This window comes from Pelophylax lessonae, assembly GCF_965119305.1.
Source record: "Pelophylax lessonae genome assembly, chromosome: 5".
In the NCBI taxonomy this organism is placed as follows: Eukaryota; Metazoa; Chordata; class Amphibia; order Anura; family Ranidae; genus Pelophylax; species Pelophylax lessonae.
The window spans coordinates 324707477-324851655 of NC_138772.1; the positions used below are offsets into that span (position 1 = coordinate 324707477).

Below are 144179 nucleotides of genomic sequence, written 5' to 3' on the forward strand. Positions count from 1 at the left end.
ACTTTGAGTACTGGCATAACCTCTGCACACAATATTAGAGTTGGTATTAATTGCTGCTAGTTTGCTATTCTGAAAACTGGCAGTAATTCTTTAAAGGAACTATTGCAGACATATTGACAGATTTTTAAAGTGCTGCTAACAAGAACTTTATGTGTTGTGCTACACTGTGGGGCATTACAGCTCAAGAGTGTTAGGGTGCCATTTACAGTGAATGTCATTGCAGTATACAACACACATGAATCAACACACAAAGTTTGGTGTGAATGGGCCCTAGGAAGAACAACACCAGAGCAGACATAAGTTAGATTCAGTTTATTACAAAAAGTTAAATTTAAACTCAATGTGAGCTGCAAATATTCATGCACAATTACACTTCAGATTTTGATTTACTTATCACAGATTATATGGAACAGAAGCCAATATATTTGAGAATACATATATCACAAAGTCAGTAGATACCCAGATATCATCTTCATTAAAATATTCCAATCCAAAACTGCACAACTGCTTTATTTAAAATAAAAAAGGTAAGAAGGCATGTGATGGAACCTGTTAGCCATGTGTAAACAAAGTATGAAAGTACATTTAAACCACCTCAAACTCTTAAACAACCTTATATATTTATAGCAGCCATGTGCAAACGAAGGACAGGTTTAGGTAACCTAAATTCTCTTGGTTTAAAGTGTTTCTAAAGCCTGAAGGCTTTTTACTTTAATGCATTCTCTACATTAAGGTAAAACACCTTCAGTATGTAACTCACCCACAGCCACCACTTATACTTACCTAGACCCCGATCAAGCGCTGTGCCTGAGGGCAGAGGCTCTCTTGGCTTTCTCCCTCCTCATTGTCCCCCACTGTGGTCAATCGCAGTCAATGAGGAGGGAGTGTGGGGCAGAGCCACACTCTGTGTGTCTTATGGACACGACAAGTGGGGCTTGGGAGCGAGCATGTATGAGTGCCCTAATAGCAAGTGGCTTGTCATGGGGGCACTTGGTGGGGGGGGGGGAGGGAGCCAGGAGCGCTGTAGGGGAATCCCAAAAGAGGAGGATCAGGGCTGCTCTGTGCAAAACTATTGCACAAAGCAGGTAGCTATAACATGTTTGTTATTTAGAAAAAAAACATTTACAATTACTCTAGGCATCATTTTCCCCAGCTTAACAGGTTCACTTTAAGCAAGCCAGCAAGTTGGAGGTAAATTAAATGAAAATCAATATCATTAGCTTTTCCATTCTTTATCCTTCACAGAAGAAGTTTGACTTCCACTTGATAAAGTAAGAGCCTGCTTTAGGAGTCATATTCTGAAATTCCTGAGTGAATTATATCTTCTTCTTAAACTAGATAATCGTTGGTGTGCTTTGCTCTAAAAAATAAAGTCTAGCAGGCAACTGTAAGTTTAGTTTGGCTTGATGTGTTAATTGTTTTGTTGCTATTCGAGTCATCATTCTTATCATCTTCCTCCCTAAAGGCCCGTTGGAGGGCTTCCTGGATCGACTGAGGTGTCTTTTGTTTCCATTTCCTTCCAACAATAAAGTAAATGTAGGGATTGATGGTGCTGTTAAGCACTGTGCAATAAGTTGTCACATAGAAAAAACTAACAGTCATCAAATCTGTTGATGTTAATTTGAAGAACATTAAAAACGACAAAAAATTAAATGGAAGAACTGATAGGATGAATACAAAAACTGCAATAATGATGATGATGTACAGTTTAGGTGTGTATCGCTGCTTTATTGACTTCTTTACTTTGATGAGCAAGGTGAAGCTGGAAATTACCATAATTGGTAGGCAGATGCCAATGGCTAAGACAAAAACTATTATTTGAACTGCTGAACATTGTGGGGTTTGTTCTATGAAAGCTTCTGTTTTACACACAAGGTTCATAAGGAGACTTTCCAAAGAGCCAAGGATCCAAAGAGCAGTGCACATAATGGCGGACAAGTTCCTAGGGCGATGACTTTGATACCAAAAGGGGAACAGAACAGAGCTACATCTTTCAATGCTGACAGCTGTAAGGATAAACATTCCGGAATACCACATAGTATAATAAAATATTTCTATGAATAAATATAAACTCTCTTTCCCAATAAATTCAGGATTTGTACCAACCATTGTATTTATATTGATCATCAAAATCAACGTAGTAAATACAATAAACAGAGCATCAGCTACAGATAGATTCATAATATAAACTGTGTATTTGTTTCTCTGGATCTTGAAGCACAGGTACCAAAACACAATAACATTTCCAACTAGGCCAATGATGCAAAGACATAGTGCTACGACAGCCACTATGGTGAAATGTATGTACGAATATTCCGAATAGCTGCTGGAGGGTTCATCCAGGGTCTCATTCAAGCTTGTTACATTCATGTTCTCTTTAGTATTGGTATAAATGTTCCAACTGTGTTATTAAAATGTATCTTCTTTTTCAATCTGTGTTAAATACATTACCACAAATTATTATTAGTAAATCAGAAATCAGTACCATAGATAGATAGATAGATAGATAGATAGATAGATAGATAGATAGATAGATAGATAGATAGATAGATAGATAGATAGATAGATAGATAGATAGATAGATAGATAGATAGATAGATAGATAGATAGATAGATAGATAGATAGATAGATAGATAGATAGATAGATAGATAGATAGATAGATAGATAGATAGATAGATAGATAGATAGATAGATAGATAGATAGATAGTAACTATGGTAAATTAGATGTAATATTATAAAGAAATAGTACAAAGATAGTCATTTTCCATTTAATTTAGAAATTCATATCCTATCAAATAATGCATGAGCAAAAAAAGTGAATTGTTTTAGGACAGGAACAACGATTATTGCAGTCTGTTGTCCACCATAACCACCAGATCAGATTTATCTTTTTACCTTTGCAGAACAGGTTGCAAAATAAGATAATTATGACATGTTGGTTGACAACAAGTGAGAGAAAATTATAATTCCAAAGGGGAAACATAACAACTTTTTCGTCCGAATTGGGAGAATTCACCTCTTCTCCTGTTCCAGTGACCACTGCTGGAAAGACTGGAAGATTTTGAGTGCGTTCTTTATATATTACCTTTCCATCTTTTTGACAATGGTCACCAGAAATGAAAGTAAAAGTAAATCTCCCACCTGGGAACGCAGACAGTGATATAAAATTGACAAAGGTTCCAACCTTTCTCCACTAGCCACAAAACTAAAGATATTTTGGCTGGAGTTTACTATTAACCTATATATTCTATATGACTAACAAAAATATGCTGTATATATTGTTATGTAAATTCATTGTGTTATGCTAAAAAACGTAGGTGTATGAAACTACCACTAATAGTGGAAGTTTCATAAATGTCATTAGTCAAAAAGTCTAATGGCAATCTCTCACATGGTAACAAAGGGTGTAGTGCTGGGGTTAGCATTTGTTCAAATGTAAAGCAGCAAATCAGTGCAACCAAAAGTGTAAAGATCTATCAGCGCAATAAATGTACAATATCAAAAATAAATCTGTGATAAAGCTGCAAACACTAAATTGTGATCCCACTACACAAAAAAGCAAACAAATCCAGGGTAAATGTGTTGCGCTAAATCATAAATAAATGCATGTGATAATATGGTACAACAATAAAAAAATGTGAAAAAAGTCCATAAATTCCAAATAAGTGATAATAGTGCTAATCAGTTGAACCAGGCTATGACATCAGGGAGGGACCTGATACGGGAAGAACAGAACCTGTGCCCTTGAGTGCATGAGCTAGTATCAGTGGTGGTGCCCAACTACTACTGCCCAGAAATTCGCAATCCAGCTTGATTACCAAAACACTGTCCCTATCGGCTGTGATGTTTTAGGCCACAGCCTATGTAGACTAGGGTAAAACCCAGCCCTGTTTACAGGCAGGATCTGGAAGAATACTGAAACTGAATAGTTTGAAACTTTTAACACTTCTCCAGTGCCAAGATATCTGCAGGAGAAACAAAATATAGTGACAAGCTTTTGTTACCTATTCAGTAGCAGTAGTGCTTATGAGTTTTGCTTGATTGCATTTTTGGGTTTGTCATAGATAGTAGACAATCATCTGATCTAGTTGACAACAGCTGGATCATGAGATTGTCTTTTAATGCCTACAGGCCCTGCTCATGATCTGGAGGCAGACGTGGATATAGAAATCTTGCTGCCGAAGTATCAGAAAGTTAGAGGTGAGTCAATCAGAGGGCATCTACCCAAAACTGAAATATGAGTGGTAAAGCCACGTTTGTTCAAAAAAATGATGTAGCATATACTGTATGTTTGCTACAAAAGCTTTTTTTGTTTTTGTAATTGTAATGTAGAAAAAACACCTTTCTATTTCAGTCTGCAACCATTTATGGTTTTTTAAAATTGGCAACAAAAATCCAAACATGTCTTATTCACATTAGAGATGTTGTCTACACTATTGGTATACAGTAGTTAAGGGTTAAGCAGGCCATACAGTAGCAAAATTTGGTTTGAACTTTTTTGTCTGAAGAACGTGTTTTCAATTTTCTAATCATTAGTTGGGTAAAATCGATATTTATTTTCAATGATGAGAAAATTCAAAGGAGATGGATGTAAATGAACGAGCAAATTTCTAGCAGTGTATGTGGTTTTCATTTGGAAAAGACCATTTGTTCCAAGATCAATTGTTAACCACTTCTGGACTGGAAAGATTTGCCCCCTTAATGACCAGGCCCTCTTTTGCGATTCGGCACTGCGTTACTTTAACGGACAATTGCGCTGTCATGCAATGCTGTACCCAAATGAAATTTACGTCCTTTTTTTCCCACAAATAGAGCTTTATTTTATTTTTATTTTTTGCGCAAAAAAAGAGTGACAATTTTGAAAAAAAAAAAAAACAATATTTTTCACATTCTGCTATATGACATTCTCAAAAAAATTTTAAAATCAAAATTTTTTAACATTTTAGGCCAATTTGTTTTCTGCTACAGAGTTTTGGTAAAAAAGAAAATCGCAATAAGCGTATTTTGATTGGTTTGCGCAAAATCGCGTCTACTAACTACAGGAAAGATTTATGTCATTTTTAATTTTTTTTTGTTTTTTTTTTACTAGTAATGGCGGCGATCTGCGATTTTTTGCGGGACTGCGACATTGCGGCGGACAGATCGGACCCCTAACTGACATTTTTGACACTTTAGGGGATACCAGTGACATTATTACAGTAATCAGTGCTAAACATATGCACTGTTACTGTAATAATGACACTGGCAGAGAAGGGGTTCACAGTTTAGGTGATCAAGGGGTTAAATGTGACCCTAGGGGAGTGATTATAACTGTATGGGGGTTGGGCTTGTGAAATGATCACAGACACATGCGATCCTACATAGAAGGATCACATGAGCTCTGTGTTCATTTCAAGAGAAGGACGGTCGGCTGTGTTTACATCAGCCGACCGTCCTTCTCTCTCAGCAGGGAAAGAACGCGGGTAAATAACTCTGGTAAAGTAGTTGAATGGACAAAGAATGTTTGTATGAAGAGTGTTTTAAAATATGATAAGCTTAGGTTGATGCCATTTTGTATGTTGACTGCATAGAGTGTTTTTTTCAAAAGGTAAAGGCCCCTTTCACACATACGGACCATTCATTTCATCAGTTCAGTAAAGTCAGCATGGATGAAGTTGTTCATCTGTTTTTTTTTTTTTTTTTTTTACATCCACTACCAATGCAAAAACAGATGAAAAACAGACTGTTTGTCAGTTTACATTGGTTTTTCATCCGATCCGTTTTTTTTTAAAAGGAGAAATAGGCTTTCATCTGTTCAAAAGAACGGATATTGATGGAAGCCGATGTAAACGGATGATCATCCGTTGTCATTCGTTTTTCCATAGGAATGCATTGATGTCCGTTTTTCATCCGCCAATGGATGAATGAAAAACGGACAAACGGTCCGTATGTGTGAAAGGGGCCTAACTCAAAAATGCCATGTCCTGCTTGTGTGAGTTGCTTACTGATGTTTCCAGTGGGGTTGATTTACTAAAACTAGAGAGTGCAAAATCTGGTGCAGCTGTGCATAGAAACCAATCAGCTTCCAGTTTTTTTTTTTTTATCAAAGCGTAATTGAACAAGCTGAAGTTAGAAACTGATACCATGCACAGCTCCAGATTCTGCACTCTCCAGTTTTAGTAAATCAACCCCAGTATTTGTTTCCTGTTTAAAAATTAGTACTGATCAGGCAAGTGGTTGTGGAAAGTAAGAACCGAGTAAGGCAATTTTCACACCAGCGGACCGATCGAGTGGACCTGATCAGACCACCCGTTGTTCTCTATGGAGTGGCAGATGTCAGTGGACACCCAAAGGCATCTGATACGGTCCACTAAAAAAGATGTACACTATCCATCCAGCGGATCAGATCTAATGACAGTCGGATGGAAATGGACGGACAGTCCATTTCCATCCAACCGCCCCATAGAGAACAGCGGGCTTTGTCTTTGTCTGCACCACTATGCATAGCGGCATCCGCCTGCTCAGCAGGGATCAGCAGAGAGATCCCTCGCTGAGCAGGCAGATCCAATGGACAGATTCAACTCCTTCTGAAAGGGGCCTTAAAGTTATTTGTGATTTCCAATATAAACAACAATAATGTAACAAAATTGTAAGGAAGTTTGCTAAAATCCTTCGAATGTATTCATATAACCAGGGGAGTTTTTTTTGAGCAAAAAATTGAGTAATACTACTGGCAGGTTTACTGTAAATGTTATAATGTGGTATTGCAGCTTTAGTATATCTTCAGCATAACTGATTTTTTCAAATCCAGCACTGGGGTCTAAATCACTACCATAAATATAAAACAAACAAAATGCATCTATTTTCTAAAGTTGTCATTCTTATCCAATAAAAGCCTTAAAAAACTCACAAATAGTCTATATCTTTAGAAATGTCCCACGTTAATATAGGTCTGCAAAGTTCATATTCTGTACATCTAATAAAGTCCTGATAAGCAATTATTTAGTTTAGAAAAGTAAGCTATTAGCGATTAAATAAAATAATAAAAAAAACATTTATAAATGATACAAGCCTAATATAAAATAGTAGATCTCACCTGTTGTTTTTATGTTTCCAGGTAACTACAAATAATGTATTTATTTACACCATTCCGGGACACTCGGCCATAAACTGCTGTCTTTGTAATCGATGAAACGATATGGGATAAATTACTTAAATAGACAGCTGTGTCTGAGAGATGGAGTCATGAAAAGCACACAGGTGGAGCTACATCAGGTCAAAATTAAGCACCAAATTTAGAAATTGGCATTCGGGAATTATTGTGAAATAGAAGGAAGTAATATGTAAAATTTACATACCAGTGACATGTATGATAATGGATCAGTTTTTTGTTCTGCATACGCCTAGAAAAAAGAAAAAATATGGTTTGGAATTTGTATCAAATTCCCCCTACACAATATATTTTATAAAAGCAGAGGACCTATACAATAAAATTATGGTAGACCTAATTTTATAGGGTATGTGATATTTGTGCAAGTGTTTATGAAATCTATATTTTCAGTAAAAAATACACAAAGATTGGGGGGGGGGGGGCGTGTCCGGCCGGGAACGAAGATGGCCGTGTAATGCTTCAGCTCCTGCTACCACAGAGATACAGCGGCACATACGGCTTCCCCAGCCCATCTACACTCCCGGCAAGTGAGTGAGCGATCTGCTTCCCTGGGGCACTGTGAAGATGACCAGGAAGTGAAAAGAAGAACAGAGACTACAAAAACTCACAGCTTTCTTCTCTCAGCTCAAGATGGCGCCGGCTCCTCCGCACCAGAGACCTCCCGCTCCCCACGCGGCCCACAGCAGTTCTCTCCTGCTGCTTCTCACCATATTACAACTGGAATGCCTCTCTCCTTCAGCTCTACACCGCAGTCATCTAGTCCAGAGAAGGCCAGGTTCCGGCTGGATGATCGCCGTTCTGGACAGGAAGTGAGCCCTGTGGGGAACCTTGAGGATGGCACTAGGGAACTGCCTGATACCATTGAGGAGTTCCATCCCCACCAACAACAGGCCCGTTATGGACACAGTTCTTAAGGACATGTTAGTATCACTTAGGAGCTCTCTGCAGTCTGACCTGGCCTCCTATATGCACAGATTCAGTACAGATCTTCGGTCAGTGACTACTAGGGTCGACCACGTAGAGTCCAAAATGGGGGAGTTTGCCACCACAATAAATGACCTAGTGGACGCACATGATCATTGTGAGGAGAACATGGACTGGGTCAGGGCCAAGCTGGCCGATATCGAGGACCGGTCCAGGTGTAACAATGTCAAAATCAGGGAGTCCCTGAGACTGTACATCAGGAGAGCCTGAGAGAGTACGCCACTGTGCTTTTCAAAACCATTTTGCCTGAAGCCACAGATTTAGACGTGACCATTGACAGAATCCACCGTCTGCCCAAACCATCCTATTTGCCTGAAAAAGTTCCCCGAGATGTTATCCTGCGATTGCACTATTTTCACATTAAGTATAAGCTCATGAGATCCTCCCAAGACCTTAGCTCCTTGCCCCCACAATACCCAAACCTGCAGTTCTTCGCTGACCTATCGCAATATACCCTGCAGAAATATTTTATAGGTCATGTGTCCACAGACAGCAGCCATCTGGGCCATGAGGTATCCAATTAGGGTGTGCCCCTATCCTCAATTGACTAATATGATTGGAAGGATTGGGAAACAAGGATTTCGGGCACAAGGGTTTTTTTAAAAAAAATATTATTTTATTCAACAAAAATGGTTTAAAATCATAGAAAAATACAGGCAAATAATTGTGTATTGAGGACACAGTGAGACCAATAAATGGTCTGTACTGTAAAGTATCTCAGTACATAAAATTTGAGGCAGTAATTTACATACAATTCAAAGTACAAGACCATTAGTAGTCATATAATTCTCGAAACCGTTTCTCGATGTCAGAAGAAGACCGCCGGCGGACACCCGAACAATAAGGTGCCGGTCAGCGGGGTCAACTGAGAGTATAAATTAACCTTCACCATATAATATATGACCTTTGCTCAACATGTTTCGCTTTCTTAGGAGAAAAGCTTCGTCTGGAGCATATCATTTCTTTTGTCTGTTTGAGAAATAACAATGTTTAGATAAATGACATATTTATGTTACATCGTTTCCAATGTGTTGCAGTTAGAGTTACATATCAATTTTTCCTTTTGTTGCATACAATCACACTACACATCTGAATGAGTCCTTATACTTTTACTATATATCAACACAATATAACATTGGGTCTTAGATTGCATTCAGAAACCGTGGGGGTTAGGGAAGGCACTGGAGGCTACCAACAGCGAGTATATGTGGGGACCCATGCCGTAATTATATTGTCAGCATGCTATATCATGATTGTACATCTGATAAACAGAAGAAAGATATACATACCTGTACATATAGTAATCAGGCACATATCTCAATTTTCATAAGAAATTCTTTAACGAGGAGGACTGTGCGTTTTGGGAAGCTCAGAGATAGACACTTATATAGTGATATAGTAGTGAGGGTAATCACTCCATGTCTATTATCTGAATGGGTAAGAGCAGGAAAACAATATTTCTCAGAATTGTTTGCATTTATATTCTGTGATATCACTTTAAGAAAGAACCCATGAAAGTGCTAAACCCATAAACTCAAGCATTCCAGAGTGATAGAATAATAAATGTGCCACTTGCATGTTATGAGAGTATATAAGCACCCAAAGAGCCCATAGATTGTCTCCCCCAAAGGGGCTAAAGAGTAGACACATAATTACTCAGGACAATAAGGATAGGCAATTATCATACGATTCCAGCCGGTTATGCACCGACATATAGAGTTCACCCATGCACCGATGGGTCACCCATAGAATAAAATGCATATCATGTGTATTGATTTATTTTTTATTTTTTATATATACATATATGAATATATGTGTGCAATCAATTTAGTACCCAACTCCCCTCCATGGTAATAGGAGAGTGACCTGAGTTACATATACGCAGGTAATTGCCTCATAAAGTCCATATAAGATTGATACATGAGATGCTTGAGACAAGCATAAGAAATAGAGATAGGAGTAGATAGGTAAGGTGCCACCAAACATAATAAATCCCTATATGGTGAGAGAATCCCAAACATAAAAAACACCTTAAAACGGCTCACCAGACCTGGAAAGGGCGAGAGCTTAATATAGGGAGCATATCTCCTATGCTTGTGTATAGGCTGTTAGGCAGACTAAAGTTGAAGTAAAGTCGCGGGTATTGAATAGTATCAAAGAATATGGTGCTAAAACAGTGTTGCTAGCCATGTGTAACTTACCCCTTGCCACGCTGTTCCCAGCTTCCGCACAGTCCCCACCGGATGGGGAACCTCCGCCATACCAGGGCCTGTAACTGGCGCCCCTTAAATGGCGTAGATCCCGGGCGGTTCGTCAGAAGACGTCACCGCCCCGGCCACTCCCACCGGACATAGCTCGAGAGCAAACGCGGGGACACCCCGACGATGCTCTCCGCTCTGTCACAAGTGATGAACCAGGAAATACATATCAGTAATGTATTTATTTTTCAAAAAATAGTGTATCCATATTTGTTTTTGTACAACATAGACAACTAGTGAGGGCATTCAATAGTGATAGCCCTAATGGAAGAATGGGGGCTGGACTGCCCCCTACTAGAAACATTTCCATACTTTTAACTCCCAACATTGCATTTTCGACTGATAATAGATCATAGAGATCACAATATTGATGAGAGAAGGATTTTAGCATAAAAGGCTATTTATTGTGCGTCAGGAGGGGAAGAGAGATACATGTGCCAAAGATTCCCACTAATGTGGAGAGGTATCAGAATAGATAGATGTTCAGGAGGAGGATGATCACGCCAAAAACCAAGTGGACACCTAGACCCATATATCCCACAAAGGGCAGTTGTCGTATCCAGAGCATACCGCTCAAGATCTTTTAGATCTATTAGCACTAGGTAAGTGAATGGCCTTCATAGAAAAGGTTTGTACGATTGGGTTTCATTCAAACCAGGTCTACATGTGGCACTGAGACGCTCTATCCAGAGAGTCTCTGTCTGGAGAATTTTTTTGTCCCAGTTGCCACCTCGGGGATCCTGAGGGATAACCTCAAGCACGTAGAATCTTGCCTTTTTGGGGTTAAACCTGTGGTATAGGTCAAGGTGTCTGCTCACGGGCGTGATCATCCTTCCTCCTGCTGATACGTATACATGGTCATTCATCCTCTGGCGAAGTTCTCTTATAGTTTTACCTATATAGAACACGCCACAGGCACAATGCATCATGTATACGACTCCACGGGTACTACAATCAGCCCGAAATTTAGGAATAAATATTTCACCATTAGGTAGGGTATTTTGGGTATTCTCCTCTATCCAGGGACAAAGGGCGCATTCGCGACATTTATAAGTACCCCTGCGTGTAGTTGTTTTATTCCTAGTGGGTTGATAGTGGCTTGTTGTTAGTTGATCTCTTAGGGATCTTGTTCTCCTAAATACAATTTGGGGGTGTTTGCCCACATATTTGTTTATAACTGGGTCATCACGAAGGAGATGCCAGTTACGTTCAAGGATACCTCTCAGTACATTTTCATGAGCAGAGTACTTGGTTATGAGTTTAACTGTCGGTTGTGTGCTTGAAGGTTTGGCTCTAAAGATGAGGCTGTTTCTATTTTGGGAAAACGCTTTGTTAAAAGCTGCTCTCAACAATCGTTTACTATATCCAGGAGCTGTTAGGCGTTCTCATAAAAGATTGGCCTGTATTTTAAAGTCGCTGTCAGATGTACAATTTCGCCGTAGGCGTATGTATTGGGCATATGGAATACTACGTATAAGCGCCCCTGGATGGGCGCTTGACGCGTGTAGTATTACATTTCCTGACGTCTCCTTTCTGTACAGATTAGTCGTCAGGTGTCCATCTACATGTTTGAGCACCGTTAAGTCAAGGAAATTTACACTTGAGTCGCTGATGGTAGATGTTAGCTTCAAATTGAAGCCATTTGTGTTTAATTGAGCGATGAACTCATCTAACACTGACTTTGGACCTGTCCAGACAACAAAAATGTCGTCTATATAACGAAACCAAATTGCCACAAATGAAAAAAAATGAGATAGACTTTCATCTGATGTAATTTGTCGCTCCCACCCCCCCAGGTACAGATTGGCGTAGGCCGGGGCACAGCAAGTGCCCATGGCCACGCCCTGTACCTGGAGGTAGTGGGACCCATTAAAAGTAAACCAATTATGTTTCAAAATAAACAGTAAAAGTTCTAATATGAAATCACAAAATGGCCAAGTGTGATGATCTTGCTCATATAAGAAGGTGCGTATCGTCCCGTCAGTATAATGCCTCCACATCCAGAGTCACGAGCAGGGCGTCGGGAGGAACCACCATATCTTCAATCATTTTCAAAAACTCGAGTGTGTCCTTGACATATGACGGCCTACCGGGTGGAGAAATTACGTTTTTATGAATTTTTGGAAGTGAATAGAACGTCGCCTGTCTCGGAAATTTGTTGTTAAGATAATTGTAACAGTCCTTGTCTATGAGAGCCATTTGATATGCACGTCCGATTATATCCAAATACTCTGCTTTGAATTCTGTGGTAGCCGATAGAGATATCTTTTTGTACCATGTACGATTTGAGAGAATGTTAAGACACATTCTCTCATATCCCTCCCGAGTCATCAATACTAGGTTACCACCCTTATCTGAGGGAAACGCAGGACCCTCAGCACTATTAATAAGACATTGCGGAACCACAAGATCGTATACCACTGGGGCTACCCTGCGCGGCTGACTGTTACTCATGAAGTGGCCACGCATGTGATTGATTCTCTTAAAAAGGGAATTTCTCTTCTCAAGCAGTGGTGCATACTCCCAGGGTCTGAAGAGGGGAACTCGCTGGTGGGCGAGCAATGAAAGGGAACTCTGAGTGGCGTCTGGTAACCACAAAAATCTCACGCTCACACAAGTGATAATTGGGGGATGCACTACCTCCGTGGGCACAATGGAGCAGTGGATGTTCCCTTCAGGCACCTGACAGTATGCCCGTACTGAACTTTTGCCTCCTATTGAGCGGCACTGTTGCCGCATCTCGTCGTTGCTACCCCGATTCCTCGTTGGGCTATCTCAGGCAACCATACGCTGTTTTTTCTATTTTTGTCATTTCTCTTTTCCTCTTTTTTTGTTTAACCTTCCTAGCGGTATTTCCGAGCGTGACTCGGGGTTAGATTTTAGAGCCAAAAGCGGTAACCCCGAGCCACACTTGGGGTAGCGCTAGGAAGATCGCTGGATCCTGGTAGAGGTTTTACTTACCTTTTCTCCGGGATCCAGCGAAGTATGCAGACGGTATGCGGCGGCGGATCTTCCTCCTGATCGTCTGCGAGCCCCGGCTTCCGTCTCCGGCGACATGACGTCCGCAGGGAGGTGGAACTGGCGGCAAATTCAAATACAATTGTAATACACACCAAACACACTGATACCATTCAAAATAAAAAAAATTCACATTACATTGCCCCCCAGTGCCTTTTCCTGCAGTTTTACTGTACTTTTTATATATATAATTACGTATATATATATATATATATATATATATATATATATATATACACGTAATTCTTGTGAATGAGCAGCCCTATATATATATATATATATATATATATAATAAATGTATACAGTTGGTTTGGGCTGCTCATTCACAAGAGTTACATGCAAAAGAATGGTACCGCTTTCAGCACCTAAAATCCAAAAGAATCATACCGCCAGGGAGGTTAAGGTCACACTATACACAAAACTTGGGAAGAAGTCTTGAGTTTTGCCAAGGAGATTTGTACATGTTGAGGACACCGTCTCTAATGTTATACTTATTTTTGCTTTACCACAGCATACTTTTCGATGCTCACCATGGAGATAAACGTCCTTACTGTCAATGCTAAGGGTTCATATCACCCTGTCAAGCAGAAATCCCTGTGGCGGGAAGCCATACTGCACCAGTGTGACGTTCTGCCAGTACAGGAAACACATTTCCTGGTCACAAATCCCCCAAAATGTGCACTTCCCATTCATTTTTACTGCCAATGCTGACTCCAAAAAGCGTGGGGTAATGACTGCTATTAGAGATACAGTAGCGTTTAACCTACTTCAGGAAGTTAAAGTTCTACTGGGCCGATACCATATTTTGGTATGTGAACTTAACTCAACTACACTTACTTTAGTCAACACCTATGCCCCCAACACTGGCCAAAGAAAATTCCTAACCAAGCTAATGAAACTGGTGCGTAAAATTAGAAAAGGCCTAATGCTCTTTTGCGGGGATTTCAATCGAACGCCCAATCCCTCCATAGACTCTTCATCCATCCCTAAACGGAAACCACCAGCTCTACAGCCATTCATTGACGACAATGACCTGTTTGATGGGTGGCGCTGTCTCGATGACTCTGAAAGAGACTACAGCTTTTTTTCCTCTCTGCATAATTGCTACAGTAGGATTTACCTTTTCCTACTAGAACGTGAACTGTTTCTGAGAGCTTCTGCAGTTAAAATGAACACCATAACGTGGTCAGACCACACTTCTGTTAAGCTAACTTTGGAAGACTCCATCTCAGTCCCCGGTTCTTCTACATGGCGACTGAACGCACGTCTGCTCCAAAGTTGAGATAATGTCATTGAACTTACGCAGGGCCTGCGTGACTACTTTCAGGATAATTCTCCCTCTGTTGCGGATTCCTTTCTTCTGTGGAATGCCCACAAAGCGGTGCTCAGAAGGACCCTTATCAAAATGGGGGATGGGGGCGAAGAGGCAGCGGCTTAAACTTTTGGAGGACCGTACTGCAGACATTCATAGATTAGACTCCATGAATCTCCTACATCCCTCGCCCCTAAATCAGCACAAAGTTGCCCAGAAGCGCCTGGAGCTGAGATCCCTTCTGCTGGACAGATTTGAATTAGCCAATAGAAGGTTAAAAATTACATAGTATATTTCCGGCAATAAGGCCGGAAAGCTGTTGGTTGGACGACTGAAGGGACTGCGGCACAAAACCAAAATTCCATACCTCATTCACCCTGTCACTAAGCAACGTATTCAACATCCTCGCACTATTGCAGACGAGTTCAAGTTGTATTATAGCTCCCTATATAACCTCCATTTAGATGCGAATACTCCCCAGCCTACGCCAACGCTGATTGAGGATTTCCTATGGCGTTTGGATATCTCCAAATCGGACCAGGCCACTCTCAGATCTTTAAATGCTCCCTTTACCAATCCTGAATTTCTTAAAACTATCACCACCCTCCCCAATAACAAATCCCCTGGACCAGATGGCTTTTCAGGGGAGTACTACAAAGCCTTTCCCCACATCTTAGCCCCGAACATGGAAAAATTATTTAATGCCGGTGCTGCCTCCTCGACTTTCAGCACAGAAATGCTTAGTGCAACTATTGTGACATTGCCCAAGCCAGGGAAGGATCCCGTCTCTCCTCAAAACTTTCGGCCTACCTCGTTGTTAAACTGTGATCTGAAGATCTACGTCAAAATTATCGCGAATTGACTGATGAACTTTATGCCGTCCCTTGTACATCCTGATCAGTCTGGAATTATCAAGAACCGCCAGGCGAGTGATGCAACCCGCCGACTCCTCAATGTTGTATATGCGGCTGAGTCTGCGAGAATGCCTTCTCTGCTCCTCGCGTTGGATGCACAGAAGGCGTTCGACAGGATTCACTGGGAGTACCTGGCTAAGACATTATCCACCTTTGGCTTCCGGGGCCACATATATTCCACAATGATGACATTATATACCAACCCCAGTGCTCGTGTGCTTGCATCGGGGGTTCTGTCCATGCCTTTCCAATCTCAAATGGCATGCGCCAGGGGTGCCCCCTTTCCCCTTTGATTTTTGATTTATTGATAGCACCCCTGGCGATATACATCAGATCGTTCCCTGAGACCTCGGGAATACACATCAACTGTAGGGTCCATAAAATCAGCCTATTTGCTGATGATATCATTTTAATGTTAACTGACGTGGATCATTCCCTGGCTTCTGTGCACTCTGTGCTTGAGACGTTTAACAAGATTTCATATTATAAGGTCAATGCCTCAAAATCTAACATCTTGGCCATCTGTGTCCCACATAGAGTGAAGCGAATATTGACATCCTCTTTTCCCTATGAGTGGTCCACATCGGATGTTAAGTATCTGGGTATTACCCTTACCCCTGCAATAACGGGCTTAGTTCAAGCCAATTATGTCCCCTTCCTTGAGGAGATGAAACGTAAACTCAAAAAAATGGATAATAAAAAATGGATCTTTCTTGGTCTGGAAGACTCGCCTCTTTTAAGATAATACTGCTCCCCCAACTATTATATCTTTTCAGGACTCTCCCGATCCTGTTACCTAACTCCTTCTTCAGTTCAGCCCAATCCACCCTGAGTAGATATTTATGGAGAGGTAAGAGGGCATGGTGCTCCTTCGCTAGGTCACTCCATCACCGGAGAGCGGGAGGGGTGGACATGGTCTCCATCAGATACTACTATGAAGCTGACGTCCTGTCCCCACTTAGGTTTTGGTTCAGTGCAGGCACTGCGCCACTATGGGTGGAAATAGAAAGCTCATACGTGCCTGGAAATTACCTCTGTAGTTTCCTACTAGCCACTCCACTTGGAGAAGGCTTGTTTAAGCATCTCCCACTGACCATCGTTGCGGCATTGTCCTCTTGGCGGAGATTCACAAAATCCACATTGTCCACTTGGCGGTTCCCCATGAACCTCTATACCACTGCCCTTATCTAGCCTGCCTTTTATCATCCCTGAACTTCATGTTGCTCCCTGGGTAACCAGGGGCATAACTCGATTAGAAGACCTCAAGGTGGGCCCAGATATCAAAACTTTCCGAATCGAATTTAACCTTCCCCCTGGAGAGTATTTTAGGTACTCGCAAATTCAGCATCTCCTGCAACGTACTGCTATATCTCCCCTTAGCTTGCCTTGGCGTGTGGCTCAATATCTTACGGCTGATGTTACCGCAGTGAAGGGAATCTCCCTATTCTATAACGTTATTCACGATAAAGAAATGTTCCTCAGGTCTACTCCCTACTCTGAGTGGGAGAGAGATTTTGGGAAAGAGTTCCAGGTTAAAATGTGGCAACGAGTTCTCTCCTACACGTTTGCAGCCACCAAGAGCTCTAACCTGTGGGTGATGACACAAGAGATCAACCTACGTTGGTATATGACTCCATAACGTATCTCTAGATTCACGTCCCACCCTCTCCTCTGTGCTGGAGAGGGTACAGGGAGGTGGGATCTCTGTTCCATATCCTATGGGGTTGCCTGGGGTTGTATACGTTCTGGGGTAAGGTGTCAAATCTTAACTCAGGTTGGTGGCTCCCCCCTACAACTATCTCCTGAACTGGCATTATGCTAGTTGGGAATCGAGGATGTCCCTGTCCACTATAGGACTCTATTTATCCATATTTTATTGGCATCTCGCCTTACCCTTCTCAGACACTGGCGGCAATATGCAGCACCTGATATGAAAGAGGTAATATTAACCACACAAACCCATGCTACCTATGAATTGATGTTCGCTTCCTCTATGAACAAGGCTGACTTAGCCCGAATAAAATGGTCACCTTGGCTGACCTGGTATTCTACACTGGGCCAGAACTATAGTTGACATTGTTTGACCTCCATTCCTTGCTCTTCCAACTTATATTGACGAAAGTGTGACAAGTTGACTTTTATGTTGTTTTCCTTCTCCATTCATGTTGCAGATGTTCTCCACTAACCTTATGAAATGTAGATTTGATTGTGGGGGTGGCTGGCGCTGGGCCCGAGCTGGACGGGACCCTCTTCCTCCTCTCATAGGCACTCCGAGTCTGAATAGCGATAAGCTGTACTATATGGTGTTAATGCTTGTATTTTGAACATCGCATGTTCTGTTTGTATGTTTTTTTTTTGTTTCATTTAAAATTCAATAAAAACCTATTGGAACTAAAAATACACAAATATTTTTAGTGCATGTAAACACAAAAGGTTTTTTGAAGATGGGACTGCTGAGTGTAATAAATACCAAATGCATCTAGCCTCAAAATCATATGCATTGAAGAAATTGTAAAAAAAAAAAAAAAAAGCGATACCCGAAATTGAAAATAAGTAACCTATTAAAAATTTTTACAGCTCATCACTTTAGAATTTAACCCCTAACATGACTCAGTTTATACCCCAAAAGTTACTTTGGCTGCAAATTCCATGTAGAAAGTTGATTTTGAACTCTACCAATCTTAGATAGTACCCTGTGCTCGGGTAAGACTAAGAAGACTATATCAGGATGGCACAGTACAAGGGAGGATTGCCAAACACTTTGGCATTTGAAGCTGTCAGATTCTGTCCTCTGGCAGCCAGGGTAATCATTGATCAAATGTGGAAATATATAATTCTGATCAATGATGTCACCCAGGAGACCCTACCTCTTTATTTGTTTCAGCTGTCATCTAGCCAAAGCATTCTGATGTGAGTGTGCAGTCCTCAGGGTAAGATCATGTTGGCATTTTTTTTCTTTTGACAGGTTGACAGGTGTCAGACTGCGTGATTGCCGTGGATCGTCATTGGTGGATGATTGACAATTATTATTTTTTTTTTTTTTTAATTAAAGGACTTGTCAAAATACGTGTGTATCAAAAATGTCACCTCCTGCACTAAGTTGTGGTGTTTAGAAATAAACAGGACTTTCCTCTTGGCTAATCCAGTAGGTTTAGCACACAATTGTCTTGCTGCCCTCTCAGGACTGTGGGTATCTTTAGGCAAACTAGAAGACAGCAATAGAGAGGGCGCACTGACCTAGTGCGTTACCAGAACTCAAATTTTTTAGAAAGATAAATGATAAGTGAATACTCACAAATGCATTTCATGCACAAGCTTATGTAGATAAACCAATGAGACCACCTCCAAATCCAACAATCCAACTGATGGCATTAGAAGACCTTATAGCGTTCAGGAAATGTTGATGCGTTTTAAGGGTCAAGCCCTTTCCTCAGAGAATGACAGAACACCAAAATGCCTTTGTTTGTGAATAAGGATATTGCAGCTACTTAGGGTGCACCCAAGAGAATGACTAAGTCAATTTCCAATAGCCACTGTGGCCAGCTTCACAGTTCAGTGGGTGCTGCTGGCACTCCCACTACCCCTGCTTATGGGAGTCGGTAGCACATTGAAGTTCAGTTTTTTTATTTGCTCCCAGTGCACAGGTAGCTACTGATAATGTCACGGCTTAGTCCTTGCTACCAAGCACTTTTTTAGCTATTTTTGTCTTTATTTTCACCTGGTGATCCTGCAGAATGCAGAACACCTCCCCCTCGCCTCTATAACATATGGGGGAGGTGGTTTGTAGTCCACAGAGCGAGTTTAGAACAATGCAAACATTGCGCCGCATAAGTAAAGAACACGGAAGTCATGTGCTCACAGGTATTGTGGCAGGATCAACAGGTATTTTTTGCACTTCTAGAAATGGAGCAAAAAAGGAAGAAAGGAAGCAAATAAGGGAATAAGATTTACTTACACTTTATTAATTGACAGAGAAATAGGTCAAGTCTATAATTGTTGCTATGTAGCACTTGGTATATGCTGATAAAATAGAGAGGCAGCTTCCAATGAGTTACCAGACATATTGTATTGTACACTCCTATTTTAAATTCTTAGGTTTGATTACTAGTGCACTTCAAGAAATTCAGATGAGGTGATTACTCATTTGTGTTCCTCACACTTTCTGGTTTTCCCCATGGTTTTTTTGGATGGTGAAATCATATTAATCCTGACATAAATTATTCTACACCAAAGCAATTAAATACAAGTTATACCTGTTTGTCCATGTTCTCTTCCCTGTCAGATATTCATACCAGCTTTAATTAGAGTTACTAGCAATGTTTGCACTTTAATTTGGTCTTTTTTAATTCGACCTTGCAAAAAAATAACAACAGAAATTCCTGTACTTAATGAAATAAGCACATATATAGAAAGTTCATAGAAAAAGAGATGCATACAGTATCTCACAAAAGTGAGTACACCCCTCACATTTTTGTAAATATTGTATTATATATTTCATGTGACAACACTGAAGTGACACTTTGCTATTATGTAAAGTAGTGAGTGTACAGCTTGTATAACAGTGTAACTCACACAGCCATTAATGTCTAAACCGCTGGCAACAAAGGTGAGTCACACCCCTAAATGAAAATGTTCAAATTGGGCCCAATTAGCCATTTTCCCTCAGTAGTGTCATGTGACTCATTAGTGTTACAAGGTCTCAGGTGTAAAAGGGCTATAAGAAGATTGCCAAGAATCTGACCTGAGCTGCAGCATGGTGGCCCAGACCGTACAGTGGTTTAACAGGGTAGGTTCAACTCAGAACAGGCCTCCCCATGGTCGACCAAAGATGTTGAGTGCACATGCTCAGCCTCATATCCAGAGGTTGTCTTTGGGAAATAGATGTATGAGTGCTGCCAGCATTGGTGCAGAGGTTTAAGGGGTTGGGGGTCAGCCTGTCAAGTGCTCAGACCATACACTGTACACTGCATCAAATTGCATCTGAAACAGCTATAATGCAGGGGCTTACACAGATACAAAAAGAGCTGCAAACGCACAAACATCAAATACAGGAAGCAGAGATGAAAATTTCCTCTTTGGAAGATGAAATTGTTGACAATAGTAGAGACATATCTGCACACAATAGTGCTCTGCAAATATTGCAAGAAAAGATAGAGGACCTAGAAAATTGGTCAAGACGGAATAACCTCTGCATTATTAGGGTCCCAGAAACCTTTCAACTTGAGGCGCTCACTCATCTCTGCTCTGTTACAATACCAAACGCATTAGGAATAACAACTACCTGTGTAGTGGAATGAGCACATAGGATTGGCAGCTTTAAGGAAGGCAAGAATAACTTTAGTCCAGTTATAGCAAGATACCTGAATTATGCAGATAAAAATCTTATCTTCCATAAATTTAAACAACAGCATAAATTACAGATTGAAAGACATTCTATATTCATCTTTGCAGACTATTTAGTAGAGGTATCAGGGAAACGTAAAGCATTTTCCATAATATGCACAACTTTATACCATCACAAGATTAAATTTACACTGGCCTATCCGGCAATATTGTACCTCAATTCGGCAAAGGGCGACTGTATATCGTTCAAAAACCCTGCAGATGCGGAGAAGTATCTTATCTCCATTAATTTACCTGTGGAGGAGAACTCGTCTTCAATCAGAAAGGCATCTTTATCTAGGAAAGCACGGATTGACCCACCCGGTATTGGGCACAGCTAATGGGAGCACTTATGCTGAATATGTAAACTGGAAAATGGATTTAGAATAGATTTTTTTCTCTTTTTTGATACAGTTGACACTTTTGGAAGCCTTAAAATGGCTATATAATGGGTAACGGGCAACGGGCAACGACTGTGTGTTGTAAATTTTGTTTTAAGGTAAATGACACCCTCACGGTTTGATACCACGGGTTAGGAGCCGCTAGAGTTCGCACTCCTTCACATGTAGAAAAAAGTGAAGTCAGGAAAAAAAAATTTTTTTTAGCACATGGGAATGCCCTCCTCAGGGACCTCATGTTATTCATTTTATTTTTTTCTCTTTTTCTTCTCTTCTTTTTCTTTCCCTATGTCCGTGCTGTATCTTATCTAATATCACTCACACCCTACAGTCAATACGTGAGAGAGATGGTAGAAGCTCGATCAAGGTATCTATACTGCACTTTATATAGGAACAGGGATATTGAATCTTACTGTCAGTTAACATGGCCCCGTTGAACATCATATCATGGAACGTGAAGGGTTTACTTTCCCCAAATAAACAAATGCAAAAGCCGATATAGCCCTTTTGCAAGAATCATCTAGGTGCAGATACATTTCATTACATGAAAAAGTTATGGGTTAGGGAAGTGATAGGTTCATCTGCGGTACATCGAAAGGCAGGTGTATTAATTCTTATAAATAAGACGTTGTCTTGTAATATACACTCAGTACATACAGATTTATTGGGCAGGAAAGTGTCAGCTGTAATTAAAGTACCTGAACACTCCCTTCAAATTTCAAATATATATGCACCTAACTCCCCCACTAAGGTATTTTTTGAGGAGACAGCAGCATGGCTCTGTCAGGATCAAGCTATATACATTATAGTATGAGGAGATTTCAACTCAGTTATGTGCACGCAAGAAGATCGCAAAACAGGGCCCTCATTTCAGACCCCTTACGATGAACGCACTACGTTCCTCTGTGATATGATGGATTCCCTGAAGCTAATTGATTTCTGGCATCTTAGCCATCCTATTGAAAGGGAATTTACCTTCTTTTCATACCCTCATAATTCTATGGCTCGGCTGGACTACCTGTTTTGTACACAAAACCTGGCTCCATTTATAAATTCATCAAGCATATATGATATAGTAATTTCTGTTCATGCCCCAATATCAATGTCTCTAACATTAGCATATAACCAGAATCTGCCTAGGATGTGCAGATTTCCAAATTACTTGGCAGATAGAGAAGAGCTTGTTTGCTTTTTACAAACCTCTTGGGCTGAATACCCATTACATAATGGGGACGAATGTACTGACCCCGTGTTATTATGGGAGGCGAGTAAAACGGTTTTGCGGGGCAATATTATATCTTATACTACAAGATATAAAAAAATGTTAATGTCTACCTATACACAACTTCGTGAACAACTACGAATAGCTCAACAGAACATGACACAGTTTAACACCTCAGAAAACATAAATCAGTGGTATAACGCTAAACAAAATTTTGATCTATGGGCAGAAAGGGTGGAACAAATAAAGCATTCATATTTAGAGGCCAAACTTCATCGGTTTGGCAACAAACCTAGTAAGTTAATGTCAAGATTAATAAAGGGGCCCCATTCCACTACACAAATAACCTCCCTTTGTGATCCGCAAGGACAAGTCACTCATTCTCCCGCAGCCATCACAGCTATATTGGAGAAATACTATACAGATTTATATGCTAAAGGCTTCATAGACCCAGAGGCAGCAGTAAAATTATTAAATACCATAAATCTTCCCTCCCTTTCAGAGGACCAAATAGGTTTGATTAATGCACCGATATCTTCAAGCGAAATAAACAACACTATTAAAACATTAGTGAATGAAAAAGCCCCGGGACCTGATGGCTATACAAACAAATTTTATAAAAGAATTCTGGACAGTTTGCTACCTCATCTTACATTTCTGTATAACGAATTATGGACAAAAGGCACCTACCTTTCAACAGGGTACGAATCATATATTAAACTTATCCCCAAAAAGGGTAAAGATATTTTACAGCCTGGCTCGTACTGTCCAATTTCGTTATTAAACATAGATTCAAAGATATTGGCTAGGGTGATAGCCACTAGAATAACAGAGATCCTACCATCTCTCATTCATGAGACACAATCAGGCTTTGTTAAAGGCCGATCAGCCACTTTAAATATCCGAAAGGTTATAGCAGCCATGGAATATGCAAAAGCAAACCCAATGAAACCAATGACCATAGTTTCTCTCGATGCAGAAAAAGCCTTTGATAACATCAATCTGGAGTGGCTATTTCTGAGTTTGAAGAGATTGGGCTTCACGGGATATGCCTTGGATTTCCTGCGAGCTATGTATGCTAAACCAACAGCCAGAACTGTATCTTCGCCGGGGGTGTCTGCCTCTATATCCTTACATAAGGGTACGAGGCAGGGATGCCCGCTTTCCCCGATTCTTTTTAACCTTGCCTTGGAGCCCTTATCCAGATATTTTCTGGAACAGGCTCCAATGCAGTGTATCCAAATAGGGAGTGAAGAAATAAGAACGGCACTATTTGCCGACGATATGTTGATTTTTACATCTAATCCTCACGCCGATTTAAAAACCATACAACGCATCTTAAATGATTTTGAAAAACTTACAGGCAGTAAATTATGATAAGAGTGAGGTTCTTCCGCTCACTTCTCCTACTATACTTTACTGGGATACATCTTGCCCTTTTCCGCTGGTACAGACATACAGGTCCTTCTCAAAAAATTAGCATATTGTGATAAAGTTCATTATTTTCTGTAATGTACTGATAAACATTAGACTTTCATATACAGTATTTTAGATTCATTACACACAACTGAAGTTTTATTGTTTTAATATTGATGATTTTGGCATACAGCTCATGAAAAACCAAAATTCCTATCTCAAAAAATTAGCATATTTCATCCGACCAATTAAAAAAAAGTGTTTTTAATACAAAAAAAGTCAACCTTCAAATAATTATGTTCATTTATGCACTCAATACTTGGTCGGGAATCCTTTTGCAGAAATGACTGCTTCAATGCGGCGTGGCATGGAGGCAATCAGCCTGTGGCACTGCTGAGGTGTTATGGAGGCCCAGGATGCTTCGATAGCGGCCTTGAGCTCATCCAGAGTGTTGGGTCTTGCGTCTCTCAACTTTCTCTTCACAACATCCCACAGATTCTCTATGGGGTTCAGGTCAGGAGAGTTGGCAGGCCAATTGAGCACAGTAATACCATGGTCAGTAAACAATTTACCAGTGGTTTTGGCACTGTGAGCAGGTGCCAGGTCATGCTGAAAAATGAAATCTTCATCTCCATAAAGCTTTTCAGCAGATGGAAGCATGAAGTGCTCCAAAATCTCCTGATAGCTAGCTGCATTGACCCTGCCCTTGATAAAACACATTGGACCAACACCAGCAGCTGACATGGCACCCCAGACCATCACTGACTGTGGGTACTTGACACTGGACTTCAGGCAATTTGGCATTTCCCTCTCCCCAGTCTTCCTCCAGACTCTGGCACCTTGATTTCCGAATGACATGCAAAATTTGCTTTCATCCGAAAAAAGTACTTTGGACCACTGAGCAACAGTCCAGTGCTGCTTCTCTGTAGCCCAGGTCAGTCGCTTCTGCCGCTGTTTCTGGTTCAAAAGTGGCTTGACCTGGGGAATGCAGCACCTGTAGCCCATTTCCTGAACACGCCTGTACACGGTGACTCTAGATGTTTCTACTTCAGACTCAGTCCACTGCTTCCGCAGGTCCCCCAAGGTCTGGAATCGGTCCTTCTCCACAATTTTCCTCAGGGTCCGGTCACCTCTTCTCGTTGTGCAGCGTTTTCTGCCACACTTTTTCCTTCCCACAGACTTCCCACTGAGGTGCCTTGATACAGCACTCTGGGAACAGCCTATTCGTTCAGAAATTTCTTTCTGTGTCTTACCCTCTTGCTTGAGGGTGTCAATGATGGCCTTCTGGACAGCAGTCAGGTCGGCAGTCTTACCCATGATTGCGGTTTTGAGTAATGAACCAGGCTGGGAGTTTTTAAAAGCCTCAGGAATCTTTTGCAGGTGTTTAGAGTTAATTAGTTGATTCAAATGATTAGGTTAATAGCTCGTTTAGAGAACCTTTTCATGATATGCTAATTTTTTGAGATAGGAATTTTGGTTTTTCATGAGCTGTATGCCAAAATCATCAATATTAAAACAATAAAAGGCTTGCACTACTTCAGTTGTGTGTAATGAATCTAAAATATATGAAAGTCTAATGTTTATCAGTACATTACAGAAAATAATGAACTTTATCTCAATATGCTAATTTTTGAGAAGGACCTGTATATTACATACTTAGGAATTAAAATTAGCAGAGATTTGTCCTCATTGTATAGGTTAAATTTTACTCCACTGTTTGAAAAGATAAGGAAAGATTTGCGTATGTGGCATAAACTACCCCTGGCATTCTTTGGGAGATGCCCTCTAATTAAGATGATCAGTTTCCCACGATTATTATATCAACTACAAACCATACCGCTTCTATTGAAGCATAAAGACGTTCAAATTTTGAACAGAGCTTTTTCGGAATTTATTTGGCAAGGTAAACGTTCGCAAATTTCGCTGGACAAGTTACATCTCCCGAAGAACACAGGGGGGGGGGGGGGGCTGGTCTTCCAGATGTTAGACTGTATAACCTGCCATGCTTGTTGAGGTATGGGCTGGACTGGCTCGCGGAGGAAAATTGCTACAGTAATAATGCTTTGGAGGAACAAATAGCTTATCCTTTGAGTTTGTCGGGTGTTTTACATAGCAAATTTTCATCTTTACCAAAAACTATACAACAGCATGTGTTGCTAAGAGATACCCTTATAGCCTGGAGAGAAGCTCGGAAGAAACTACATGTACCACTAGGTATTTCAAAGTATCTACCATTGGTGGGAAATCCAATGTTTCCTCAGGCAAGGGAACATCTAGCTTTTGAACATTGGAAATCAAAGGGCTTGGTGATAGCATATTCCTTAATACAAAAAGGAAAGTGGGACTTCCAGACTTAAATTTAAATCTTTTCAGCCTCTTGCTGCAGAATACGATCTTCCTAAATCACATTTTTTGGCCTATCATCAAGCAACTTCGTGTATATCTTCATGTGCTCCAAGCCTGTTAGAGGGCTTTCAACATACAATGATGGACACTCTGATACAACAGAGGTCCTATTCAATATCTAATCAAAAAACCAATTGGTTCCCCTGTGGGTGGGACTTTTAAGGCACTAATGTTTCAAAAATTGCACATAGGTAAAAGTAAAAGATATCACTTTATTGAAATAGTTTATACAAAAAAGTAAAAGATAAAAGCATAGGCAAGCAAAATCATACGTCACATTACAGAATAGAACATTCACCATAGGACCCCCGGACTGACACCCGACGCGTTTCGGAGATGCTCTCCTTCTTCAGGGGTGCCCTGGGAGGGTGGTCTGCAAATAATCAGTATATATATACATATTGTAAATATTCCAAATCCGATCTAACAAACAAACATTTTTTGAATCAAAAGAATGCACTTACATAGTTCACTGTAATGGTTGAAGGGAGAGTGCCTGCCTGCAAGGCTAAAAACAGAACATCAACAATGCCGATGTAGATCTTATGGTATGCCGTTTAGAAGTGATGGAATTTGCTTCATATAGAGAGAAGTTTTTTTAATTTGTAGAATTGAAGTTCAATCGAGATTGCTTGCTACCAGACATCTATATGAGTCTAGGTGGGGACAGCTGAAATCCCAAGAAAGGCAATCCTGCTGGGCAGAGAGCCAAAATAAGGAAGGATTCATATTCAATGATAAGTCATATAAAAAAATATAGTAAAGGGACAAAACAAGACAAAAAAGGGGTTAATCCCACCAGAGTGCCTCCAGCCATGTATGGATGGTGGGTTCTCTGGGATGAGGGAATGATCCCGGTGGCTCAAATGCTCTGACAGTCAAAAAATGAAAAAATAAATAAAAATGAAAATAAAATATAGAAAAATAAAAATAAAAAAAGGAGAAAAAAGGAGAAAAAGGAGGACAAGAGCCCCTTGTATGTGAAGTCTATCATTATAAGACATTATAAAGTCGACCAATAATAGGTAGCAAATGAAATAGATAATGAAATGTTTTTTAAACAAAAAAGTTTTTTTCTCCTTTAAATGAAAATTGCAGCTGTTTGAGAGCAGAGGAGCCAGCAAGGATTCAACATTAAAATGTGTAAAGTATAAAAATACCTTCAAAGTCCAATCTTGACAATAAGTAAGTCCAACGGCAGAGTAGGTGTTACTCCATGCTCGGCAAAGGAGCATATGAGTCCGATGCCGAGCATGGAGCATATATAGGGAAGTGCCTAATCAGCTGAGAACAGTCTCAGCTGGACGGCTATTATGTCCAGCTGACTGCCAAAAGGATTTCCTGGGTCACATGGGCCAGCACCGCCCCCAGCCGGAAAAAAGTCCGGCGGAAGTGATGACAAGTCATCGCCGCCGGAAATGATCCGGCGGAAGTGACGTCGGCCCGTGTGTCCCACTGACACGGTATAGACTTCCGCCAGAGTTGTAATCGTCAGGCGGGGTCTATTGGGCATGCGCGATGGGCTCAACATATGAGCCAGGTGTTAGAGGCTGCTGCTACCATTTGCGAACGCCACGAAGTGGCGTCCGCTTGGCCGTGCCGGGCTGTTCACATAGCGATAACAGAAAATAAGTACTTCTCTGAAAAGCAAACTCGATAAGGATAAATGATCATGTGGAAAATGTGTTAACTATATATTGGGCGGTCAAAAAGCTGAGGTTGTGTGTCTTAAAATTATGTAGTAATCTCGAATAACGAAAAATAAAAAATAGCACATTAGTTCAAGACACATCTCTGTATATGGATTTTTGGCCATTAAGTGAAAGAAAAAAAAAAAGAGGAAAAACGTTGGCAACCATAGTTTCATTACAAGGGCAGGTTGATGTTCATGTATACAATACAAGGCAAATAGTAAATATAATAGTGTGATCACAAAAAAAATATAACTGAAAAGAAAAGGGGAAGGGAAGAAAAAAGTGGATATTGAGGCAGAAATATGAAAAAAGGGGGGGGGAGGGGAAGGGAGGGGGATGAGAGAAAAAAAAAAAAAAAAACCATGTCCAAAGAGACAGACATTTAAGCAGCAAATTTCTATTGTAGAATTTTTGTGTAGTTAGAATGGAGCCAAAAATTCCCTCCCTGAAATATGTAATAGACCAAAGTGTGTGTCACAGGGGGCATGGGAGGGGTTATCTATCTCTCCATGCCACCTGAGGTAAATCCCTCAAGAAATGGCTAAAACGATATCATATCGTTCAAGCCTGGAGGTTCTGTTGCTTTTAAGCGATAAATCCACCGCAGTTCAAGTTGGAGGAGGGTCTTGTTCCAATCCCCTCCTCTTGAACTGGGGTGGACTCTATCCAAAATCAAAAATTTTTTATTTTTGGAAAGATACCTGCATGTACCAAGCTGGTATGTCGGCCCAGTGGGAGGTCTGGGTTGCAAGTTCTCATGCTTTTAATATGCCTGTTGGCTCTTTTGGTGAAATCCAACTTTGTTTTGCCAACATAAAAACAACCGCACCCACAGAGGAGTAAGTATACCACCCCGTGGGTGCGGCAGTTGGCAAAATGCTGAGGTTCAAAGATTTGCCCATTCGGTAGAATGGGATTTTTTTTAGTAAGCATAAATTTGCAATATTTGCAGGCACCACATATGAAGGTGCCCTTGGCCTTACAGGGATCTCTGCCATTTTGAGGTGTATATTCACTATGTACTAATTGGTCTTTTAGGGCGGGAACTTTTTTAAAAGTGATTTGGGGAAAAGGGGGAACATGTCTGCCCACGATGGGGTTGAGGGACAGCAGGTGCCAATACCTGCCCACAATTCTCTTAATGTCAATGTGTTGTTCTGAATACTTCATAATCATTCTTAGTGTTTGGTCAGTTGGTCTGGCTGTATCAGAAGCTATTAATGAGGTCCTGTCTCTCATCAGGGCCTTTCTGTATGCCTTCTTCAGAGTAGTAGGAGGGTATCCTCTGGCCAGAAGTCTTTTTCTCAAGTCGTCAGCTGCCTTCTGAAAACTTGTGAGGTCTGTACAATTGCGTCTAGCGCGAAGGTACTGCCCATATGGAATGGACTGAACCAGTGTATGTGGATGAAAGCTGGACGCATGGAGGATGGTGTTCCCAGCAGTGGGCTTGCGGTAGAGCCCACTGCGGAGAACACCATCCTCTCCCCCACTGACTGTCACATCGAGAAAAGTGACACGAAGGGTGTCACACTGCATCGTGAAAGTCAAGTTGAAATCGTTTTTGTTAATTCGGTCCATAAATGCATTTAAGAGTTCAAGAGGTCCATGCCAAAGCATGAACACGTCATCGATGTATCGGACCCACATTCTGATGTGGTCCGTGTACATCGAGAGCATGTCATCATTAAGAAGAGTTTGTTCCCACTCCCCCAGGTACAAATTGGCGTAGGATGGGGCACAGCATGTGCCCATCGCTACGCCCTGCACCTGGAGGTAGTGGGAACCATCAAATGTGAAGACATTGTGGAGTAGTATGAACTGTAGGGTGGACAGAATGAACTCTCCATATGCATCCAGGATTTGATTTTGTATTAATGTATGTCTAATTGCAGAAAGGCCACGATCGTGAGGAATGGAACTATAGAGTGCCTCGACGTCTATTGTGACTAAGAGGCAAAACGTGCTTATCATGATGAACACGATCAGAGACAATCCACCAAAAAAACAAATATTCAACATGACACAGGATCAAACCTATCTCTCTTTAAACCCACAACACAGAGATCAGATCACAATGTTAACACACCCCAAGAAGGCACACAACCCAACACCAACACATCCCTGTCCAATTTGAATTCAGCACCTGCTACACTAGCTTCCACAATCAACCTGCAGGACACCACTTTTTTAGAGCTCATTCACTCACGAGCACCAACCTTCACCCCGACCACCCCCATATAAGTTTTACCGATGCACTCCCTTTCCCAGAGGCACCCACTATAGAATCTTCACACACTGATCTTTCTGTCATTAATCTCTCAGATTACCATTTGTCCCAAGATGAAACTGAGGTTCTTAAAAAAGGTCTTAGTTTTTGTCCGAGTAGAAAACTAGACAAATTCGACTTTATCAAAGATCTAAATCTCTTTGCTCTTTGAGAACTCATCCAAGATCACACATTCTGAAAAAGACTCTATATTAGAGACATTAATCTCACTTTTGGAGGAAAATGAGGACCTCATTGACAGAATCGACTTGCCTTCTCTTTTGACAGACCCAGATCCCCAAAAACTTACACACAAAAAAGATGGTCCCCAATTGAAGAAAAAATCTGACAAATTCCCTAATGCCTCTGATCCCCACGTTGCCACCTTTGTCAGCTTGGTAACAAAAGATGTTGAAAAACTCAAACTCAAAAAACCTATAAAAACAAATATAACATTCAATCAAAGACAAGCCATTGAAAGCCTAAAAGCTAATCATTCGATTACCATCAAGCAGGCTGACAAGGGTGGCAACGTGGTGATCATGAATAACGTCCATTATGTGACTATGTGCCTGAAGATTCTCAGGAATCATAACTGGTATCGAAAAATTCCAGCGGATATTAACAAAAAATATCAGCTCGAGTTTTACAAGTTGGTCGATACTGCTTATTTGAATGCTATTATTCCCAAACACGTGGGAGTTCATACGCATAACCTTTCCCATTACCCCTACTTTTTATGCCCTTCCCAAAATACACAAGGACGCCACTAATCCACCAGGGCGCCCGATTATTTCGGGACGAGGCTCTATAACAGACAATGTTAGCAGGCTTATTGATTCTTTCTTGAAACCATTAGTTACACAACTACCATCTTACGTACGTGACACGATACACTTCCTACAAAGAATTGAAAATACATGGATCCCAGATGAGTGCCTCTTAGTCACAATAGACGTCGAGGCACTCTATAGTTCCATTCCTCACGATCGTGGCCTTTCTGCAATTAGACATACATTAATACAAAATCAAATCCTGGATGCATATGGAGAGTTCATTCTGTCCACCCTACAGTTCATACTACTCCACAATGTCTTCACATTTGATGGTTCCCACTACCTCCAGGTGCAGGGCGTAGCGATGGGCACATGCTGTGCCCCATCCTACGCCAATTTGTACCTGGGGGAGTGGGAACAAACTCTTCTTAATGATGACATGCTCTCGATGTACACGGACCACATCAGAATGTGGGTCCGATACATCGATGACGTGTTCATGCTTTGGCATGGACCTCTTGAACTCTTAAATGCATTTATGGACCGAATTAACAAAAACGATTTCAACTTGACTTTCACGATGCAGTGTGACACCCTTCGTGTCACTTTTCTCGATGTGACAGTCAGTAGGGGAGAGGATGGTGTTCTCCGCAGTGGGCTCTACCGCAAGCCCACTGCTGGGAACACCATCCTCCATGCGTCCAGCTTTCATCCACATACACTGGTTCAGTCCATTCCATATGGGCAGTACCTTCGCGCTAGACGCAATTGTACAGACCTCACAAGTTTTCAGAAGGCAGCTGACGACTTGAGAAAAAGACTTCTGGCCAGAGGATACCCTCCTACTACTCTAAAGAAGGCATACAGAAAGGCCCTGATGAGAGACAGGACCTCATTAATAGCTTCTGATACAGCCAGACCAACTGACCAAACACTAAGAATGATTATGAAGTATTCAGAACAACACATTGACATTAAGAGAATTGTGGGCAGGTATTGGCACCTGCTGTCCCTCAACCCCATCGTGGGCAGACATGTTCCCCCTTTTCCCCAAATCACTTTTAAAAAAGTTCCCGCCCTAAAAGACCAATTAGTACGTAGTGAATATACACCTCAAAATGGCAGAGATCCCTGTAAGGCCAAGGGCACCTTCATATGTGGTGCCTGCAAATATTGCAAATTTATGCTTACTAAAAAAAATCCCATTCTACCAAATGGGCAAATCTTTGAACCTCAGCATTTTGCCAACTGCCGCACCCACGGGGTGGTATACTTACTCCTCTGTGGGTGCGGTTGTTTTTATGTTGGCAAAACAAAGTTGGATTTCACCAAAAGAGCCAACAGGCATATTAAAAGCATGAGAACTTGCAACCCAGACCTCCCACTGGGCCGACATACCAGCTTGGTACATGCAGGTATCTTTCCAAAAATAAAAAATTTTTGATTTTGGATAGAGTCCACCCCAGTTCAAGAGGAGGGGATTGGAACAAGACCCTCCTCCAACTTGAACTGCGGTGGATTTATCGCTTAAAAGCAACAGAACCTCCAGGCTTGAACGATATGATATCGTTTTAGCCATTTCTTGAGGGATTTACCTCAGGTGGCATGGAGAGATAGATAACCCCTCCCATGCCCCCTGTGACACACACTTTGGTCTATTACATATTTCAGGGAGGGAATTTTTGGCTCCATTCTAACTACACAAAAATTCTACAATAGAAATTTGCTGCTTAAATGTCTGTCTCTTTGGACATGTTTTTTTTTTTTTCTCTCATCCCCCTCCCTTCCCCTCCCCCCCCCTTTTTTCATATTTCTGCCTCAATATCCACTTTTTTCTTCCCTTCCCCTTTTCTTTTCAGTTATATATTTTTTGTGATCACACTATTGTATTTACTATTTGCCTTGTATTGTACACATGAACATCAACCTGCCCTTGTAATGAAACTATGGTTGCCAACGTTTTTCCTCTTTTTTTTTTTCTTTCACTTAATGGCCAAAAATCCATATACAGAGATGTGTCTTGAACTAATGTGCTATTTTTTATTTTTCGTTATTCGAGATTACTACATAATTTTAAGACACACAACCTCAGCTTTTTGACCGCCCAATATATAGTTAACACATTTTCCACATGATCATTTATCCTTATCGAGTTTGCTTTTCAGAGAAGTACTTATTTTCTGTTATCGCTATGGGAACAGCCCGGCATGGCCAAGCGGACGCCACTTCGTGGCGTTCGCAAATGGTAGCAGCAGCCTCTAACACCTGGCTCATATGTTGAGCCCATCGCGCATGCCCAATAGACCCCGCCTGACGATTACAACGCTGGCGGAAGTCTATACCGTGTCGGTGGGACACACGGGCCGACGTCACTTCCGCCGGATCATTTCCGGCGGCGATGACTTGTCATCACTTCCGCCGGACTTTTTTCCGGCTGGGGGCGGTGCTGGCCCATGTGACCCAGGAAATCCTTTTGGCAGTCAGCTGGACATAATAGCCGTCCAGCTGAGACTGTTCTCAGCTGATTAGGCACTTCCCTATATATGCTCCATGCTCGGCATCGGACTCATATGCTCCTTTGCCGAGCATGGAGTAACACCTACTCTGCCGTTGGACTTACTTATTGTCAAGATTGGACTTTGAAGGTATTTTTATACTTTAGACATTTTAATGTTGAATCCTTGCTGGCTCCTCTGCTCTCAAACAGCTGCAATTTTCATTTAAAGGAGAAAAAAACTTTTTTGTTTAAAAAACATTTCATTATCTATTTCATTTGCTACCTATTATTGGTCGACTTTATAATGTCTTATAATGATAGACTTCACATACAAGGGGCTCTTGTCCTCCTTTTTCTCCTTTTTTCTCCTTTTTTTATTTTTATTTTTCTATATTTTATTTTCATTTTTATTTATTTTTTCATTTTTTGACTGTCAGAGCATTTGAGCCACCGGGATCATTCCCTCATCCCAGAGAACCCACCATCCATACATGGCTGGAGGCACTCTGGTGGGATTAACCCCTTTTTTGTCTTGTTTTGTCCCTTTACTATATTTTTTTATATGACTTATCATTGAATATGAATCCTTCCTTATTTTGGCTCTCTGCCCAGCAGGATTGCCCTTCTTGGGATTTCAGCTGTCCCCACCTAGACTCATATAGATGTCTGGTAGCAAGCAATCTCGATTGAACTTCAATTCTACAAATTAAAAAAACTTCTCTCTATATGAAGCAAATTCCATCACTTCTAAACGGCATACCATAAGATCTACATCGGCATTGTTGATGTTCTGTTTTTAGCCTTGCAGGCAGGCACTCTCCCTTCAACCATTACAGTGAAGTGCATTCTTTTGATTCAAAAAATGTTTGTTTGTTAGATCGGATTTGGAATATTTACAATATGTATATATATACTGATTATTTGCAGACCACCCTCCCAGGGCACCCCTGAAGAAGGAGAGCATCTCCGAAACGCGTCGGGTGTCAGTCCGGGGGTCCTATGGTGGATGTTCTATTCTGTAATGTGACGTATGATTTTGCTTGCCTATGCTTTTATTTTTTACTTTTTTGTATAAACTATTTCAATAAAGTGATATCTTTTACTTTTACCTATGTGCAATTTTTGAAACATTAGTGCCTTAAAGTCCCACCCACAGGGGAACCAATTGGTTTTTTGATCCTATATCCTGGATGTGGCACTCATGGGATCACTCCACATGAACTACATTTGTACTATTCAATATCTACAACTTTTAAAACCTTACAAGACAAACTGCTTCCTCCCTCTACAGACAGAATCTTTGAAAAGTGGCATAATGATTTTCCTGGATTTGAGTTCTCACATCTAATACTTCAGGGCTATAGGCATATTAGGACTGAATGAAATATGGAGAGAGACTCAATTTAAATGTATTCATAAAGCCTATATTCCAGCCCTCTTCACCAGAGATAAGAGAACAAAAGCTGTATGTCCTCTTTGTACGTCGATGAGGCCCACATTGGCCCATAGATTTTGGCACTGCCCTAGAGTGATCCCATTCTGGGACAGAGTGGTGCATTATGCTAATAGGGTAATGAATACCAGCCTACAGAAATCTCTGCACCTTATGTTATTTGGAATTAACTTGCCAAATACTTCTGCTCAGGTGAACCTATTGCCTACTGTCCCTCCGTGGACACATTTATGTTTTTTGGCGGCTAAGAGGGCCATCTTAAAATCATGGATCCAGCCTGGTCCTCCTACTTTATCTGCTCTTAAAATGGAGCTTTGCTCACTATTGTACAAAGAACGTATGGATACAGTTTTACAACATTATATCCCTATAAAAAGTTTTTTCGATAAATGGAAACCCTTTATGGAGCAAGAACTCTTGCTCCATAAAGGATGCGGACATTCAATACTTTATGAAACCTTTCAGATACACGGACTGGTACTCAAAGGCAGAAATAACACAAACTCTGGGAAAATTAAAGATAAGTGATCCGTAGGTCTGACCACCACAATTACCCCCTTATATATACATATGTAGTGATGACAGACCAACATTCTAGGATATAGACTGGAATATCCATCTTTAATAGTAATAGAAAAAAAATGTAAAATTTAACAAAATGGACCAGCCTGTGTTAAGTTGTTGAGAAATTACACTTCATTCTTCTTCCTTTTTTTTTCTCTCTCTCTCTCTCTCTTCCCTCCCCCTCCTCCCTTCTTTTTCTTTTTCTTTTTTCTATTATAGAGTGTGGAATATAGATTTTAATACTGCGATTGTTATTTTTCTTTTTGTGTTTGTGTGATTTGTTGGTTATAAAAAATTAATAAAAAGATTATAAAAAAAAAAAAAATTGCATCTGCATGGCTGTCATCCCAGAAGCAAGGCTCTACTAAAGATGATGCACAAGAAAGCCCGCAAACAGTTTGCTGAAGACAAGCAGACAAAGGACATGGATTATTGGAACCATGTCTTGTGGTATGATGAGACCAAGATAAACTTATTTGGTGTTCAGATGGTGGCAAGCCTGGTGGCAAGTACAACGACAAGTGTGTCTTGCCTACACTCAAGCATGGTGGTGGGAGTGTCATGGTCTGGGGCTGCATGAGTGCTGCTGGCACTGGGGAGCTACAGTTCATTAAGGGAACCATGAATGCCAACATGTACTGTGAAATACTGAAGCAGAACAGGATCCCCTCTCTTTGGAGACTGGGCTTTATTAATTGACAGAGAAATAGGCCAAGTCTATAATTGTTGCTATGTAGCACTTGGTATATGCTGATAAAATAGAGAGGCAGCTTCCAATGAGTTACCAGACATATTGTATTGTACACTGCTATTTTAAATTCTTAGGTTTGATTACTAGTGCACTTCAAGAAATTCAGAAAGGTGATTACTCATTTGTGTTCCTCGCACTTTTTCTGGTTTTCCCCATGGTTTTTTTGGATGGTGAAATCATATTAATCCTGATATAAATTATTCTACACCAAAGCAATTCAATACAAGTTATACATGTTTGTCCATGTTCTCTTCCCTGTCAGATATTCATACTAGATTTAATTATAGTTGCTAGCAATGTTTGCACTTTAATTTGGTCTTTTTTAATTGGACCTTGTAAAAAACAACAGAAATTCCTGTACTTAATGAAATAAGCACATATATAGAAAGTCCATAGAAAAAGCATACAGTATCTCACAAAAGTGCGTACACCCCTCTTATTTTTGTAAATATTGTATTATATATTTCATGCGACAACACTGAAGTAGTGACACTTTGCTATGATGTAAAGTAGTGAGTACAGCTTGTATAACAGTGTAAATTTGCTGTCCCCTCAAAATAACAACACACAGCCATTAATGTCTCTTCGGAGACTGGGCTCCAGGGCAGTATTCCAACATGATAACGACCCCAAACACACCTCCAAGATGGCCACTGCCTTGCTAAAGAAGCTGAGGGTAAAGGTGATGGACTGGCCAAGACCTAAATCCTATTGAGCATCTCAGGGGCATCCTCAAATGGAAGGTGGAGGAGCGCAAGGTCTCTAACATCCACCAGCTCTGTGATGTCATTGTGGAGGAGTGGAAGAGGACTCCAGTGGCAACCTGTGAAGCTCTGGTGAACTCCATGCCCAAATGGGTTAGGGCAGTGCTGGAAAATGATGGGCACACAAAATATTGACACTTTGGGCCCAATTTGGACCTTTTCACTAAGGGGTGTACTCACTTTTGTTGCCAGCAGTTTAGACATTAATGGCTGTGTGTTGAATTATTTTGAGGGGACAGCAAATTTACACTGTTATGCTGGCCATACACTAGCTAGCTGAAATATCATTCGAAAATCTGTCATTTGGTCCGGTCGTTCATTTTTCGTACAGTTAATGGGCACAAATAGAAAATAATTTTTAACTTTTCAGAGCCGAAAAATCAAAGGAACAGTTTTGAAAATACACCGAACTAACAGTAAACGAACGATAAATTAAAAGGTTAATGTGTTTCTCGGCTGACCTGTTAACACTAGGCATATGTGACAATCTGAATGAAAAACTGATTCCTTTATGTCCATTGAATGATTTCAATGTGGCCTTTCTGAATTGCTGAGGAAGAAAAACCGAGAAACGTATCTTCCCTGAGCATGTCCAGGAACCCAGGGAGTTCTGGGAAAAGGAGCTAAAGGGGTCTGCATCTGCATCTGAGCATAGTGAGTAAATGGACATTTCGCTACAAATCTATTATGTAATCTATGACTAAAACAATACATAACTCGTATGAACAACAGAGAGCACAGAATTTATTTGCACATGATATCGATTTAGCAAATGAGCATGTATATATGTGGTTAACTAATAGCTTTTGTACCACACTTCCTTACTTTCATTCAGGGCCAGGACAAGGGGTGGGCAGGAGGGGCAGCTGCCGGGGGGGCATCCATAATGGGGGGGGCACCTTGAGGAGATTGGGGAGGGGGGATTTGTATCAATAGGGGGAATTTAGGGGGGGCAGGGAGTATGAATTGTTCTGTGTGGGGGGGGGGATTGGTGATAGTAGGAATGATTGGAGGGTATTTGTGATAGGAGGGGAAACTTGGGGAAAATTTGTGCAAGGAGGGTGGGGGGAATTTGGGCTGGACGATGGCATTTGGAGTGGGGGAGAAGATGTGTACTTTTGGGGGAAATTTACGTGGCAGAAGACTTGTGCTAGGAGGAGTGATTTTTGTGGGGAGGGGGTCGATTTGTGAAGGGGGATTTTGGAGAGAGAGGATATGAACTAGGAGGGGGGATGGAGGGGGCAATGATTTGTGCTGGGAAGAGGGATTTTAGTAGGAGGTTTATTTGTCCTGAGAGGAGGGGGGATTTATGATTAGGGGGTAAGCATGCAGATTAGTACTATTTTTTTGGGGGGGGTATTTTTGTTGACATATAATGCTCTTACATCTTTGGGGGGGGCTCAGTTTAGCATGTTTGCCTTGGGCTCTAGATGTCCTGGCATTGCTTACATATCTGGAGTGATCAGAAGTAGAGACAAATGAACCAGTCCATTTGACGAAACCCCCTGAAATCCATGAACCACAAAATTGGTACCGAAACCCCAATGAAGTCTATAGGACTAGAATCTTGTTATTTTTCTGTCCTTTTTCAAAGACAAATAATACCAACATTAGCCAGCACTGAATAACCCTTGAAGGCAAAAACACGTGAAACATGGGGACACAATTTATCCCTCAAATGTCCAGAGTTTTTAATAATCGTATATAAATGAAACAGGTAGACAATATAGATAATGCTGGTATTACCAATCCGCTGAAAAGGTTAATGAGATCACACTCAGGTAGATCTACTTTCTAGAGCTTTGATTTCACTTAGCAGAGGGGAATGACAGAAGAGTTCATATCCATAAAAGCAATGCGTAGCTGAGTATTGCCTATGATAAAAGTAGATCTCATTAACCTTTTTGGCAGATTGCTCTTACCAGCATTATCCGTATTGTCTACATGCCCCGTTTCATTTATTTATATATGATTATTTAAAAACATTTGAGGGATAAGTTATGTCCCCATGCTTTTATTGTTATTATGTGCAGGGGTTATTCAGCGCTGGCTGATTTAGGTATTTGGTAAAAAAAATTCTCAGAAGTGATGTAAACTCACTGGCTGTGAGGAGATCCAGCGTATGGAGACATTGCTTTAATTGGATCTTTTTCTTTTTTTATGGCACTGACATGGGGAACATGTACCAATACCAAACAATCTAAAAAAATAAATAAATAGTTTAGCAGGGAGTTTTTTTTTTTTAAAAAGAGCAACAATAAACATACACAACCCCGTTAAATAACATACTTTGGGGATATGGTGGGAAGTGATGCACCTGTACAATGTACTAAAGCAAGTGGCATTTACAAAAAAAAAATAACATTTAATTGCCATTACATTACATATTCTAACCACTTTTCTTCTGTCTGTTTACAAAGCAACTAGAGGACGCCTCTCAATATCTGTACTAGATTATGACCCTTGATTAGGGTCTGGTATGGATTTTAAGGGGAGACCCCACATAGAAAAACAAACTGTGGGCAGACCAACCTAAAATCCAATCCATACCAGACCTGTATACTTGAGGGTCTGGTATGGATTTAAGGGGAAACCCTGCACAAAGAAGAAAAAAATAGCACAAAGAAGAAAAAAATACCAACATCGGGATCCTCCAAAAATTTATAACAGCCTCTTATCCGAGCATACAGCCTGAATGGCCAGGAAAGGCAGAGGCAGGAAGCATGGGGCCAACCTCTCCTGAACAATACCGAGACAAATGCCCTGCAAAGCACCTGTATGCCTGGCTAAGTATGTAAGTACTGTATGAATCTTAACTGGAACTCCATGCAAAAAAAAAAAAAGAAAAGCCTAGGCCCCCCTCTCAAAATTCATACTAGACTCTGATCCTTGATGAGGATCTGGTATAGGTTGTCAAGGGGACCCCAAGCAAACAAAAAATAAAACAGCAGTGAGGGCACCACCAGTGTTGGGGGTAACTAGTTACAAAGTAACTGATTACAGTAACTACATTACTTTTTTTGGTAACGAAGTAATGTAACTAGTTACAATACTAATATTGGTAACTACACTACTTTACTAGGCTATAGGAGGTAACTACACTACTTTACTAGGCTATAGGAACGCGCTTTCCTGCGTTACCCAAGCCGTGCGATATCGTTATTTCGAAGAATAGAGAGGGATGAAGTTTATGACTTTTTGTTGCACTTTATGTTTTATTCTGTTTTTTCAGGTTTTGTTCTCGTGTTTCCCAAAGCCTGTGTTTATACAATAAACTATGCAGAAAGAGTGTCATGTATCTTCTTCTACACGGTCAATTAAGAAAGAGGACAGTAAAGTAATAAGTAGTGAAGTTACTTTACAAATGCAGTAACTAGTAAAGTAATCTCGTTACAATTTACAGAAGTAACTAGTAACTAGTTACATTTTTTGAGTAACTACCCCAACACTGGGCACCACTATAAATCCAGGCTCCTTATTCAGTCACCGCTTCTGGCACTTCCATCTGTCTTCCTTTTTTGAATTTGAATGACTGGGCCGTAGTAATGGGAGTGTGCTCTGAATACACAATGTACTGTGCTTGTGCAGTGATGATGTAAAAATCTCCAAAATAGTGCAAGTTTAGGAGATATATACAGGTAAGACTTATTATAACTTTATCTGTAGGACAAAATAAAAAAAATAGGAGTTTACTACCTCTTTTAAGGCATAGGGTAGACACACCAAATATTGATTTGATGCAAATTTGTTTTCTTTGTGTAGAATTGATAGTGTTTGCAAGGCAAGAAAGGCAAAAAGGTGGACACACCAAAGATTGAATTGATTCAGATTTTTTTTTTGTGTGTATTTTGTAGGTTATTCCTTTAGAGAAAAAAAAAACATATACATTGCATTATTTTTAAAAGCACTATTTTTCCCAGCATAACACTTTTGCACAGTAGTGCTTTTTGGTTGTTTAAATTGGACCTAAAAACTCTGGTTTTATTGGTAAATGCATAGGTGAGTTCTAACAATTTTGAGCTCTTGGTTCACTAAGGACTCATTTATACTTGCTTCAAAATGAGGCATTGTACACACTTTCTTATAGCACTCTGAATGCCTATGAAAGTACCTGTCACTAAAAAAAAAAAAAATGGTTAGCTTACAGCAGCCTTTTTCCGCCAGGGTGCCTTCAGGCTTCTTCAGGGGTGCCTTGGCAGAAAGCCTACAAATTGACAGAAAATTGTATACTAGCTAGCGAGTGGATCAAGCCTACCTTTTAGTTACACAATGCCACAGGTTTTCATTGTTCCTCATCATTACAACCTTCTAGCCGCCGGTGTCCTAACAACCATTGATGTAATTGGTTGATAAGAAGGATGTTGGGCACCTGCACCCTTGTTTACTCTTCCCCTATCCATCCGCACTGGGGCCACATTAGCTGAGTGAGGGAGAGAAACTGATGGAGAAGAGAAACGCTGGAATACTAGTCAATACCAGTGTGAAAAAGTGTGTTTGCTTAGGAAGAATAAATCATCTCTAATATTGGGTGTGTGGCTGTTTCTGTGCTATTAAACACTATTGGTTTAGTTTTTAACATATTAGATTTGGGTGCCTTGAGATTAAAATTCTGCACAAAGGGTGCCTTTACTGAAAAAGGTTGACAAACACTGGCTTACAGTCCTGTTCACACATTGTGCTTACTTTGCTTTGCTTCACTTTGCTTAAAAAATGATACCCCATGTAGCTTTCTTGGTGCTTCAAAGGATCTCCAAAGCCTCCTCTGAAGTCTATGACAACACTTGCTTACAGCAGCTGAGGCTTTGAAGTGTCTTTTATTTAGCAGTAGCTTTGGTTTGTTTTAGAGGTATTGCAGGTATGAGATATCCAAGGATGTACTGGAAAACCAACAAGTGAACTGGAAAGATGTCATCAGCAGTCATTTTCTGTTTATCTGAATATATTCTGGAAGTGTCTGGTGAAAACGTCACATCTGGTGTGCAGTGTGGAGCAGCAGGAAGTTGAACAGGGTCCGGAGTGGAGAAGAGCAACTAGGAGGCGGGACAGAGCAGCAGAGGATCAGCACAGCTGGAGGACCAGAGTAGGAGGAATTAGCAGATGTCACACATGGTGAGCAGCATGGGAGCAATATAGCAGGAGGTGAATGTTGACCGGAGAGTGAAGAGGATGAGTAAACCAGGGGATCAGCAAAGCTGAGGGTTACTACTGAGTGGGGGATCAGCAGAGCTGGGTGTTACTACAGGACAGGAAATTAGCTTAACGAGGGTACACATAAACTAGGGATCTGCTGAAGAAGGGTACTAATAAGCAAGTATAATAGTATAAAAGTATATTAAGTGTACTAATGAGCTAGGGATCTGTGTTTGAGGGTAAAATGAGCTAAAGTTCTACTTGACCCCTTTAAAGCAAATATAAAATTAACACACACAGGGCATTTGCCAGTGATCGCCCTATTGTAGGGTGCCTGCTCTGTGCAGAATCACGTACACTGTATATACATGATTCTGCTTCTCTGGGTAGGGGGCGTGTGCGCGCCGCCAGCTCTCCGCTTCTGCTGTGATTAGTCACACTAGAAGCCGATCAGCGGGTGCCAGCCAATGGATGACCGCTGGCACCCACTGATCTGCAAGGAGACACACTGGGTGGAGTTCTGCATTTGTAAATAATGCAGAGCTCCACCCTGTCAGCAGAGATGTGCTGGATTTTGTTTCCCTGCAAAGCAGGGACTAAAATCTAGCACTTCCCTTAGTGAAAGTAGCACACTGTACAAACAAAAACACTGGTTAAGCACACATTTCAGCCTTTGATAGCCCTAGATGTTTAACCCCTTCCCAGCAAGTGTCATTAGTACAGTAACAGTGCATATTTTTAGCACTGATTACTATATTGGTGTCACTGGTCCCCAGAAAAGAATCAAAAGTGTCACCAAGTGTCCGATGTGTCCGGTGCAATGTCGCAGTCCCACCATAAGTCCATAAGTCGCTGATCACTGTCATTACTAATATAAAATAAATTTAAACGTAAAAATTCCACTATATATATATATATATATATATATATATATATATATACACGATAGTTTGTAGACGCTATAACTTTTGCACAAATCATGAATATATGCTTTTTGGGATTTTTATACCAAAAATCTGTAGCAGAATACATATTGGCCTAAATTTATGAAGAAATTTGATTTTTTTTTTTATGTTTTTATTAGATATAGTTTAACATCTTTAAGACCGTCTGCCACAGATTTACTGTGGCAGGCTGCCTCTCCTGTGCGAACCGACATAGCCCTACGTCGGTCGAGCGCGTAGTGCTGAGGGGCGAGCGTGCGCCACCAGCCGGATTGCCGCTGGGCACCTGTGATCGCTCCCCGCTTAGAGAGAAGGACGGTCAGCTGTTGTAAATACAGCAGACCGTTCTTTCTGAAATGATCACAGAGCACCTGTGATCCTGCTATATAGGATCACAGGTCTCTTTGATCATTTCACAAGCCCTTCCCCCATACAGTTAGTAAACACTTACCTAGGCTCACACTTAATTCTTTGAGCACCCCTAGGTTAACCCCTTCCCTGCCAATGTCATTATTACAGTAACAGTGCATATTTTTAGCACTGATTACTGTAGTAATGTCACTGGTCCCCCAAAAAATGTCAAAAATGTCAGTCAGGGGTCCAATCTGTCCGCCGCATTGTTGCAGTCCCACTAAAAAAATAAATAAATAAATAAATCGCTGATCGCCGCCATTACTAGTAAAAAAAATGAAAATAAAAATGACAAATCTTTCCCCTAGTTTTTAGACACAATAACTTTTGCACAAACTAGTCAAAATACGCTTATTGCAATTTTTTTTACCAAAAATATGTAGCAGAATACAAACTGGCCTAAAAGGATGAAATATTGATTTTTACAGTTTTTTTTTTTTTTTTTTGGGAATGCTATATAGCAGAATCTGAGAAATATTGTTTTTTGTTTTTTCAGAAATGTCACTATTTTTTGTTTACAGTTCAAAAATAAAAATTGCACAGGGGATCAAATACCACAAAAAGAAAGCTCTACTTGTGGGAAGAAAAGGACATCAATTTTATTTGGGTACAGTGTCGCACGACCACGCAATCTTCCGTTAAAGTAATGCAGTACCAAATCGCAATAAATGGCCTGATCATTAAGGGGGCAAATCCGTCTGGTCCAGAAGTGGTTTTGGCAGAAAGTAAAAAATATATATATTTTTTTCAATTTTTTTTTTTTTTTTATATTGCAAAAAATAAAGAATGCAGTAGTGATCAAATACCACCAAAAGAAAGCTCTATTTGTGGGGGGGGGGGGGATAATCTAATTTATGTACTGAGTTGCATGATCATACAATTGTCAAAGTAATTCAGTGTCATATAGCAAAGAGCCCTAAGAATGAAAATACTAAGCTGGTAAGGCTCTTGATATGTTCCTAGAAAGATCAGCTCCCAAACATACAAGGCTTGAATATTAAAGGATCAGGTCACATGAACGTCCGTGTGAGCAGGCACAAAAAACTGCATACATACATAAATATAGCACATACATTTCATGAACAATAGGCAATAGAAAATCATATTGTTTACAAGTGCTATGTAATGGTATCAGCCAAATGATCAGACCAGTGGTGATGTGCAATTTCTACTTTACTTAACAATGAAAATCAGATTAGATTACACAAGAGAACATGTGATTAGGGGTTTCCAGTACAAAACGGTAATAGGAGCAGTAGGCAAAACAGGGTTAGAACATATGAAAACAATTCTACTGCAGTTCTACTGATGGCCGCTGGATGGCAGCAGAGTGTTCTGAGTTCAGTTAACTGATAGAATGGAGAGCTAAAGAATCTCACGTAATCGTTCATTCAACAGACTGTGAGCTGAGGGGAATTCCTGCTGGCACAGACTTCACACTGGCACTGCTGATGCTGACTTCGGACTCTGGGGGCTTTAGATAGGACCCCCCACTACATGGAAAGATTTGCCAAATTGACAGTAACTGAGTCCTCTCCAGTGACCGAGGCTTGGACAGATGCTGCATGCTCTTGTGCTCACTGCTGGTGGCCTGCACACCAGACTTAACAAGGGAGGACCCAGCACCTGGGCACAGCTCACTTGCCCAGTCACTGCTGTCCCATCAGGCAGGATCTCTCGGAGCACCGGAAGCTGGGAGGAGCTGGCATTTATACCCCCTGGGCATGTCAAGGAGCTCAGGGGATGCTGGGAGCCCAGAGGATTGTGGGGAGTTGAGTTAAAGGGACTTCAATCTGGATAAAGGGGAACCCCACTACACAAGTAAATATGTACAGTAATTGTATTTCTTACCCTGATTCTAATTCACACATTCAGAGTTAAGCTGGACATACATGGCACCAATAAAAGGAGTAGGTGCAGATATGTACTATTAGTCCCACTCACCCAGCGCTAAAAACAATATGAGTAAATAATTAGTAAAATACTTGTTTACGAGAAGTAATGTATCCCTTAAGGGAAAACAAAGCTGCTGCTATTAAATCAGAACATATATATCACATAGGTGCAAAATTGGCTCAAAGTCCCAGTACAAGAACAAAGTCCCACTAGACTGGACATACATGGATAGAAATTTGACCGGTTCATCAAGGACGGCTGAAATTCGATCCATGTATGGGCAGGCTGATTGTACCCAAGGCGAACCAATCCGATTTTTGGGATGCCATTACAGCCGGTGGCTATATCCACTATCAGTAATAATTATGTTCTGTCAGCAGGGAAGGCTTTCCTGGTTGGCAGAACACTGACTGTGTTGATGGCAAAATCGCATCACCTATGGGCTGCCTTACTGTCTTTTTGAACATTGTATTATGCATTTAAAACAGTAGCTCTGTTTTGTTATGCCAGTTGATATTATGTCTAGCACCCAAACAGTCCAGCTAGTTCACAATGGACTGGCATGTTTGTATAAGTCAGTATCAATGCTTAATGTATTGTAGCACTTACCCCCGAAGGATGTATTGGGTCCCCTGTTCCTGTTCAAAACTTCAAATGGCACCATGAACTCTGACACCCATACTTTAAAACAAGCAATTAGTGTTAAGAGTAATTTCTCCTAAAACCTATACTGAGGCAATCCTAACTTAGGAGAATTATGTCACTCTAACAGTTCAGCAATCTGTAATATACTCTCTTCTGCTGGCCGGCTCGTTGGGGTTTAACTGTTATGTCGGAGTGCTCAGGATAATGTCCCTTTAAGCACTGATGATGAAACTGACTCTGATCTGTTTCAGTACTGATAATGTCACTGGTTCTTTGATACTCGCAGGCAACACTGTTTCTCTTTTGTAAAAGTGTAATGTGGATTTAGCCAGCTAACTCTTACCAGCCTCTTGTGTTCCCTCTCTGTATAATGGTTGAACCACAGTTGGTCTGTCTGCCGTGTCCTGCCTCCTTGATCAAGCAGCAAGCTCTATCAGCATCCGTAGCATCCGTAGCACTAATGTCCTTAGATATGTGTCGCTGTGCCTCTCTTCTTCTCGATGCAGCAGTGAGCCTGCCAGAAGCTAAATGTGCATTACAGCCCTCTCAGTAACAGCTTTCACACTTCCCCTCCTCAGCCTGAGAAAGCAGCAGGGAACTACCTCTTCTATTTGCCCCAGTGAGATTTGCAGTATACTCCTTTCAGTTCACAAAGCCAGTCTGTCAGAACGACACCTCCCACAATCTTTGCAGTCCATATTCTGTGTGCCTTCCTATTGAGTAGAGGGCAGGCTCAACACTGGCTATACAAAGCTCTGTAATAAGAGTGCCCTCCTGTAGCTGTGCCTGTGTAAAAGGCCCCACTCTCTGCTAGATACAAAATCCTTTTCCTGTCAGTGGTTCAGACTGGGCTACATACTATATAATGCTTACATAGTCTTCCCCTTCTGTCCCAAACATTCACTTCTAAACCTCATACTCATTCTATGTACTGTTGTGGCTGGGGAAGGAGAAGGTGGGGTTCTTTCACGAAGGTGGCAAATAATTATTTTTAAAAAATATATAGACATACAGTAAAGGCTAAAATATTATGGTTAATGCTGTGTTATAATTTTTTTAGTATTATCCTGAAAGGCTCATTCACATGGGTGTAAAATGCGCTGTACTGCATACAGTTTTATGTGGTTCTGACCGCGGCAGTATTTAATACTTTGAGCCCATCCACAGGGGTGCATTTTGGTGCACAACATTTAGCTGCATAAACCAAAACTAGAAAAATTTGCATCTACTGCCTGATTCTTTTACCACTTCAGCTCCGGAAGGTTTTACCCCCTTAATGACCAGGCCATTTTTTGTGATATGGCACTGCATTGCTTTAACCGACAATTGTGCGGTCGTGCAACATTGTACCCAAATAAAATGAATGTCCCCTTTTCCCCCACAAATAGAGCTTTCCTTTAGTGGTATTTCATCACCTCTGCAGTTTTTTTTTTTGTGCTATAAACAAATGTAGCACCCTACAGGTAGGTGCTAGGTAAATGTATAGTGGGCCTTGTCTGCCTAATAGCAGGGCTGTGATTTATTTAGTGTCAGGACTTCCAGATGTGCCTGCTGAGGGGAGAAGTATCCCCACTGGCTCCTGTGAGAGGCTTCTCATAGGGCGGTGTGGGAAGCCTAATCAGCGGACACATCCCAGCTTGTAACTACCCCAGAAGGCAGATTAGGCTGCAAAGGATTCTGGGAGTGGGTATAAGTTCGGGGGGGAAGTGAGAGGCATGGTGTCTTTGGCGGGAGCAGAGTCCCAGGAAGGAGAGTGCGGCTGTCTCTCCTCCTGTCTGAGGAAGGTGGATGTCTCAGGGTGTCGCCTGAGTGTCCAGAGAGTGCTGAGTTGAGCTGAGGGGAGTGAGAGGGGTCCAGTCCCAGGAAAGCCTACACAGGTCGTGAGTACTGAGGATTGCCCCTGGGGATCTGCCTAGAGTCAGAGGGGACCACTCCGGAAGAGGTTCTGGGATCCAGTGTCAGCTAGCTGCAAAGGGGGTACATAGTCAGTGGACCCTGAAGAGTTACAGTCAAGGGGGCATCCGCATCTGGGCCCTGAATTGTATAGAGTGTGTCAGTTGTAAGTACAGATTTGCAGAGTTCTACCTCATACTACCTCAAGCTGGCCAAAGTGGGGGACAGTATTCAGTGAATTGTACAGCAGAACAGTGTCAGGAGTTCCACAGTTTCACAGTCCTGGATCTTCTGGACTTTCAGTCGAGGATTCAGCACTTCTCTCAAGTTGCAGTGTGTACTCAATGTTAGTGAGCGTTGGCTGGCACAGGCTGGCGTCAAGGAATCGTCAACGGGAATTTTCAGGATCAAAGTCCCTATTGTAATTAGTTAGAGCTTAAAGGAGTATCCCACTCATTCCCTTCTCCCAGCCCCTTTAACTTATAATAAAAACCACAAACAAAGATGTTGTCGCTGCTTCAGTTGTCACACCCAGGGACTCAGCTCACATGGGCTGGAGAGGATTCCGGTAATAATGGCAGACCCACATCAGCCCACAGGCCTGGAAACCTTGCTACACAAGAAAATGCTGACAATTAAAAAAAAATAAAAATAATATTTTTTACTTTCTGCTATATAAAAATGTTTCCATCAGTTTAGGACAATTTGTATTCTATTACATATTTTTGGTAAATAAAATCCCAAAAAGCGTATATTGATTGGTTTGCACAAAAGTTATAGCATCTACAAACTATGGGATAGATTTATGGACTTTTTTTTTATTATTGTTTTATTATTAATAATGCAGCCAATCAGTGATTTTTAGCAGGACTGCGACATTTTGCGGCAGACAAATCTGACACTTTTTGGGGACCAGTGACACCAATACAGTGATCAGTGCTTAAAAAAAATGCACTGTCCCTGTATAAATGACACTAGCAGGGAAGGAGTTAACATCAGGGGTGATCAAAGGGTTAAGAGTGATCCTAGGGAGTGCTTTAAGAGTACTCTAGGGAGTGTGGGGGATGGACTGACTGCTGGAAGAGAGACATCTGTGTTTCTGATTAGTAGTAACACAAGATCTCTCTTCCTGTCTGACAGAAAGATGGCCTGTCTTGTTCAAATAGGGAGACTGCCTTTCTGTCATTCTACTGAACTGCTGATTGGCTCCCACTGCGTCCAATCACAGCGGAAGCGTAGCTTCGGCGGCGTGCGCATGCCCCCTAGAGCCCTTGTAAAAAATCATGTACAGATACGTGATTTTGCACTTAAGGGCCGCCCTGCCACAGTAAATGTAGGTGGGGCGGTCCATAAGTGGTTAATTAAGGATGCATTACATTTACAAGAGTGAGGGAGGAGATATGAATATACTGTAAACGACCCCCAACTTAGGGCCAAGAACATTCTGCCCCATGTAGCCACCGTTGCCTTGTGGATGGTTCATTCAAGTCATTAATGAGCTGGCATAGGTGTGTGCAGCCTATTGCATTAGGGTGGGCACCCCAAAACTCAAACACACGTACAAATACATACATATACATACACATAAACACACACACTCTTAAGCAGCCTATGGATTATACAATTTTCTTTCCTTCCACCACAGGTAGAGGGAAAGAAAATCCCTCGCTTCCCCCATCATCACAATTAGTGTTGATGGGGGAATTCCTCCTTGTATGCTATTATATTCTCACGGGGGGGGGGGGGTTTCCCTGCCATCAGAATATAATGATCACTGCTGACAGCTATAGCTGCTTACAGTGATCGCACCGAAAAAATAAGTTGATCAACTTCAGTGCAACTAGCTTGCCCATGGACGGACTGAAATTTGTCCGTTTCCTGCTGAACTGACCAATATTTGATTATTTGATATGTCTGTGGTTGACAAAAATGTACACAAACATACATTGTTTACATCAGAGTCCCTTTTACATCAGAGTACTCACTGGGAGGCAGAAGAGAGAAGGGAGGGAGTGGATGGATCAGGCTGCATCTTTCATCTTCTGACTGCTGGGCTTTAAACTTCCAGTCCACACTTCCTGTTCTCTGAGGCAGAACTCTGCCGGGGAGTGTGGGCGGGGCAGACATAGGAGGAGAGGGTGGGAGGAGGAGCAGATCTTTCTCTTTTTCCTCTTCTGTCCATTGGGGGGCGGGGGAGACTGTCAGCACTGGCACTGGGCTGTGAGAGATTCTCTCAGCTCAGAGCCCTGCAGCCACTGGGGAGCCACGGTCCGACCTCCTGGGGCACCCTCACAGAGGCATCCTCCTCTGGTTTTCCTGTACGGGAGCTACCTTCTGGCTAGCTCAGAATGCTTGAAATGTGGGTGGGCACAGGGGGAGAGGGGCGGTAGGAGGAGCAGATCGAGGCATTCTCCTTTCCTGTTTGGCGTTAGGGGTTGAGTGGGGAGGGGCTGTGCTGGCTGGGCTCTGACAGGATGTCAGAGTCACTCAGCCATGACAGATGCATCATGCAGTGAGCATATAATACTGGTGCAGGGGGTGATTGGCTATGTGAGCAGCAATGAGCACGCCAGGTGGAAGCGGCTGCTCGCACAAGCCAGGACCTGCTGCATGGAAAGGCAGAAGACTGGAGGTGTCACAGGCTCTCACACGCCTCTACGAACTGCAGCAAAGCAAAAACCCACAAGCAAGGGAGGAGAAAGGCCGCAGTGCGTTTCCAAGGTACCGCCTCCTTCTTCAGGCTGACCCGCCCTCCAGGAGAGGGAGAATATGTACTATCGACGGTGGGGCTAATCTGGGAGGGGATGGGCAGGGCAAGGCTGTTCAGAAGGAAAATCAATCTTACTTTTTAGTTGGTGATTTGTTTGCATAAGGCCAACCATAAATGGTGCAAATTTCTGTCCTGCAACTACAGGTTGCATGGGTTGCAGGAAAGAAATTTGCATGATCACCCCATCAACACAGGCAGTGCTGACAGAGGAATCAGCAATTGCCTTCTCCCAGCGGGGAGGGGGGGGGCAGGCCGGGGAAGCCGTCCCTACCGGGTAAAGACAGTGATTATCGCTAATGGCTGCAGTAGCCGCTTGCGATAATCGCAAGAGAATCCGGTAGGCTGGTTTTACCGGGTACATTCAGCCTGCCCAATAACAGTTAAAATCTGCTGAACCGGCCAAGATTCCAACCTTGAATGGCCGGCTTTATCATCTGACTTACTGACTCCACCCTACCTAGCCCTGATAACCACTAAGTGCACCCACAGAGCTTTCAAAACCTATTGGAGTCACTGAAAACCAAATGTGACTGAGAAGTTGCATTTTCTCCAAGAAGAAAATTTTAAGGCATTTGCAAGCAAAGTTCATCCATAAACCTGTGACATACTGCGGTGTATTCATGTTCATACCTTTTTTCCTTTTTCTTATTTAATATGTTTATTGAAAATAGAGACTGACAGAACAGTACAGTTTGCCATTCAAGTGGTAATGCTATAAAAAAGATAAATAATAATTACCAGTAAGAATGCACAAACAAAATAGCACTAAAGTGCTATTAAGAGCAGAGCTGAATGCAGGAGATAATACACGTCTTTTGTTGAGAACCCTGTCTGGTAGAGATAACCTCGCTTAAGAGCTCCACAGTACTGGTAGTGCAAAAGCTTCTTTCTAACTCACACAGTGTGAGAGAACAGTCAATGGGGTAAAGAAATAAAGAGAAAAGAAAAGGGGAGAGAGGGAGAAGAGAGAGAGAGAACAGGGGGTCCAGTGGTAGCCCCAACGGACAAGCTGATGACTAAAGCAGCCGCTTGGCATAAACATGAGTCTAAATGATTTGAAGTAGAAAAGCAGACACCGCTCCAGGTGAAACATAATATATACCGTAATCCCCTTTCCAAATCACAGGGTGCCAGTACAGTCTGTGACCTGAGCGTAGCAAGTAAATACCAAAAGAAGTTTGTACACTCTCCAATCTGTGAGCTTTTATTAATAAACTTCACAAAAAAGGACATCACAGACCCAAGATACAGTATAGCAGTAACATAGATAATGAGTTTCACGCAGAGTGCACCTAATCATAACCCTGTGTTAGGATTAGGCGTACTCTGAAACACGTTAACCATGTTGCTGATATCCTGTATCTTCGGTCTATGGTGTCTTGTGGATTTTATTATTAAAAGCTCACATATTATCTGAAGATTGGAGTGCAATCAACCGTCTTTTGGTATAGACTTGAGTCTGGGTCAAGGTTCCAATAAGGACCGATCAAAGTCCTATGGTAAATAGTTGTCGACCCATAGCAGCAATACTTTAAACTGTGAGATAGTTATTTTGGGGTGGTCGCTTATTTAGAAGCGCTACCACAGGGTCAGGCGCTAGTGTCACGCCATAGCATACGGAATACCTCAGCCAAGAAAGCCATCGCAATAGGGCAAGATCACTAAATATGCAAATGTGTTCCTGCGTCCGTGCAACCTCAAAAGCAATATGAAGGATAAGTCGGGGGGAATTTTAACAATCCTCACATGGAGTTGGTGCCATCTAGTGAGCACCTTGTAGTAAGCCTCTAGGGTTAAAAAATTCACTGTAGATGACTTGGTATATTAGATTTCCATATTCAGTCCAATCAGCAGAGTCTAGCTGGATGATGAGGTCTGAGGCCAGGGGGAGTACAGCGGTAGTGGGGGAGGACAGGTATGCATAGAGTTTAGAGATTAACCCATGGGGTCGAGGGTTGGAGTAACAAATGTGTTCAAACAGAGTTTGCATTTGTAGATCTGTTTGGCCCTTAATATAGGCAGAGATAGTCATTTTCCTATTTGATTGATTTGAACCACATTGAGTCTTATTCGGATCCAAGGCCATTTAGCTGCTTTAGATGTGTCTAGCATAGAGTTTTTGCATTTTGTAATTAATAAATCAAATGTTTAGTTGAATTATATTTTATCTTTCAACAAGCTGCCTGGGTTGAGAGCTTGTTTTTGTCGTTCTTATGACATGTAGATAATTATTTCTGTCACAACATTATCTGCCACTCCGCTCTAAGCTGCTACCTGTAGATTCACGGCAACAATCAGGAAATTTTACTAGCCAAAGGAGGAATATTCTTGCATAATAAAATTCTGTCCGGTAAAGTTATTTAAAGAAATCCTTACATACAAAAGTAATTTGTATACAAATATTCTGAAACACCTGGCACAGGCAACCTGTAATTATACCAAGAGAAAAGGAGCTGTAGCTTTATAGCTATTCATAATGAATGACTTATTCTGGATTTAGGTCAGTTCATACACACTATTTACGTATGTATAAAAAGCTCAATGAACGAATGTGGCACATTTCCGCATGGCTCCAACAACACTTGCCATGTTCTGTTTAATATAATTATCTCCTATGATCTTGAGCTCCCTCTATACATAATTTTTTTTTTTTTTTTCTGTCTGCGGTATTTAAAAAAAATACCACATTATGGCCACTGGGTGTTGGTTATGATCATATGAGATAATTGTTTCACACAGAATATGGAAAGTTTACACATTTTGTCATGTTACAACCAAAAACAAATTTATTTTATTGGGATTTTATGTGAAAGACCAACACAAATTGGCACATAATCGTGAAGTGGAAGGAAAATAAATGGTTTTCAACATTTTTTACAAATAAATATATGAAAAGTGTGGCATGCCTTTGTATTCAGCCCCCCTGAGTCATTACTTTGTAGAAACACCTTTCGCTGCAATTACAGCTGCAAGTCATTTTGGGTATGTCTCTACCAGCTTTGCACATTTGGAGAGTGACATTTTTGCCCATTCTTCTTTGCAAAATAGCTCAAGCTCTGTCAGATTGGATGGAGAGTGTCTGTTAAAAGCAATTTTCAAGTTTTGCCACAGATTCTGAATTGGATTTAGGTCTGGACTTTGACTGGACCATCTAACACATGAATATGCTTTGATATAAACAATTCCATTGTAGCTCTGGCTGTATGTTTAGGGTCATTGTCCTGCTGGAAGGGGAACCTCTGCCCCAGTCTCAAGTCTTTTGCAGACTCTAACAGGTTTTTTTTCTAAGATTGCCCTGTATTTGGCTCCATCCATCCTCCCATCAACCCTGACAAGCTTCCCTCTCCCTGCTGAAGAAAAGCATTCCCACTAGGGTTGAGCGAACACCTAGATGTCCGTGTTCGACGGGTTCGGCCGAACTTTAAAAAAAAGTCCGGGTCCGTGTCCCGGACTTTTACCGAACTTTTCCCGGACACCGAACCCCATTGAAGTCAATGGGGACCCGAACTTTAAGGCACTAAAATGGCTCTAAAACACCAAAGGAAAGGGCTAGAGTGCTGCAAATGGCAGCAAAACGTAATTAAGAGCATGGCAAGTGCTCTGCAAACAAATGTGGATAGGGAAATAACTTAAAACAACAAAAAAAAAACAGAAAAATAAAACAATGTTCTTCTTCATCTCTGAAGGACGAGGCCCATATGGAGTAGGAGGGAGGTTGAGGTGGTGGTGGATGTGGCGGTGACATAGGCGTGCGCACAGGGTGTGCTGGGTGTGCCTGGGCACACCCTAATCACCTAGGGCACATAGCATTGCCAGTGAGGAGATGGGAAAGATCTCCCTGGGACCTGCTCTGCTCTATTTCTCCTTGCCTACAGGTACATGGCCCCGATACATTACTCTCCCTGCTGGCAAACACATGCATGTGTATTACAACTTTGGGGTGCACACCTTAATGCAATAGGCTGCGCACACCTATGGGCGGTGTAGGTGGAAGCGGCGGTGGAGGAGGACCAGGGCCGGATTAACAGCATCATGGGCTTGGTGCTGAGGATTTTGAAGGGCCTTAAGGGCCGTGCCTTGCCATGCACCCAGAGGAGGAAGGGTGCAGCCATGCATGCCTAATTCAACATGGGATGCTGTCTCTGAAGCCCATAAACACATCCATGCATCGCCAACTGTCCCTCCTTGTCCGGCCTTCACGCTGTGTGGGGAGGTTCTGAGGGTGCTGCCTGGGGAAGCGAGCATAGAAGCCAGACTTCTGTGTTTACAAGTGACAGAAGAGCGGTAACAGTGAATATGGCCAACCCGGGGCCTATATAAAAGGTAGGGGCCTGGAGCTGCAGCTCCAATAGCCCCTACATTAATCTGGCCCTGAGGAGGAGGACGAGGTAGCCAACACTGCTTCTTTTCAAAAATTTTAAATGAGGGTACACCCCAAAAGAGTGAGAAAGAGCAAAAATGGAACAATGGGTGGGTAAGGTCGGTATCCATTGCTATTCTGCATAAGGTACGGAAAAGTCCCGTGGGATCCATGCCTGGTTCATTTTAATGAACGTGAGCTTGTCCACATTGTCTCTGGACAGGCGGCTGCGCTTGTCTGTTATAACGCCCCCAGCCGTGCTAAATACCCGTTCAGATAATACACTGGCTGCAGGGCACGCCAGCACCTCCAAGGCGTAAAGGGCAAGCTCAGGCCATGTGCCCAATTTGGAGACCCAGAAGTTGAAGGGGGCAGACCCGTCATTCACTACATGTAGGCGTGTGCACACATACTGCTCCACCATGTTGGTAAAATGCTGCCTCCTGCTAAGACGTTCCATCTGAGCTGCTGGTGCTGCTGTTTGTTGTGGCGTGCTGACAAAGCTTTTCCACATTTCGGCCATGCTAACCCTGCCTTCTGAGGTGCTGGCGGTGCCCTGGTTGCGTTGGCGACCTCCTCCTCCTCCTCCTCTGCCTTGTGCTTCCACTGTGGCCCCGCTGTCAGATGGGAATGCCAGCAGCATGGCGTCTACCAGCGTGCGCTTGTACTCGCGCATCTTGCGATCGCGCTCCAGTGAGTGAATTAAGGACGGTACGTTGTCCTTGTAACGGGGATCCAGCAGCGTGGCCACCCAGTAATCAGCACAAGTTAGAATGTGGGCAACTCGGCGGTCGTTGTGGAGACACTGCAGCATGTAATCGCTCATGTGTGCCAGGCTGCCCAGAGGCGACGAAAGGCTGTCCTCTGTGGGAGGTGTATCGTCCGTGTCCTCTGTATCCCCCCAGCCACGCACCAGTGATGGCCATGAGCTGGCCTGGGTGCCACCCTGCTGTGAACATGGTTCCATCTCCTCCTCCAGCTCCTCCTCCTCCTCATCCTCCTCATCCTCCAGAACTGTGCCCCTGCTGGACAATTGCGTCCCTGGCGTTTGCGTGTGCAGGAACCCACCCTCGGAGCCCCTTGCGAATGACTGCCCTGAAAGCCTTGGAAATGTTACCTCTTCATCCTCCTCCTCCTCCTCATCCTGTGCCACATCCTCTTCCATCATCGCCCGAATTGTTTTTTCAAGGAGGCATAGAAGTGGGATAGTTAAGCTGAGAACGGCGTCATTGCCACTGGCCATGTTGGTGGAGTACTCAAAACAGCGCAACAAGGCACACAGGTCTCGCATGGAGGCCCAGTTATTGGTGGTGAAGTGGTGCTGTTCCGCAGAGCGACTCACGCGTGCGTGCTGCAGCTGAAACTCCACTATGGCCTGCTGCTGCTCGCACAGTCTTTCCAGCATGTGCAAGGTGGAGTTCCACCTTGTGGGCACGTCACATATGAGGCGGTGAGCGGGAAGGCCGAAGTTACGCTGCAGCGCTGCCAGGCGAGCAGCAGCAGGGTGAGAACGCCGAAAGTGCGCACAAACGGCCCGCACTTTCTGCAGCAGCTCTGACATATCGGGGTAGTTTTTAAGGAACCTCTGCACCACCAAATTCAGCACATGCGCCAGGCAAGGGATGTGCGTCAAACCGGCTAGGCCCAGAGCTGCTATGAGATTTCGCCCGTTATCACACACCACCAGGCCGGGCTTGAGGCTCGCTGGCAGCAACCACTCATTTGTCTGCTGTTCCATGCTCCTCCACAACTCCTGCGCGGTGTGTGGTTTGTCCCCCAAACAGGCAAGTTGTAAAACTGCCTGCTGTCGTTTACCCCTGGCCGTGCTGAAGTTGGTGGTGAAGGTGTTACGCTGTCCGGATGAGGAGGCGGTAGAGGATGAGGAAGCGGAGTAGGAGGAGTTACGAACAGGAGGCAAACTGAAGCGCCCTGCAATCCTCGGTGGTGGAAGGACATGCGCCAAATTGCTATCCGCCTCAGGCCCATCCGCCACTGCATTTACCCAGTGTGCCGTTAGGGAGATATAACGCCCCTGACCGTGCTTACTGGTCCACGTATCCGTAGTTAGGTGGACCTTGGCACAGATGGCGTTGCGCAGTGCACACCTGATATTTTCCCCCACTTGGTTGTGCAGGGAAGGGATGGCTTGCCTGGAAAAGTAGTGGCGGCTGGGCACGACGTACTGTGGGACAGCCACCGACATAAGGTTTTTAAAACTGTGCGTCTCCACCAGACGGAATGACAGCATTTCAAAGGCCAATAATTTTGAAATGCTGGCATTCAGGGCCAGGGATCGCGGGTGGGTAGGGGGGTACTTCCTCTTCCTCTCAAGTGTTTGGGAGATGGAAAGCTGAACGCTTCCACGGGACATTGTGGAGATGGTTGTTGGTGACCCAGGTGGTGGTGTTGCTGACAGATCGTCTGTTTGCGGGGTGGCAGGTGCCGGTATCACTACAGATGTGGCTGGAGCGGCCGAGACTGCAGCAGAAGAGGAAGCAGGATGAGCCAGAGACGTTTCTTGGTTTTGAAGGTGTGTACTCCACTGCAGCTCGTGCTTTGCACTTAGATGCCTGATCATGCAGGTTGTGCTCAGGTTGAGAAGGTTCATGCCTCGCTTCAAGCTCTGATTGCACAGGGTGCAAACCACTCGTGTCCTGTCATCAGCACATTTTCTAAAGAACTTCCACGCTAGAAAACTCCTTTGAGCTGACTTTGGTGCGCTCGTTCCCTTGCTGCGTTGGGCAGTAGCGGGCGTAGTGTCTAGGGCACGGCCGCTCCGCTTCTGCACCCTGCTCCCTCTTCTGCTGTGCTGGTGGCTCTGTGCGACCACCGCCTCTTCCTCCAAACTACTCAGGTCACCTGCATGACGTTCATTCCATGTGGGGTCGAGGACCTCATCGTCCTCCACATCATCTTCCACCCAGTCTTCACCCCTGCCCTCCTTGTCGGTCTCCACAATGCTGAACGCCGCAGCAGTTGGCACCTGCGTTTCGTCATCATCGGAGACGTGCTGCGATGATCCTTGCATGTACTCATCTTGAGAAATAAGTGGTTGGGCATCGCTGCACTCAATCTCTTCCACTTCTGGGGCAGGGCTAGGTGGATGGCCCTGGGAAACCCTGCTGACAGAGTCCTCAAAAAGAATAAGAGACTGCTGTATGGCTTGGGGCTCAGACTGCTGGCCTGATTTGCAAGGGGGTGAGGTGAAAGACGGTTGGACATTGGCTGCAGGTGCCAACTCTGACCTTTCTGCAGTAGACTGGGTGGGAGACAATGTGAAGGAACTGGAGGCACTGTCAGCAGCAAACCAATCTACTATCGCCTCAACTTGTTCTGGCCTCATCACTTCTAGGGGCGTTTGATGCCCTACCAAATACTGATGCAGGTTCTGTCGCCTACTCACACTTGAGGAAGGTGTTTCACTTGTGCGTGTAGCTGGCACAGATCGACCATGTCCTCTCCTTGCAACAGGAGCTCTACCAGCAGCACCACGACCCAGGCCACGGCCCTTATTTGACGGTCTCCTCATATTTCTGTAATTTAAGATCTTGCCCTAGAAAGGTTTTTATTGAATAGCGGAATAGAAAATATGATCCAAAAAAAGTGTATGTATATCACACGTACACAACCACACTAGGCCCCAATTACTATTGTTTGTACCCCTAAAAGGCTAGATGAGGAGTAGGGGGAGTATGGAACAGGCAGCACCCTCAAACCTTCAGAAGTATGAGATGAACCCCAACAACTTGGAAAGGTGGATCTCTCTCACACGTACCGACACAGACTATCCCGCAATTCAATTGATCCTCAAAGGTTTTTATTGAATAGCGGAATAGGAAATATGATCAAAAAAAGTGTATGTATCTCGCACGTACACAACCACACTAGGCCCCAATTACTATTGTTTGTACCCCTAAAAGGCTAGATGAGGAGTAGGGGGAGTATGGAACAGGCAGCACCCTCAAACCTTCAGAAGTATGAGATGAACCCCAACAACTTGGAAAGGTGGATCTCTCTCACACGTACCAACACAGACTATCCCCCAATTTAACTGATCCCCAAAGGTTTTTGATTAAATAGCGGAATAGAAAATATGATCCCAAAAAAGTGTATGTATATCACACGTACACAACCACACTAGGCCCCAATTACTATTGTTTGTACCCCTAAAAGGCTAGGAGTAGGGGGAGTATGGAACAGGCAGCACCCTCAAACCTTCAGAAGTATGAGATGAACCCCAACAACTTGGAAAGGTGGATCTCTCTCACACGTACCAACACAGACTATCCCCCAATTTAACTGATCCCCAAAGGTTTTTGATTAAATAGCGGAATAGAAAATATGATCCCAAAAAAGTGTATGTATATCACACGTACACAACCACACTAGGCCCCAATTACTATTGTTTGTACCCCTAAAAGGCTAGGAGTAGGGGGAGTATGGAACAGGCAGCACCCTCAAACCTTCAGAAGTATGAGATGAACCCCAACAACTTGGAAAGGTGGATCTCTCTCACACGTACCAACACAGACTATCCCCCAATTTAACTGATCCCCAAAGGTTTTTGATTAAATAGCGGAATAGAAAATATGATCCCAAAAAAGTGTATGTATATCACACGTACACAACCACACTAGGCCCCAATTACTATTGTTTGTACCCCTAAAAGGCTAGGAGTAGGGGGAGTATGGAACAGGCAGCACCCTCAAACCTTCAGAAGTATGAGATGAACCCCAACAACTTGGAAAGGTGGATCTCTCTCACACGTACCAACACAGACTATCCCCCAATTTAACTGATCCCCAAAGGTTTTTGATTAAATAGCGGAATAGAAAATATGATCCCAAAAAAGTGTATGTATATCACACGTACACAACCACACTAGGCCCCAATTACTATTGTTTGTACCCCTAAAAGGCTAGGAGTAGGGGGAGTATGGAACAGGCAGCACCCTCAAACCTTCAGAAGTATGAGATGAACCCCAACAACTTGGAAAGGTGGATCTCTCTCACACGTACCAACACAGACTATCCCCCAATTTAACTGATCCCCAAAGGTTTTTGATTAAATAGCGGAATAGAAAATATGATCCCAAAAAAGTGTATGTATATCACACGTACACAACCACACTAGGCCCCAATTACTATTGTTTGTACCCCTAAAAGGCTAGGAGTAGGGGGAGTATGGAACAGGCAGCACCCTCAAACCTTCAGAAGTATGAGATGAACCCCAACAACTTGGAAAGGTGGATCTCTCTCACACGTACCAACACAGACTATCCCCCAATTTAACTGATCCCCAAAGGTTTTTGATTAAATAGCGGAATAGAAAATATGATCCCAAAAAAGTGTATGTATATCACACGTACACAACCACACTAGGCCCCAATTACTATTGTTTGTACCCCTAAAAGGCTAGGAGTAGGGGGAGTATGGAACAGGCAGCACCCTCAAACCTTCAGAAGTATGAGATGAACCCCAACAACTTGGAAAGGTGGATCTCTCTCACACGTACCAACACAGACTATCCCCCAATTTAACTGATCCCCAAAGGTTTTTGATTAAATAGCGGAATAGAAAATATGATCCCAAAAAAGTGTATGTATATCACACGTACACAACCACACTAGGCCCCAATTACTATTGTTTGTACCCCTAAAAGGCTAGGAGTAGGGGGAGTATGGAACAGGCAGCACCCTCAAACCTTCAGAAGTATGAGATGAACCCCAACAACTTGGAAAGGTGGATCTCTCTCACACGTACCAACACAGACTATCCCCCAATTTAACTGATCCCCAAAGGTTTTTGATTAAATAGCGGAATAGAAAATATGATCCCAAAAAAGTGTATGTATATCACACGTACACAACCACACTAGGCCCCAATTACTATTGTTTGTACCCCTAAAAGGCTAGGAGTAGGGGGAGTATGGAACAGGCAGCACCCTCAAACCTTCAGAAGTATGAGATGAACCCCAACAACTTGGAAAGGTGGATCTCTCTCACACGTACCAACACAGACTATCCCCCAATTTAACTGATCCCCAAAGGTTTTTGATTAAATAGCGGAATAGAAAATATGATCCCAAAAAAGTGTATGTATATCACACGTACACAACCACACTAGGCCCCAATTACTATTGTTTGTACCCCTAAAAGGCTAGGAGTAGGGGGAGTATGGAACAGGCAGCACCCTCAAACCTTCAGAAGTATGAGATGAACCCCAACAACTTGGAAAGGTGGATCTCTCTCACACGTACCAACACAGACTATCCCCCAATTTAACTGATCCCCAAAGGTTTTTGATTAAATAGCGGAATAGAAAATATGATCCCAAAAAAGTGTATGTATATCACACGTACACAACCACACTAGGCCCCAATTACTATTGTTTGTACCCCTAAAAGGCTAGGAGTAGGGGGAGTATGGAACAGGCAGCACCCTCAAACCTTCAGAAGTATGAGATGAACCCCAACAACTTGGAAAGGTGGATCTCTCTCACACGTACCAACACAGACTATCCCCCAATTTAACTGATCCCCAAAGGTTTTTGATTAAATAGCGGAATAGAAAATATGATCCCAAAAAAGTGTATGTATATCACACGTACACAACCACACTAGGCCCCAATTACTATTGTTTGTACCCCTAAAAGGCTAGGAGTAGGGGGAGTATGGAACAGGCAGCACCCTCAAACCTTCAGAAGTATGAGATGAACCCCAACAACTTGGAAAGGTGGATCTCTCTCACACGTACCAACACAGACTATCCCCCAATTTAACTGATCCCCAAAGGTTTTTGATTAACCACTTACCGCCCGCCCGCCGTCATATGACGGCGGGACGGTGCGGCTATTATCCTGGGCGGACGTCATATGACGTGACCCAGTAAATGCACTGCAGGCGCGCGATCGCGGGCGCGCCGCCGTGCACTGCCGGTGTCGGCGTGTCCCCGGGACACAGCCGGTCACCGGCAGGGGGGAAACAGCCAATAGGCATGGCTGTTTCCCACGTGATCGGCTGTGTTCCAATGACACAGCCGATCACAATGGAGGCGCCCGGGAGATGACCGCGCATGCGCGATCGGGAGCGCGCAGCGCGGTCATGTCGGTGGCACTGTGTTCCGTAGGAACACAGCTGTCACCGGCGGTAGTAAGCAGTCACTGACAGTGACTGTTTACTATGTGATCGGCTGTGAATCCATTCACAGCCGATCACAAAATGTAAACAAAGAGCAGTAACTCAGTGTTACTAGCTCTTCTCTCCTCATACAGTTTCCAGTGTGAGGGGAGAAGAGCTAGAAACATTGAGTTACTGCTCTGTACCCCTGTAAAAGTAAAATCACACAAATAAAGGTCCCCCACACACAGTCCTCAGCCCCCCCCAATGTCCCCTGTCACCCAACAGTCACCTCATCAGTGCCCAGAAATTGACACCCATAAGGCTATGTTCACATGTGAGCGCAGCGATCGCAGGCAGAATAACCGCGATTCTGCCCGCGATCCGGAAATCATTGCAAATTGCGGGACGCCTGTGCGTTGCCCGTGATTTGCAATAGCACCCCAAACGCTGTGCGATGTTGCCGCCATTTCCGCCTGCCGAATCGCGGTAACATCGCGCAAACATCGCATGACGCCCAAAAAAGGTACAAGAGTTTCTTTGGGGCGTCATGCGTTGTTTGCGTGATGTTACCTCGATTCGGCAGGCGGAAATCGCTGCAACATCGCACAGCGTTTGGGGTGCTATTGCAAATCGGGGCAACGCACAGGCGTCCAGCGATTTGCAATGATTTCTGGATCACGGGCAGAATCGCAGTGATTCTGCCCATGATCGCTGCGCTCACATGTGAACATAGCCTAAAGTTCACCGGTCACCAGAGACTGCCATCAGTACCGCCGTGCACCATCGCCCGTCACCTGTCACCCATCAGTGACCATCGCCCGTCACCTGTCACCCCATCAATCACCGTCACCTGTCACCCCATCAAACATCGTCACTTGACACCCCATCAGTGATCGTCACTTGTCACCCCATCAATCATCGTCACATGTCACCCCGTCAGTGATTGTCATCTGTCACCCCATCAATCATCGTCACTTGTCACCTCATCAATCATCGTCGCCTGTCACCTCATCAATCATCATCACCTGTCACCCCATCAGTCATCGTCACCTGTCACCCCATCAGTCATCGTCACCCCATCAGTCATCGTCACCTGTCACCCCATCAGTCATCGTCACCTGTCACCCCATCAGTCATCGTCACCTGTCACCCCATCAGTCATCGTCACCTGTTTGTCATATACATGCAATCACTTACTGACCGCCTAACGACTATATGCGTCGGCCATTAAAAGCTAAATACTGGAGTTATGGCAGCAGATAGCCCCCATAACCCCGGTATTTTTTGAAACGGCGGGCGGTCGGCTTTCAGATAAGGGTGGTCCCAGTGGCGGATTCGCCGCGGAATTACCCTTACGGTGCAGGGGAAGAGGTGCCCCCCCCCCCCCTCCTGCCGCGTCCCAGACGTTTTCCCAGCTTACCGGACCCGCCGGCAGCGGGGAAAACTATCCGGTCCCGGATCCTCAGAGACAGGAAGTCGAGTGAGGGCAAGATGGCCCTCACTCAACTCTATGGTCTTGGAGGACCGGAGCTACGTCAAAAGACGTTGCCTAGCAACCGGTTTAAAGGGCCGCTTTTTTTTTTGCTTTTTTTTTTTTTCCTCTTTCAACAATTTTTTTTTTTTTTTTTCTTTTTTAGTGTAGTTGTGAGGTGTGAGGTCTTTTTGACCCCAGATCTCACAATAAAGAGGACCTGTCATGCCTATTTCTATTACAAGGGATGTTTACATTCCTTGTAATAGGAATAAAAATGATCAAAACATTTTTTTTTTTTAAACTGTGTAAAAATAAAAAAAATAATAAATAAAATAAATAGAAAAAAAAAAAAAAATTAAAGCGCCCTGCCTCCGTTAGCTCGCGCGCAGAAGCAAACGCATACGCAAGTCCCGCCCACATATGTAAACGGTGTTCAAACCATACATGTGAGTTATCGCCGCGATCGTTAGAGCGAGAGCAATAATTTGAACCATAGACCTCCTCTGTAACTCTAAGCTAGTAACCTGCAGAAATTTTTAAAATGTTGCCTATGGGGATTTTTAAGTACCAATGTTTGGCGCCATTCTGTGAGCATGCACAATTTTGAAGCATGACATGTTGGGTATCTAATTACTCGGCGTAACATTATCTTTCATATTATGGAAAAAAATTGTGCTAAATTTACTGTTTTCTTATGTTTTAGTTCAAAAAAGTGAATTTTTTTTCAAAAAAATCGCATTTGGAAGACTGCTGCGCAAATATGGTGTGATAAAAAATATTGCAACAATCTCCATTTTATTCTCTAGGGTCTCTGCTAAAAAAAAATATATAATGTTTGGGGGTTCTAAGTAGTTTTCTAGCAAAAAAAAATGATTTTAGCTTGTAAACACCAAGTGTCAAAAATAGGCCCAGTCTTAAAGTGGATAAATGGACAACTTTGTGTAAAGCGCTACTTGGATGTTAGGCCTATGTATGTGGCCAGGCTGTGAAAAAGTGTTACACATGTGGTATCGCCATACTCAGGAGGAATAGCAGAATGTATTTTGGGGTGCAATTTTTGCTATGTACATGCTATGTGTTAGAAATATTGCATAAATGGACAGCTTTGTGTAAAAAAAATGTGTTTTCATTTTCTTTCCACATTTTCCAAAAACTTGTGGAAAAAAATGACATATTCAAAAGACTCATTATGCCTCAAAAATTATACGTTGGGCTGTTTGCTTTCCAAAATGGGGTAATTTTATGGGGGTTTCCATTGTCCTGGTGCTCCAGGGCCTTCAAAAGTGCGATAGGTTGTCAGGAAATTATATGTGTAATTTGTGCTCCTAGAATGCCGGACGCTGCTACTTGGATGTTAGGCCTCTGTATGTGGCCAGGCTGTGAAAAAGTCTCACACATGTGGTATCTCCATACTCAGGAGGAGTAGTAGAATGTGTTTTGGGGTGTAGTTGCAAGTATACATGTGCTGTGTGAGAGAAATAACCTGTTAATACGGCAATTTGTAAAAAAAATAAAAAATAATCTTCATTTTGCAAAGCATTGTGGGAAAAAATTACAACTTCAAAAAACTCACCATGCCCCTTATTAAATACCTTGGAATGTCTACTTTCCAAAAAGGGGTCATTTGGGGGGTATTTGTACTTTCCTGACTTTTTAGTGTCTCAAGAAATGAGATAGGCCTTCAGTACATCAGGTGTGATCAAGTGTGATCAATTTTCAATGATTCGCACCATAGCTTGTGGACTCTATAACTTTCACAAAGACCAAATAATATACACTTACTTGGGTTATTTTTACCAAAGATAAGTAGCAGTATAAATTTTGGCCAAAATTTGTGAAGAAAAATTACTAATTTGCAAAATTTTATGACAGAAACAAAGAAAAATGCGTTTTTTCACAATATTTTCAGTCTTTTTTTATTTATAGCACAAAAAATAAAAAACCCAGTATTGATCAAATACCATCAAAAGAAAGCTCTATTTGTGTGAAAAAAAGGACACAATTTTTGTATGGGTACAGTGTTGCATGACTGAGTAATTCTCAGTCAAAGTGTGAGAGCGCTGAAAGCTGAAAATCGGTCTGGGCAGGAAGGGGGTGAAAGTGCACTGTAGGCAAGTGGTTAAATAGCGGAATAGAAAATATGATCCCAAAAAAGTGTATGTATATCACACGTACACAACCACACTAGGCCCCAATTACTATTGTTTGTACCCCTAAAAGGCTAGGAGTAGGGGGAGTATGGAACAGGCAGCACCCTCAAACCTTCAGAAGTATGAGATGAACCCCAACAACTTGGAAAGGTGGATCTCTCTCACACGTACCAACACAGACTATCCCCCAATTTAACTGATCCCCAAAGGTTTTTGATTAAATAGCGGAATAGAAAATATGATCCCAAAAAAGTGTATGTATATCACACGTACACAACCACACTAGGCCCCAATTACTATTGTTTGTACCCCTAAAAGGCTAGGAGTAGGGGGAGTATGGAACAGGCAGCACCCTCAAACCTTCAGAAGTATGAGATGAACCCCAACAACTTGGAAAGGTGGATCTCTCTCACACGTACCAACACAGACTATCCCCCAATTTAACTGATCCCCAAAGGTTTTTGATTAAATAGCGGAATAGAAAATATGATCCCAAAAAAGTGTATGTATATCACACGTACACAACCACACTAGGCCCCAATTACTATTGTTTGTACCCCTAAAAGGCTAGATGAGGAGTAGGGGGAGTATGGAACAGGCAGCACCCTCAAACCTTCAGAAGTATGAGATTGTGTTCACTGTACCCCACAAAGATTGAGTTCACTGCACCCCACAATGATTGTGTTCACTGCACCCCACAAAGATTGTGTTCACTGCACCTCACAAAGATTGTGTTCACTGTACCCCCCAAAGATTGTGTTCACTGCACCCCACAAAGATTCTGTTCACTGTACCCCACAAAGATTGTGTTCACTGCACCCCAAAAAGATTGTGTTCACTGCACCCCAAAAAGGATGTTGTTCACTGCACCCCAAAAAGGATGTTGTTCACTCCACCCCAAAAAGATTGTGTTCACTGCACCCCACAAAGATTGTGTTCACTGCACCCCAAAAAGATTGTGTTCACTGCACCCCAAAAATGATTTTGTTCACTGCACCCCAAAAAGGATTTTGTTCACTGCACCCCAAAAAGGATGTTGTTCACTCCACCCCAAAAAGATTGTGTTCACTGCACCCCAAAAAGATTGTGTTCACTGCACCCCACAAAGGATTTTGTTCACTGCACCCCAAAAAGATTGTGTTCACTGCACCCCAAAAAGGATGTTGTTCACTGCACCCCAAAAAGGATTTTGTTCACTGCACCCCAAAAAGATTGTGTTCACTGCACCCCACAAAGGATTTTGTTCACTGCACCCCACAAAGATTGTGTTCACTGCACACCAAAAAGGATTGTGTTCACTGCACCCCAAAAAGATTTTGTTCACTGCACCCCAAAAAGATTGTGTTCACTGCAGCCCAAAAAGATTGTGTTCACTGCAGCCCAAAAAGATTGTGTTCACTGCAGCCCAAAAAGATTGTGTTCACTGCAGCCCAAAAAGATTGTGTTCACTGCAGCTCACACACAGAAAAATGGATGTGGATCACTGACACCTGCCTATCTCCAATCCCACACCACACAGCAATATCGATTGTAGTTTGTAGAACACAGTTTCCCTAAAATTCAGCAGACTCTGTCCCTAACAGGATTGAGAAGAGATCGTAGATCAGGATTGAGTGCAGACCCCACCCCCCACACAGCAATATCGATTGTAGTTTGTAGAAGACACTGACCCTATAATTCAGCAGACTCTATCCCTAAAATGCCTACAACTCGCCCTGCCTAAACACTCCGACCTGTCCCTCAATTCTATCCGGACACAAATGGTTTTTTCCTGCCTATCTTTCCCTAATCAGCAGCCAGCACGTTGATGTGTGCTCTGTCCCTGAATCTAAGCAGCATAATGACGCCGCTGCGGCTGCCTCGAACTTATAAAGACTTGGTCACATGCTTCAGACGGCCAATCACAGCTACTGAGACATTTGCAGGCATGGCTGGGATGGCTTAAGGCACACCAGTTAAACGATTGTTGATTGGCTGTTGAAAGCCCGCCATGAAAAGAGCGCCAAAGCATGCAAAACCCGGAAATAAAACGACCGAACACGGATTTTTACCCGAACATACAGTAAAGTGTCCGTGTCCGTGTTCGGGTACAAAAAATCCAATTATTCGGTACGAACACGAATAATACAGTCCGTGTTCGCTCAACACTAATTCCCACAACATGATGCTGCCACCACCATGTTTCATGGTGGGGATGGTCTGTTTAGGGTGATGTGCAATGTTAGTTTCTTAATATAAAGGAAAACTCCTGCGCTAATAATGAGTACACCACAGTGAGAAAAAAAAGTGAACTCCAATAAATGGTGCTCAAATATTATAAACACACATATACAGTGCTGCAGCTTTAAACCAGATCAACAATTAATTAAAGTGAAATTATATTCCCACTAGCCGCACATTAACCCAAAACAAAATATAAATGAATCGGTGTCATAAACATATAACTATGCATAAATGAACAAAAGTCCAAAAACGTGCACTGCAATAAATCAATTAATTTGTGCCAAAAAGTCCACAGTGTAATCAGGGAATTAAGTGATCTTTGGTGTTAAAATCCCGTGCTGAGTAATAGGTCACCGCAAAATCCACCACCGTTGTGAATCCACACCCTTCATCTAGGCAACTCGCCCCATACTAATGCCCACTGTCTTCATGGTTAGGGCCCAATGCGCATAATAAATCAATGTAGCAAAATCAAGGAATCCTCCTCAGACTGCTCCTGCGTGTCACCTCTTCCTCTCTCAGATGTATATGTAAGGAGAAAAAGAGTCCACTAGTGCAATACAGTTTGACCTTTTATTAATTAAAATGAAGCCCAATATAATTACACTCACATAGGATAAAACAGTATTAGCGCATATAGTTATCTAGAGGGTCCGTTGTATTTCTTCAGTCCTTACCACCTCCACGATGGACCTTCGGAAAGTACCTCCGCTCACCCGATCGCTATCTTCCAGTATGCCGTGTAGCCACGCCCTGTCACGTGCTTTGTCACATCCGACTTTGACAAACTGGTCATATTGGGCGTGTTTGCTGCAGCTCCCGCTCCCTGATCACTACTACATAAGGTAGACGTAAACAGACATTCCATGTGGATACAGACAATAACAGTTTCAGCTCTGATGAGGAGACCTGCGTTCAGCATTTTGGACTCTTTCGGGTAGCTGGGAGTACTCCTGTGAAAAAAGTGGATGTCACACTCAATGGCTGCCCTGTCTCCATGGATGTTGATACAGGGGCGGCTATGTTGGTCATTTCATGGACTGATTTTAAGGCATCGGGTCTGTCCCTACCGCTCCAACCTTCAAATTTCACACTACAAACCCACAGCAAAGAACTACTACAGCCCTTGGGTTATGTGAAACCCCTTGTTACATTAGGCAACCGCAGTCAAACTCTAAGCCTTTATGTTGTAATGGGCCCTGGGCATGCCTCCTTTTGCCATTGCCCAATGAACATTACTTTTTGAAGTAGACCATTGGGTGGAATCCCTGAAGTCACGCTTTAAGGAGGTTTTTGAGGACTCTTTGGGCACTGTAAAAGGAAAGATGGCCCACCTCCTCTTGAAGCCTAATGCTACACCTCATTTTTGTAAGGCAAGATCAGTACCTTTTGCCTTGTGGAAGAAAGGGGAAGCAGAGCTGGACCACCTATTGGCCGAAAAGATCATAACTAAAGTTGATAGAAGTGAATGGGCATTGCCAATTGTGCCTGTCAAGAAAAAGAATGGAGACATTAGGATTTGTGGGAATTTCAGGGTTGCCCTAAACAACCAACTCCTTTTTGTTTATCAATACCCATTGCCTCACCTTGAAGACCTATTTGGCTCCCTGGCTGGGGGGCAAAAGTTTACAAAAATAGACTTAAAGCAAGCTTACCTGCAACTGCAATTACACCCAGATTCAAGCCATCTGTTGACCATTAACACACATAAAGGATTATTCCAATATAACCGCATGGTTTTTGGCATAGCCCTAGCTCCAGCCATCTGGCAGCGGATCATGGATGAGGTCCTGGCAGGCATACCTTTCACCCAATGTCTACTAGATGACATGCTCATCACCGGTCCCACTGATGAAGAACACAAAAAGAATGTTGAGGATGTGCTAGAGATACTCCAACGGTATGGTTTACATGTCAATCTTTCAAAATGCAAATTTCTCAAGTCTCGACTGGAATTTTGTGCCCACACGGTGGACCGGCATGGGTTACACACTACTGAAGATAAGGTTAAAGCCCTTACCTATGCCCCTACTCCCCAAAATGTCACGCAGCTCAGGTCCTACCTTGGCCTTCTAAATAACTACCACCGTTTCTTGCCGAACCTAGCACACCAGCTCTACCTGTTACATCACTTGCTGGAGGCAAGAGCTAAATGGATATGGACAGAAAAATGTAAAGAAGCTTTTCGGCTTTCGAAAGAACTCATTCTGTCTTCTCAAGTTCTGGTCCACTATGATTTAAAGAAACACGTCACCTTGGCTTGTGATGCCTCATCTTATGGACTGGGAGCCGTGATTTCCCATTTCATGCCAAATAGCACGGAGCACCCCATTTCTTTTGCCTCCAGGTCTTTAATCTCAGCAGAACAAAACTACTCCCAGATAGACAAGGAAGCTTTGTCCATTGTGTGGGCAACAAATAAATGCCACACGTACATCTATGGTTGGGAGTTCAAGCACATCACTGACCACAAACCTCTGTTGTCAATACTGAAACCTCAGAAAGGAATTTCTACAACAACCGCATCTCGCCTACAAAGGTATGCATTATTTTTGGAAGCTTATACTTATTCTATCAGATACTGCTACCATGATGCCCATGGCAATGCAGATGCATTTTCCAGATTTCCACTTGGAAACCACCCACCAAGAGACGTGAAGCGTGTTGTAAGCGTGAACCACAGCAGCAATATGATCACTACAGTGTTGTTTCTTCTCCAGAGGTAAAGTTCTCATGTTCAACAAAGTGTGGTTGAATCGTTCAGGTTGTGGGTCTCCCTGAGGAAGATATGGGGTGGTTCTGGACTTTTGTATACTTAACAGCTCACAAAGTCGTTTTATCAATTTGCTGTCAAAGTCCCGGCCTTGATCTGAGTAAATGCGCTGAGGCAGGCCGTAATGAACGAAAAACTGCACCAAAGTCTTAGCAACTGTACTGGCTTGTTGATCCCGGGTCGGGAAAGCTTGAGCATACCCAGTAAAATGATCTGTCACAACCAGGACATTACTACGCCCACCCAAGTCAGGTTCAAGACACAAGAAACCAATGTAAACCAGCTCCATTGGTCATTGACTTCTTAAATGACCCATTGGGGCAGCTCTGCTAGGTAAAGTCTTCCTCTGGATGCACCAAATACAAGAATGGCATTAACTTTCAACCTCTGTTCTCATAAAGGGCCAATAGATCCGATCCCTAACTAACTTAAAGGTTCCGTCTGGTCCCAGATGTCCATGATCATCATGAAAAGCTGTCAATACTGTCAATCTATTCTTTTTCAGAAGGAATAACTCATGGGTCCACATTTAGACCACGGACTTGGCATAAATGGCTATGATCTGATTATTCTATCTCAGATCCGGGCCAAATATTTAGTATAACTGGCCATCTTGCCATACTGAACGCTAGGATTTGGTGCACTCTATTCACTTTAAATAAGTTATGAAATGAAAATACTTGCCACTTTGTGCATGTACATGTACTTACCCACGCTGTGATTGGCTCTCTTGCCTTACATGATCAGCAATATTCTGATTAATTTGCACACATTGCACTTTATAGCACAATTTCTAAAAAGAACCCTTTTTGGTTGAAGGCTGGCGCATGGTCAATATTTGATTTTAAAATAAATAAATACTGTCTACATCATCTATTCTGATCATCAAATTAGGATATTTAAAATCGATCTATTATCTAATGATTCACATCTCTCTGCTGGATCCTGAAGAAGCGCTTAATGCGAAACGCGTAGTTCCAGCAACATATATGTATTTTTCTAAATATTATATGAATTATTTATTCTATTGATCAATATAGTGTTAATGATGTACAATTCTTTTTTTATTATCTTTTTAAATAAAAATCTCTTGTTAATTTTTTATGTTTTGTATGTGGTATTTATAAACATACGCATACACAATTATCCTTACAGGCACATGTAAATCCCCCCCTTGGGTAGGTTCCTGCCAACTTTGTTGGGTGGACCCCTACCTTCCTTTGGTATAACTATTGAACACCTTCAGGCTCCTCAAGTAAACTCTTCCGATACACAATCCCATCCTCCAGCTGCAGTCGGTCCCAATCCTTGTAGACCACCTTTGCACCTTCAACCAAACTGTTTAACAGCATCTGAGAGTCTCTTGCTTCCAATGCCTTTTTGACTAGGGCACACATGGGATCCTCCCATTGATCCCTCCTCAAAACTTCTTTTGTCAGGTAGGGGAGTTCTTGACTACGCACTTGAGACAAATTTACAGTAATAGAGTGGCACTCCAGCTAGAGTGACTCCTACAGCCTCAGCTCCCATTGCTCACTTGTGGCAATACTCCACCCCTTGACATACCATCTGAACTCCCTCAGGGGTTAAGTGTATCCAATCTCAGGCACTACCATCTGGAACATATGGTCTTCTGGACAAAGCATCTGCATCCAGATTTCCTTTCTCTGGTCGATACTTCAAGCTGAATTGAAACTCAGACAGCATGGCTAGTCACCAATGTCCAGTGGTCTCCAGCTTAGTAGTGGACAACAAATAGGTCAGAACATTTTTATCAGTCTTCACCACAAACGAAGCCCCGTACAAATACTCCTGTAACTTGTCTACTACTGCCCACTTGAGAGCCAGAACTCCAACTTATGTATCGGGTAGTTCTTCTCAGAAGGTGAAAGACTGCGGCTCACATGAGCCACTTGACGGAGCTTCCCTGAAGTCTCTTGATACAACACAGGATGGACTTGTGTCTTTTTTCAACCTGACTAACTATGTAACTATGTAACTCCTCCAAGTTCATCTTGGCTAGTATCCACATGTAATTCATAAGGCTTTGAAGGGTCGGCATAAGCCAGAACTGGAGCTTGTATGAGGCTCTCCTTCAAACGTTTAAAAGCTTGTTCACACTTTGGAGTCCATTGATCCTGAATGGGCTCATGCGGTCTCCTAGGCCCCATGGTCCGTTGCTCTCTTAAACTCGACTTCTGCAACTCTCACCTCCTTCCCTCTGTAACAGTTAATTTAAGGGTCTTGCAAAGTTGCAATCTGTGCAAAATTCTTCACAAATCTTCTGTAGTAGGAACAGAATCCTAAAAAGGACCTCAGCTCTGTAACTGTGCTTGGCCTAGGCCAAGTGGTAACAGCCTCCAGCTTCTGTGGGTCAGTAGCCACTCCATCTGCTTAAACCAGGTGCCCCAAGTAGTTAATCAACATCCAAAATTGACATTTCTCTAATGATAACTTCAACCCTTCTGCATGAAGTCTCTGGAAAACTTTCTTGAGTACTTCTCCATCAATCTCTGGAAAATAGCAGGGGCTCCTGCCAATCCCTGTGGCATGCGATCAAATTCCAAGAACCCTAATGGGCTGATGAAGGCTGTCTTCTCCCTATCATCCGGATGCATCAGTATTTGATAATACCCACTCTTCAGATCTAACACACTGAACCATTTTGCTCCAGACAGGCACTGCAACGCATTTTCTATCCGAGGAGTAATGTATTGATCGGGAATGGTCCTCCGGTTTAAAGTTCAGTAGTCAAATACACATCCGAATGGTTCCATTTTTCTTCCTTACCACCACAATGGGGGATGCATAAGGGCTCCTGGCTCTCTGATGACCCCAGAATTCTTCAGCTCAGCTAATTGATCCGAAGGTCTTCACGATCACTTAGAGGAATCCGCCGGGCTCTCCCCCGGAAAGGCTTATCTCCACTCAGCCGGATTCGGTGTTGAGCATTCTTAGCACAGCCCACATCGAAATCATTCTTGGAGAATATCTCATCCCATCTGGCCAGCTGAGCCCTGATTCCCCCCCCCCCCCCACTTGAAGACTTCAGGGTGTTGGACCTTAGAATCCCCTTCTTGGTCTTCTCCTTCAGCCTTCTGAACCAGATCATTCAGCGTCACCAGGGTGGCCACACTCACCCCTCCTAGTACCATCCGAGGTTTCAGGCTGATGGGTTGCCTGGTGACATTACAGACACTGACTGGAACTTTTCCCCCAGTTCTTAACGGCATCTTTGTGGGTACGATTTTGGGAATCAATTCTAACTCTGTCTCTTCACCCAGGGGGTCTGCCTCCAACACCACAAGCTGACCTGGCTGATCCCAGGACAACTTGACAGTAGCCTTCATACATTCTCTTTCTCCAGGCTGCAACACTTTCTCCCAAGTATCCAGTGGCCATAATCTCCCCACTCCTTCAGCTGGTGCCTTTTGTTCCTGAACCACACGTTGAAAAGCTTTCCTTAACTGTGGATGCACCTCTTCAGTAACTGAACGCTTGGTGACTAATCGAATGAGTAGTCTTTGCACCAAATCAGTATTGGTTCCTATCAGCAAGGAGTTCTGTCTTGCCCATGGAGGCCGGGGACAAACCACAGCTAACATATCAAAAGTATCTGTCTTTACTGCCAATGAAGGGTCAAAGGCTATCTTAATAGGTATTTATCCATCATATGGGAACTTTTGAGTGCCGATGCTCTAAATCTCCTACTCTTCGAGCTTGTACAAAGGGATGTGTTTTAAGTATTTGTCATAGAAGTCTCGATATAATAATGTCACTTGAGCTCCTGTATCAAGTAAAGCTTTGGTGTAAATTCCCTCCACTTGTAACGAGACTATTGGAGAAGGTCCCATCAATTTCTTCGACACACTTCTAGCTTGGGCATCCACAGACCGAGTCATAAACAATCTCCTTCATGCTAATGGAACTAGTTCCGCTGTGGGTGTACTTTTCACTGGTGACGCCATGTTCGGCCGTGATGACGGAGTTCGCTCCACCATTTGTCTTGGTGTATTCCTCACTGGTGATTCAACTGTCTGCACTCTAACTGATTTTGTTGATGACGACAGAATCCTTTTTTCTTTCTTTGAGGAGAGAATGCATTGAACGCTTGTGTCTTTCCCCCAAACCCAGGTGACTCTTTTTTTGATAAGAGTGAAGAAGGAGAAGAACACGCAAAGGGCCTTGTCCCTCGCCTTCTTTTAGGTGTTTTACTAGCGCTGGAGCTCTGTTTGGCCTCAGGACACTCAATTGGCTCCTTCACTGAGGGCCCCCGGAAGTTTCCCGCCATCTTTGGGAAGAATATCTTCTGTAAAACTTTTACCACCTCTTCCTGTAACTCGGGACTAACCCCCCCCTCTTGGGACATTTAGCCCTGAAATGACCAACTTCTCCACATTCAAAACACCTTCTGTCTCTGATAGAGAGTGGTCCTGGACCTCCAGGACTACTTCTTAGCTCCTGTATTCTCCCTTGAATCTCCATCACTTGCATTAATGCCTGGCACATTTGAGCTTGAACCTGAGCTACTTGAATCACCAGCTCCGCCGAGTTCAGGGTATCAACTCACCTCTTGCTGTCTGAACTCTCACGCTGGTCTGGGTCTGTGTCAGCCTCACTGTCCTCATCTGAGAAACTGGGTTCCTCATGGAAAAGGCGGGCAGATGCTCTCTCCTTCTTCCCTCTCCCACCTGTAGCTCTCTTGCTCCTTGGCTCTTTTCTTCCAAGTCTTCCTCTTCCCTCACTTCTCTTATCAGTTCTGGATAAGTAGGGATGGCTCCTTTCAATAGTAACTTTAATATGATAGGATGGTTGGTTTTGATGGGCCCCCTGTAACACCCAATCTAGTCGAGCTTGATCAGCGCCCTTGGGGTCTATGCCCCTCTTGAGGATGATCTGGTGTAACATCTTGTCCACTCGGGAGACTTATCCAGACAATCTCTCCCCCTCTTTGCTGATACATGTGGTTAAACTTGTCTGGGGTCTTCTATACCCTTCCAAAAATAGCATACAAAGCGTTAATGTAATCCATAGCTACACAATCTTTCTTGCCCATCTGCATACAAACCTCTTCAGCTGCTGGGCCCCTGAGGCTCTCACTAAGCCGTTGCCTCTTCACAGCCTCTGGCACACTCCATTATTCCACCACCTGAGTGGCCTGACTCATCCAGCTCTCAAAATCCTCTTCTCCAGCTGGAGTCAGTAATTGCACTGAGAAAAACTGGAGCCTCCTATACTCTTGTCCTGCACTACTGGAGCCATTCTTCACCAGATTCTAAACTAGCTGACTCATGTCTGTATAAAATGAAGCAGGAGGAGCACTATTTCCACCGGAATCAGCACTCACTGACCCCGCATTAGCTTGCAAGGATGGCCGCCCCTCCTCCAGGGCTACTTCTTTCTCTTGCAGCGAAAATACTCCGGCAATTACTTCCCCTATCAGGGTCACCTCTTCTTCCTGGAAACAGGCAGGTGTATCTTCTTGCCACTCCATCAACACCCACACATAGTCCAGAGCATATTCTTCCTTCACATTCAAGATGTGGGCACTCTGGTCTGGCACTAGGGCCCTCTCCCACTGCCGGATCTCCTACTCTGTACACTCACTTCCTGAGATCTCCAAAACAGTGCTCAGCTCCAACCGAGCTCCTTGGGCCATTCCCCAGGCAGTTGCAACAACAGAGTCCATCTCTTTCCCTGCTGTTGGTTTGTAGCTGGGCTGACTAGGGCCTGCAGCAGCAGAGAACATCCTGGGCCTCACCCTGGGGCGTCACCCTGGGGCTCCCTGGCAGGCTGGCACCCCCCAATGTGTGGCACCCAGGGCTCAGCTCCAACCAAGCTCCTTGGGCCATTCCCCAGGCAGTTGCAGCAACAGAGTCCATCTCTTTCCCTGCCGTTGGTTTGTAAACTATATCCCTTCAAATCTGAAGCTGTCACTCGTCTGGAGTCTGCTCCCCTGGTGGATGCAGCAGTCGCAAGATTAGCAAAGCATGTTACTTTGCCCCTGGATGATGCAGTTTCCTTCAGAGATCCCTTGGACAGGAAAAATGATCTAGACCTGATGAGAATCTATGTTACGGCCGGAGCGGCCTGCAAACCTGTTATGGCATTAGCAACGATGTCTAAAGCCATGGAAGTTTGGGTGTCTGATATTGAGACCAAACTTGGGAGCATTTCGGAAGAAGCTGTAGAGAACTCTCCTATTCATGAACTCAAGTTGGCTTTTGTGTTTTTAGGAGAAGCATCCATTGATGTTCTGCGCCTTCTGTCCAGATCGATGTTATCATCAGTGACGGCAAAAAGGGCCTTGTGGCTCTGCCCCTGGCTTGCTGATCCAGCCTCTAAGCAGGCGTGGTGTAAGATTCCCTTCGAGGGTACTTCCCTTTTCGGAAATAAATTGGACAGCGCCATTGCAAAAGCCACTGGCGAGATCAAGAGATGCCCGCTCTTACAAACCTACTAGAGATTTTCGGAGAAATTGGAGAGGAGGCCAATCTTCTTCTCGAAGATCATCTAAGAATTCAGCGCCTGCTGGACAAGAATCCACGAAATCTTTTTGAGATTGGACCCGTTCAGACATGCCAGGTGGGAGCACGTCTTCTCCATTTTCAGCGTGTCTGGACGGCCTCAATCACGGACTTTTGGACCGTCAGGACGGTCTCTATAGGCCACAAATGGTCTTTTCTGGCAGATCCAGTTCCACGGTTCATTTCAACTCACTTACCCTGTCTAGAAGAGAGAAGAGAAGTCTTGCTCGCCTATGTAGACGCTTTGGTGGCTCAAGGAGCAGTAGTTCCGGTTCCAGAGCAGGAAAATTTTCAGGGTGTTTACTCACCCCTCTTCTTGGTCCAGAAGAAGAACGGAGCTTGAAGGCCCGTTATAGACCTCACATACCTGAACAGGTTCATAAAGAACGAAAAATTCAAGATATAAACACTCTCCACCATTCAGAAGGCAGTACTGCCAGGGGACTGGCTTGCCTCAATAGATCTAAAAGATGCATACTTTCATGTACCTGTGGCAGTCGACTTTCACAAATATCTCCACTTCTGTGTTCTGAACCGTCATCTTCAATTCATTTGTCTACCTTTCGGCCTCTCTACCTCGCCCAGAGTGTTCTCCAAAGTTTTTCTGGCCGTAGTGGCCCTCATAAGATTAAAAGGAATACGTCTACATCATTACCTAGACGATCTTCTGCTGCTGTCTCAAAACAAAGATCAGTTACTGGCACACAGAGATCAGGTCATATCGACCCTCAAAGAATTTGGCTGGCTGTTGAACTTACAAAAGAGTCAGCTGGAGCCCACTCAGCGCCTAGTCTATCTCGGGGCGCAACTCAACACCATCGAGAATTCAATCTCTCTCCCGTTAGAGAAGATACCGGTGGTGCGGGAGAGAATCCTTCCAGCTCTTTCTTCCTCCCGGCTGAAAGCCTCTCAGTGCCTCAAAATCATTGGCACCATGGTGTCCACGGCTCTGATGGTCAAATGGGCTCTTTGGCATATGAGGCCTTTCCAGAAAGGGTTCCTACAACAGTGGAACCCGGAAGGGGGGGAGCAATACATTCATATCTCCTCCAGCATGAGATTCAGTCTTCTTTTTTGGCTGCAACGCAAGAATCTGCTCAACTGCCACTCTCTGATCTCAGTCTCATGGATCATAATAACAACAGACGCCAGCAACTCAGGTTGGGGGGCTCATTGTCTGTCGGAAATGGCCCAAGGAAAATGGTCTTCTTAGAGACACACGCCAGTCTCCAATATACTGGAGCTCTGGGCAGCATATCAGGCTCTTCGATCCTTTCAACACCTGGTGGAAGGGAAATCTGTAATGATTCGGATGGACAACACCACGACAGTGACTTATGTGAAGAGACAAGGTGGGACACGGAGTCTCTCTCTACTACGAGAATTAGACCCAATTATGTCTTGGGCTCAGGCTCATCTAGTCGATATCCCAGAAGTCTACATTCCAGGTCCTCAGAATGTTCAAGCAGATTTTCTGTCCAGGGTCCAGTTGAACCACAATGAGTGGTCTCTCCATGTGGAGTCGTTCAAATGGATCCTGTCATTGGGAGTATCTCCCGAAGTCAACCTATTCGCCTCTCCTTGCAACCACAAGTTGGAGAAGTATGTCACGAGAGGCAGGTGCCATCAAGCCTACGGGACAGATGCACTAACCGACAGGTGGGAGTTCAACAGGGCATATGCCTTTCCTCCAGTACCCATCATTCTCAAATTCTTACAGAGACTTCAAGCAGAAGATGTAGAGATAGTGATGGTGGCACCTTTCTGGCCAAACAGGCCATCGTTTCCGCTACTCCTACAGCTAAGTTACCGGGACCCGGTCCCTCTTCCCCTCAGACCAGACCTGCTCCTACAGGGAACATCAGTACACCCCTGTCCTGCAATACTCCGGTTGACGGTCTGGTTCTTGAGAGGGAAAGGTTGGAATCGCTCGGCTGCCCATCTACAGCCATTTCCACCTTAATGAATGCTAGACGACCAAGTACAAATAAGGTATACTGCAGAATCTGGTCAAGATTCATGAAATCTGCATATCCTGAAGGTATGTCTTCCTCAGTTCCTGGGATTCAAGAAATACTAAGTTTCCTTCAGGCTGGCCTAGATATGCCTCTTTCAGTGGCAACTCTAAGAGTCCAAGTATCGGCATTATCTGCCTTCTCTGGGATCATGTGGGCTCAACACCCACTTATTCAACAGTTCTTTAAAGGAGCAGCCAGGCTCAATCCTCAAAGAAAACCTAGGTTTCCAAAATGGGACCTTCCTCTTGTCCTAAATGCCTTCTCAAAAACAGGCATAGAATCCTCTTCTTCTATCAAGGACCTGACCATCCGGACTGTCTTTCTGGTAGCCATCACTTCGGCTAAAAGGGTCTCTGAAATAAGTTCCCTCGGCTGTAGAGAACCATTTTTTATTTTCTTCCCAGATCGGGTAGTACTGATACTCATGCTGAATTCAAATCCGAAAGTCACCTCTGTGTTTCACCAGATCCAGGAGATCATCCTGCCTACTTTTCGGTCTTCAGATGAGTCTAATCCTCATCCGTTGGATGTAGGAGAATCCTTAAAAGTTTATCTTCAAGCAACTGCACCATTCAGGCAGTCTGACAACCTCTTTATCCTGTTCTGGGGGAAGAACAGAGGTAAACCTGCTTCATCCAGAACTATTGCATCATGGATAGTGGCGGCTATCCAACAGGCCTATAGAGCAGAGGGTTTGGCTCCTCCAGAGGCGCTGACGGCGCACTCTACAAGGAGTATTTCTACGTCCTGGGCGGCCTCGCGACACGTGGCTCCAAATGTGATTTGCAGAGCGGCTTCATGGTCTTCGGTCAATACTTTTATAACCCACTATTGTGTGGAGCCTGCTTCTCTGTCTTCAGTTAATTTTGGTTTGACTGTTTTGTCTGCAAATAGCATGAATTAAAGTTTCTTTGCTAAAGCATTCCCACCCGTGTGGCGTGAGCTAGTTATTTCCCACATGTAGGCTGCCATGGAGACTGCCAGGAAAACGGAAAATTCCTATCAAATACTTACCGTAATTTTCCTTTCCTGATAGTCTCCATGGCAGCCGGAGTTCCCACCCTCTCGTCTTGGATTCGGCTAAGATATGGAACACCTGCTGTACCTGGGAGCTGAAATTTATGGGAGGGGGGTCCTATACCCTCGGAGTGGAGGCGGGGTTAACCCACACGTAGGCTGCCATGGAGACTATCAGGAAAGGAAAATTACGGTAAGTATTTGATAGGAATTTTCCGTTTTATTGGATATTTTTTTAATAACAAAAAGTAGGAAATATCATTTTTTTTCTACATCTTTGGTCTTTTTTCGTTCATATTTTGCAATACAATAAAAATCACAATAATGATCAAATACCACCAAAAGAAAGCTCTATTTGTGGGAAAAAAATAAAATTAGGGTACAGCATTGCATGACCATGCATTTACCAGTTAAAGCGGTAGTATACCGCTTTTTTTGACTTTTAACTAAAGGTAAGCCTATAATAAGGATTACCTGTAGGTACAATTAATATCTCCTAAACCTGCATGGTTTAAGAGATATTACCACTGCATGCAGCCACTGACGAGTGCGGCGCATACGCTCTGAAGGTCCGGCAGACCTTCAGAGTTCCTTGTCGGGATCTGCCGGAAAATTACTCCCGCGCGCATGCGCGGGAGTGACGTAATTGCGACTCCGGCCACTCACAGCGTCGGAGCTGCGGAACCGTGGGATCATGTCCGGGGGTCCATGTCGGGTCTTCTTTCTAAGGTAAGTAATTCATAATGAGCTAGTATGCGATGCATACTAGCTCATTATGCCTTTGTATTGCAGGGGTTTTTTTTTTTTTTTGCCATTCGAGTTTACTACCGCTTTAAAGAAGTGCAGTGCCACATTGCAAAAAAGGGCTTTGGTCAGGAAGGGAGTGAAACCTTCCAGAGGTCAAGTGGTTAACTTAGTATATTCTTTAGGCCTCATGCACATAGGGCGTTTATTTATCTCTTCTAGAAACCAGCAGTGTTTTTGCAGAAAAAAATGCCTGACCCCTGTGTAGCCGGGAGCAGACTACGATTACCTTGTCTAAAAATTCATCAGACTGTTTCTCTATCCCTCTAGTGTTGGGCTCAGACTATCTGCATCACATTTCTGAGTATAGAGAGGAGCATTGTGGGAAATATAGACCTTTGTGCAGTCATTGCTGAACTTTTGACCTATCCATGAACTACACCTCCCAGCAGGCTATGCTCTCCAGGGGGAGAATTATGAGAGAGGCTTTAAAAGGATCTGTTGAACAGGCCCAAGCACTCTTGCTTCCCGGGGTCCATAAAGTGAGCATCGGTCCGCCACTCCGTCTGGAGGATTGCGGTCTATCACACCACTCACCTTTGCCGCATTTCCAGCACCGTTAGGACGAATGTTGCTTCAACACACCAGGGTCGCTGACAGCAGGGGTGCCACACAGATCACTGAACCAGCCGATCAAGCATCACTTGCAGTATAATCGCTGTGTCATCAGGATTGGTGAGAGGGCAGATGCCCAAAGTCCTATTGCCAGTCACTAGCACTTCACTTTAAACACTATATACAGACATTACAGATTTGGATTGTCAAGAGGACCTGTCATTAGTCAGATCAAGTACCCTTGCACTGATTGCTGATCACTTATGCCATACTTAAGGATCCTTTGCTTCTCTGAGCTCTAACTGCCGGTGAAGATAATTGCAAGGCCTTGTATTCAGAACACTATCCTTTTGTTCTTGAAGAGGACACGTTACTGGTACCTATAATACTCCTTTTAGTACATTTAGTATAATACTCCTTTTAGTATTAGTGGGGGTATAGACATCAACTAATGACCCTTTGGAAATCTATTTGGTTAATACTGGTCACTGTCTGTCTTTTTGTATACCATTGTCATTCTCTTGTGTTGTTATTTTCTTTCAACTGTTCTGAGAGTTGCCTCAACGGAGTCTTGGATTGCTTAAGGACTTGGCTGATTCGACACTCTTATTTGGCCTCTTCTTCTGACTAAGTAAAACTAAGAAGGCTGAATTCTATTTGCATTGTGCCGGTGTCTTTTTTTAAAGGTATAGACATAATGTCTGAACCTAGAGTGTCAGAGGGGCTGGAAAGTTCACAGGGTCAAGGCTGCACAGAGGAACATACAATACTAAGTGGCCTTTGCGGGAGGTAGCAATACACTTGTAAAAGTGTCTAAAGTGTTTACAAGCTTTTTGGAGCTTTTTCAGACGTCAAGCACTTGTGCGTTAATTCATTTCATTGGCCAGAATAAATTATTCTGGCCCTTGAAATGAATTAATGCTCAAGCACTAGCATTTAGGCATGTTTAGCAGCTTTTAGCAGCTTCTAGCAACTTTTAGTAGTGTGTTTTTTTCTGCCCAAACTCTGCTGCTCCTGGATGCACTGGCAGTGTTTTTTTTTTTTTCTGCTTGGACACATAGAATAACATAGAGTGGCATTTTTAGGCTGGAAAAAAAAAAACACCTGACACTGCTAAAAGCGGCAGAGAAAAAATGCCCTGTGTGCATGAGGCCTTATGACTGACAAAATTATACTGTATATATTGTTATATAAATTCACCGTGTTGTGCTCAAAAAGGTATATGTATGAAATTGCCACCAATAGTGGAAGTTTCATGCATGTACGTTTTTTATCGCAACACGGTGTAATGTTATTTTTTTATATTTTAAGGTGTTATCCCCTATTGTATTTGCGGCTTATTTTTATTTGCAGTTAAGACCCCTTTCACACTGAGGTGCTTTTCAGGCATTTTCGTGCTAAAGAAAGAGCCTGAAAAGCTTACAAAAAACAATTTCCATTAAAATCAATTAATGCTTTCACAGTGGAGCAGTGCGCTGGCGGGGCAGTGAAAAAACTCCTGCAAGCAGCATCTTTGGAGCATGTTTGGTGCGCTAAAAAAAAAGCGCCTCAAAAGTGCTCCTCTCCATCGAAATGAATAGAAAGCACCTCAAAAGCACCTGAAAAGCACACAAAAAGCTCTTCAAAAGTGCCCCAAAATGGCTCGTCACGTGGCCTTCAAAAAAACCGCACTGTTAACACCTTAAAAGCGATGGAAAAGCACCGCAAAAGTGCCCGCCATTTTTTGGGGAGTTTTCAAGCGCATCAGTTTTTCTTTATACTATACTTTATGTATTGTTATATAGTGTGTAGGCTACATTTTTTACATCACAAAGATTTAGTCATTACAGCTCGAATGAACTGACTACTTTCTGGTGATTGCCTACCCCTTGAAAGATTTGGGCAGATGAGTGAATATAAGACTAATAGCAGTGGTGCTCATAATCCATTGATAAGCATGTATGTTACTACCTCAACTAAAATGTAAACATTTGAACACCATCTAAATGGTTTTGAGTGAAGGAAGCTTAGGAGAGGCTAAAGCTCGAATAATATGCCCCCTTTTTAATTTAATCCACCAATCTTCTGTTTCAATATTTTTATTGAAGGTTTTCACAAAAAGTTGAAAATATAACAATGTAGAAAATTGAATAATACAAAGTTAATACAATCTTAAGTGTTTGTATATTTACCAAAGAAAGGGTTTGCTTTATTAATCAAGAAATAAGAAAGGGGAAGGCGTAAAGTCCTGAGCCCCCCTCCAGCTATAGAGTTTTCCCTCAGAGGTGCCACTCCCAGGCACAATTGTGATCCCATATGTTTGTGCACAAACCAAACCAATACCAATATTGATATCTTGCAAAGAGATTGCATGTTCACGGCCACCTCCTTATAGCCATATATCATGAGCCCGGGACCTGCCCCGCCACTCTTTAGAGGAGAAGGACCCCCCCTTCATGGAGATGGGACTCCCTATCATCCGTTACTAAAATTGCATATTCAAATATATAACATGTATATACGTTGTATTCTCGTGATCTGGAATGCAATTACCCCTCCAAATATCATTAAAGTAGGCGCATAAACGAGGGATGAGAAGCTCTTGGTATTTCCTATAATAGTGACCCGAGAAGCCATCTGGGCCTGGGGCCTTAAACAAATGTAGGGATTTTATGGCTGTTCTAATTTCTGGCTCAGAAAATTCCTTGTCCATAAGTTCAGTATGGGTTTGTTGAAGCTGGGGCAGTGAAATATCTCCTAAAAAAATTGTCCGCCCTTTCCTTAGAGAATTGAGTCGATTGGTGGTATAGCTCCGAAAAAAAATTGTGAGATTCTTGTATAATCAATTTCGGATTCTGAGTCGGTTGCCAATTATGCAATCTTAGTTTGGGAAAAGCCGGGGTATATGTCCGGGGTACCAATTTCCTGGCTAGCAAAGTAGTGGATCTGTCACCAATGGTATAGTATTTATGTCAAATACGTTTTTCTGCTTGGGTAATGATATAATCCACCAATCTTAAAAGTCTCAACATCTCAAACCATCCACTTCCAGTTTCTCTACTCTTTCAGATCTTGCCTGAACTAAGGCATTGGTTAAAATTTAAAGCAGCAAATCAGTGGAACCAGGCTATGACATCAGGGGTGATAGGACCTAACATGGGAATGACAGAGCCTGTGCACCTGAGTGCATGGGCTAGTATCAGTGGTGGTGCCCCACTAATACTGCCCAGAAGGTTGCAATCCAGCCAAATCAACAAAACACTGCCCCTAGTGACTGTGAAGCTTTAGGCCACAGCTGTAACGCTCCTTGCGTTTCTTATAAGGTGTGGATTTTAAGCTGCAGAAGTAGTTCCACGTCAGTAGTCATGTAGGAGATATGCTGAGATACCAATCCCAACCTCAATGACTCATCATGTATGGAAGGTCTTATTTCAGCCAGTAAATACACACAGTAATTAAGCTGGTTCCTAGTGTGACTTTATGTACATGTGGTAAGACAATGATAAAGGTCTTAGGGATAGGTTTGAGTGGAAGTGGTAGGTGACAGACACTTGAGGTGAGACAGTGCAGATGGATGCAGGAAGGGTTAGCGATCATGTATGATAACAGATGACAGAGTAGCAGGTGCATACAGGAGAGATCAACCCAGTGCAGGAAATAGTAGCAGTAGCCTCAAGAGCTAGCAATCTAGTTATGCAGATGTAAAAGACAGTCCTTGCTATGCAGAGCTAAATAGTGTAAGCCTAGTACAAGTCTATAGAGATTTCCCCTGTGGGGTACTTAGCACTAATAGCGATAGCCGAAGGATCGCTCAGGAGATGCGGATGATCCAGTAGCAGGATGCAGGGATCAGCGCAGCGAGGTTCGTCAGCGAGGAGAGCTTGCAAGCATGGAAGCTTCAAGCAAGATTAGTATCCAGGTACTGGTGTTTGAACGAACACATGTGAGTGAGAACCGACGCCCTAAATAGCCATCTAGTCCGGCGCTGGGTGATGACAGCTTCAGCCTTAAAGGGAAACACACCTATATGTGTTTCTTCTGTCTAGGTAGATGGAAATCACCCGGAATAAATGTGATAGGAGGCACTGAGAGTGCCAGAACCTTACAACAGCCTATGTAGCCTAGGGTAAAATCCAGCCCCGTATAAAGGTAGAATTTTGAAGAATACTAAAACTGAGTGGTATGAGACTTTAAAGACATCTCCAGTGCCAGCTTATCTGCAAGAAAAACAATATAAAGTGTCAAGTTTTTCTTACCTATTCAATAGCAGTAGTCTTTTTGCCTGATAGCATTTACATTAGACAGTAGACAGCCATCAGGTCTTTAAATGCCTACAGGCCCTGCAATTGCTCTTGATCTGGAGGTTGACATGTGAACTTGAATTATAGAAATCTTTCTGCCGCAGTACCAGAAAGGTAGAGGTGACTCAATCAGGGAGAATCTACCTAAAACTGAAATATAAATGGTAAAGCCAAGCTTGTTCAAAAAAATGTTAAAGCATATACTGTGTATTTGCTACAAAATGATTTTTCTGTAATTTAGTGTTAAACAAAAGACCTTTCAGTTTTAGTCTGCAAACCATTTATGGTTTTCTAAAATTGGCAAAAAATTTCAAACGTCCTATTTGTTAAGGGATGTTTTCTAAACTGTTGATATACAGCGATTTAGGTTTAAGCTGGTCATACACTAGCAGAATTGAGTTTGAATTTCTTTGTCTCATAAAGGTTTGTTCAATTTTCTGATCATTAGTTGGGTCAAATCATATTCATTTTCAGTGATGAGAAAATTTGAAAAAGACGGATGTAAAATTTTTCTCGAACAAACAAATTTCTAGCAGTGTATGTGGTTTTCATTTGGGAAAGTCCATTTGTTCCCAAATCAATTATTAAAAGCAAACACATTTTTAATTACTTTCAAATTACATTGGTAAAGTAATTGAATGGACGAAGAATGTTTGTTCGAAGAGAGTTTTAAAATATGATTAGCTTGGTGTGATGCTATTTTGTATAGTGACTGCATAGAGATTTTTTTTTTTTTTTTTCAAAAGGTAAACTAACAATTTAATTCAAAAATGCCATTATATCTTTTTCCTTTTTATAACATTTGGTACTGATCGTGCAAGTGGTTGTGGTAAGTAGGAACTGGGTAAAAGTTATGTGATTTCCAATACAGACAACAACATGTACAAAATTGTAAGGAATTAGCTAAATTCCTTTAAATGTATGTAAATTACCAGGGGAGGTGAAGTTGTACCATTGGCAGGTTTACTGTATGTGTTATTGAAGCTTCTGTGTATCTTCTGCATAACTGAATTTTTCAAATCCAGGACTGAGGTCTAAAATCACTACCATAAATACAAAACAGACAAAATGCATCTATTTTGTAAAGTTACCATAAAAGTTCTAAAGTTCTAATAAAAGTGCTAAAAAACATAAAAAATCATTAGAAATGTCCCATGTAAATATAGGTCTGCAAAGTTCATATTCTGTACATTTTATACAGTAGTAATGCTTTATTTAAAATCAAAAAAATGTGCTGCGCTAAAATATAGTGAATGTGAGATCACCAAAATAAATATTCAAACTTATTTTTAAAGTGAAAAACCAACTAAAAATAATCAGTAATCAGTGATATCATCAAATAATAAATACCATATGTGCATATAGTGAAACTGAGAATTTATCACGTGTAACAAAGCAATCTGTGCAAAATAGGAAGAAAATATGAAAACAAGAGGATATTTAAATCCCAATGAAGTCCATAGTAATAAAACACAGAGGTGGTTTCAGGAAGATCAGCCACAAGGTCCCAGAAATTACATCCACATGACACTTTATGAGGCTAGGGAGGACACCGATGTGCAGATCACCAAAAAAAAACCCAGATGGCTGCTTACCAAAGGAAGTTGGTCTCTCAAATTAATGAGTGGACCAAGATGAGCTTGTGTGTAATACCAAGATTGGCCACAGGATGTCTCGTTATAGACTCAAATGCGATATCCACATCACGATAACAGGGGAAAAAGTATAAACAGGGACATAGCGTAACTCCATATAAAACCGTTTATTTTTATTAAAAGCAGGTAATACACTCAGGGGTGATGACGTCAAGCGTATGACGAAACCGAAAAAAGGGGGCTATCTCTACAAATTTATAACAGATATAAAGCACCACGTCCCTAAAAAATATTATAACGTGAAAGATTCATTGGGGGTGCCACAAGGGGGGACTTTTCAATTGGGGTGCTTAAGTATTCCTTAGTATATAGAGTAAGACTAGAGAGAATTTATTTTTAGTAAAAAAACATGAAAAAGATTTTATTCTGAAACAACAGTAAAAAGTATACTGTAATTATAAGGATTACAATATACTGTACAAAACTAAATTGTGTTAAAAACATATACAGTAAACAGCCATACAGTATCATACAAATATATATCTATACTCTCCTAACACAAGGGTAGATGGTATATATACTTTATACCCAGTTGCATCCACAATGGATGGTCTTTGTGCAGGAGGCGTAGTGGCCCACAGCCATTAACCCAACATGTTTCGCGGCACTGCCGCCGCTTCTTCAGGGGTATCTTTGAGGGTGTCACATAGATATATTTGTCATGAAAATAACGACTTAAGTGGAGAAAAAATGAAAATAAAAAAGAAAAAAGAAAAATCAATACAAAATCATTTATAGTGACTTATGCAGTTAATGATATAATATTACAACATATAGAGGTCATAACTATAGTAAACAGATATTGCATGGTGTTCATGATAGAGAGGCAGCAAAAATAATACACATCGTCATACCTGTTAAACATGCATTAGAGCACGCTGCAATGGGAAATACGACCACAAGGCATAGGGGGAAACCCCCGGGGGGCGAACACGGGAGACCGACCACAAATAGGGCACAAAAAGTACTGCTGAAGAAAGATGAGGTCTGGAAATTCAAAGTAAAAAGGATATATTATCAGTTCCATATACATCCATCTGGAGTCTCACCTGACAAGGGGAAAGGGAAATGGCATCTGATAATGTCAGATTGAGCCAAAGCCCTTGGAACTAAAATATTCAAAAAGGAAGAGAGAACTGAAGAGATAACTCTTACCTCAATATTGCCCAGCCATGAAAAAAGGGACGGGGACTGGGTGAGATGATGTTGCTATGTGTGGTAGATCAAAAATAAAGGATCCACAAGAGTGCTTCCTAAAAAAAAGGGCAGAAATACAATAGTATATATATATATAGTATATATCAACCAATGGGGTTAGTGTGAGGTGTTCAATCAATATATGTATCATATCACCAAAAGAGTAAAGCTGGTGAATTTGACCCTAGGGTCAACACCTCTTAAGTCATGGCTTTTTTCATGGCTGGGCAATATTGAGGTAAGAGTTATCTCTTCAGTTCTCTCTTCCTTTTTGAATATTTTAGTTCCAAGGGCTTTGGCTCAATCTGACATTATCAGATGCCATTTCCCTTTCCCCTTGTCAGGTGAGACTCCAGATGGATGTATATGGAACTGATAATATATCCTTTTTACTTTGAATTTCCAGACCTCATCTTTCTTCAGCAGTACTTTTTGTGCCCTATTTGTGGTCGGTCTCCCGTGTTCGCCCCCCGGGGGTTTCCCCCTATGCCTTGTGGTCGTATTTCCCATTGCAGCGTGCTCTAATGCATGTTTAACAGGTATGACGATGTGTATTATTTTTGCTGCCTCTCTATCATGAACACCATGCAATATCTGTTTACTATAGTTATGACCTCTATATGTTGTAATATTATATCATTAACTGCATAAGTCACTATAAATGATTTTGTATTGATTTTTCTTTTTTCTTTTTTATTTTCATTTTTTCTCCACTTAAGTCGTTATTTTCATGACAAATATATCTATGTGACACCCTCAAAGATACCCCTGAAGAAGCGGCGGCAGTGCCGCGAAACATGTTGGGTTAATGGCTGTGGGCCACTACGCCTCCTGCACAAAGACCATCCATTGTGGATGCAACTGGGTATAAAGTATATATACCATCTACCCTTGTGTTAGGAGAGTATAGATATATATTTGTATGATACTGTATGGCTGTTTACTGTATATGTTTTTAACACAATTTAGTTTTGTACAGTATATTGTAATCCTTATAATTACAGTATACTTTTTACTGTTGTTTCAGAATAAAATCTTTTTCATGTTTTTTTACTAAAAATAAATTCTCTCTAGTCTTACTCTATATACTAAGGAATACTTAAGCACCCCAATTGAAAAGTCCCCCCTTGTGGCACCCCCAATGAATCTTTCACGGTATGACGAAACCGGTCGGGTGAGTCAGACGTGACATGACCACGCCCCCGACAGCCGGCTACCAAAAGACATCTAGACCGTTGGAGATGTTCGTTCGCTCCTAGTGCGGTATTTTCCAGCTGCTACATGCCTTGACATTTAACTGAATTGTGAGTGTATTACCTGCTTTTAATAAAAATAAACGGTTTTATATGGAGTTAAGCTATGTCCCTGTTTATACTTTTTCCCCTGTTATCGTGATGTGGATATCGCATTTGAGTCTATAAGGAGACATCCTGTGGCCAATCTTGGTATTACACACAAGCTCATCTTGGTCCACTCATTAATTTGAGAGACCAACTTCCTTTGGTAAGCAGCCATCTGGGTTTTTTTTTGGTGATCTGCACATCGGTGTCCTCCCTATCCTCATAAAGTGTCATGTGGATGTAATTTCTGGGACCTTGTGGCTGATCTTCCTGAAACCACCTCTGTGTTTTATTACTATGGACTTCATTGGAATTTAAATATCCTCTTGTTTTCATATTTTCTTCCTATTTTGCACAGATTGCTTTGTTACACGTGATAAATTCTCAGTTTCACTATATGCACATATGGTATTTATTATTTGATGATATCACTGATTACTGATTATTTTTAGTTGGTTTTTCACTTTACAAATAAGTTTGAATATTTATTTTGAGTGAGGTGCACACACTGGCTGTGGTGGCTGCATTTTTTTTCTTTTTGTAGCACCATCTCTAAAGGAGGCACTTGGTGTCTTGGATTCTCTATTCGGCGCCTTGACTCTGATAACACCCTCAGCCCCTCTGGCACACCTAGTTGAATGGCAATCCCCACAAACATTTAGGTTCCATGCACACTGGGTTAAAGAATTGCCGCTTATACAGGATTTTTGTGTTTTGCCTGTGTCCATGCACATTTAGAGGCATATTTTAAACTCAGCATTTGGAAGCAGGAAAAAAAAAAAAAAAACTTCCGGTTTGCCTTTTTGATTGGAGTTTTCTCTAAATGTGCCTAAACATGTGTACATAAATTCTCTATATGAGAGGTTTATTTTTTTCCTGCCAAGGGAAGTAGCATTTTTTAGTCCAGTGTGCATGGAGCCTTAAAGAGTCACAAGCAAAGACACTTTTGACTTGGTAGTGAGCCTACACTAGGAGATAAACACAAGACCATTTAGTGGTAATGGAACTCACTTCATTGGCATGGATAAATAGCGATTTGAGCATAAATAAACCTACAGAAGATAGGTTTTTGACACAGCCTGCTAGACAGTGTTGTCACTATGCCAAAGCAACTTAAATTAGACTTCTGTACCACTAGACTAGAATTAACACATACACCAGCAAGATCAGTAGTATAATAAATATAAATATTAACTGTGTTGTGAATTTGGATATTGCAACTAATTAGGGTGGACCCAAAGAGAATGGCTAATTAATTTCCCAACCAGTGCTATATTTTGGCCTAGGCCGACAAGGCCCAGGCCAAGGGCGAGGCTTTGCAGGGGGGTGGCGAAAAAGCCACCCCCGCCTCCACCTGAGACTCTATTGGCCACTGGTTGCTAGAGCTGTCTGGCGTCTAGCAACCAGTGACGTCATGGCTGTGACTCCTTGGCCCTTGGTATTTATTATTTGATGATATCACTGATTACTGATTATTTTTAGTTGGTTTTTCACTTTACAAATAAGTTTGAATATTTATTTTGGTGATCTCACATTCACTATATTTTAGCGCAGCACATTTTTTTGATTTTATCTCACTTTGGTTTTTCTATGATCCTTTTGTGCAGCAGCTCATCATAATAATTTTGTGTATTAATAATCATTTTTTGATTAGCGCAGAAATTTCACCATTATAATGCTTTATTTAAGAAATATAAGCTAACAGCGAATTTTAAACATTTATAAATGATACAAGCCTAATATAAAATAATAGATCTTATATGTTGCTTTTATGTTTAGAAGTATGCACTGAATAAAGCTACACCATTCCTGGGTGCTTAGCCATAAACTGCTGTCTTAAATAAATTACTTAAATAGGCAAATAAAAGAGAGATGCAGCGCTTTGCTGAAATAAACCTCAATGTGTACAACAGATCCCAATAAAAATGGCAAATGAATATAAAACATAATCCTTGTGTGTGCACCTCACTCAAAATAATAAAATATATATGTCAATACATGTGAATACAATTTAAGTAATGCATAAATGTTAAGAGGACATACAATGCGATTAGAGGAGAAGCGTTTTAACCTCAGGCAACGTGGGGGGTTCTTTACTGTTAGGGCTACAAGATTGTGGAATTGTCTACCACAAGAGGTGATTTCTGCGGGTAGTATGGTGACTTTCAAAAGACTCTTAGACTTGCATCTCAAGGATCAGTAGATTAAAGGCTATGTTAGATGATTACAGTCACACACACCTACACAGGTTGAACTGGATGGACTATTATCTTTTTTCAACCTCACCTACTATGTAAAAGACTGAAATTCACAAAAATGTACAATATCAGGTGCTCCTTATTGTATAGATAATCAAACGTGAAACAGTGTTTCAATGGTAGTAGTCCCAAAGAAATTCCTGTGCTCTTCACTTTGTGCAAATTTAAACTGTGACTTTTCTTCCTTTTTGAATCCCGTGATTATCACTCCCCACCGCAGGCAGTGATTACTAATGTGTGGGTGGCAGCTCACCTCAAGGACGGGATCTACACTCGTATAGATCACTGAAGCCTGTCAGCACACCTCTCCTCAGTGCTGTCAGCAGAAGGGATCCATCCGTGTGTGGCCTCTTCCAATATTCCTCTCCACTTTTCCTCCCAGGTATCACGATAAAAAAACAGAAAGATCTCCCATCGTGTAAAACCGTAAATATATTTTAAAAATAAAATAGCATCACTCACATATAAAATCACAATCACCTGCTCCAAGTCCGACAGGGTATGACCATTTTTTTTTTACTGTTTTTTTTTTTTTTGTGAATGAGTTGTGGTATTATGTACCCGTTACTCATTCATCTAGGGAGTGGTATCTGGGGGGGGGGGGCCTTACTGTTAAAGGGGGCTTCCAGATTCTAATAAGCCCTTTGCCTGTGGACCTCCACAACAACCAGACCAGAAATGTGAATTAGAGGCCTGTCCTCATGGCAGAGTACCCCCCCCCCTTGCTGAGTGCATGTGGACCCCCCCCCCCCCATACCAGTCTGGTATAAATTTTGGGGAGGGACCTCACACTTTATCTTTATCTTCACATGGGGTCCCCCCTCAAATCTGCCTTTTTTTTGTTTTTGTTGTAAGTTTGTTGCTGAAGTAGGTTGCATCACACAGATGTGCCACTTCACAGGCAGCTGACCCTGCATCCATTTTCCATGTTGGTAAATGGAGTTTTGTATTTTGAATGTTTTACATTATGTATTATTAAAATTGTTGCTTCCTGCCAAACAGAATTTTTTTATCATTGAAACAGGTTCTCCGTGGCAAAGCCTATCCCCCATGTCATTGTTTTAACAACCCCTTACCTATGAGCCTAGAAAACTACGAGAACTGATTTGTAACAATCGGCTCCCATTGACTTCAATGGGATTTGGATCCGACACCTGAACTTTGTGCATCTGACTTGTGCTCGATCCAAACCCAGATGTGTTTGGCTTTTCAATACCCATCACTTTATTGATATGTTTTGGCTGGAGTTATACTTTAATCTCAACAACTCGTTTTTTTGCCATAAGCAGGCTTATCCCATTGCTACTGTTCACTTGCTCATAGTGTTTTTAGTACAATTACAGTCAACAGTCATGTCAAGCAGGGGGAGAAGCAAGATCACTGTGAGGGTGAGGGACTAAGGCTAAAAACTAGAGCAAGAAATGCAATAAATTATAGGGGCGGATGGAAAAATATAGACATGGAGATGCAGAGACAAAATTGCACTTGGATGTATACCCGATACAACCCTGTACATTACAGTGTATTTAAAAATTCAAACATTTTTCAAAATACAAGCTCTCTGTGCAAAGATCTGTGGAGCGTGGATTTACAAGTCTGTGATTTGTGATTGGAGGCTGCTTGTGTTTTTATATAATTAAAGACCATACATTTCAGAGATTGTAATTAAAATATGAGAATGCTATTCTCAGCCATCACCTTTTTCAGGTCTCAATGCCAGCTGTATTCTATTGGCTAAGTGGATTAAAGCATATCTAAACCCCCCACCCCCCCCCCCCCCCGAGACACAGTGTGCTCCCTTTCGGGGTGTCTTTGTGTACGCGTCCTAATGTTATGGGGGCGACCCCCCCTAGTTGTTAGTCAGTGACCTTTCACATTGCTATATTCCTTACACTGGCTGGTTTTTTACTCTTATCTTAATTTTTGCATTGACTACTACCTACCTATTTATCACTGCTGTACCTTGTTCTCTGACAATTGTTAACAGTCGGGTTTATTTGCCATTACTGTATTGTTCCTGTTATTATATGTATTTGATATTCTCTAATAAAAACCATTGAAAGTAAAGCATATCTAAACCCCAAAACAAATCTTTATATATTGCATATTACAAATCCTTAGGTGTGGTGGCTGCATTTTTTTTCTTTTTGTAGCACCATCTCTAAAGGAGGCACTTGGTGTCTTGGATTCTCTATTCGGCGCCTTGACTCTGATAACACCCTCAGCCCCTCTGGCACACCTAGTTGAATGGCAATCCCCACAAACATTTAGGTTCCATGCACACTGGGTTAAAGAATTGCCGCTTATACAGGATTTTTGTGTTTTGCCTGTGTCCATGCACATTTAGAGGCATATTTTAAACTCAGCATTTGGAAGCAGGAAAAAAAAAAAAAAACTTCCGGTTTGCCTTTTTGATTGGAGTTTTCTCTAAATGTGCCTAAACATGTGTACATAAATTCTCTATATGAGAGGTTTATTTTTTTCCTGCCAAGGGAAGTAGCATTTTTTAGTCCAGTGTGCATGGAGCCTTAAAGAGTCACAAGCAAAGACACTTTTGACTTGGTAGTGAGCCTACACTAGGAGATAAACACAAGACCATTTAGTGGTAATGGAACTCACTTCATTGGCATGGATAAATAGCGATTTGAGCATAAATAAACCTACAGAAGATAGGTTTTTGACACAGCCTGCTAGACAGTGTTGTCACTATGCCAAAGCAACTTAAATTAGACTTCTGTACCACTAGACTAGAATTAACACATACACCAGCAAGATCAGTAGTATAATAAATATAAATATTAACTGTGTTGTGGATATTGCAACTAATTAGGGTGGACCCAAAGAGAATGGCTAATTAATTTCCCAACCAGTGCTATATTTTGGCCTAGGCCGACAAGGCCCAGGCCAAGGGCGAGGCTTTGCAGGGGGGTGGCGAAAAAGCCACCCCCGCCTCCACCTGAGACTCTATTGGCCACTGGTTGCTAGAGCTGTCTGGCGTCTAGCAACCAGTGACGTCATGGCTGTGACTCCTTGGCCCTGCCCCCCTCTTTCCTCTTCCCGCCCCACTCCTTCTCCCACCCCCCTTTTTCTCCCATCCCCCCTTTCTCTCTCTCTCTCATCTCCCCCTCTCCCTCCCTTATCCACCCCCTTCTCTTGCCCACCCCCTCTCACCCACCCCCTTCTCTCGCCCACCCCCTCTCACCCACCCCCTTCTCTCACCCACCCCCTCACCCACCCCCTTCTCTCACCCACCCCCTTCTCTCGCCCACCCCCTCTCACCCAGCCCCTTCTCTTGCCCACCCCCTCTCACCCACCTCCTTCTCTCGCCCACCCCCTCTCATGAGATCTCAGGGGTTCTTGCAGGAACTTGTAGTCCTTCAATCTCGGAGGGGAGTCACATCTGTTAAACAGGAAAGTGTGGGCAAGTTTACATAGGAGGGGAGAGGGGGCGCCCAATTTTAGTCTTGCCTAGGGCAGCACAAAACCAAAATACACCACTGTTCCCAACATCCACTTCGGCCAGATTCACAGTCTATTGGGTGCTGCCAGAACTCCCACTCCCCTTGGGAGTCAGTTGAACATTCAATTTTAGTTTGTCTGTTTTCTCACGGTGCACAGGTAGCTACTGATAATGTTATGGCTTAGTCCTTGCAGCCTAGAACTTGGCTACACACTTTAAGCCTTTTTTTGTTTTCCACCTGATCCTGCCATTAACACACTTCCTACCCTAAGGTAAAAAAACACCCACTCACAATTTTTTGTCTATATTGGTACAGTGGTATCAACCCAAGACAAGAATGCAGAACACCTCCCCCTCTCCTCCATAACATATGGAGGAGTTGGTTTATAGTCCACAGAGAGAGTCTTGAACAATGCTAACTGAGCACAGCACAGCACAAGCAAAGAACACAGAAATCATGTGCTCACAGGATTTGTGGCAAGATCAACAGGTATTTTTTGCACTTATAGAGAAGGTATATTTAATGGACCAAAAGAAAGTAAATAAGGGAATAAGATAAGTTCATTGCTAGGGTTTATATACACTTCATTGATTGACAGAGAAATAGGCAAAGCACTGAGTATAATCATTGCTAGGTAGCACTTGATATATCCTGGTAAGATAGAGAAGTACCTTCCATTGAGTTACCAGACATATTCTACACCCCTATATAGAGGGAGCAAAGTATGGGACTCACGGAACCGGCAAATAAGCTTTGCTCACCCGGCGCTTACAATACCCTAAATAAATAAAGAAAGCTGCTGCTATACTTAAAATCAATCACAAAACGGGTGCATGAAAACAGATATACAGAACCAATACCTCGAAAACTCCTTCATACACTAGCAGCGCTACAGTTCACATTAAATGAACATAAATGTTAAAATCAAAGGAAAGTCCATGCATAAAGTCCCAAATAGAAATAGAAATAGATGCTGGAATTGGTGAATCTTTGCAGGGAACCAGAAGCAGACCTCCACCACACCGCTGTGTGCACCCTAATGTGGGAACACTTACCAGATATATTCTGTATATGCGCCAAACATATCAGTCAGTGGGGAACCTCTTAGTCTCCTTCAACCATCCACAATCTCAGTTTCAATGGGACCCCCGGTACCTGGCTGCGAGCCTCGAGGAATTGGCGTGTGACGAGGGCTTCCCTAAGGGCGTGGCCACATAATCACGCAGGAAGCCCTCGTCACACGCCTATTCCTCGAGGCTCGCAGCCAGGTACCGGGCTGCGGGCGAACAGGACGGGAGACGGTGGTAGGACTATTGGCTTTCATCATGCTTTCATCATGCTTTTATATTTGTGTATATTGTAAGTGCAACTGTTGAGGGTTTAATGTTTGGGAATAAAAGCGCATCTTTGCTGGATTACGCTATGTTGCTTTATCATTATTCCCTATGCAAAAGGTCCATATGCTGGTGAGGTGATTACATTGTGTTACCCACGGGGGTCCCATTGAAACTGAGATTGTGGATGGTTGAAGGAGACTAAGAGGTTCCCCACTGACTGATATGTTTGGCGCATATACAGAATATATCTGGTAAGTGTTCCCACATTAGGGTGCACACAGCGGTGTGGTGGAGGTCTGCTTCTGGTTCCCTGCAAGGATTCACCAATTCCAGCATCTATTTCTATTTCTATTTGGGACTTTATGCATGGACTTTCCTTTGATTTTAACATTTATGTTCATTTAATGTGAACTGTAGCACTGCTAGTGTATGAAGGAGTTTTCGAGCTATTGGTTATGTATATCTGTTTTCATGCACCCGTTTTGTGATATTCTACACCCCTGTTATACATTTTTAGGTTTGATTAGAAGTGCACCTCAACAAATTCAGACGATGTGATTACTCATCTGTGATCCACACCCTGTGTCTTCAACACAAAGATGGATGCTGCATCATCCTCAGGGACCCTGCAGCTGGACTTTTCTGCAACATTCACCTCAAGGTAGTTGTATTAATAACTATATACACCTGGGTATGTGTGCACAATTCTACCAGGTCTCCTATCGAGCCCTTTGCTAATAATATCTGTTTGTACATTGGCAGTATGTACTATTATTAATATCTTCTTACAAAAAGCTTTTATTATTTCTATACTGGTGTGCATTTATATGCTTATGGTTAATGTTATACACTGGTCGCAGTAGTTCTTCTGCTCTTAATTACATTGTTTAGACTACTGATTAATTTCCCAGTAAGGGAATCTACTCTGTTTACAGAGGCATTACCTTGGGTGGAGGCACTGCCAAAATTATGATCAAACCCACTTCTCTACTTAGCCAAGGCTCTGGTTCTCCTATTTACCTATAGGTTTGGCGCAATATCCTGTTTGGGGAGGGCCATTCCTCATAACCCCCAAAAGAGGGTTAATTGCTGTTAAACATTGTTATTTAAAATGCTCCCTGTTGGGAGTGAGCGCACCAACCAAAAAACAGGGCCCCAAAGTCAGCTAACTGTGTTCAGAATCCACTGGCTAGTGGTTTAGAAATGAACTTCTTGATATTAGGTAAGCCCCTCAGCAGTGCAACCTCTCCTTAACATTTGGGATTATTTATAGTACAGTTGATTCTGTAAGCTGTGTCCATCACATTTCTGTTTTAACAAAATTGTTAACCCTTTTGCAATGTATTCCTGTCTGCCTATTCTTAACTTTTTTCAGGGACATACTAAAACATTTAATGTGAAAATGGCTTAATGTAGCTTAATGTGTAATAAAGTGCCTAAACCATAATCAATTGCCCTGAAACTTTGCACAGACTAAGTTTTTAACTTCCCTAATATATCCTAGAAGTTTCATGTAGTTTGGTCTTCCAGGAGGCAAACAAGGGACATTAAGCTTGTTTTTTGGGGAGCTTAATGTGGCTTAATGTACAAAAAAGAGCTTAGATGTTAACCAATTTCCCCCAAACTTCACACAATAGAAGACTCTATTGATGCTAAGATAGTCTGAAAATTTTAGCTCATTTGGTAAATCACACCAAAAGTTATTCACATTAAGCTATTTTTTTAAAATACTAAAACGTTTAATGTCCACGGCCTAATGTGAAAAGAGCTTAATGTACCAAAATGTGCCTTAACCTCAACCAATTGTCCTGAAACTTTGCACAGCCCAAGTTCTGCACTTCCCAAAGCTATCCTGGAGGTTTCATCGATTTTGGTCTCCCACGTGGAAAACTGGGGACATTAAGCTCTTTTTTTGGGGAGCTTAATGTGGCTTAACGTACAAAAAAGAGCTTAGATGTGAACCAATTTCCCCCAAACTTGGCACAATACAAGAGTCTATCTATTCCAACATATACTGAAAATTTCAGATCATTTGGTAAATCACACCAAAAGTTATTCACATTAAGCTCTTTTTGTACAATACTAAAACATTTAATGTCCTTAGCTTAATGTGAAAAGAGCTTAATGTACCAAAATGTACCTAAACCTCAACCAATTGTCTTGAAACTTTGCACAGCCCAAGTTCTGCACTTCCCTAAGCTATCCTGGAGGTTTCATCGATTTTGGTCTCCCACACGGAAAACTGGGGACATTAAGCTCTTTTTTTGGGGAGCTTAATGTGGCTTAACGTACAAAAAAGAGCCTAGATGTGAACCAATTTCCCCCAAACTTGGCACAATAGAAGAGTCTATCAATTCCAACATATTCTGAAAATTTCAGATCATTTGGTAAATCACACCAAAAGTTATTCACATTAAGCTCTTTTTAGCAATCATAAAAACGCATGGCTTAATGTGAAAAGAGCTTAACGTACCAAAATGTGCCTAAACCTCAACCAATTGTCTTGAAACTTTGCACAGCCCAAGTTCTGCACTTCCAAAGCTATCCTGGAGGTTTCATCGATTTTGGTCTCCCACACGGAAAACTGGGGACATTAAGCTCTTTTTTTGGGGAGCTTAATGTGGCTTAACGTACAAAACAGAGCTTAGATGTGAACCAATTTCCCCCAAACTTGGCACAATAGAAGGGTTTATCAATTCCAACATATTCTGAAAATTTCAGATCATTTGGTAAATCACACCAAAAGTTATTCACATTAAGCTCTATTTTTCAATCATAAAAACGCATGGCTTAATGTGAAAAGAGCTTAACGTACCAAAATGTGCCTAAACCTCAACCAATTGTCTTGAAACTTTGCACAGCCCAAGTTCTGCACTTCCCAAAGCTATCCTGGAGGTTTCATTGATTTTGGTCTCCCACACGGAAAACTGGGGACATTAAGCTCTTTTTTTGGGGAGCTTAATGTGGCTTAACGTACAAAAAAGAGCCTAGATGTGAACCAATTTCCCCCAAACTTGGCACAATAGAAGAGTCTGTCTATTCCAACATATTCTGAAAATTTCAGATCATTTGGTAAATCACACCAAAAGTTATTCACATTAAGCTCTTTTTAGCAATCATAAAAACGCATGGCTTAATGTGAAAAGAGCTTAATGTACCAAAATGTGCCTAAACCTCAACCAATTGTCTTGAAACTTTGCACAGCCCAAGTTCTGCACTTCCTAAAGCTATCCTGAAGGTTTCATCGATTATGGTCTCCCACGTGGAAAACTGGGGACATTAAGCTCTTTTTTGGGGAGCTTAATGTGGCTTAACGTACAAAAAAGAGCCTAGATGTGAACCAATTTCCCCCAAACTTGGCACAATAGAAGAGTCTATCTATTCCAACATATTCTGAAAATTTCAGATCATTTGGTAAATCACACCAAAAGTTATTCACATTAAGTTGTTTTTAGCAATCATAAAAACGCATGGCTTAATGTGAAAAGAGCTTAACGTACCAAAATGTGCCTAAACCTCAACCAATTGTCTTGAAACTTTGCACAGCCCAAGTTCTGCACTTCCCTAAGCTATCCTGGAGGTTTCATCGATTTTGGTCTCCCACGTGGAAAACTGGGGACATTAAGCTCTCTTTTTGGGGCGCTTAATGTGGCTTAACGTACAAAAAAGAGCTTAGATGTGAACCAATTTCCCCCAAACTTGGCAAAATAGAAGAGTCTGTCTATTCCAACATATTCTGAAAATTTCAGATCATTTGGTAAATCACACCAAAAGTTATTCACATTAAGCTCTTTTTAGCAATCATAAAAACGCATGGCTTAATGTGAAAAGAGCTTAACGTACCAAAATGTGCCTAAACCTCAACCAATTGTCTTGAAACTTTGCACAGCCCAAGTTCTGCACTTCCCAAAGCTATCCTGGAGGTTTCATCGATTTTGGTCTCCCACGTGGAAAACTGGGGACATTAAGCTCTTTTTTTGGGGCGCTTAATGTGGCTTAACGTACAAAACAGAGCTTAGATGTGAACCAATTTCCCCCAAACTTGGCACAATAGAAGGGTTTATCAATTCCAACATATTCTGAAAATTTCAGATCATTTGGTAAATCACACCAAAAGTTATTCACATTAAGCTCTTTTTAGCAATCATAAAAACGCATAGCTTAATGTGAAAAGAGCTTAACGTACCAAAATGTGCCTAAACCTCAACCAATTGTCTTGAAACTTTGCACAGCCCAAGTTCTGCACTTCCCAAAGCTATCCTGGAGGTTTCATTGATTTTGGTCTCCCGCACGGAAAACTGGGGACATTAAGCTCTTTTTTTGGGGAGCTTAATGTGGCTTAACGTACAAAAAAGAGCTTAGATGTGAACCAATTTCCCCCAAATGATCTGAAATTTTCAGAATATGTTGGAATTGATAGGCTCTTCTATTGTGCCAAGTTTGGGGGAAATTGGTTCACATCTAAGCTCTTTTTTGTACGTTAAGCCACATTAAGCGCCCCAAAAAAAGAGCTTAATGTCCCCAGTTTTCCGTGTGGGAGACCAAAATCGATGAAACCTCCAGGATAGCTTTGGGAAGTGCAAAACTTGGGCTGTGCAAAGTTTCAAGACAATTGGTTGAGGTTTAGGCACATTTTGGTACGTTAAGCTCTTTTCACATTAAGCTATGCGTTTTTATGATTGCTAAAAAGAGCTTAATGTGAATAACTTTTGGTGTGATTTACCAAATGATCTGAAATTTTCAGAATATGTTGGAATTGATAGACTCTTCTATTGTGCCAAGTTTGGGGGAAATTGGTTCACATCTAAGCTCTTTTTTGTACGTTAAGCCACATTAAGCGCCCCAAAAAAAGAGCTTAATGTCCCCAGTTTTCCGTGTGGGAGACGAAAATCGATGAAACCTCCAGGATAGCTTTGGAAAGTGCAGAACTTGGGCTGTGCAAAGTTTCAAGACGATTGGTTGAGGTTTAGGCACATTTTGGTACGTTAAGCTCTATTCACATTAAGCCATGCGTTTTTATGATTGCTAAAAAGAGCTTAATGTGAATAACTTTTGGTGTGATTTACCAAATGATCTGAAATTTTCAGAATATGTTGGAATTGATAGACTCTTCTATTGTGCCAAGTTTGGGGGAAATTGGTTCACATCTAAGCTCTTTTTTGTACATTAAGCCACATTAAGCGCCCCAAAAAAAGAGCTTAATGTCCCCAGTTTTCCGTGTGGGAGACCAAAATCGATGAAACCTCCAGGATAGCTTTGGGAAGTTCAGAACTTGGGCTGTGCAAAGTTTCAAGACGATTGGTTGAGGTTTAGGCACATTTTGGTACGTTAAGCTCTATTCACATTAAGCCATGCGTTTTTATGATTGCTAAAAAGAGCTTAATGTGAATAACTTTTGGTGTGATTTACCAAATGATCTGAAATTTTCAGAATATGTTGGAATTGATAGACTCTTCTATTGTGCCAAGTTTGAGGGAAATTGGTTCACATCTAAGCTTTTTTTTGTACGTTAAGCCACATTAAGCGCCCCAAAAAAAGAGCTTAATGTCCCCAGTTTTCCGTGTGGGAGACCAAAATCGATGAAACCTCCAGGATAGCTTTGGGAAGTGCAGAACTTGGGCTGTGCAAAGTTTCAAGACAATTGGTTGAGGTTTAGGCACATTTTGGTACGTTAAGCTCTTTTCACATTAAGCCATGCGTTTTTATGATTGCTAAAAACAACTTAATGTGAATAACTTTTGGTGTGATTTACCAAATGATCTGAAATTTTCAGAATATATTGGAATTGATAGACTCTTCTATTGTGCAAAGTTTGGGGGAAATTGGTTCACATCTAAGCTCTTTTTTGTACGTTAAGCCACATTAAGCTCCCCAAAAAAAGAGCTTAATGTCCCCAGTTTTCAGTGTGGGAGACCAAAATCGATGAAACCTCCAGGATAGCTTTGGGAAGTGCAGAACTTGGGCTGTGCAAAGTTTCAAGACGATTGGTTGAGGTTTAGGCACATTTTGGTACGTTAAGCTCTATTCACATTAAGCCATGCGTTTTTATGATTGCTAAAAAGAGCTTAATGTGAATAACTTTTGGTGTGATTTACCAAATGATCTGAAATTTTCAGAATATGTTGGAATTGATAGACTCTTCTATTGTGCCAAGTTTGAGGGAAATTGGTTCACATCTAAGCTTTTTTTTGTACGTTAAGCCACATTAAGCGCCCCAAAAAAAGAGCTTAATGTCCCCAGTTTTCCGTGTGGGAGACCAAAATCGATGAAACCTCCAGGATAGCTTTGGGAAGTGCAGAACTTGGGCTGTGCAAAGTTTCAAGACAATTGGTTGAGGTTTAGGCACATTTTGGTACGTTAAGCTCTTTTCACATTAAGCCATGCGTTTTTATGATTGCTAAAAACAACTTAATGTGAATAACTTTTGGTGTGATTTACCAAATGATCTGAAATTTTCAGAATATATTGGAATTGATAGACTCTTCTATTGTGCAAAGTTTGGGGGAAATTGGTTCACATCTAAGCTCTTTTTTGTACGTTAAGCCACATTAAGCTCCCCAAAAAAAGAGCTTAATGTCCCCAGTTTTCAGTGTGGGAGACCAAAATCGATGAAACCTCCAGGATAGCTTTGGGAAGTGCAGAACTTGGGCTGTGCAAAGTTTCAAGACGATTGGTTGAGGTTTAGGCACATTTTGGTACGTTAAGCTCTTTTCACATTAAGCCATGCGTTTTTATGATTGCTAAAAAGAGCTTAATGTGAATAACTTTTGGTGTGATTTACCAAATGATCTGAAATTTTCAGAATATGTTGGAATTGATAGACTCTTCTATTGTGCCAAGTTTGAGGGAAATTGGTTCACATCTAAGCTCTTTTTTTTACGTTAAGCCACATTAAGCTCCCCAAAAAAAGAGCTTAATGTCCCCAGTTTTCAGTGTGGGAGACCAAAATCGATGAAACCTCCAGGATAGCTTTGGGAAGTGCAGAACTTGGGCTGTGCAAAGTTTCAAGACGATTGGTTGAGGTTTAGGCACATTTTGGTACGTTAAGCTCTATTCACATTAAGCCATGCGTTTTTATGATTGCTAAAAAGAGCTTAATGTGAATAACTTTTGGTGTGATTTACCAAATGATCTGAAATTTTCAGAATATGTTGGAATTGATAGACTCTTCTATTGTGCCAAGTTTGAGGGAAATTGGTTCACATCTAAGCTTTTTTTTGTACGTTAAGCCACATTAAGCGCCCCAAAAAAAGAGCTTAATGTCCCCAGTTTTCCGTGTGGGAGACCAAAATCGATGAAACCTCCAGGATAGCTTTGGGAAGTGCAGAACTTGGGCTGTGCAAAGTTTCAAGACAATTGGTTGAGGTTTAGGCACATTTTGGTACGTTAAGCTCTTTTCACATTAAGCCATGCGTTTTTATGATTGCTAAAAACAACTTAATGTGAATAACTTTTGGTGTGATTTACCAAATGATCTGAAATTTTCAGAATATATTGGAATTGATAGACTCTTCTATTGTGCAAAGTTTGGGGGAAATTGGTTCACATCTAAGCTCTTTTTTGTACGTTAAGCCACATTAAGCTCCCCAAAAAAAGAGCTTAATGTCCCCAGTTTTCAGTGTGGGAGACCAAAATCGATGAAACCTCCAGGATAGCTTTGGGAAGTGCAGAACTTGGGCTGTGCAAAGTTTCAAGACGATTGGTTGAGGTTTAGGCACATTTTGGTACGTTAAGCTCTTTTCACATTAAGCCATGCGTTTTTATGATTGCTAAAAAGAGCTTAATGTGAATAACTTTTGGTGTGATTTACCAAATGATCTGAAATTTTCAGAATATGTTGGAATTGATAGACTCTTCTATTGTGCCAAGTTTGAGGGAAATTGGTTCACATCTAAGCTCTTTTTTTTACGTTAAGCCACATTAAGCTCCCCAAAAAAAGAGCTTAATGTCCCCAGTTTTCCGTGTGGGAGACCAAAATCGATGAAACCTCCAGGATAGCTTTGGGAAGTGCAGAACTTGGGCTGTGCAAAGTTTCAAGACAATTGGTTGAGGTTTAGGTACATTTTGGTACGTTAAGCTCTTTTCACATTAAGCCATGCGTTTTTATGATTGCTAAAAAAGAGCTTAATGTGAATAACTTTTGGTGTGATTTACCAAATGATCTGAAATTTTCAGAATATGTTGGAATTGATAGACTCTTCTATTGTGCCAAGTTTGAGGGAAATTGGTTCACATCTAAGCTCTTTTTTGTACGTTAAGCCACATTAAGCTCCCCAAAAAAAGAGCTTAATGTCCCCAGTTTTCCGTGTGGGAGACCAAAATCGATGAAACCTCCAGGATAGCTTTGGGAAGTGCAGAACTTGGGCTGTGCAAAGTTTCAAGACGATTGGTTGAGGTTTAGGCACATTTTGGTACGTTAAGCTCTATTCACATTAAGCCATGCGTTTTTATGATTGCTAAAAAGAGCTTAATGTGAATAACTTTTGGTGATATTTACCAAATGATCTGAAATTTTCAGAATATGTTTGAATTGATAAACCCTTCTATTGTGCCAAGTTTGAGGGAAATTGGTTCACATCTAAGCTCTTTTTTGTACGTTAAGCCACATTAAGCTCCCCAAAAAAAGAGCTTAATGTCCCCAGTTTTCCGTGTGGGAGACCAAAATCGATGAAATCTCCAGGATAGCTTTGGGAAGTGCAGAACTTGGGCTGTGCAAAGTTTCAAGACAATTGGTTGAGGTTTAGGTACATTTTGGTACGTTAAGCTCTTTTCACATTAAGCTATGCGTTTTTATGATTGCTAAAAAGAGCTTAATGTGAATAACTTTTGGTGTGATTTACCAAATGATCTGAAATTTTCAGAATATGTTGGAATTGATAGTCTCTTCTATTGTGCCAAGTTTGGGGGAAATTGGTTCACATCTAAGCTCTTTTTTGTACGTTAAGCCACATTAAGCTCCCCAAAAAAAGAGCTTAATGTCCCCAGTTTTCAGTGTGGGAGACCAAAATCGATGAAACCTCCAGGATAGCTTTGGGAAGTGCAGAACTTGGGCTGTGCAAAGTTTCAAGACGATTGGTTGAGGTTTAGGCACATTTTGGTACGTTAAGCTCTTTTCACATTAAGCCATGCGTTTTTATGATTGCTAAAAAAGAGCTTAATGTGAATAACTTTTGGTGTGATTTACCAAATGATCTGAAATTTTCAGAATATGTTGGAATTGATAGACTCTTCTATTGTGCCAAGTTTGAGGGAAATTGGTTCACATCTAAGCTCTTTTTTGTACGTTAAGCCACATTAAGCTCCCCAAAAAAAGAGCTTAATGTCCCCAGTTTTCCGTGTGGGAGACCAAAATCGATGAAACCTCCAGGATAGCTTTGGGAAGTGCAGAACTTGGGCTGTGCAAAGTTTCAAGACGATTGGTTGAGGTTTAGGCACATTTTGGTACGTTAAGCTCTATTCACATTAAGCCATGCGTTTTTATGATTGCTAAAAAGAGCTTAATGTGAATAACTTTTGGTGATATTTACCAAATGATCTGAAATTTTCAGAATATGTTTGAATTGATAAACCCTTCTATTGTGCCAAGTTTGAGGGAAATTGGTTCACATCTAAGCTCTTTTTTGTACGTTAAGCCACATTAAGCTCCCCAAAAAAAGAGCTTAATGTCCCCAGTTTTCCGTGTGGGAGACCAAAATCGATGAAATCTCCAGGATAGCTTTGGGAAGTGCAGAACTTGGGCTGTGCAAAGTTTCAAGACAATTGGTTGAGGTTTAGGTACATTTTGGTACGTTAAGCTCTTTTCACATTAAGCTATGCGTTTTTATGATTGCTAAAAAGAGCTTAATGTGAATAACTTTTGGTGTAATTTACCAAATGATCTGAAATTTTCAGAATATGTTGGAATTGATAGTCTCTTCTATTGTGCCAAGTTTGGGGGAAATTGGTTCACATCTAAGCTCTTTTTTGTACGTTAAGCCACATTAAGCTCCCCAAAAAAAGAGCTTAATGTCCCCAGTTTTCAGTGTGGGAGACCAAAATCGATGAAACCTCCAGGATAGCTTTGGGAAGTGCAGAACTTGGGCTGTGCAAAGTTTCAAGACGATTGGTTGAGGTTTAGGCACATTTTGGTACGTTAAGCTCTATTCACATTAAGCCATGCGTTTTTATGATTGCTAAAAAGAGCTTAATGTGAATAACTTTTGGTGTGATTTACCAAATGATCTGAAATTTTCAGAATATGTTGGAATTGATAGACTCTTCTATTGTGCCAAGTTTGAGGGAAATTGGTTCACATCTAAGCTTTTTTTTGTACGTTAAGCCACATTAAGCGCCCCAAAAAAAGAGCTTAATGTCCCCAGTTTTCCGTGTGGGAGACCAAAATCGATGAAACCTCCAGGATAGCTTTGGGAAGTGCAGAACTTGGGCTGTGCAAAGTTTCAAGACAATTGGTTGAGGTTTAGGCACATTTTGGTACGTTAAGCTCTTTTCACATTAAGCCATGCGTTTTTATGATTGCTAAAAACAACTTAATGTGAATAACTTTTGGTGTGATTTACCAAATGATCTGAAATTTTCAGAATATATTGGAATTGATAGACTCTTCTATTGTGCAAAGTTTGGGGGAAATTGGTTCACATCTAAGCTCTTTTTTGTACGTTAAGCCACATTAAGCTCCCCAAAAAAAGAGCTTAATGTCCCCAGTTTTCAGTGTGGGAGACCAAAATCGATGAAACCTCCAGGATAGCTTTGGGAAGTGCAGAACTTGGGCTGTGCAAAGTTTCAAGACGATTGGTTGAGGTTTAGGCACATTTTGGTACGTTAAGCTCTTTTCACATTAAGCCATGCGTTTTTATGATTGCTAAAAAGAGCTTAATGTGAATAACTTTTGGTGTGATTTACCAAATGATCTGAAATTTTCAGAATATGTTGGAATTGATAGACTCTTCTATTGTGCCAAGTTTGAGGGAAATTGGTTCACATCTAAGCTCTTTTTTTTACGTTAAGCCACATTAAGCTCCCCAAAAAAAGAGCTTAATGTCCCCAGTTTTCCGTGTGGGAGACCAAAATCGATGAAACCTCCAGGATAGCTTTGGGAAGTGCAGAACTTGGGCTGTGCAAAGTTTCAAGACAATTGGTTGAGGTTTAGGTACATTTTGGTACGTTAAGCTCTTTTCACATTAAGCCATGCGTTTTTATGATTGCTAAAAAAGAGCTTAATGTGAATAACTTTTGGTGTGATTTACCAAATGATCTGAAATTTTCAGAATATGTTGGAATTGATAGACTCTTCTATTGTGCCAAGTTTGAGGGAAATTGGTTCACATCTAAGCTCTTTTTTGTACGTTAAGCCACATTAAGCTCCCCAAAAAAAGAGCTTAATGTCCCCAGTTTTCCGTGTGGGAGACCAAAATCGATGAAACCTCCAGGATAGCTTTGGGAAGTGCAGAACTTGGGCTGTGCAAAGTTTCAAGACGATTGGTTGAGGTTTAGGCACATTTTGGTACGTTAAGCTCTATTCACATTAAGCCATGCGTTTTTATGATTGCTAAAAAGAGCTTAATGTGAATAACTTTTGGTGATATTTACCAAATGATCTGAAATTTTCAGAATATGTTTGAATTGATAAACCCTTCTATTGTGCCAAGTTTGAGGGAAATTGGTTCACATCTAAGCTCTTTTTTGTACGTTAAGCCACATTAAGCTCCCCAAAAAAAGAGCTTAATGTCCCCAGTTTTCCGTGTGGGAGACCAAAATCGATGAAATCTCCAGGATAGCTTTGGGAAGTGCAGAACTTGGGCTGTGCAAAGTTTCAAGACAATTGGTTGAGGTTTAGGTACATTTTGGTACGTTAAGCTCTTTTCACATTAAGCTATGCGTTTTTATGATTGCTAAAAAGAGCTTAATGTGAATAACTTTTGGTGTGATTTACCAAATGATCTGAAATTTTCAGAATATGTTGGAATTGATAGTCTCTTCTATTGTGCCAAGTTTGGGGGAAATTGGTTCACATCTAAGCTCTTTTTTGTACGTTAAGCCACATTAAGCTCCCCAAAAAAAGAGCTTAATGTCCCCAGTTTTCCGTGTGGGAGACCAAAATCGATGAAACCTCCAGGATAGCTTTGGGAAGTGCAGAACTTGGGCTGTGCAAAGTTTCAAGACAATTGGTTGAGGTTTAGGCACATTTTGGTACGTTAAGCTCTTTTCACATTAAGCTAAGGACATTAAATGTTTTAGTATTGTACAAAAAGAGCTTAATGTGAATAACTTTTGGTGTGATTTACCAAATGATCTGAAATTTTCAGAATATGTTGGAATTGGTAGGCTCTTCTTTTGTGCCAAGTTTGGGGGAAATTGGTTCACATCTAAGCTCTTTTTTGTACGTTAAGCCACATTAAGCGCCCCAAAAAAAGAGCTTAATGTCCCTAGTTTGCCTCGTGGAAGACCAAACTACATGAAACTTCTAGGATATATTATGACAGTTAAAAACTTAATCTGTGCAAAGTTTCAGGGCAATTGGTTATGGTTTAGGCACTTTATTACACATTAAGCTACATTAAGCCATTTTCACATTAAATGTTTTAGTATGTCCCCTTTTTTCAGGGCATCCTAACCCAAGAAAACCATTGTAAACCCCAGGTAGATTGGTGAATTCAGGTGCTGCCTGTGTAAGTCATTACCTCCGGAATCAGCTGCAACCTCAGGGGCAGTGCTAAATTGATGTAGGGTGATTTATTTGCTATATATCGCTTTATTGTGCTAATTTGCCCTAAATTACTGTGGACTGCAGTGTGGAGGGTTATATATTCTTGAATAGCCCCTCCCCCCATGCTTACAGTTAAGAGACCTAACGGTCCTTTATAGGACTACCTTTTTGTGAATGTATCATCAACAACTGTGTTTGCCACTGTTTAGCTACTATATTTTATATTGTCAGGGCCTTTTTTTTATATTTCAGTATACACTTGCTGCTGACATAGTCAAAGCTCCCTTTGATTACAGCATGCTACTGCACATTTGTGCAGTAAAGGAGTGTGCACCAAATCACCACATAACTATTGTCATAACTGACAATAAATTTAGTCAATCCCCTTTTTTAAATATGTCAGACAGGTCTAAAGTGAAAGGCATAGGTCCTACACGTGGAGGTAGTAGGATGCAGGAAGGTTCCATAGTACAAAGCGATAGTTGGGCCAAGCATCATCCAAAGGCAGAGCATATCCATATCTTCTCTCTCAGAATGGCCATGTTATACAGCCAGTTTTGGATTACCATCGAAGCCCTGCTGCTGATGCTACAGATGAAAAATGTTTTTATTGTTACCTAACTCCACCCCCCACCCCAAAAAAAAAACTCCTGCAGCCTCCTCTGGTCTTTTCCAGTGCTCCAGCACTGTAAATGTGCCACACAATGTTTTGGCAGCTGGACCTGCTGCCTTTGTAATGTGTCTCAGTGCTTATGGCCTATTCACTCTTACATTGCAACTTTACCAAGCTGCATACAGTATTTACTGTCCATTCCGTTTTATATCTCAACATAAAATCTGTCTCATCCCTCCCTCTCCCTAACCAAGCTGCTTACATTCTGTTCAGTTATGGAAAAATGTTTGTGGCTATTGTCTCTTAAATAATATACTTTAACATTTTACAGCAAGATTAAACCTGTCTTGCCTCTTTTGCTGCCTGTTTAAGTGCCTGATCTAAAGTGGTCAGGGGGAAGTGATAACTAAAATCTGGAAGTAATGAGATCCTCATCACTTCCAGGTTCTTACAAACTAAAGGGATATCAGCAATTTGGAATTTGTTTCATGGAGGCATGGTGGAGAGTGGCATACTGGAAACTCCATCCTTACTGCAGGCTCAGCCCACTTCTTTAAAGCGGAGTTCCGGGCACAAAATTCAATTTCTAATAATTACTGCATTGTATTCCTTACTCTCCGCTGAGTCAGAATTGGATATTCCCATAGTTTTTTTTTTTTTCACTTACCTGTTTACAGAGGTTTGTATACTCACCTTTCAAAGGACTTCCTCCCTCCTGTGCCTCGGCTCTCCTCGTCACTTCCTGCCGCAATGCGTCCTGGGAGCTCTTCCTCGGCCCTCCCATGATGCACTTTGCAGTCACATGGGCGGCCGACCACTGTTCTCATTTCTTGACTCACAGGCCTACGCCCACTGGAATCAGGAAGAAGGGAAGACATTTCCCCACAACGGACTCGGCAATCCACAACAAAGATGGCGCCGCACATCAGAAATTATATAAAGTAAGATTTTATTCTTGCAAACTCATTATTTCACCATTCTAACCAGGATTAGCGGATGTATCGATGTGTAAGGGTGATTGTTAGGGGGAGATTGAAAAAAAAAAAACGATTCTGTGCCCGGAACTCCGCTTTAAAGCGGAGTTCCGGCCTCAAATACCTTTTATTTAACTAAAAATACCCCTATAATACTAATCCCTCGCCCTTTACAGAACCGCTATTCTCATACTTACAAGGTGTACAGTATTGGATTTTATTCAAAATCTTAGTTTTAAAAACGCTGTCTGGGCGCGGCCATCTTAGACGTGGGCAATTGAAGCCGCAGTGTAATCTGCTGTGTCCTTCTTCCTGATTCCAGGGAGTGTTCTGGGAGTTCTTGCTGATGCCAGCCTCCTGGGAGTGATTACAAACAGCTCCCAGGATGCAATGCAAAGGCGGAAGGGATGTCAGTGGCCGTGGCCACAGAGGGGGGAGAAGGAGGAAGTACAATCAAAAATGCCCTTAAAATAAGGTAAGCGACCTCCGAAAAAAATTGAAAATGCCCAATTGTTGATCAGCATAGCGAGCAATCCAGGAATCACTAATTTGCAAAATAGGCCGGAACTCTGCTTTAACCCTGCCATACAGTAGCATTGGCTGCTTAGACACTAGATTATAACAACCAATGATTCATTCCTGGTCCATTCAGCTGCCAGGCATGCCATTCCCTGGCTCACAACTGAAACTAAGCAAAGGGGTGGCGATCTAAATAATATAAATATCAAATGCAAAGTGATAATTCAGAACTCATCCCCCATGACAGCCCTGCCTGTATGCATACCTCCACAATGGGTGCAGTGCTTCCTGTGCTCTGTGTGTCTTTTCCCCACTCAGCCTCACACTTGTATCTACCTTATTCTGGGAAACTTTTGATGCTGTGCAGTAGTTGGAACCTCACTACTACTTTGCAGTCACAGCCCTGTGCCCTGTGCGGGGAGAGAGTAAGGCTAAGTGGCAGGGAATGTAGCAGCATCATGCTAACACAGATGTAGAACAGACTGGCATAGACAAGAAGTGCTGAATTATCATTTTGTGTTTAATATTTATTTTATTTGACAGCTGGATGGGGCCAGGGTTGAAACTTAGGATGATATGATGCTGGCTTCATGGCAACTAGGGAGCCTGCCCCTACTCTGAGTACTGGCATAACCTCTGCACACAATATTAGAGTTGGCATTAATTGCTGCTAGTTGCTAATCTGCGAACTGGCAGTAATTCTTTAAAGGAACTATTGCAGATCCGTGACAGTTTTTTAAAGTGCCGCTAACAAGAACTTCATGTGTTTTGCTACACTGTGGGGCATTATAGCTCCAGTGTGTTGAGGTGCAATTTACAATTAATGACACTGCAGTTTACAACACACATGAATCAACACACAAAGTTTGGTGCAAATGGACCCTAGGAAGAACAACACCAGAACAGACATAAGTTTTAATCAGTTTTATAACAAAAAATAAAATTTTAACTCAATGTGAGCTGCAAATATTTATGCACAATTACACATAAGATTTTGATTTAGTTATCACAGATTATATGGAACAAGAGACAATATATTTGAGAATACATATATCACAAAGTCAGTAGATTCCCAGATATCATAACCTAAATTATCTTGGTTTAAAGTGGTTCTAAAGGCTTTTTTCCTAAATGCATTCTCTACATTAAGGTAAAAAACCTTCAGTATGTGGCTCTCGCACAGCCCCCACTTATACTTACCTAAGCTCGATCAAGCGCTTTGCATGAGGGCAGAGGCTCTCTCGGCTCTCTCTCTCCCCATTAACCCCCCCCTACTGTCAATCACAGCCAGTGAAGAGCGTGAGGTGGAGCAAAGCCACACTCTGTGTGTCTTATGGACACAACAAGTGGGGCTTGGGAGCTAGCATGTATGAGTGCTCTAAAAACAAGTGGCTTGCCATGGGGGCACTTGGTGGGGGCAGGAGCGCTGTTGGGGGAACCCCAGAAGAGGAGGGCTGCTCTGTGCAAAACCGTTGCACAGAACTGGTTAATTATAAGATGTTTGTTATTTTAAAAAAAAAAAAACATTTACAATCCCTTTAGGCACCATTTTCCCCAGCTAAACATGTTCACTTTAAGCAAGCCAGCAAGTTGGAGGTATATTAAATGAAAATCAATATGATTAGGATTTCCATTCTTTGCCCTTCACAGAAGAAGTTTGACTTCCACTTGATAAAGTAAGATCCTGCTTTAGGAGTCATATACTTAAATTCCTGAGTGAATCATATCTCCTTGTTAACCTCCTTAGCGGTATTCCCGAGTGTGGATCAGGGTGAAATTTCAGAGCCATTAGCGGTAACCCCAAGCCACACTCGGGGTACCGCTAGGGAGATCGCTGGAACCTGTAAGAGAGGTTACTTACCTTGTCGCCTGGATCCAGCGATGTATCCCTGCAGCATACGGCGGTTGGATCTTCCGCCCGATGCTGTGAGCCTCGGCTTCCGTCTCCTACGATGTGACGCTCGCAGGGGAGTGGAACCGGCGGCAAATTCAAATAGTAAAACACACAAACACACTGATACATTACAAAATAAAATAAATTCACATTAGTTTGCCCCCCGTGCCCTTTCCTGCAGTTTTACTGTACTTTATATATATATATATATATATATATATATATATATACATATACACACATGTTATAAAGAAGAATGCACAGTAAAAAAAAAAATCATATGTAAATAGTTGATTTGGGCTGCACGTTCTTAAGAATTACATGCAAAATAATGGTACCACTTTCAGCACCTAAAATCAGAAACAATCATACCGCCAGGGTGGTTAAACTAGATAAGCATTGGTGAGCTTTGCTCTTGAAAGAAAGTCTAGCAGGCAACTGTTAGGTTAGTTTGGCTTGATGTGGTAATTGTTTTGTTGCTATTCGAGTCATCATTCTTATCATCTTCCTCCCTAAAGGCTCGTTGGAGGGCTTCCTGGATCGAGTGAGGAGTCCTTTGGGTCCATTTTCTTCCAATAATAAAGTAAATGTAGGGATTGATGGTGCTGTTAAGCACTGTGCAATAAACCGTCACATAGAAAAAACTAACAGTTATCAAATCTGTTGATGTTAATTTGAAGAATATTAAAAATGACAAAAAATTAAATGGAAGAACTGATAGGATGAATACAAAAACTGCAATAATGATGATGATGTACAGTTTAGATGTGTATTGCTGCTTTATTGACTTCTTTACTTTGATGAGCGAGGTGAAGCTGGAAATGACCATAATTGGTAGGCAGATGCCAATGGCTAAGACAAAAACTATTATTTGAACTGCTGAACATTGTGGGGTTTGTTCTATGAAAGCTTCTGGTGTACACACAAGGTTCTCAAGGAGACTTTCCAAAGAGCCAAGGATCCATAGAGCAGTGCACATAATGGCAGACAAGTTTCTAGGGCGATTACTTTGATACCAAAAGGGGAACAGAACAGAGCTACATCTTTCCATGCTGAAAGCTGTAAGGATAAACATTCCGGAATACTGCATAGTATCATAAAATATTTCTATGAATAAATATAAACTCTCCTTCCCAATAAAATCAGGATTTGTACCAATGATTGTATTTATATTGATCATCAAAATCAAGGTAGTAAATACAAGAAACAGAGCATCAGCTACAGATAGATTCATAATATAAACTGTGTATTTGTTTCTCTGGATCTTGAAGCACAGGTACCAAAACACAATAACATTTCCAACTAGGCCAACGATGCAAAGACATAGTGCTACGACAGCCACTATGGTGAAATGTATGTACGAATATTCCGAATAGCTGCTGGAGGGTTCATCCAGGGTCTCATTCAAGCTTGTTACATTCATGTTCTCTTTTGTATTGTTCCAACTGTGTTATTAAAATGTATCTTCTTTTTCAATCTGTGTTAAATACATCACAAATTATTATTAGTAAATCAGAAATCAGTACCTGGGATAGATAGATAGATAGATAGATAGATAGATAGATAGATAGATAGATAGATAGATAGATAGATAGATAGATAGATAGATAGATAGATAGATAGATAGATAGATAGATAGATAGATAGATAGATAGATAGATAGATAGATAGATAGATAGATAGATAGATAGATAGATAGATAGATAGATAGATAGATAGATAGATAGATAGATAGATAGATAGATAGATAGATAGATAGATAGATAGATAGATAGATAGATAGATAGATAGATAGATAGATAGATAGATAGATAGTAACTATGGTAAATTAGATGTAATATTATAAAGAAATAGTACAAAGATAGTCATTTTCCATTTAATTTAGAAATTCATATCCTACCAAATAATGCAGCAGCAAAAAAATTGAATTGTTTTAGGACAGGAACAAAGATCATTGCAATCTGTTGTCCATAACCACCAGATCAGATTTATCTTTTTACCTTTGCAGAACAGGTTGCAAAATAAGATAAACATGACATGTTGGTTGGCAACAAGTGAGAGAAAATTATAATTCCAAATGGGAAACATGACAACTTTTTTTGTCCAAATTGTGAGAATTCACCTCTTCTTCTGTTCCAGTGACCACTGCTGGAAAGACTGGAAGATTTTGAGTGCGTTCTTTATATATTACCTTTCCATCTTTTTGACAATGGTCACCAACAAAGAAAGTAAAAGTAAATCTCCCACCTGGGAACACAGACAGTGATATAAAATCGACAAAGGCTGGAGTTTCATATTAACCTATATATTCTTTATGACTGGCAAAAATATGCTGTATGTATTGCTATGTAAATTCATCTTGTTATGCTCAAAAACTTAGGTGTATGAAACTACCACCAATAGTGGAAGTTTCATAAATGTCATTTTTTCAGCGCAAAAAAGTCTAATGGCAATCTCTCACATTGTAACAAAGGGTGTAGTGCTGGGGTTAGCATTTGTTCAAATTTAAAGCAGCAAATCAGTGGAACCAGGCTATGACATTGGGGGGGGGGGGGGGGGCGACCTGACATGGGAAGGACAGAACCTGTGCACGAGCTAGTTAGTATCAGTGGTGGTGCCCAATTACTACTGCCTAGAAATTGCAATCCAGCTTGATTAACCTCCTGGCGGTATGATTATGTCAGGAATTATATACCAAAAGCGGTACAATTTATTTCATGGAAATTTGGCGTTATGTATTATAGGCCTACAATTCTTAGTAATTACTGACTTAAACCTGACCAAAACAAGACTCTAGTAGACATCCCAGATGTGATAAATTTGAAACACAAATGCATGAATTATAATCTAATCAATAATATAATTTTATTATATAATATATAATATATATAATAAAATTATATTATTGATTAGATTATAATTCATGTGTTATATATATATATATATATATATATATATATATATATATATATACATATATACACATACACACACACACATATATATATATATATATATAATATAAATGTGTTATGTGTTTGTGTTTTGTGCAATGTTTGAATTTCCCTCCCAGTTCCGCTCCCATGCAGCATTGCTGCTGCAGGGAACGGAACCAGGAAGTCATCATACCGACGGACGAGCGGCGGGGATCTCGGCTGGTGGTCACAGCAATGAGAGATCATCACTGGATCACCAGGAGAAGGTAAGAGACACCGCTGCACGCTCTGCACATCTACCCCGAGCGTGACTCGGGGAAACCGATCCTAACCTAAAAAATCCACCCCGAGTCACGCTCGGGAATACCGCCACGGAGGTTAACAAAACACTGCCCCTATCGGCTGTGATGTTTTAAGCCACAGCCTATGTAGACTAGGGTAAAAGCCAGCCCTGTGTACAGGCAGAATCTGGCAGAATACTAAAACTGAATAGTTTGAAACTTTTAACACATCTCCATTGCCAAGATATCTGCAGGAGAAACAGTATATAGTGACAAGCTTTTCTTACCTATTCAATAGCAGTAGTGCTTATGAGTTTTGCTTGATTGCATTTGCAGGTTTGTCATGGATAGTAGGCAATCATCTGATCTAGTTGACAACAGCTGGATCATGAGATTGTCTTTTAATGCCTACAGGCCCTGCTTATTACCCTGCTCATGATCTGGAGGCAGACATGAACGTGGATATAGAAATCTTGCTGCCGAAGTATCAGAAAATAGAGGTGAGTCAATAAGAGGGCATCTACCCAAAACTAAAATATGAGTGATAAAGCCACATTTGTAAAAAAAAAAAAAAAAAAAAAGGATGTAGCATATAATGTATATTTGCTACAAAAGCATTTTTTTTTAAATTTTGTGTTGAAAAAACACCTTTTGTATCTTAGTCTGCAACCATCTATTGTTTTCTAAAATTGGCAACAAAAATTCAAACATGTCTTAATTATATTAGGGATGTTTTCTACACTATTGGTATACATCAATAAGAGGTTAAGCAGGCCATACATTAGCAAAATTTGGTTTGAAATTTTTTGTCTGAAGAACGTTCAATTTTGAACGTTCAAAATTGATTTTCATTTTCAGTGATGAGAAAATTCAAAGGTGACGGATGTAAATGAACGACCAAATTTCTAGCAGTGTATGTGGTTTTCATTTGGGAAAACCATTTGTTCCGGACCAAGATCAATTCTTAAAAGCGAACAGAATTTTGAATTTACCTATAAATTACTTTAGTAAAGTAATTGAATGGACAAAGAATGTTTGTATGAAGAGTGTTTTAAAATATGATAAGCTTAGGTTGATGCTATTTTGTATGGTGATTGCATAGAGTGTTTTTTTCAAAAGGTAAACTAAAACCTTAAAGCCCCTTTCATACAGGCGCACCCCCAGACGGAGTCCTTTCCGCTCAATGGGGGATCGATCCCTCGATCCCCACTGAGCAGGTGGATGACAGCTCCGTCTCCGCTCTGTGTGCAGAGACGGAGCTGTCAGATCCCCGCTGTCCTCTATGGGGAGATCGGATGAGAACGGACCGCCTGTCCGTTCTCACCCGATCCCATCCGATCCTCCAGACAGATGAAAAATAGGGTTTCAATGCATCCAGATTTCACAGACAGGATTGGATCGGAGAGCAGTGGGTGTCAGTGGAGATGTTGCGCTGACACCCGCTACCCCATAGGGATGCATGGAGCATCTGATCAGGTCCGCCTGATCGTCCATGTGAAAGGATGCTCAACTCAAAAATGCCATGTCCTGCTTGTGTGAGCTGCTTACTGATGTTTCCAGTGAGGTTGATTTACTAAAACTAGAGAGTGCAAAATCTGGTGCAGCTGTGCATAGAAACCAATCAGCTTCCAGTTTTTTTCATCAAAGCCTAATTGAACAAGCTGAAGTTAGAAGCTGATACCATACACAGCTCCAGATTCTGCACTCGCCAGTTTTAATAAATCAGCCCCAGTGTTTGTTTCCTTTTTATAACATTGTTACTGATCAGGCAAGTGGTTTTGGAAAGTAAGAACTGAGTAAGGCAACTTTCACACCAGCTGACTGATCGGGTGGACCCGATCAAACCACCTGTTGTTCTCTATGGAGCGGCGGATGTCAGTGGACACCCGCCGGCATCTGATCCAGTCCACTAAAAACAGACAGATGGCGATATGTACACTATCCATCCAGCGGATCAGATCCAATGACAGTCAGATGGAAATGGACAGGCAGTCCATTTCCATCCAATCGCCCCATAGAGAACAGTGTGCTTTGTCAGTGTCTGCACCCCTATGCAGAGTGGCCATCTGACTGCTCAGCAGGGATCAGCAGAGAGATCCCTTGCTGAGCAGGTGGATCTGCAGGATGGATTTAATCCCGTCTGAAAGGGGCCTTAAAGTTATTTGTGATTTCCAATACAAACAACAATATGTATAAAATTGTAAGAAAGTTTGCTAATATTCTTCAAATGTATGCATATTACCAGGGGAGGTTTTTTCAGCAAAAGTGGAGTTATACTACTGGCAGGTTTACTGTAAATGTTATAATGTGTTGTATTGCAGCTTTAGCATACCTTCAGCATAACCAACTTTTTTAAATCCAGCACTGGAATCTAAATCACTACCATATATACAAAACAGGCAAAAGGCATCTATTTTCTAAAGTTATCATTCTTATCCAATAAAAGCCTTAAAAAAACTCACAAATAGTCTATAGCTTTAGAAGTGTCTCACATTAATATAGGTTTGCAAAGTTCATATTCTGTACATCTTACACAGTTCTGATTAGCAATTATTTAGTTTAAAAAAGTAAGCTAACAGCAATGAAATAAAAAAATATAAAAAAACATTTATAAATGATACAAGCCTAATATAAAATAGTAGATCTCACCTGTTGTTTTTATGTTTCCAGGTAACTACATATACTGTATTTAGTTACACCATTCCGGGACACTCAGCCATAAACTGCTGTCTTTGTAATAGATGAAACTATATGAGATAAATGACTTAAATAGGCTGAGGGATGGAGTCATGAAAAGCACAGAGGTGAAGCTACATCAGGTCATAATTAAGCACCAAATTTAGAAATTGACATTCAGGAATTATTGTGAAATAGAAGGAAGTAATATGTAAGATTTACATACCAGTGACATGTACGATACTGGATCAGTTTTTCTTTCTGCATACGCCTAGGAAAACGCACATATGGTTTGGAATTTGTATCAAACACCCCCTACACAATATATTTTACAAAAGCAGAGGACCTATACAATAAAATTATGGTAGACCTAATTTTATAGGGTACATGATATTTGAGCAAGTGTTTATGAAATTTATATTTTCAGTAAAAAAAATACACAAACATTTTTAGTACATGTAAACACAAAAGATTTTTTGAAGATGGGACTGCTAAGTGTAATAAATACCAAATGCATCTAGCCTTAAATCATATGCAATGGAGAAATTGTAAAAAAGTGATACCCGAAATTGCAAAAATAAGTAACCTAATAAAAACCTTTACAGCTCATCACTTTAGAATTTAACCCCAAACATGACTCAGTTTATACCCCAAAAGTTACTTTGGCTGCAAATTCCATGTAGAAAGTTAATTTTGAACTCTACCATTCTTAGATAGTTCCCTGTGCTCAGGTAAGACTTAGGGTAAACACTAAGAAGACTATATCGGGACGGCACAGTACAAGGGAGGATTGCCAAACAATTTGGCATTTGAAGCTGTCAGATTCTGGTCCCTGGCAGCCAGGGTTATCATTGACCAAATGTGGACACATTTAAATATGATCAATGATGTCACCCAGGAGACCCTACCTCTTTATTTATTTCAGCTATCATCTAGCCAAAGCAGTCTGATGTGAGTGAGCAGTCATCGGGGTAAGATCATGTTGGCATTTTTTTTCTTTTGCCAGGTTGACAGGCGTCAGACTGCGTGATTGCCGTGGATCTTCATTGCTGGATGATTGACAATTCGTTTTTTTTTTTTTTAATTAAAGGACTTGTCAAAAACGTGTGTATCAAAAATGTCACCTCCTGCACTAAGTTTTGGTGTTTAGAAATAAAAAGGACTCTCCTCTTGGCTAATCCAGTAGGTTTATCACACAAGTGTCTTGCTGCCCTCTCAGGACTGTGGGTGTCTTAAGGCAAACTATAAGACAACAATAGAGAGGGCGCACTGACCTAGTGCATCACCATAACTCAATTTTATTAGAAAGATAAATAAGTGAATACTCACAAACACATTTCATGCACAAGCTTGTGTGGATAAAACTATGAGACCACCTCCAAATCCAACAATCCAACTGATGGCGTTGGAAGACCTCATAGCATTCAGGAACGGCCGATGCGGTTTAAGGGTCAAGCCCCTTTCCTCAAAGAATGACAGAACACCAACATGCCTTTGTTTGTGAATAGGGATATTGCAGCTACTTAGGGTGCACCCAAGAGAATGACTAAAGCCCCGTACACACGATCAGATTATCGAACGATCTGTCATCCGTTTTTTGTGGCATGCTATTCTGATGTAGAAAGTGAAGAGGTTATTTTCATACAAATTTTCTCGTACGACAGAATTCTACTTGAGAAGTGATGTCATGTGCTGGATTGTTTTGTATGTGTTCTTTCGTCTCTGAGCATGCCTAGTCTTGCTCTTAAGATTTTTTTCCGTTGAAATCTGTACTAATGAGACCGAAAATCGGATGTTGTTTTGACGGACGTCCAAAATTATATAGCCTGCACATCAGGATTTTGTCGGCCGAAAAGTCGGTGTCGGCTATCCAAAGCACCATACTAACAATCCGAAAATCGGCAGATCGGTCGTTGGATGAAATTTCCCTTCAGATTTTCTTATCGTGTGTACGGGCCTTAAGTCAATTTCCAATAGCCACTGTGGCCAGCTTCACAGTTCAGTGGGAGCCACTGCTTATGGGAGTCGGTAGCACATTGAAGTTCAGTTTGTTTATTTGCTCCCAGTGCACAGGTAGCTACTGATAATGTCACGGCTTAGTCCTTGCTACCTAGCACATTTTTCATTTTTTTTGTCTTTATTTTCACCTGGTGATCCTGCAGAATGCAGAACACCTCCCCGTCTCCACTATAACATATGGGGGAGGTGGTTTGTTGTCCACAGAGAGAGTTTGGAACAATGCTAACTGAGCGCAGCATAGGCAAAGAAAACATAAATCATGTGCTTACAGGTATTGTGGCAGGATCATCTGGTATTTTTTGGACTTCTAGAAATGGAGCCAAAAAGGGAGAAAGGAAGCAAATAAGGGAATATGATTGACTTACACTTTAGTGACTGACAAAGAAATAGGCAAAGCCTATAATTGTTGCTAGGTAGCACTTGGTATATGGTGATAAAATAGAGAGGATTCTAGGACAATATCCCCCCCGGACAATATCCCCCCGACATTATCCCCCCAGACAATATCCCCCCTGGACAACATCTCCCCAGACAATATCCTCCCTGGACAATATCCCCCCAGACAATATCCCCCCTCTAACCCTAACCCTATGTCCAGGGGGATGTTTTCCAGGAGGATATTGTCCCGGGGGATATTGCCCGGGAGATGTTGTCCCGGGGGATGTTGTCCAGGGGGGGGGGGGATTATGTCCAGGGGGATGTTGTCCGGGGGATATTGTCCGGGGGGATATTGTCCTGATAATGAGTTACCAGACATATTGTATTGTATACTCCTATTTTAAATTCTTAGGTTTAATTACTAGTGCACTTCAAGAAATTCAGACAAGGTGATTACTCACTTGTGTTCCCCACCCTTTTTCTGGGTTTCCCCATGATTTTTTTGGATGGTGAAATCATGTTAATCCTGATTTGAATTATTCTACACAAAAGCAATTAAATACAAGTTATTCCTGTTTGCCCATGTAATCTTCCCTGTCAGATATTTATACCAGTAGTGATGAGTAGGGTTAAGCGAACACGGACTGTATTATTCGTGTTCGTACCGAATAATTGGATTTTTGTTACCCGAACACGGACCCGAAAACTTTACTGTATATTCGGGTAAAAATCCGTGTTCGGTCATTTTATTTCCGGGTTTTGTATGCATTGGCGCGCTTTTCATGGCGGGCTTTCAACAGCCAATCAACAAGCGTTTAACTGGTGTGCCTTAAGCCATCCCAGCCATGCCTACAAATGTGTTAGTAGCTGTGATTGGCCATCTGAAGCATGTGACCAAGTCTTTATAAGTTCGAGCCAGCGCCCTGCGTCATTCTGCTGTGTAGTTCAGGGACAGAGCACACATCATACGTGCTGGCTGCTGATTAGGGACAGACAGGCAAAAATCATTTGTGTCCGGATAGAATTGAGGAACAGGTCAGAGTGTGTTAGGCAGGGCGAGTTGTAGGGCATTTTAGGGCGAGGCTGCTGATTTTTAGGGTCAGTGTTCTACAATCGATATTGCTGTGTGGGGGGGGTTTGCAGTGACTGATCTTATCAATCCTTTTAGGGAGAGGCTGGAGATAGGCAGGTGTCAGTGGTCCACATCGATTTTGCTGTGTGTGGGGTGCAGTGAACACAATCATTTTTGCCCACTGAGGAGGAGGGAGAAAAGTCTTTTTCTATCAGTCACTGTGTGCAGCGTTTTTCCTTCAGTGCTGCTGTGCTGACTGTGATAATACACTGCTGTGTGTGTTCACATGTGCTATTATTGAGTGATTTCAAAAATCATACACTTTTTTCTATTCCACTATTCAATATACAGCCTTGGGTTAAAAAAAATTTAATTGTGGCATAGTCTGTACTAATCTAGTTAAAAATTACACTTAAAAGGGGAATTTTTTTTTTCCCTCCATAGCCTGCAGCAGAGCTGAATGATATAAGACACTGCTGTTCACATGTGCTGTTGATAAATCACACCAATTTTATATCATATTTTATATTCCGCTATTCAATAAAAACCTTTGGGTATAAACAATTAAATTGCGGGATAGTCTGTGTTGGTACGTGTGAGATACACCTTTCCAATTTTTGGGGTGCATCTCATACTTCTGAGGATTTGAGGGTGCTGCCTGTTCCGAACTCCTCCTACTCCTCATCCTGCCTTTGGGGGTACAAAAAATAGTAATTGGGGCCTAGTCTGGTTCTGTACGTGTGAGATACATACACTTTTTTTGATAATATTTTCTATTCCGCTATTCAATAAAAACCTTTGGGTATAAACAATTAAGTTGCGGGATAGTCTGTGTTGGTACGTGTGAGATACACCTTTCCAGTTTTTGGGGTGCATCTCATACTTCTGAGGATTTGAGGGTGCTGCCTGTTCCGATCTCCTCCTACTCCTCATCCTGCCTTTGGGGGTACAAAAAATAGTAATTGGGGCCTAGTCTGGTTGTGTACGTGTGAGATACATACACTTTTTTTGATAATATTTTCTATTCCGCTATTCAATCAAAACCTTTGGGTATAAACAATTAAATTGCGGGATAGTCTGTGTTGGTACCTGTGAGATACACCTTTCCAATTTTTGGGGTTCATCTCATACTTCTGAAGATTTGAGGGTGCTGCCTGTTCCGTACTCCTCCTACTCCACATCCTACCTTTGGGTATACAAAAAATAGTAATTGGGGCCTAGTCTGGTTCTGTACGTGTGAGATACATACACTTTTTTTGATAATATTTTCTATTCCGCTATTCAATAAAAACCTTTGGGTATAAACAATTAAATTGCGGGATAGTCTGTGTTGGTACGTGTGAGATACACCTTTCCAATTTTTGGGGTGCATCTCATACTTCTGAGGATTTGAGGGTGCTGCCTGTTCCGAACTCCTCCTACTCCTCATCCTGCCTTTGGGGGTACAAAAAATAGTAATTGGGGCCTAGTCTGGTTCTGTACGTGTGAGATACATACACTTTATTAGATAATATTTTCTATTCCGCTATTCAATCAAAACCTTGGGGTATAAACAATTAAATTGCGGGATAGTCTGTGTTGGTACCTGTGAGATACACCTTTCCAATTTTTGGGGTTCATGTCATACTTCTGAAGATTTGAGGGTGCTGCCTGTTCCGTACTCCTCCTACTCCTCATCCTGCCTTTGGGGGTACAAAAAATAGTAATTGGGGCCTAGTCTGGTTCTGTACGTGTGAGATACATACACTTTTTTTGATAATATTTTCTATTCCGCTATTTAATCAAAACCTTTGGGTATAAACAATTAAATTGCGGGATAATCTGTGTCGGTACGTGTGAGATACACCTTTCCAATTTTTGGGGCGCATCTCATACTGCCGAGGATTTGAGGGTGCTTCAGTCTGCCTCCTGCCTGTTCCGAACTCCTCCTACTCCTCATCCTGCCTTTGGGGGTACAAAAAAATAGTAATTGGGGCCTAGTCTGGTTCTGTACGTGTGAGATACATACACTTTTTTTGATAATATTTTCTATTCCGCTATTCATTAAAAACCTTTGGGTATAAACAATTAAATTGCGGGATAGTCTGTGTTGGTACCTGTGAGATACACCTTTCCAATTTTTGGGGTTCATCTCATACTTCTGAAGATTTGAGGATGCTGCCTGTTCCGTACTCCTCCTACTCCTCATCCTGCCTTTGGGGGTACAAAAAATAGTAATTGGGGCCTAGTCTGGTTCTGTACGTGTGAGATACATACATTTATTAGATAATATTTTCTATTCCGCTATTCAATCAAAACCTTTGGGTATAAACAATTAAATTGCGGGATAGTCTGTGTTGGTACCTGTGAGATACACCTTTCCAATTTTTGGGGTTCATCTCATACTTCTGAAGATTTGAGGGTGCTGCCTGTTCCGTACTCCTCCTACTCCTCATCCTGCCTTTGGGGGTACAAAAAATAGTAATTGGGGCCTAGTCTGGTTCTGTACGTGTGAGATACATACACTTTATTAGATAATATTTTCTATTCCGCTATTCAATCAAAACCTTTGGGTATAAACAATTAAATTGCGGGATAGTCTGTGTTGGTACCTGTGAGATACACCTTTCAAATTTTTGGGGTTCATCTCATACTTCTAAAGATTTGAGGGTGCTGCCTGTTCCGTACTCCTCCTACTCCTCATCCTGCCTTTGGGGGTACAAAAAATAGTAATTGGGGCCTAGTCTGGTTCTGTACGTGTGAGATACATACACTTTTTTTGATAATATTTTCTATTCCGCTATTTAATCAAAACCTTTGGGTATAAACAATTAAATTGCGGGATAGTCTGTGTCGGTACGTGTGAGATACAACTTTCCAATTTTTGGGGCGCATCTCATACTGCCGAGGATTTGAGGGTGCTTCAGTCTGCCTCCTGCCTGTTCCAAACTCCTCCTACTCCTCATCCTGCCTTTGGGGGTACAAAAAATAGTAATTGGGGCCTAGTCTGGTTCTGTACGTGTGAGATACATACACTTTTTTTGATAATATTTTCTATTCCGCTATTCAATCAAAACCTTTGGGTATAAACAATTAAATTGCGGGATAGTCTGTGTTGGTACCTGTGAGATACACCTTTCCAATTTTTGGGGTTCATCTCATACTTCTGAAGATTTGAGGGTGCTGCCTGTTCCGTACTCCTCCTACTCCTCATCCTGCCTTTGGGGGTACAAAAAATAGTAATTGGGGCCTAGTCTGGTTCTGTACGTGTGAGATACATACACTTTTTTTGATGATATTTTCTATTCCGCTATTCAATCAAAACCTTTGGGTATAAACAATTAAATTGCGGGATAGTCTGTGTTGGTACCTGTGAGATACACCTTTCCAATTTTTGGGGTTCATCTCATACTTCTGAAGATTTGAGGGTGCTGCCTGTTCCGTACTCCTCCTACTCCTCATCCTGCCTTTGGGGGTACAAAAAATAGTAATTGGGGCCTAGTCTGGTTCTGTACGTGTGAGATACATACACTTTTTTTAATAATATTTTCTATTCCGCTATTCAATCAAAACCTTTGGTATAAACAATTAAATTGCGGGATAGTCTGTGTTGGTACCTGTGAGATACACCTTTCCAATTTTTTGGGTTCATCTCATACTTCTGAAGATTTGAGGGTGCTGCCTGTTCCGTACTCCTCCTACTCCTCATCCTGCCTTTGGGGGTACAAAAAATAGTAATTGGGGCCTAGTCTGGTTCTGTACGTGTGAGATACATACACTTTTTTTGATAATATTTTCTATTCCGCTATTCAATAAAAACCTTTGGGTATAAACAATTAAATTGCGGGATAGTCTGTGTTGGTACCTGTGAGATACACCTTTCCAATTTTTGGGGTTCATCTCATACTTCTGAAGATTTGAGGGTGCTGCCTGTTCCGTACTCCTCCTACTCCTCATCCTGCCTTTGGGGGTACAAAAAATAGTAATTGGGGCCTAGTCTGGTTCTGTACGTGTGAGATACATACACTTTTTTTGATAATATTTTCTATTCCGCTATTTAATCAAAACCTTTGGGTATAAACAATTAAATTGCGGGATAGTCTGTGTTGGTACGTGTGAGATACACCTTTCCAATTTTTGGGGTGCATCTCATACTGCCGAGGATTTGAGGGTGCTTCAGTCTGCCTCCTGCCTGTTCCGAACTCCTCCTACTCCACATCCTGCCTTTGGGGGTACAAAAAATAGTAATTGGGGCCTAGTCTGGTTCTGTACGTGTGAGATACATACACTTTTTTTGATAATATTTTCTATTCCGCTATTCATTAAAAACCTTTGGGTATAAACAATTAAATTGCGGGATAGTCTGTGTTGGTACCTGTGAGATACACCTTTCCAATTTTTGGGGTTCATCTCATACTTCTGAAGATTTGAGGGTGCTGCCTGTTCCGTACTCCTCCTACTCCTCATCCTGCCTTTGGGGGTACAAAAAATAGTAATTGGGGCCTAGTCTGGTTCTGTACGTGTGAGATACATACACTTTTTTTGATAATATTTTCTATTCCGCTATTTAATCAAAACCTTTGGGTATAAACAATTAAATTGCGGGATAGTCTGTGTTGGTACGTGTGAGATACACCTTTCCAATTTTTGGGGTGCATCTCATACTGCCGAGGATTTGAGGGTGCTTCAGTCTGCCTCCTGCCTGTTCCGAACTCCTCCTACTCCTCATCCTGCCTTTGGGGGTACAAAAAATAGTAATTGGGGCCTAGTCTGGTTCTGTACGTGTGAGATACATACACTTTTTTTGATAATATTTTCTATTCCGCTATTCATTAAAAACCTTTGGGTATAAACAATTAAATTGCGGGATAGTCTGTGTTGGTACCTGTGAGATACATCTTTCCAATTTTTGGGGTTCATCTCATAATTCTGAAGATTTGAGGGTGCTGCCTGTTCCGTACTCCTCCTACTCCTCATCCTGCCTTTGGGGGTACAAAAAATAGTAATTGGGGCCTAGTCTGGTTCTGTACGTGTGAGATACATACACTTTTTTTGATAATATTTTCTATTCCGCTATTCAATCAAAACCTTTGGGTATAAACAATTAAATTGCGGGATAGTCTGTGTTGGTACCTGTGAGATACACCTTTCCAATTTTTGGGGTTCATCTCATAATTCTGAAGATTTGAGGGTGCTGCCTGTTCCATACTCCTCCTACTCCTCATCCTGCCTTTGGGGGTACAAAAAATAGTAATTGGGGCCTAGTCTGGTTCTGTACGTGTGAGATACATACACTTTTTTTGATAATATTTTCTGTTCCGCTATTCAATTAAAAACCTTTGGGTATAAACAATTAAATTGCGGAATAGTCTGTGTTGGTACCTGTGAGATACACCTTTCCAATTTTTGGGGTTCATCTCATACTTCGGAAGATTTGAGGGTGCTGCCTGTTCCGTACTCCTCCTACTCCTCATCCTGCCTTTGGGGGTACAAAAAATAGTAATTGGGACCTAGTCTGGTTCTGTACGTGTGAGATACATACACTTTTTTTGATAATATTTTCTATTCCGCTATTTAATCAAAACCTTTGGGTATAAACAATTAAATTGCGGGATAGTCTGTGTTGGTACGTGTGAGATACACCTTTCCAATTTTTGGGGTGCATCTCATACTGCCGAGGATTTGAGGGTGCTTCAGTCTGCCTCCTGCCTGTTCCGAACTCCTCCTACTCCACATCCTGCCTTTGGGGGTACAAAAAATAGTAATTGGGGCCTAGTCTGGTTCTGTACGTGTGAGATACATACACTTTTTTTGATAATATTTTCTATTCCGCTATTCATTAAAAACCTTTGGGTATAAACAATTAAATTGCGGGATAGTCTGTGTTGGTACCTGTGAGATACACCTTTCCAATTTTTGGGGTTCATCTCATACTTCTGAAGATTTGAGGGTGCTGCCTGTTCCGTACTCCTCCTACTCCTCATCCTGCCTTTGGGGGTACAAAAAATAGTAATTGGGGCCTAGTCTGGTTCTGTACGTGTGAGATACATACACTTTTTTTGATAATATTTTCTATTCCGCTATTTAATCAAAACCTTTGGGTATAAACAATTAAATTGCGGGATAGTCTGTGTTGGTACGTGTGAGATACACCTTTCCAATTTTTGGGGTGCATCTCATACTGCCGAGGATTTGAGGGTGCTTCAGTCTGCCTCCTGCCTGTTCCGAACTCCTCCTACTCCTCATCCTGCCTTTGGGGGTACAAAAAATAGTAATTGGGGCCTAGTCTGGTTCTGTACGTGTGAGATACATACACTTTTTTTGATAATATTTTCTATTCCGCTATTCATTAAAAACCTTTGGGTATAAACAATTAAATTGCGGGATAGTCTGTGTTGGTACCTGTGAGATACACCTTTCCAATTTTTGGGGTTCATCTCATAATTCTGAAGATTTGAGGGTGCTGCCTGTTCCGTACTCCTCCTACTCCTCATCCTGCCTTTGGGGGTACAAAAAATAGTAATTGGGGCCTAGTCTGGTTCTGTACGTGTGAGATACATACACTTTTTTTGATAATATTTTCTATTCCGCTATTCAATCAAAACCTTTGGGTATAAACAATTAAATTGCGGGATAGTCTGTGTTGGTACCTGTGAGATACACCTTTCCAATTTTTGGGGTTCATCTCATAATTCTGAAGATTTGAGGGTGCTGCCTGTTCCATACTCCTCCTACTCCTCATCCTGCCTTTGGGGGTACAAAAAATAGTAATTGGGGCCTAGTCTGGTTCTGTACGTGTGAGATACATACACTTTTTTTGATAATATTTTCTGTTCCGCTATTCAATTAAAAACCTTTGGGTATAAACAATTAAATTGCGGAATAGTCTGTGTTGGTACCTGTGAGATACACCTTTCCAATTTTTGGGGTTCATCTCATACTTCGGAAGATTTGAGGGTGCTGCCTGTTCCGTACTCCTCCTACTCCTCATCCTGCCTTTGGGGGTACAAAAAATAGTAATTGGGGCCTAGTCTGGTTCTGTACGTGTGAGATACATACACTTTTTTTGATAATATTTTCTATTCCGCTATTTAATCAAAACCTTTGGGTATAAACAATTTAATTGCGGGATAGTCTATGTCGGTACGCGTGAGATACACCTTTCCAATTTTTGGGGCGCATCTCATACTGCCAAGGATTTGAGGGTGCATCAGTCTGCCTCCTGCCTGTTCCCGAACTCCTCCTACTCCTCATCCTGCCTTTAGGGTACAAAAAATTGTAATCGGGGCCTAGTTTGTGTTTGAGATACACCGTTTTGTAAAATTTGTCCTATTCCGCTATTCAATATACACCCTGTTTGAGCGTAAAAAACTTAAATTGCGGGATAGTCTGTATCGGTACATGTGAGATACACCTTTTTAAATTTGTTTGGCGCATCTCCTTCTACCGCCGAGGATTGCAGGGTGCTTCAGTTTGCCTCCTGTTCCCAACTCCTCCTACTCCTCTTCCTCATCCTGCCTTTAGGGTACAAAAAATTGTAATCGGGGCCTAGTCTGTGTTTGTACGTGTGAGATACACCGTATTATAAAATTTTTCCTATTCCGCTATTCAATATACACCCTTTTGGAGTGTAAAAAATTGAATTACGGCATAGTCTGTATCGGTACGTGTGAGATACACCTTTTGAATTTGTTTGGCGCATCTCCTTCCACCGCCAAGGATTGCAGGGCGCTTCAGTTTGCCTCCTGCTCCCAACTCCTCCTACTCCTCATCCTCCCTTTAGGGTACAAAAAATTTTAATCGGGGCCTAGTCTGTGTTTGTACGTGTGAGATACACCGTTTTTATCCTTTTTCTTATTCCGCTATTCAATATACACCCTTTTGGGGTAAAAAACATTAAATTGCGGCATAGTTTGCATATTTGACTGTGAGATACACCTGTGCGATACTGTTGTTGTTTTGTTCCGCTATTCAATAAACACCTTTCTAGGGCAAGATCTTAAATTACAGAAATATGAGGAGACCGTCAAATAGGGGCCGTGGCCTGGGTCGTGTTGCTGCTGGTAGAGCTCCTGTTGCAAGGAGAGGACGTGGTCGATTTGTGCCAGCTACACGCACAAGTGAAACACCTTGAACATGTAGAGGTGATAGTAGATTGGTTTGCTGCTGACAGTGCCTCCAGTTCCTTCACATTGTCTCCCACCCAGTCTACTGCAGAAAGGTCAGAGTTGGCACCTGCAGCCGATGTCCAACCGTCTTTCACCTCACCCCCTTGCGAATCAGGCAAGCAGTCTGAGCCCCAAGCCATACAGCAGTCTCTTCTTCGTTTTGAGGACTCTGTCAGCAGGGTTTCCCAGGGCCATCCACCTAGCCCTGCCCCAGAAGTGGAAGAGATTGAGTGCAGCGATGCCCAACCACTTATTTCCCAAGAGTACATGCAAGGACCATCGCAGCACGTCTCCGATGATGACGAAACGCAGGTGCCAACTGCTGCGGCGGTCAGAATTGTGGAGACCGACAAGAAAGGCAGGGGTGAAGACTGGGTGGAAGATGATGTGGAGGACGATGAGGTCCTCGACCCCACATGGAATGAAGGTCATGCAGGTGACCTGAGTAGTTTGGAGGAAGAGGCGGTGGTCGCACAGAGCCACCAGCACAGCAGAAGAGGGAGCAGGGTGCAGAAGCGGAGCGGCCGTGCCCTAGACACTACGCCTGCTACTGCCCAACGCAGCAAGGGAACGAGCGCAGCAAAGCCAGCTCAAAGGAGTTCTCTAGCGTGGAAGTTCTTCAGAAAATGTGCTGATGACAGGACACGAGTGGTTTGCACCCTGTGCAATCAGAGCCTGAAGCGAGGCATAAACCTTCTCAACCTGAGCACAACCTGCATGATCAGGCATCTACGTGCAAAGCATGAGCTGCAGTGGAGTACACACCTTCAAAACCAAGAAACGTCTCTGGCTCATCCTGCTTCCTCTTCTGCTTCAGTCTCGGCCGCTCCATCCACATCTGTAGTGATACCGGCACCTGCCACCCCGCAAACAGACGATCTGTCAGCAACACCACCACCTGGGTCACCAACCATCTCCACAATGTCCCGTGGAAGCGTTCAGCTTTCCATCTCCCAAACACTTGAGAGGAAGAGGAAGTACCCCCCTACCCACCCGCGATCCCTGGCCCTGAATGCCAGCATTTCAAAATTCTTGGCCTTTGAAATGCTGTCATTCCGTCTGGTGGAGACGCACAGTTTTAAAAACCTTATGTCGGTGGCTGTCCCACAGTACGTCGTGCCCAGCCGCCACTACTTTTCCAGGCAAGCCATCCCTTCCCTGCACAACCAAGTGGGGGAAAAAATCAGGTGTGCACTGCGCAACGCCATCTGTGCCAAGGTCCACCTAACTACCGATACGTGGACCAGTAAGCACGGTCAGGGGCGTTATATCTCCCTAATGGCACACTGGGTAAATGCAGTGGCGGATGGGCCTGAGGCGGATAGCAATTTGGCGCATGTCCTTCCACCACCGAGGATTGCAGGGCGCTTCAGTTTGCCTCCTGTTCCTAACTCCTCCTACTCCGCTTCCTCATCCTCTACCGCCTCCTCATCCGGTCAGCGTAACACCTTCACCACCAACTTCAGCACGGCCAGGGGTAAACGACAGCAGGCAGTTTTAAAACTTGCCTGTTTGGGGGAAAAACCACACACCGCGCAGGAGTTGTGGAGGAGCATGGAACAGCAGACAAATGAGTGGTTGCTGCCAGCGAGCCTCAAGCCCGGCCTGGTGGTGTGCGATAATGGGCGAAATCTCATAGCAGCTCTGGGCCTAGCCGGTTTGACGCACATCCCTTGCCTGGCGCATGTGCTGAATTTGGTGGTGCAGAGGTTCCTTAAAAATTATCCCGATATGTCAGAGTTGCTGCAGAAAGTGCGGGCCGTCTGTGCGCACTTCCGGCGTTCTCACCCTGCTGCTGCTCGCCTGTCAGCACTGCAGCGTAACTTCGGCCTTCCCGCTCACCGCCTTATATGTGACGTGCCCACAAGGTGGAACTCCACCTTGCACATGCTGGAAAGACTGTGCGAGCAGCAGCAGGCCATAGTGGAGTTTCAGCTGCAGCACGCACGCGTGAGTCGCTCTGCGGAACAGCACCACTTCACCACCAATAACTGGGCCTCCGTGCGAGACCTGTGTGCCTTGTTGCGCTGTTTTGAGTACTCCACCAACATGGCCAGTGCCGATGATGCTGTTGTCAGCTTAACTATCCCACTTCTATGCCTCCTTGAAAAAACAATTCGGGCGATGATGGAAGAGGATGTGGCACAGGATGAGGAGGAGGAGGAGGAGGATGAAGAGGTAACATTTCCAAGGCTTTCAGGGCAGTCATTCGCAAGGGGCTCCGAGGGTGGGTTCCTGCACACACAAACGCCAGGGACACAATTGTCCAGCAGGGGCACAGTTCTGGAGGATGAGGAGGATGAGGAGGAGGAGATGGAGGAGGAGATGGAACCATGATGTTCACAGCAGGGTGGCACCCAGGCCAGCTCATGGCCATCACTGGTGCGTGGCTGGGGGGATACAGAGGACACAGACGATACACCTCCCACAGAGGACAGCCTTTCTGTGCCTCTGGGCAGCTTGGCACACATGAGCGATTACATGCTGCAGTGTCTCCACAACGACCACCGAGTTGCCCACATTCTAACTTGTGCTGATTACTGGGTGGCCACGCTGCTGGATCCCCGTTACAAGGACAACGTACCGTCCTTAATTCACTCACTGGAGCGCGATTGCGTGATGCGCGAGTACAAGCGCACGCTGGTAGACGCGATGCTGCTGGCATTCCCACCTGACAGCGGGGCCACAGTGGAAGCACAAGGCAGAGGAGGAGGAAGAGGTCGCCAACGCAACCAGGGCACCGCCAGCACCTCAGAAGGCAGGGTTAGCATGGCCGAAATGTGGAAAAGCTTTGTCAGCACGCCACAGCAAACAGCAGCACCAGCAGCTCATATGGAACGTCTTAGCAGGAGGCAGCATTTCACCAACATGGTGGAGCAGTATGTGTGCACACGCCTACATGTAGTGAATGACGGGTCTGCCCCCTTCAACTTCTGGGTCTCCAAATTGGGCACATGGCCTGAGCTTGCCCTTTACGCCTTGGAGGTGCTGGCGTGCCCTGCAGCCAGTGTATTATCTGAACGGTTATTTAGCACGGCTGGGGGCGTTATCACAGACAAGCGCAGCCGCCTGTCCAGAGACAATGTGGACAAGCTCACGTTCATTAAAATGAACCAGGCATGGATCCCACGGGACTTTTCCGTACCTTGTGCAGAATAGCGATGGATACCGACCTTACCCAGCCATTGTTCTATTTTTGCTCTTTCTCACTCTTTTGGGGTGTACCCTCATTTAAAATTTCTGAAAAAAAGCAGTGTTGGCTACCTCGTCCTCCTCCACCGCCGCTTCCACCTACACCGCCCATAGGTGTGCACAGCCTATTGCATTAGAGTGTGCACCCCAAAGTTTAAATACACATGCATGTGTTTGCCTACATGTACATGGCCCCGATACATTACTCTCCCTGCTGGCAAAGTGAAATAGAGCAGAGCAGGTCCGAGGGAGATCTTTCCCATCTCCTCACTGGCAAACAGAGCGATAATGCTAATGTGCCCTAGGTGATTAGGGTGTGCCCAGGTACACCCGGCACACCCTGTGCGCACGCCTATGACACCGCCACATCCACCACCACCTCAACCTCCCTCCTACTCCATATGGGCCTCGTCCTTCAGAGATGAAGAACATTGTTTTATTTTTCTGTTTTTTTTTTTTGTTGTTGTTTTAAGTTATTTCCCTATCCACATTTGTTTGCAGAGCACTTGCCATGCTCTTAACTACGTTTTGCTGCCATTTGCAGCACTCTAGCCCTTTCCTTTGGTGTTTTAGAGCCATTTTAGTGCCTGAAAGTTCGGGTCCCCATTGACTTCAATGGGGTTCGGTGTCCGGGTAAAGTTCGTAAAAAGTCCGGGACACGGACCCGGACTTTTTTTTCAAGTTCGGCCGAACCCGCCGAACACGGACATCCAGATGTCCGCTCAACTCTAGTGTTGACATGTGTCCATGGGCTGTCCTGGGTTTATGACAATATCATGTCCCTACCTTACACACAGTTTTATACCACTATTCATATCTTCCAATATGTACTGGTTGCATTTTTTAAACTGATAGATTATTGTTCAGCATTGAATTTCGCATCCAGGGATACTAAATACAGGGTAGCTCTGATAAACTTGTCACCCAGGGTATATCTGACAGCTATCTTACCTTCTATATGTGCTAGTGTGGTCATATATTACCTTGATTCGTTCTGTACGAAATTCCTTATTCAAATATATACTTTTTATTAATTTGTCATGTTCCCATTTGAGTTTATAAATCATATGTGGATTTGTTAGGTTTTAAATTGGGCAGAGATCTCTGATTGTCTTTTGCAATCGCTATTATTTCTGGGTATCCTTTTATGGTATGCTATGTATTCTTAATGGATTTGGTCATAGTTTTATGATAGGCCTGGAGAGCAGAAACAGACATCCTGTCAGGACTCAATTAGCTGTTTACAGCTCTGCACAGGCCTAAGCGCTGGTTTCTGATGTCTCCGAGTTGAGATAACTACTCTTTTGAAGAACCTATGCATTCAATGAATTAAAGGAGGAGGGAGGGGGTAAGATCACTGTTGCAATGTGTAACTGTTCTGCAAGACAGTCATGGCTGACCTATAATAACTTCATTACAGTTATTACTACAGCTTTTTGTGTGTCCAGTATGTGATATCATTACAATGGGCATCGGGCCTGATGCGGGCCCTGGATCTCCCAGCTTTAATCCTGGGCTCTCTGCAATGCGGACTCTCTGTAACAGCTGGAGATTACATCTTGCTGTCTGTCTGTTCTCTCCCAGGGACAGAACAGGAAAAGCAGCCAGAGCAGTTAACTAATGAAAAACTCCAAGCAGGAGTAGTGAGGAGGTGTGAGCTGTGCTCTCTCTATCTCTCTCCTGTTATAACAGTGATCCTTCAAACAGTTGATGACAATGGATCGCTCTAACATAGGACCAGGGCTCGAGTCCTGCAGGAACTCATGGGAACTGCGTTCCTGTACTTATTCTACAACAGGAACGCCGTTCCCCCTGAGCCCTGACACAATCCCAGTGCCCGCCACCTCCTTTTTGACTGCCTGTTATTGGTAGAGGAGAAACAGGGGGCTTGGCTCTTGTCCGAGTTTTGCTATAATGATCTATGATTGGCTGAGCTGAGGGCAGTCTGTCACTCTGCTGCTCTTTCCCCCTCCCTCTGAGTCCTCCCCCCTCCTCCCAACACTGCAGACAGCTTCAGTGGAACGTCGGTCTCTCCTCCACATGCAGTAAGTAAATCACGGCAGCTACTGTGTGGGGGTGGGGCTAGGACTGTGTGACAGGAAGAACACAGGGGTGAGTTTCACAGCAACAGGCTAGTTTACTAGTACTGAATATCAAAACGTACATTCAGGCAGGGAAGAAGTTACCAAATATAACTTTATGGGAGGGGAGAGAGAGAACTTTGTCTGTGGGAGGTTAGGAAAACAATATACCAAAATCCAACACATAATGGTAGTTGATCCTCACTGACTCAGGTGCTGATAACTAATGTTAATGTAATGAAGGAGAGACATGAGAGAGAGAGACATGAATGAGAGAAAGAGAAGGGAAGGAGAGACATGAGAGAGAGAGAGAGACTCAGAGAGGAGAGAGAGACAGAGAGGAGAGACAGAGAGGAGAGAGAGAGAGGAGAGAGAGACAGAGAGGAGAGAGAGAGGAGAGAGAGACAGAGAGAGAGACAGAGAGGAGAGAGAGACAGAGAGGAGAGACAGAGAGGAGAGATAGACAGAGAGGAGAGACAGAGAGGAGAGAGAGACAGAGAGGAGAGACAGAGAGGAGAGAGAGAGAGGAGAGAGAGACAGAGAGGAGAGAGAGAGGAGAGAGAGACAGAGAGGAGAGAGAGAGAGAGACAGAGAGGAGAGAGAGACAGAGACAGAGACAGAGAGGAGAGACAGAGAGGAGAGAGAGAGAGGAGAGAGAGAGAGGAGAGAGAGACAGAGAGAGAGGAGAGTGAGACATAGAGAGGAGAGAGAGACACAGAGAGGAGACACAGAGAGGAGACACAGAGAGGAGAGACAGAGAGGAGAGACATGAGAGAGAGACAGAGAGGAGAGACATGAGAGAGAGACATGCGAGAGAGACATAAGAGAGACAGAGAGGAGGGAAGGAGAGACATGAGAGGAGAGACATGAGAGAGAGAGACATGAGAGAGGAGGGAAGGAGAGACATGAGAGAGAGACAGAGAGGAGAGACATGAGAGAGAGAGAGAAGGGAAGGAGAGACATGAGAGAGAGAGAGAGAGAGAGAGAGAGAGACAGAGAGACAGACAGACAGAGAGGTATATACGGTATACACGAACACACACTTTTTTTTATTTGTGAGGGTGGGGGTGGTAATCTTGGGTGAGTTCCCACACTTTATTTCCCAGGACTTGACCCCTGCATAGGACCATACACTGTATGATTACCCGCTCTCTACCCACATTTCCTGCTGCGAGGAGAGCAGCAGTCCTTGGAGGAGATGAGGGTGGGTGTGGGATGGAGGGCGAGGGATTTGTGCTGGAAGGAGGAAATGGGGGAAGAGTATGTGTTAGGGGGAAATATTGGTGGGGGGGGGGGTTGTGCTGAGATGATGGGAGGATATTTTTTATTAAGAGGGGGGGTGGAGAAAGGTTTGTGCTGGGAAGGGTAGTTTGGAGGGGCTTGTGCTAGGAGGAGGCATTTGGGGGGGAAATAGGATGTGTGCTATGAGTGATGATTTTTTTGGGCAGGGGAATTGGGGGGATTTGAGCTGGAAGGAGAATTGGGGGGGGGCAAAGATTTGTGCTGGGAGGGGGAATTTGAACTGGGAGGAGGGGGGAATTTTAGCACTTTTGTTTGCGGAGAATTTTGGCTAGGAGGTGAGCTTGTTGATTAGTGCTGTTTTTTGGGAGGGGGATTTCTGCGGAGACATGATGCTTACTAATCAGGGGGGGCGGCGCAGTTTGCCATCTTCACCCTGGGCACTAGATGACCTTGTGTCCTGGCATTACACAAAAGGCACTCAACAGATCTCCTCCTCCCCACGCAGCAGGTTGCTGAGATCAGTTTCTCTTATAGACACATCCTCAGTCTTATTTGGATTAGAAGCTGCAGTAGCCAGCTATACACTGTGAAGGGAATTCAATCTCACCTACATGCTGTATGGGGAGGAGGAGATCCACTAAGTTCCCTGCAAGCACTGTCCCTGTCCTCTTCTCTGCTCACCCCTTTACACGGGCCTACTGATCTCTGCCTGCTGCCCTGATGACCCCCTGTACACCGCCCTGCTAATCTTTGTCTGCTGCCCTGTTGACCCCCTGTCCTACCTACTAATGACTTCTGTACACTGCCCTACATACTACTGACCTCTGTGCACTGCCCTACATACTACTGAATTCTGTACACTGCCCTGCATACTACTGACCTCTGTACACTGCCCTACATACTACAAAACTCTGTACACTGTCCTACATACTACTCACCCCCGTACACTTCTCTACACCCTACTTACCTCTGTACACTGCCCCACATTCTACTGGCCTCTAAAAACTGCCCTACCTACTACTGACCTCTGTACTAGGGATAGACCAATATGTTTTTTTCAGGGCCGATACCGATATTTTGGTCACAATGTATCTGTATCAGCCATTATGGGCCAATATTTTGTACATTTAAAGTTTTGAAAAATAAAAACTATTTTTGACACAAATCTGGTAGTGAACATGTTAATTTTTGTTTAATGCTTAATGGCTGGCTTGCTGGCACCCTGTGGTGGGTGGTTGGCTGGCTGGTACCCAGTGGTGGGTGGGTGGCTGGCACCCTGTGGTGGGTGGGTGGGTGGCACAGGGGCTGTGGGTGGCTGTCTGGTACAGGGCCTGTAGCTGGCTGGCTAGCTTGTATAGTGCCTGTGGCTGACTGGTACAGGGCCTGTGGGTGGCTGGCTGTCTGGCACTCTGTCTGTGGGTGGCTGTCTGACACCCTGTGGTGGGTGGCTGGCTGTCTGGCACCCTGTGGTGGGTGGCTGGCTGTCTGGCACCCTGTGGTGGGTGGGTAGCTGGTTGGCACCCTGTGGTGGGTGGGTGGCTCACACAGGGGCTGTGGGTGGCTGGCTGGTACAGGGTCTGTGGGTGGCTGGCTGGTACAGTGCCTGTGGCTGGCTGGTACAGGGCCTGTGAACGGCTGGCTGGCTGGCTGGTACAGGGCCTGTGGGTGGGTGGCTGGCTGGCTCGCTGGTACAGTGCTTGTGCCTGGCTGGCTGGTACAGGGCCTGTTGATGTGGGTGGGTGGCTGGCTGGCATCGGGCTGCTGTGGGTGGGTGTATGGCTGTGATACACTCCTGCGAGACTAGTCCTGACTCCAGACCAGGCTGTCCACTGCAAGGGAGGCGGCCTAAGAAGGCAGAATGACGTCACAAAAATATCGGCAATATCGGCCAGTTCCGGGGCCGATACCGATATATCAGGGAAAGTGCATATCAGCCCCGATATATCAGCCTTGTCGATAATCGGTCTATCCCTACTCTGTACACTGCCCTAAATCCTACATACTACTTACCACTGTACACTGCCCTACATACTGCTGAACTCTGTACACTGCCCTACATACTACTGACCCCTGTACACTGCTCTACATTCTACTTACCTATGTACAACTGACCTCTATACACTGCCCTGAATACTACTGACCTTTGTACACTGCCCTACATACTACTGACCCTGTACACTGCCCATCATACTACTGACCTCTATACACTGCCCTACATACTACTGACCTCTGTACACTGCTCTACATACTACTGACCCCTGTACACTGCCACACATACAACTGACCTCTGTACACTGCCCTACATCCTACTGACCTCTGTACACTGCCCTATATACTACAGACCCCTGTACACTGCTGTACATATTACTCACCTCTGTATACTGCTCTACATACTACCGGACCCTGTATATTGCCCTACATAATACAGACCCCTGTACACTGCCCTACATACCACTGGCCTCTGTGCACTGCCCTACATACTACTGACCTCTTTACACTACCCTACATACTACTGACCTCTGTACACTGCTTTACATACTACTGACCCCTATACACTGCCCTACATACTACTGACCCCTGTATACTCCCCCGCATTGCACAAAAAGCATTCAACAGATCTCCTCCTCCCCACACAGAAGGTTGCTGAGATTGGCTTTCTATATAGACACAATCTCAATCTTATTTGGATTAGCAGCTGCAGTAGCCAGCTACACACTGTGTGGAGGGAATTAGATCTCACCCATATGCTGTATGGGGGGGAGGAGATCTGCTAAGTGCACTGCAAGCACTGTCCCTGTCCTCTTCTTCTCTGCTGGCCCCTCTATACTGACCTACTGATCTTTGTCTGCTGCCCTGCTGACCCCCTTTACACTGCCCTGTTAAGTTTGTTTGATGCCCTGTTGACCCCCTGCCTATTGCCCTGCTGACCTCTGTCCACTTCCCTGTTGACCCACTGTACACTGCCCTGCATACTACTGACCCCTATACAGTGCCCTACCTACCAATGACCTCTGTACACTGCCCTACATACTACTGACCTCTGTACAGTGCCCTACATACCAATGGCCTCTGTACACTGCCCTACATACTACTGACATCTGTACACTGCCCTGCATAGAATTGACCTCTGTACATTGCCCTACATACTACTGACCTCTGTACACTGCTCTTCATACTACTGACCTCTGTACACTGCTCTTCATGCTACTGACCTCTGTACACTGACCTACATATTACTGACCCCTGTACACTGACCTATATATTACTGACCTCTGTACACTGCCCTACATCCTACTGACCTCTGTACACTGCTCTTCATAATGCTCACCTCTGTACACTGCCCTACATCCTACTGACCCCTATACACTGCCCTACATACTACTGACCCCTATACACTGACCTAGATAATACTGACCCCTATACACTTCCCTACATACTACTGACCTCTGTACACTGCCCTACATACTACGGACTCCTGTATGCTACCCTACATAATACTGATCTCTGTACACTGCCCTACATCCTACAAACCTCTGTAAATTGCCCTACATACTTCTGACCTATGTACACTTCTCTACATACTAGTGACCCCTGTACACTGCCCTGCATACTACTGAACTCAGTACATTGCTTTACATACTACTGACCTCTGTACACTGCCCTACATACTACTGACCTGTGTACATTGCTTTAAATACTAACGACCTCTGTACACTGCAATACATATTACTGATCCTTGTACACTGCCCTTCATATTACTGAGCACTGCCCTGCATCCTACTGACCTCTGTACATTGCCCTACATACTACTGACCTCTGTACACTGTTCTTCATACTACTGACCCTTTTACACTGCCCTACATACTACTGATCCTTGTACACTGGCCCACATACTACTGACCCTTGTACAGTGACTTACATACTACTGAATTCTGTACACTGACCTACATAATACTGACCCCTGTACACTGACCTACATAATACTGACCTCTATATACTGCCCTACATCCTACTGACCTCTTTACACTGCTCTTCATACTACTCACCTCTGTACACTGCCCTACATACTACTGACCCCTGTACCCTGCCCTACAAACTACAGACCCCTGTACCCTGCCCTACATACTAAGGACCCCTGTACACTGCCCTACATACTACTGACCTCTGTACACTGCCCTGCATCCTACTTACCTCTGTACATTGCCCTACATACTGCTAACCTCTGTACACTGCCCTACATCCTAATTACCTCTGTACACTGTCCTACATACTACTGACCTCTGTACACTGCCCTACATACTACGGACCACTGTATGCTGCCCTACATAATACTGACCTCTGTACACTGCTCTACATCCTACTTACCTCTGTACATTGCCCTACATATTACTGACCTCTGTACACTGCTCTACATACTACTGACCCCTGTACACTGCCCTACATGCTACTGACCTCTGTACAGTGATCTACATACTACTAGGGCTCTGTACACTGCCCTACATCCTACTGACCTCTGTGCACTGCCCTACATACTATTGACCTCTGTACATTGCTTTTCATACTACTGACCTCTGTACACTGCCTTACATACTACTGACCTCTTTACATTGCTTTGCTTACTACTGACCCCTGTGCACTGCCCTATATACTGCTGAATCCTGTACACTGCCCTCCTGACTCTCATACACTGCACTGCTGACTCTGTATCCTCTGCCCCCCCCCTGACATTTTTTAACTGTACCCCCACATCAGACAGGCTAGATCCGGCCCTGTTCAGCAGACTGTGTATTTGAGGGCAGAGCCTTCCCCCCTTATATGTTTAGCACAGGGAAAGAGAGGCAGAGCTCAGAGAAAAATGCGGGAAACTTTTTAACCCTCTGTTTAATTACCTAGCATTTGAACCTGCCTATAAGAGCCCCTAGTTTGTGCTATGGAAATTATTTAGAAAAGGTATGAGTAACTGTAAAAGTATAGCAAAATCTGCCATTCTCCAAAATGAAGTGAATTGTTTTAATATCTTAGTAATGCTACACTAAAGCAATGAGATGGCATTGATATTGGAATCCAAAGTAGAAAATACTAACAAACCCAACCATGGCGTGAGAAAACATTAAAATAACTTTATGAAGAAGCAGTGAAGGAAAAGATCACTTTGTGACATTCATTTTCATTTGACTTGTGTAAATTCCAGGTTCTGAATTTACCTTACTAAAGCCAAAATTACAAGGTGTGTTAGAACCATTTGTTGTGCTGCCTTCAGTAAGCTAAATCCAGAACTTGCCATTTAAAGCTGAACTTAATCCAAAAGGGGAAGTTCTTTTTTCCACCCCCCCCCTCCACCCCCCTCCACATCACTTTTGGACTCTGTACATTTTTGGGCTAGCAGGCATCTAGTTTTCACAGGTACGTCCCCCCCCCCCCCCCCACCCTCTTTGCCCAAAGCCTTCTTGAACACCTTACAGGTCCCAGAAGACTATGGAGTCATTCAAAAAGCGCAGTGGGCTTCGGGACTTAATTGTGGTAAACTGGCTGTGACTTCCCATAGTTAACATGCCAGTGCCAGGGACTCCGAAGACAAGACTTGTCAAAGAACCAGCCCAGGTGAGGGCAGCACACGATCCTTGGACAGGTAAGTGTCTTTTTTTTTTTTAAAGTAAGCAGCTACAGCATTTGTTGCTGCTGACTTTCAATTTTGTTTGGCTGGACTGAGTGCCGGTTCACACTTGTGCGATGCGGGAAGGCTGCGAATTCGCACTGCCATATGCGATACGCTGGGGGTGTCAATGAAATGTTAACGAGACCCCCAGTTTGATCGCATATCGCAGTGCGACCTGACAGTTCGCACAGGATCGGATCGCACAAGTGTGAACCACTGTGCGATCCGATCCTGATGCGGCTGAAAAAATGCCTCATGTGCGAAAAAATGCCTCATGTGCGACTTTTGTGCGGGTGCGATTGGATGTGCAGTGCGAATTCAGCCATACACT

General features: G+C 42.5%; 2 protein-coding genes across 3 annotated transcripts; both read right to left on the minus strand.

Annotated features, from left to right (window-relative positions):
• Positions 1–1147: 1147 nt before the first annotated feature.
• Positions 1148–120119, minus strand: LOC309557143 (mas-related G-protein coupled receptor member D-like). 2 transcript variants are annotated; one of them, XM_082259797.1, is made up of 2 exons: positions 120035–120119; positions 1148–2433 (listed from the first exon to the last, which is right to left on the minus strand). In XM_082259797.1, the coding sequence occupies exon 2, from the start codon at positions 2368–2370 to the stop codon at positions 1375–1377; it is 996 nt and encodes a 331-aa protein (XP_082115923.1). In that variant the 5' UTR covers positions 2371–2433; positions 120035–120119; the 3' UTR covers positions 1148–1374. The 2 variants fall into 2 exon arrangements, with proteins under 2 accessions (XP_082115923.1, XP_082115924.1); XM_082259798.1 differs by lacking the exon at positions 120035–120119 and adding an exon at positions 7079–7173.
• On the minus strand, positions 113792–115591 carry LOC309557008 (mas-related G-protein coupled receptor member H-like; the record flags this gene model as incomplete). Its single annotated transcript, XM_082259603.1, has 2 exons — positions 113792–114013; positions 114558–115591. The coding sequence occupies one exon, from the start codon at positions 115589–115591 to the stop codon at positions 114596–114598; it is 996 nt and encodes a 331-aa protein (XP_082115729.1). The 3' UTR covers positions 113792–114013; positions 114558–114595.
• Positions 120120–144179: the final 24060 nt, after the last annotated feature.

What these genes read in the sequence shown, in the direction of transcription:
- LOC309557143 (XM_082259797.1), bottom strand. Translation starts at nt 2,370, where the DNA reads ATGAATGTAACAAGCTTGAATGAGACCCTGGATGAACCCTCCAGCAGC.